Source organism: Aythya marila, assembly GCF_965140915.1.
Source record: "Aythya marila genome assembly, chromosome: 22".
In the NCBI taxonomy this organism is placed as follows: domain Eukaryota; kingdom Metazoa; phylum Chordata; class Aves; order Anseriformes; family Anatidae; genus Aythya; species Aythya marila.
The window spans coordinates 4,705,954-4,847,017 of NC_139063.1; the positions used below are offsets into that span (position 1 = coordinate 4,705,954).

The 141,064-nt window shown below is 52.1% G+C and overlaps 1 protein-coding gene across 1 annotated transcript; it reads left to right on the forward strand.

Annotated features, from left to right (window-relative positions):
• The first annotated feature begins 1,066 nt into the window (after positions 1–1,066).
• PTPRU (protein tyrosine phosphatase receptor type U) lies at positions 1,067–56,429 on the forward strand. Its single transcript, XM_082777645.1, has 30 exons — positions 1,067–1,181; positions 14,083–14,211; positions 19,927–20,198; positions 20,368–20,449; positions 21,469–21,584; positions 21,725–21,899; positions 22,489–22,782; positions 24,990–25,298; positions 28,252–28,361; positions 28,680–28,881; positions 29,722–29,824; positions 29,912–30,185; positions 31,765–31,801; positions 32,466–32,604; positions 35,376–35,533; positions 37,062–37,252; positions 38,430–38,502; positions 39,050–39,126; positions 40,324–40,360; positions 40,619–40,716; positions 40,805–40,921; positions 41,760–41,914; positions 43,124–43,259; positions 43,612–43,761; positions 43,875–44,048; positions 46,259–46,399; positions 48,390–48,515; positions 50,580–50,737; positions 51,322–51,457; positions 53,801–56,429. Exons 1-30 carry the CDS (start codon positions 1,109–1,111, stop codon positions 53,861–53,863), a joined length of 4,305 nt encoding a protein of 1,434 aa, XP_082633771.1. The 5' UTR covers positions 1,067–1,108; the 3' UTR covers positions 53,864–56,429.
• The last annotated feature ends 84,635 nt before the right edge of the window (positions 56,430–141,064 follow it).

The following is a 141,064-nucleotide window of genomic DNA, read 5'->3' on the forward strand; positions in this document are numbered from 1 at the left end:
GGAGGTAGGGGTGCCCCAGGATCGCTCCAGGCTAATGGTGGCCCCCTACAGCTGTCCCCCCCCCAAAAAAAAAACCACCCACACAGGGATCCTCTGTGCAGCTGGGTCCCCCCTGCAGCCATGCACCCCCCTGCAAACAACCAGGGACCCCCCCAAATTGCAACCGTGCCCCCCAGCTTTGCTACCCCTCCATGCAACTGGGACCCCCCCGAAAGTGTCTCTATCCTGCAACCATGCACCCCCCAGCTTTGAATCCCCCCCTTGCAACCTTGCAGCCCCCCAGCCCCGCACCGCCCTGCAAACAGGGACACCCCAAAACTGCAACCACACCCCTGAGCCTTTCGCCCCCCCTTTTCAACCTTGAAACCCTTGCAGCAGGGGACCCCCCCTTGCAACAGGAGACCCCCCCCACCCTGTGCCCCCCGCCACTGGGGACCCCCCAAACTGCAACGGTGCCACCCTGAACATTTCCCCCCCCTTACAACCTTGCACCCCCACCACTGAGGACCCCCCAACTGCAACCGTGCCCCCCCAGCCTTACACCCCCAGCAACTGGGCCCCCCCTTGCAACCAGCGACCCCCACAAAAGTGCACCCCCCTGCAACTGGGCCCCCCCCCCCAAACTGCACCCCTGCACCCCCCACCCCCATTGCAACCTTGCACCCCCTGCAACCCGGGACCCCCCCAAACCCAAACCGTGCCCCCCCCCTTCACCCCCCTTCCCCCCCCCTCCCTCCCCATCGGGGGCGGGGCCGCGCCCCCCCTCCCGCCGCCAGGGGGCGCCCCCCCCTTGCCCGCAGGTCCCGGAGGCGGAACGGCGGAGCTGGAGGGGGGGTGTAGGGAGGGGGGGGGGCAGGCTTTGTTGGGGGGGGGGGGGCGGTGGCGAAAGAAGGGGGGGGGGCCCGCTGGTGACGTCAGAGCGGCGCGGGGCCGCCGCTATTTGAGGCGCGGGGCGGGCGCCGGGGCCCCGCTGCGCCGCCCGCAGCATCCGCGGGGCCCGCAGGCGGCGGTGGCCGCCCCCCCCCGCCCCCCCCTCCCCGGGCCCCCCTCCCTCTCTAACCCTCCCCCCCCACCCCTTTACCCCCCCCCCTTCCCCAAAGCTCGCACCATGCGCAGCGCCCGGGCGCTGCTGCTCGCCCTCGCCCTGCGGGTCTGCGCCCTGGACACCGAGACGCCCTCCGGTGAGGGGGGTTTTTGGGGACGGGGAGGGGATGGGGGGGACGCGGGGGGGTCGCTTTCGGTCGTCCCCGATCGCTTTCGGTCGCCCCCGGTTGTTTTCGGTCGTCCCCGAGCGCTTTCGGTTGCTTTTGCTCGGTCCCGGTTGCTTTGGCTCGCTCCCGGCTGCTCCAGCCGCTGCCTTGTGCGCGCCCCTCCGGAGCCCCGCGTTCCTTTGGGGAGGTTTTTTGGGGGGGGCTCCGGTCCCGGTGCACGGCTCTGCCCCCCCCCCGAGCCCGTCCCCGGTCCCGTCCCGGTGTCCCCGCAGCCGCCGCTCCCGTCCCCGTCGGGGCTCCGCCGGGTTGCGCAGCCTGGCAGCGGGGCTCGGTGCCGCTTTGGGGAGGGGGTCCCCGGGGTCTGTGGGGGGTTTGGGGGGGGTGAAGGGGTCCGGGGTCCCCCCCGTTGTCCCCTCCGGTCCCCAGCACGGCTCCAGGAGCGCTGCGGAACAGGTGGCGGCTGGCAGCGCGCTCCGCTCGCAGCCCAGCGCTGTGCTGCGGGGTTATAATTAGAGCTTCCCCAAAGAATGTGTTATTATTTCTTATTCTTTTCCCCAATTTCGACGTTTTCCCTCCTCCGGGCTTCCCTGCCTGGCCCCCCGCCACTCTGCTGGGCTCGGAGAACAGCTCCTGGGGTGCAGCAGCCCCACTGCCACCCTCCCCTATTGGGGTACCCGTGGGGTCTGTGGGTTTGGGGCCGTGCTGGGTGCAGGTCTGGGGAGGTGCGGGCACGGGGGAAACTGAGGCACGGGGCAGAAAGGACCCGGTGCTGCAGCTGCCGGCTGCTGGGAGCCGCTCCCTGCTTCGGGGCTTGGCTTTGCCTCGCTCTTTCCTGTTTTCCTTTCACTTTGGGGCGCAGCGGCTCACCTGCGTGCAGCCCTGGGGTTTGGTGGTGGCCCCGCTCCAAAAATCATAAATAGTGCCGGGCAGCTGCAGGGAGCTCCGTCGGGCTGACCTGGGTGCGATGGGGAAACTGAGGCACGGGGCTTTGCTGGGTCCACTGCTGGAGAAAGGGGATTCTGCCCCCACCCCTGGTGCTGGGGGGTCCGGGGCTGTGCTGCTCCCCAGCCCCGTGTGGGGTTTTTTCCCCCTCATAGCATCCCGGTGTTGTCACGTCTGGTCTGCAGCAGCCTGCGTGGGGTGGTGGTAACGGGGTCTGTGTGTGAAACATCACGGCTTGTGGAGGGGATTTGTGCTGGGCAGTTTTGGGGAATCGTGGTGGTTTTCCCCAGAGGGGGGCTGCAGGGGACCACCCGCCCGCCTGGGGGGCAGTGGGATGGGGCTGGGTTTGGATGGGGAAGGGGCTCAGGATGGGGTTTGTGTGCTCCCAGGTGAACCTCTTCCATCCCGTGGGCCTTGGTGTCTTGCCCCCGAGCTGAAATTTGCTGAGGACCGGCTCCAGCCCCAGCCGTGGGCAGCTGCGAGCCGGAGCCGCGCAGCCCCGAGTGCCTCCGCTCAGCGCTTCCCCTGCTACAGGCAGCGCCCGACCTGCCTCCAGCCCGCTGGGTCTCTCGCCCTCGCTGCAGCCGGCGGTTTTCCCCAAATCCCAGTGTAAATCCCAGTGTCTGGGACTCAGTGACCCGGCTTCGTGAACCCAGACGGGTGCCCAGTGCCCTGGCCGCAGCCTGCCCCGTCCCCCCGGGATGCTCCCCGCTCCTCTCCGCAGCCCTTGAACTTTGGTGATTTGTTACAGATTTGTTAAAATTTCCCAGTGGCTGTATTGTGCATATCACAGTGGGTTTTTTTATAGGGGAGGGTCCCTTTGGTGGCACCCTTGGGTGCTCTGGTGGGGGCTGCTCTCGAGGGGTGCCCCGATTTGGGCTGCCCGTGCCCCCCAGCACCACCTCGGGGTGCTTTCCAGCAGCGCCTGGGGCGCACGGCAGCAATTAGCAGCAATTAAGCAAATAAAATATTTGGGTTTGTAGCTTTCCCTTAGGAGGAGGTTCGGGGGGAGCCCAGACCTGAGGTTTGGGGCCCCTCTGGTGGCACCAGGACGATGGTTTTGGGGTGGGCAGTGGAGGGGTCGGCACGGATGAACTTGACCTCTCCCCTGACCCCGTGGCCATGCTGTCGGGGCTGGGTGAGCGCGAGCGGCCGCGTTCCCCTGGGTCAGGGATTGGGGTCGGGGAGCGGAACAAATCTGGCGGCGTCCCCCCGGCCGTTAACGGCCGCGTCTTTGTCAGCAGAGGCTGTGGGGACAATGGGGGATGCTGGGGACAATGGGGGATGCTGCAGCTCAGCGTCCCCACGCAGGGGTCAGGACCCCAGGGGCCGGTGCGGATCCGGGGGGCTCTTGTTGCCGGCAGCCCCCTCGCTGGTGCTGGGCATGGGATGGTTCCTCCTCCCTGCCTGTTCTGCTGTGTTGGGAAGAATTTTGCTTGCTGTTTTTGCTGCATTTTGGGGCTTTTTAAGCTGTGCTCCGTGCTGCTGTCGGGCACTGGGGTGAGGGCTGGCTGTGGGGTGCTGGATCCTGTAGCACCTGGCCGGTGCGGGCACACCGCGTCCCTCCTGGGGTGCTCTGAAAAATCCTGCTCATGGCAATGTCCCTGAGTGTGCCCGGGGTTGAGCTTTTCTGCTCCCGTGCTCCTTTATTTTTGGCTCTCTCGTGTGGTCCCCTCTCCATAGGATCTGGACTGCACTGGGCTTCGCTGTCCGTGGGGGTGCAGCAGAATTTGGGGATGCTCGGTGGTGTCAGAGCCTGTGGATGGAGCCGGAGCTGTGGCTCCATACCCGTGGTGGAGGGCTGCAGTGCTGCTTCTCTCCCCCAAAGGCTCGTGGTTGCGTTTGCTTTGCTTTTGCCCTTTCTCTCCCCTCTCCGGAGCTGGTGCTGCTCTCCCTGGGTCGTGTTTTCCCCGGCCGCGGGCGGGTGCTTGGACCTGCCCCGGGATCCTGGTGAGTCACCTCTTGGCCCGAGCTGAGCATATTTTCCTTTCTTATACAAACTAAGACAAACCATCCAAATCCCAGCTTCCTGGGGAGTTTTCCCTGCATGAAGCCAGCGGGATCAGCAGGATCTGGCCCCTGGAAGACAAAGGTGGCCGCTTGCTGGTGGCTCCAACCCCTGCCTCCCCACTGCCAGCTGCTGAGGACGATGTACCCCTGAATGCACTGGAAGGAAGCTTTTTTTTTTGCTCACAACCACTTCTTGCCGTGGTGCATGAAGCCCTGAGCCCCCTGTCGCCCTGCTCACCCGCTGCTTGCTAGGGGACACCCCCCAAAAATCCCCTCCTGTCCATGACCCCCCAGGTGTTGGCTGCTTACTGCCAGCAGCCGTGCAGGGGTTAAGCGTGCGGGGCTGGAGGCAGGGGCAGGTAAATCCCTTCCGCATGCTCAGAGCTGGGAGGTGGCAGGGCTCGGGAGAGCCTTATCAACACAGCCCTGCCATCTGCCTGCTTAAACCTCCATAAATAAGCTTTTTAATAATCTATTATTAATATGCACTATAATTGTCTTATTAGACATGTCTGGGAACCTTTCGTTACTGCGTGATTAAATGTCAGATTCCCAAACCTCCTCCTCTCCCCGATGGCAGCCGGGGGGCTGCTTTGCAGCTGGCTTTGGGCACCGCTTCCGTGGCCATGGGGTCCCCACTGTGCCCTGTCCACTGGGAGCCTCATGCAGGCCACGCTTCCACCCTGTGTGGATTTGGAGGGGGTCTCGTGCCGTGGCCCTTGCCCATCCCAAAGTCTCACTGTGCCCTTCCAGGCTGCACAGCCTGGGGAAACCGAGGTTTTTCCCTCCAGGCTGGAGCTGCGGCCCGGGGAGACCTGGGCGAGGAGGATTCCCAGTGCGTTTCCCCCCCCCCACCCCGGGCTGATTGCCTCCTTGTTGGCAGCCTTAAAATAAATCCGTCCTGGAGACGGAGCGCTCTCTTTCCGCCGCAGATGGCCTCTTCAAACCCCGCTCCCTGGCAGAGGCTGCTGTTGATTTTTAGCGTGGGGACGCATCCGGGTGGGTGCCCGGACCTGGCACGGCCGTGGGACATCCTGAGGACACGGGGACCCGCTCGTCCTTGCTCTCACCCCCGCAGGGCAGCCCTGGGGAGGAAGAGGAGGAGGAGGAGGGACGGTGGGAGCTGGCAGGCGCCGCAGGGACTTCCCTCTTGCTGCCTGAGCTGCGCTGGGTGTTTGTCGAGCTCTTTCCTTTCCCGGCGCTGGGAGCGGCTTCTGCTACACCCTCTGTGTGGATCCAAAGTCCAGTGCTGCTCCAGAGCTTGGGGACAGCCCTGTCCCCTCCCCAGGCTGGTGCTGGGGACACGCAGGCTGGTTGGGGTCTTGCAGTCACCAGCACTGCCCTCACCTGCGTGCCGTGGGCTGCGAGGTGCTGGCAGAGCAGTTGTTGGCTCCCTCCTGTCCCCAGCAGCTCCCCGGCTTCACCCGAGGTCCTGGGCTGGGCACGATGTCCCGGGGACACACACACACACAGGTCTGGGGGGCTCCGGCTTTGCTGCGCTCCCAGTTCCTCCTCCCCAAAGCAGAGCCCATGGGGCTGCACCTTCCCGGGGCCATCCCCATGCCCCCGACCCCAAATCTGGGGGTGCCGAGGGCTCTGCTGTGGCTCGGTGGCCGGGGCTGCGCCGTGCGGTGCCACTGCCACCAGAGGGAGCGGGGACACGGAGCTGCTGCAGCAGCAGCCAGGTCCTCACGGCTGGGGACACCGCGTGCACCCCTCGGTGCTGGAGGAACCCCTTCTTTTGGGGTGGGGGGTACAGAGGTGCCGTGCTGCAGCTGGAATACAGATGTATTGTGGCTGGAGAAACACTGAGTTTATTTTTATTTGGTGATTTGGCTTTACAAATACTGGGGAATCGCCCATAGCTGGGTGGTTGCAGCGGTGCAAAATTCCACTGCGGGGAGCCCCTTGCACTGGGAGCCCCCCCAGTGTGAGCCAGCAACTGCTTTGATTGCTTGGACACCCCCCTACATGGATCAGCTCTTGCTTGGCTTCGTTAAGTTAATGAGGGTTGTGGCTCACTGGAGCTGCCATCCCAGCCCTCCCCGGACAGCACGAGGGGGCTGCGGTGACCTGATGTGCTGTAATGAGGCCGTGGTCGTGCTCGGTGCTGGTGGCCTCAACTGGGGCAGCAGAGAGGAGCCCTGGCAGCCCTGGGGGTGTCCGAGCCGTGCGTGCATCCCTGTGCATCAGCCGTCCAGCACAATTAGCCCAATTAGCCCAGCCGGGGAGCAAGCCTCGCTCCAGCCCAGTGCACTTCATCTATGATGGCACCTTGGGGATGATGGCACTGCGGGGACAAAAGGGCTGCTCCCACCCAGCTGCTCCCCACTGAGGGGCTTTGTCTTTGGGGTAGTGCCTGGGGTCTTCACGTCGTTGGCGGGAGCCGGTGTTCCTGGGACGAAGGCTGTGCAGCATCACAACTGCTTGCCCGTGGAGATGGAGGCAGGCTGGATGGATGGACGAAGCATGAACAAACGGCATTTCCTTGCTTGGATGGACCTGGAGGTGCCCACAGAGCTGCTGCAGCTATAGGGGATGCTCTGCGGGGTGCCACTGGCTGTGTGCTCAGTGCCACCTCCCTGCGTGGTGCTGGTGCCCCTGGTTGGATGTCTGAGGGTGTCCCACGTGTCTCGTGTGCCCTTCCGCCGAGCTGGTGGAGCCTGTGGGGTTTTGGGGTCGCTGGGAACCTCTGAAGACTTTGCTTTTTGTGGGAAGGAGAAGCCTGAGCTGTGACAGCAGGGCTTCAACAGCAAACTGAAATGTGTGCCCGGTCCCGGGCTGGTCCCGAGTCATGCAGAGAGCAAAGTCCCGCTCTGAGCTGGGCAGGATGGCAGCGGGTGGCACCGTGGGGCTGCGGCCATCGGCAGTGCTGCAGGGACCTGTTAGACTCATTAATGCTCCGTGTAATTAACCGAATAAATGCTTCTCACATAATCATCAGCTGCAATTTGCCTGATGGTGTTAGCGGAGCAGGGAGGGCCCCTGGTGACTTTGCACCGGTGGTGCTGCACGTGGGGGGCTGCAGGGCTCTCACCAGCCCTGCCTCTTCCCAAGGACTCTCCCAGTGCTGTTCATTTTTTTTTGCTGTATTTTCAGCCTCACGGTCGCTGTCTGCCTCCTTGCTGAGTGATAAAGTCCCATCGATTTTTTTTTTTTTTTTTTTGTTTCCATGACCAACAACCGGCCTGCTTTACTTTTGCATTAGCAGCCTCAAACTAAAGCAGCGCATCTCTGCATGGGGAGAAAGTGTTTCTCTTTATCACTTATTTGGTAACTCTCACCCGGGCTCTTGCTCATTTGCTGCTGCTTGCCTGGGGTGCGTGGGGCCCTATCCTGCCTGCTGGGTTCATCCCCCGGGCTCTCCAAAAACCCAGCCCTGATGAGCAGGTCCCTGCGTGGGAGAAGCTGGAGCGATGCAACAGACGGAGGAGAAAAGGGAGGCACGAGGCTGTGCAACGGCCAGGATGCAGAGCAAACCCAGCACCCAGCGCTGGGCTCGTGTTTTTATCCTGTTTGCAGCAGATCTCAGGGTTTTGAAAGCTCAGCGTTTTGCTTTCAAGGCGCTGGGTTCACTGAACCTCGTGGTTCGGTGCAGCGAGTTGGCCAGACCTCAGCCCAGCACCCGGGCACCTCACTGCTGCGTTTTCAGAGGCCTTGGAAACAAAGTGGGGGAGCTCTGAGCTCGGCAGAGCCCTCCGGAGAGCTTGTTTGTATTCCGGAGGAAAGGGAAATTCAATTTTTTGACAAATGACACAGGCCATTTGCAGAGCAAACCTGGCTTTGCAGACAGCGCTGCGAGCGACGGAGGGGAGGTATTAAAAGCAATAAATAAGCTGTTGAGGGAAGGCAGCGGAGGGCTCTCGCGGCTCTGGATTTACGATGTGCTGGCCCCCAGCGATGGCTGCTCTGGAGCCAGCACCTGCACGGGGACCTGGAGCTGTTACCTGATGCACAAAGGGGCACGGGGGTGTGGGGCTGGGGGCTCGCTGTCCACCCCTGGCAGCACAGACAGGGCATGGAGACCCCAAGAGCGCACTGCAGGTGGATGGGGTCCTGCTGAAACCCCCCCCCCCACTGATTTTTTTTTTGTTTTTATTTTTTATTTTTTGGCTCAGCTGTATTGTGCACCTTTTCCTTGTTTTCCCTGCCGTGGGGAATTCTGTGGGGCGAGCAAGCAGGCGGGGGGCTTGCTCACAACAGCACCGTTGCCACCTTTTAGGTCTACATATTGCTCTCCCCTCCTTGTTTTTCATGGCTCAGCCCAGCCAGGGGGGGTGATGCTGACCTGGATTTTGCAATGGGATGTGCTCCTGGTCTGCCCTGACCTTCCTGCCCTCTCCTTCCCCTCCTGCCCACTTCACTTATAGGGGCAGGATGCTTTTCTCCCCTTTGAGGCTGCAGCACGGGGTTGTTTTGGGGCTGCTGCAGGGAACTGAGCTCCTTGAAGCCAGTGGCACATGGTGGCCATCTCACAAGGGTTGTCCTCTTGCAGCCCCCATCATGCTGCAGGTTCATGGCTCTTCTGAACCAGGAGTAGCCCTGCTCTGGGTGTTGTGAGGCCATAAATAATGGGGCTGAGCCCCCCTGGCATCACCACGTGCTCCATCACTGGAGGCTTTGCCCCCTGGCGTGCTGCTCCCCGCTGCAGCAAGGAGGTACCCGGAGGTCGAGAGGCTGCATCCCTCCCTCTAGAGGGGGATTTATTCCAGAAACCCTTTTTTTCCTTTATTTTCCTGGCGTGTTTTCTGCAGCTCAGGCTGCTAATGGAGCCCCACAAGGCTGCGGTGCTGATGCTGCTCCTGTGCCTGTCCCAGGGCTGCTCATTTCACTGTCCCAACCCATACTGGGGAGCATCTCCATGTGCTCAGGGCTTCCCATGTGCTTGTTGCTTACCTAAAATCAGCATTTTGCCCATGTGGAGCCTTCACTACAGCCACGGGCCCCTGATGATAATAGCAGGTAGGAAAGAGGCTTGAGCACCATTTTTTTTTTTTTTTTTTTGCTATTTTTTTTTACCCCCTCAAGGCCAGGTGGATGAGAGCTGCCTGCACATCAGCCCAAGGGCTGTAATTGCGCCGTGAGCAATCGATAACTGCAGGATGGAGGTTTCCAAAAGCCTGCGTTTGTTTTTCTTCTGATGCCGTAGAAGAGGCAGCCCTGACTTTGTTAATTAAGCAATGGTTAATTATGAAAGCACTTGCGTTGCAGCTCGGTGGCCTGCAGCCAGCCCCTTTCCACATTGTATTCTCCCAGTGTTGCATTTTCATGCGTTGCATTTGCTCCCCAAAGGCTCCCAAGTGTCCACAGGGGGTCCGGGTCTCCCCGTCCCCACCCACGGCTCTGTGGGGCTCAAGAGCGGGGCCTTTGCAGGTGAAACCCAGAAAGGGAGTCTTCAACAGGCCCAAAAACGGATTTATGACTTCTGTAGTTGCTGGTAGACGGATATTGTTCTCTTAGTCCTGCGCTTTCCAAACACCGAGGTTATCAGGCATAAGTGACTTATTATGCAAATCCTCTGTCTTAATATCTGGCTGTTCTCTCCCTGGAATTGCATTGGCTAAACCCCATGCGTTATTGGAGCTGCTAATGTTTACACATTAGCTTCTTTGGCTAATATACAAGGCTTCAAGTTGCAAATTGATGTTTCTTACAGCTGAGCAAATTATTTTTCTATTAAATGCAATATTTAAAATGATTTGGAGAAGCAAAACAAACTACTGGCAAGAATTTTAATGGAGCTGCTTTCCATATTCTTCTAATCAGCTTTTATCGGGTCCAGGAAATCAGTAATTTTTTTTAAACGTTTCTATTTCGCCAGAGCGGGGAGAGGAGGAGAGGCAGGGAGTGGGTTTGTTGTAATCTCCGGTGTGTGTAATGCAGGAGGGAATTTGCACGTGGCTGTTGTGCTTGTGTCCCAGGTCCTTTGAGTGTGCAAAACGAAGCTGGTTGGGTACCTAGCTCCATTCTGCCTGGACTAAAGGAGCATTTAAGCTGTGGGGACTTAAATCAGCGAGATTTGGGGCTTTGAGGGGCTGTGGAGCCGTGGTGGTATGGGAAGGAGTGGGTGGTAGCCCCGAAGGCCGTGCTGCGTTCAGACAGATTGGGACAGGGTTGGGCTGAGAGGAACCTCATTAAATTCAACGAGGGCAAGTGCAGGGCCCTGCACCTCAGGAGGAATAACCCCAAGCACCAGCACAGGCTGGGGGGGTCCTGCTGGAGGGCGGCTCTGTGAAGAGGGACCTGGGGGTCCTGGTGGGCAGCAGGCTCACCGGGGGGCAGCAATGGGTCCTGATGGGCAAGAAGGCCAGCGGGGGATCTTGGGGGCACTTGGCAATGTGTTGCCAGCAGGCCGAGGGAGGTGATCCTGCTCCTCTGCTCGGCCCTGGGGAGGGCACACCTGGAGCACTGTGCCCAGTTCTGGGCTCCCCAGTACCAGAGGGACATGGAGCTGCTGGAGGGAGCCCAGAGCAGGGCTATGGAGATGATGAGAGGACTGGAGCACCTGTCATGGGGACAGGCTGAGAGCGGGGCATGGTTAGCCTGGAAAAAAGGAGACCGAGCGGGGGGAGCTCATCAGTGTGCATAAATATCTGAGGGGAGGGTGTTGAGAGGATGGAGCCCTCTCCTTTCAGTTGTGCCCAGTGACAGGAGGAGAGGCACTGGGCACAAACTGAAGCCCGGGAGGTCCCGGCTCAATGTGAGGGGACACATCTGTGCTGTGAGGTGACAGAGCACTGGGACAGGCTGCCCAATGGAGGCTGTGAAGTCTCTCTGAAGATATCCAAAACCCATCTGGATGCCATCCTGGGCAAGGTGCTCTAGGTGATCCTGCTCGGCAGGGAGGTTGGCCCAGACGATCTCCAGAGCTCCCTGCCAACCTCGGCCATCCCAGGATTGTGTGTTTGGAGCACGGCACCCCATCACAAGCACTCCATGGGGATGGAGGGGTTCCCAGACTTGCAGCACCCTCGCTGGGGCTGGGGCATCTTTGCATATGGGGAGGGGGTGGAAACGAGAGCATCTGGCACGTGAGAGAGCTCTCGACCGATGGCCTGGGATTGCTGCATTTGGCCACAGAGGTGCCGGATTCCCATGGCTCTAAGGGGCAGTTCAGCTGTGGCCTCCCTTTTGAAGCCTCTCTTTTAAAGCCTCCCTTTTGAAGCCTCCCTGCCTCCAGCGGCTGAGCCCCAGAGGGTGTTGGGCAGCCCCGTTGGCGCGGGCGCCTTTTCGAGGCCGCTCGATAAAAGCGAGGGGAAGCCCGCGGAGCGCGTCCCACAGCGCGGGAGGTTAAACAGCAAAGGTTTAAGTGTGTAATTAACTCCGAAACGAGAGCAGCACAGCCTCGGCGGATGAAAGAGCGCCGGGCAGGCTGGTGGGCAGGCGTCCACGCGGGGATTTAATGAGACGCCGCCAACTGTGCGCGCGCTTCTTCGTCCTTTCCCTCCCTCCTCTGCGCGGATCTGTTGTGTCCCTGCAGTCCTCTGCTCCTTCCCTTGTGGCTTGGGGGGGTTAGGCTAATTTGGGATGCTCGAGCATCGTCTGGGCTGCATCGAGCCGTTGGGACCAGGCAGTCACGCCCTCGGTGGTATTTTTATCCGCTCTTGCTGCTGGAGCCGCTCCTCCCGTGGCGCTCGCTGCATTTAGCCCCGCGCCGAGCTGCTTTTACCCTGGCGTCGAACCAAGGCAGGGGCTGCAGTGTGGAGCTCTGTGCTTCCACCTGGGGATTTTTCAGGAGCATCTGGACCCGGAATGACTCCTGCCAGCCACATCCCGCTGCCAGCAGCCTTTTGGATGGGTAAAACCATCCCTGTGTGTGCAGAAGGGGATTTTCGGTAGCGGGGATGGCCTGTATTGGTTGTAAGCATGTCGATAAACCCTTAATTTGAGGGGGGCAGCTCAGCGTGGGAGCAGCCAGCTCTGTCCATGCCCTGCTGGACTTGTCACAGCTGCTGGAGGGTGCTTGGGGTGCTGGGGTGTCGGGGCTGGGTGCTCCTTTTGGGGAGGAAGAAGGGAGTGGGCAGATCCTGGGGTCTGTGCGGTGCAAGTGCAGGAGGAGGCTGCCTCTGCCCCGATGGTGGGAATGGTCCTTGGGAGCGGAGCCTTGGGGAATCCTTTTGTCAGGGACATGGGGCTCTGCAGCCCCAAACGCCTTGTGGGGTCCTGCTGCTTTCCCTCTGCTTCCTCGGGCAGGATAAAACAACCCCATGAACGACTTTCTCCCTCCTACAATATCCCATCTCAACAGACTTTGGAAGGAAACGCATGTTTTTTTTTTTTTTTTCGACATCACTTGGCACTTAAAAATTTCCAGCACTTATTTTGCCTTTTTTTTTTTTTCTTTCCCCTTTCCTTCATGGAAAATTTTGACAGATTTCTGCTTTTTTTTTTTTTTTTTTTTTTTTTTCCCTCCCATTAGGAAGCCAAGCCAAGCTTCAGGCTTTTTAGGCTCTGGCGGGGCTGGTGATGGGAAGCAGCCGGGGCCGCATCCGCGCGTGGGCACGGCAGGCGAGGCAGCGGCGGGGTCGGCGCTGGGAGCTGAGCAGCACAAACGGCCCATTTAGAGAGGGATTTGAGAAAACTGTCAGGGCTCCGCTCCTTCGGTCCTATGAATAGGAGAGGATGTGCTTTTAGTCTTTGTGAAAGAAGTTTCCCGTTCGCGTGGTTCTGGGGAGAAAAAGAGCTCGGCGCTGTGGATGGTGCTTTAAAAAACTGAGTGTAAAAAGAGAAAAAGCCTCAAATCTGGTCTCATATATGAAAGTGTTGGGAGACTTTTTTTTTTTTTTTTTTTTTAAGTCTTACAGGATTTTTTTGCAGTGGTTTGACTTGGCAACGTGGCTGTTTTGGGGCTGTTTGCAGCAAAAAGGCATCCCTAGGTCCCCGCTGTAGCCTTGTAGGGGAAAATCCCCGTCTGGTTCCATCCCATTGCCCCCAGGGGGTGACGCTGACCCTGCCACAGTCCCAGTGGTGTCCCCACCATGGATGGCTTTGCACAGGAGACATCTGTCTGTGTGTCCCCTGGTTGCTTGGGCAGGGAGCATGACCTGCACCAGCTCTATGAGCGCAAATCCCCCAGCAGCGGGGAGGATTAATTGATGTAATTTGGGGATAAAATAGGAAAAAAAGAACAAAACCCCAAAAAACACACCCCGGCCCAGACTCTGCTTTTCTGCTGGCCTGTTCAGGGATGTTTGTCTTTGTTCTTTCTGCTTGCTCAGGGCTTTCCTAATGTGCCTGCCCTTGCCAGCCTAGGGGCTCATGTTAATTATCACCGGAGCCCCAGTGCTTGTAATCAGTGATTTTAGCAGAACAATGGGGCAGTGTTAATGAGCCGCCCTGGAGCAGCTCCCCAGAGCCCAGGGGCTGGCACACGGAGGGGAAGGATGGAGAGGGAGGGCTGGGGAAGGGAAGGATGTGGAGCCCCACAGCTTGGGGATGCGCAGCTTTTGGGTTTGCTCTTTGCAAGGGGAAAAAGCAACACCCCCCAGCTCACAAATAAAGGGGCATGGGGGTGCCAGCTGCAGCTGGGGGCTCGGCAATGGGCTCGTGGGGTGGGATTGCTGCTGGGGGTCTTGGCTGGGGCCCGATGCTGGCGTGTCAGGCAGTGCAGAGCTCACGGTCTAAGGGTCAGAGTGGGATTGCCCCCTGAGCTGAGACCTGGCAGCTCGTTTCACTGCTGGGGAAACTCAATGGGAAGGGAGGGAGAGGCAGCTGACGGGACCTGTCCTCACCCGACCCCTGGCAGTGTTTGTGGCTGCATGGGGCAGCTCTGCTCCGTGTTGGCAGGAGTGAGAGCAGAGGGAGAGATGCCCACACCACTCCCCCTCTTTTGTGGGATGCGGCAGCATCCATCCCGGCTGGGCTTTTGGGGAGGGAGCAGCCGGTTTGCGGGGGCACTGACACGTCTGTCTGTCCGCAGCGGGCTGCACCTTCGAGGAAGACGACGACCTGACCCAGTGTGAGTACAGCCAGGGCGAGGACGATGACTTCGGGTGGGAGCTGGTCCGCAGCTACATGATGCCGCACCTGACGGCCGACCTGCCCCACGGTGAGTCCCGGCCCCGCGGGCATCTGCCCCAAACCCATCCCCTGCCCTGGAGCCTGGGATGGGAAACACCCTGTGGGGCACTTGGGTTGTGATTTATCCTTAGTTTTGGGGTCGGGGTGCTGCTGTGCCTGATGGCGAGGTGTGATGAGCTGTGTTGGTCCTCAGCAGGGTGCTGCGTGGCCCTGGGGGTGTCACAGCTTGGGGACATGGAGCACGGGGCCCTGCTGCCAATGCAGGGAGGTGTCCCCGCAGCCCTGGGCTCTCCCCGCTGTGGCGCTGGGATGGCAGCAGCTTGCCTGGGTCCCTGCAGCATCTCCTGCGACGCGCGCCCAAGCTCGCCGTGCCAAATTCCCCATCTGTCGTGGAGTGCTGCATCTGCAGCCCCTGCCCTGCCTCGCCAGCATGGGAGCCCCAAAATCCTTCTCTGACGGTACCTTCAGCAGCTCTCCATGCTGGGGCATCCATCTGCTTGTTCCTTGGTGCTCGTGAGAAGGTCCCATCTCTGGGAGTCGTGGCAAAGGGAGAAGTGTGTTCCTGGCTCTTGCACTGCGGGGAGAGGCTTTTGGCTGTGAGCTGGAGGATAAAAATACTAATTGAATTTCTTATCTTCTTTTTTTAAAATCTCGTTGCTTTGGAGCCACTCTTTGTTGTTTTTTGGGTCCAGCTTCTTGCTCTGATGTCTGGGCTGTCGGAGTGGGTGTTTTGCTTGGGGGCTTTGCTCATCCCAGCCCCATGCTGCATCCTGGTGTGTCCCCACTGAGCTGTCCCCATGCCTGGCAGCCCAGAGAAGCACCCAGAGGCCAGATCCCACCCTGAGGCTGGGCAGAAAGAGGGAAAATCTGGTTTGTAGCTGGAGAGTAAAAATGACTTGTCATTTACTGCCTCATAGAAATCTCGTCTCTGCTCCATCAGCCTGCCTCCAGCCGCTCTTCTGCCTTGGGCTCGGCTTGCTTCTCCCCTCTGCTAATCCCTTCTTCATTTATCTTCTCCTCTTCCCAACACCTGTTTGATCCAGGATTTCTCTCAGCATCCATGGGGTGCATCCCTGAAGGCAGCAGCCTCTACCGGCTTGGAGGGCTGGGGATGTGCCATGGGGCCAGCATGTGCTGGGCACCGCAAACCAGCCTCAGCCACCCATGGGGGCTGTAGGACTGCCGGCAGCTCCTCCCCGACGGTTGTCCAAATAATTGCTTTAAACCGAATTAACCTAATTTGTGCTCTGATGGGGCTCACCTGGGGGCAGCGAGATGGGAAATGGAGCTGGGATGGGGATGCTGGGGATGGAGGATGGCGAGTCTCCCGCCTGTAATTGGGGTTTCTGTTCGGTTTCCTGCTGTAATTTAAGAGCTGCGCTGAGCTGCTGCAGTTCAAAGCCTGGGGGCTTGTTGGGGGGCTTAAGTGGTCAGGTGGAGACAGTGCTTGGCCACAAAGCTGGGGCTGCTTGCTTTGCTCAAGGATGTAATCACCAATTAGTGAGAAGTGGGGGCTTAAATGGAAGCAAAGAGTTGACCTGTTTATTCTGCTGAAACTCAGGGGTGCAACCATCTGCGGTGCTGAGCTAAGAGAGCGTGTGGCAGGGCAGGGTCCGGCCCTGGGAAGTGCCCCCATCCCTGATGCTGATCGGAGAGAGATGGGTGGCACCCATGGGGGTGCTCGGCCCCTTACCAGGGGTCCCCAAGAGCTCCCCCAGCTGTTTGCAGACAGGGGCACAAGGTGCAGGCAGCACCGTGCCTCTCGGCCCCCTGGCAGCTCGGTAGATGAACGCTATTTCACAGCGCCGTGGCCTCTCCAGGGAGCACTTTACAAAGGAGTCTCGTGGTCCTGGATTAAAATGAGTTTTTATTGGAGATCAGCCAATTTCAAGGAGTGCAGGATTTATTTGAGTGGATGCTGGCTGCCGGCCACCCGCCTCTACCTTTTCTTCCCTCTTTCTTTTTGTTTTCTTGTTGTGTTTGTTTTTTTCCTCTCTTTCCGTCTTGACTCGTCTCCCTCTTTCACATAAAGAAGACGGATGGGTCTCTCCCACGTTGCAATCTTGCTTTTTCAGCTCGTTATTGTTCTGTTAAGGGAGAGTGGCGGAGAGCCGGGGCAGGCTGCGCCACCGCTGCCGTGGTGCTGCTGTGCCGGGCACCAGGGCTGAGATGAGAGTTGGAATTTGCTTAATGAGCACCCAAATAAAGCGGGTGCTTGGGTCAATCCCTGCATGAATCTGTTGGATGGGACAAGGGAAGGATGAAGCACGGGTCTGGTTTTTCGAGTGGCTTTCTCTTTTGGGTTTGCATTGCAAAACCATCAGAAAGTTTTCTGTCCAAACCCAGTACTGGAAAAATCCCCCCATGGATCCCTGCTTGTCTCTGCTACATCTTCATGCATCAAACTCCTCTGTGCTCCCTCCGTCGTCCCCACTGCTGCCACCCCGGTGCCTCTCCTTCAGCTGCAGCTCTGCTTCCTGACTGGCTCCTGCTGCATATCTGTAAAAACCTTGGAAAAAAATGACCTTGGTTTTGGCTGCTGGGCAGAGGTATTGGGGCATTTCCAAGTTCCCCGTGGTGGTGGCTGGCCAGCCCTTGATGCCGGGGCTCCCTGGGGAGATGCTCGTCCTATGGCTCAGTGCAGAAATTGGGTGCTGGTGCACACTTCATATGCCTGCCTCGCTGCCTCTTAATGGCTCTCTCCTTTTATTTTTATTCCCCTTTCTGTGGTTTTGTACAATAAAATCTCAGCAAGATGTGGAAGTGCTGGAGGGGAGCACGGCAGCGCCTCCAACCTCCCTGCAAATCGGTGCTAGAGGTGCTGAGTTGTCCTTGAAGACCTGGTTTGAATCACAAGGAAGGGATGATGTCCCCAAAATGGGAAAACAAGGCTGGGGACCTTGCACAAGGACTTTGCAGGGACAGGTCCAGGGCTTCCTGCGTGCAGCCCATGCAGGCAGAGCTGCTTTTGCAGCTCAGACCTTCAGACGCGTCTCGCCAACAACTTTAGCCTAACAAATTGATGTTTTTTCCCGTTGGGAACATAGCTGGAAACTTATTTCTGTTTTCATTTGAAATATTATTTAGCGCTTTTGAGACTCCTCTGTTTCTCTGCCGAGCAGTTGGACTTTTCCCTAAAAGCCCACCTGAAAACTAAATTAAATTAAATTGCCGGTGTCCTCCCAGCCGAGCAGAGGGGCTGCCTGTCTCCGGGGGGGGCTGGCTCATTACTTGCAGTGACGAAGCGGGGTGACAGCCCGCTGGGCCAGCGTGTCAATTAAAACCAACCTTAGATTGGATTGAACGGTGGAGAAAGGATTTAACAAACGAGGCGCGGCATCGATCGAGCCGCCTGCGTTAATGGACTCGGCGCGGCCGGGGAAAGGAGGGACGCGGAGGGAAGGATGCTCGCAGGGCTGCCTCCATCCTCAGCCCAGCCACGGCTCCTTCCTGGGGCTGCTGAAGCTGCCTGTTTCGTGTGGGGTTTGCAAATAATTCCCTTCTCGTCATTTTTGGGGGGGATTTTTGCTGTAATGCCGGCATACGGACAGGGCTCACAGAACCCGGCTGCAATGTCGCCTTGTGCTCTGGCTGCTGGGATCGGTCCTGCCCATCCTTATGGCTTTGGGATGCTGCAGGGCAGGGATGTGGCCTCTTTGCCTCCCCAGGTCTGCTGGCAGCAGTAGGATAATTCTTAATTTCAAGCCCCCTGGGGCTGCCCATTGCGCTGGGACCGAGTTTTGTGGTCTTACCACCTCTCGGAGCTCCCTGTGTGCTCGTGCTGCCCCTGGGGGCACCCAACTGGGGCCACACTGCCTTTGTATCACAGAATCACAGAATTTCCTAGGTTGGAAGAGACCTCAAGGTCATCGAGTCCAACCTCCAACCTAACGCTAACAGCCCTCCACTAAACCATATCCCTAAGCTCTACATCTAAACGTCTTTTGAAGACTTCCAGGGATGGTGACTCCACCACTTCCCTGGGCAGCCTGTTCCAGTGAATGATTTGTAATCGGGCTGCTTTAAAAAACAACCAGAAACGGGCTAAAAATTGGAAAAATACCTGCAAACAAGCCCAGGGGAAACCTCTCCTTGTTCCCTAGCATTTAAAATACCCAACCTGCATGCAGGGGCTTCAGGTGGAGGCAATGCTGGGAGTCAGCACCAGTCACTTTTGGGGAAAAGACATTGCAAAGATGCATCGTTACTGCCAGAGCAGGCAGCGGGAGCCTGGTTTTTCCATTGCAGCAACACCAGGAAAGAAAGTCGCGGAGGAAAATGTAGAGGGTGGGAAGCCTTGCCAGAGGAGCTCTGCTGCCCTGCTGCAGTCAGAGCCAGGGGTGTCGAGTCCCAGCTGAGGTAATGGGCGTTCTCTTTTTAAAATAACTTTTCAGGGGGTTAATTTTAGCCTCGGTCTTTTTTATTATTAGTTTTTTTTATGTCCTCTGGCTTTGTTTTGTTTGTGGGCAGGAGGAAGGGCTTCAGTTATCGATGAGAGCCCGGAAGATGGGGCGGGCAGAAGTTGCATTTGGGAGATGTCTCTCAGTGCCAGCATCCCCTGGCCCGAGTGGAGCTGCTCTCATCTGTGCAGGAGTAATTTTTCAGGCGAGAAAGGAAAAAAAAACAACCAAATAAAACCCAGAAGGAATAGCTGCATATTGGCTTCCCCTCTGTCCATGAAATGCGTCTGTGTTATCCGAGAAACTAAATTTATTTCACCCTGGGCACCTGCCTGGAGAGGCTGGGATGCTGGGCAGCAGCGTGGATCGGTGAATATGGCCCAAATTTTGCTTTTTGGTGGTTTCTTTCCCCTTTCAGCTACCCCTGAGCTCCATCCCTCTGGTTCCTAGCTCTAAAGGATGTCGCGGTGCGATGCTGGTGCCACTTTTCCCCAGGTGAAGATGGGGCCCGTTGGGTGCTTCAGGGCCACCCATGGGTGCAGCTCCCAAGGGCCAGGGGAGTTGGACGGGTGTCCCCTGGCCTTCGTTAGGCTCCGTTGGTGCCCATGCCCTGGTCGAGCCGCTCGCCAGGGGTTGTTGGGAGAAAAGTGTGTGAATTCATGTAAATTAAACAGCGGTGAGAGCTATTAATAATTAAGGGGCTGCTGTCAGGAAAACAACGGTTGACTTGAATAAATGGCCTGGCTTTGTTACTTACAGTGCCTGCTGTTATTAAAGTGGAAGGAATATTAATAGTCTCGTCCTTGCTGTGGGGTGGGGGTGAGGACCAGCTGTGGGACCCTGGGCTGCTCTGGGACTCCAGTGGGATTTTAGGGTACAGCCTGGGGGCAGATGCTGCATTTTGGGTCCCCTTTGGGCTTTTGGTCCTCATGGGAAATCCTGGGTGGCCCTGGGTTGAGCATCAGCACCTATGGGCTCATTACTGGTGGCTTTGGGTGCGGGGTAGAGTCTTTGGTGGCATCGAAGCCACTGATGGTGGCACAAGCAGCAGGACCTGGTGTCCTGGGGGGACTGGGGCCACAAGCAGCTTGTCCTGGGGGCAGCAGGTCTGATCCTCCCCTCCTCCTCCAGCTGCTGGGTCCTATTTTGGCATTGTGCTGCTGCCTGGATCTCCGGCATCCCTCTCTCCTTTAGGGCCCATCCTTGGGGTCCCCTCCCTCTCAGCTCCTTCCCACGGGTGCCACCCTCCCCGTCCCCAAATTTAGGGGCGAGGCGGAGGAGAGAGGCACCGTTCCACGCTCTCCCTCCTCTCCCCCTTTGATTCCCCCCCTCCCCGGCCACAGGCTCCTACCTGATGGTGAACGCCTCGCAGCACGCCGCGGGCCAGCGGGCTCACCTGCTCTTCCAGGCGCTGAGCGAGAACGACACCCACTGCCTGCAGTTCAGCTACTTCATGTACAGCCGTGACGGCCACAGCCCCGGCACCCTCAGTGCCTACGTGCGGGTGACGGGGGGCCCGGTGGGCAGCGCCGTCTGGAACGCCTCCGGCTCCCACGGCCGCCAGTGGCACCAGGCGGAGCTGGCCGTCAGCTTGTTCTGGCCCAACGAGTACCAGGTGAGCCCCCCCGAGCCCCCCAAATGTGTTACAGATCTGTCTCTCCGTCACCTGCTGTCAATGTGTGTTTAAAATCCCTTTGCTCAGGGGATGGGGTCGCCTCCGAAGGCTGGGTGCTGGGTTAGGGGACCCCCCGGGCCAGGTGTGACCCCTCTGTTCGGTGCCGCAGGTCCTCTTCGAGGCGGTGATTTCCAGCGAGCGCCGCGGCTATCTCGGCTTGGATGACATCTTGCTCTTGAATTATCCATGCTGTGAGTAGGGGGTGGGATGGGAGTGGGGGCTGTGGGGAGGTGGATCGGTTGTGGGTGCTCCAGGGCTGGTGGCCCATGGGCCAGTCCTAGGGACAGTGAGCACCAGGATGTCCTGCTGTCACCGGGGTGGGGGGCTCCCATCTCCTTGGGTACCTGCAGGGCTCCTTCTTCATCTCCAGCCTTGCTGGAATAGAATCACAGAATCATTAAGGCTGGAAAAGTCCTCCAAGGTCATCTGGTCCAACTGTCCCCCATAGCGCCACCATCACCCACTGCCCCTGTCCCCCAGCACCACCACCACCACCCACTGACCCTGTCCCCCAGCACCACCTCCAACCTCTCCCTGAACACCCCCAGGGATGGGGACTCCCCCACCTCCCTGGGCAACCCGTCCCAACGCCTGAGCGCTCTTGCTGAGGAGAAATGTCTCCTCATTTCCAGCCTGAACCTCCCCTGGCACAACTCGAGGCCGTTCCCTCTGCTCCTGGCACAGTTCCCTGTGAGCAGAGGCCGACCCCAGCTCCCCACCCCTTCCTTCCAGGCAGCTGCAGAGAGCAATGAGGTCTCCCTGAGCCTCCTCTGCTCCAGACCAAACACCCTCAGTGCCCTCAACTGCCCCTCACAGGACTTGTGCTCCAGGCCCTTCACCAGCCTCGTAACCCTTCTCTGGACACGCTCCAGGGCCTCGATGTCCTTGTAGTGAGGGGCCCAAAGCTGAACCCAGCACTCGAGGTGCAGCCTCACCGGAGCAGATACAAGGGGATGATCTCCTCCCTGGCCCTACTGGCCAGAAAGCACAGGCTCCTAGGATGGGCACCAGTCCCCAACCCCAGGCTGGAGGTCCTGCCCCAGGAGATCACCATGGGCTTACTGGGCCATGAAGATGCCCTTGAGCCCATCCAGTGCTCTCAGGAAGCTGCATGCTCCAAGCTAGTCTCCCCCAGGGCGGGTTTGGGGGCTGCAGCAGGGATTTGGGGCAGACAAGAGCCTTCTGACTCTTCCCTTGTGTCCCTCGGCAGCCAAAGCCCCCCACTTCTCCCGCCTGGGTGACGTGGAGGTGAACGCGGGGCAGAATGCCACCTTCCAGTGCGTGGCCGCCGGCAAGGCCGCCGAGGCAGAGCGCTTCCTGATGCAGGTGAGAGGGGAGGATGCACCAGGCCAGGGGGGAGAAGGACGACTCCATCCTCTCATCAGAGACATCCTTTGGGACCGCGTTCGGTGCCTCTGGGTGTCACGCTGACCTCTCCTTATGCCTTTTCCCTCATCGCCGGGCAGAGGCAGAGCGGCGAGGTGGTCCCCGCTGCCTCCGTGAAGCACATCAGCCACCGGCGCTTCCTGGCCACCTTCCAGCTGGACGAGGTGTCCAAGGGCGAGCAGGACCTGTACCGCTGTGTCACCCAGTCCAGCCGCGGCGCCGGCGTCTCCAACTTCGCCGAGCTCATTGTGAAAGGTGGGTGCTGCCCACGGGTGTCCTTCTGCGTTGTGCCACGGCTCCTGATTGCCCCTGGCTGCTCAGGGGTTTCCATCAGGGCACCAGGACTGCGTTTGTTCGCTGTGACCGGCATGAGCTAAACTGTGCTTTAGCATAAAACCTGGAAACTACCTTTCCCGCTGGCCTTCATTTATTTTTCATTGCAGTCAGTGGGAATTAATGAATTCTGGTGAAACTTTGCAGTACCTTACTGAACGCTGGGCAGTGCATCTTCTAAAAATAATTGAAGTTTGGTCAGGTGAAACCCTATTGCTGCCAAGGCTGCTGAAGAGATGCAGGGCACGTGGCACAGGCTGAAATTTAAAGATCAGCCTGTGCTTTCTGACATTTCAGTGTCAATCTCTTGTCAGCGTTTTGCTCATCCTCTGGGTGTGAGATCAGAGTTTGTCCTGTGACCTGACGGCAATGGGTTGGTTTGGGAGGAGATGTGAATGTGCTGCCTGCAGTCAGCTGTGGTACCTGTGGCTTGGGGTGTTGGGATGGGGGATGCTCTGGCTTTGAGAGGGGATGCTCCAGCTTGGAGAACCACTTCTCCTCTCTCTTCCAGAGCCCCCCACACCCATCGCGCCCCCCCAGCTGCTGCGGGCCGGCTCCACCTACCTCATCATCCAGCTCAACACCAACTCCATCATCGGCGACGGCCCCATCGTGCGCAAGGAAATCGAGTACCGCATGACCTCGGGGCCCTGGTCGGAGGTGCACGCCGTCAACATGCAGACCTACAAGCTGTGGCATCTGGATCCCGACACGGAGTATGAGATCAGCGTCCTGCTCACGCGCCCCGGCGAGGGGGGCACCGGCAAGCCGGGACCCCCCCTTATCAGCCGCACCAAGTGCGCAGGTGGGTTGGTGTCCATGCAGTGTCTGTGGCTGGGAGCAGCAGATTTGGTCCAGGGGCTGTGGTGTGGGTTGGAGCATTTCTCCTCTGGATGCATGGAGCTGCATTTTGTTGACTTTTTAGGGGCAGTGCCTGGTTCCCATCTCTGATGATGGGTGAAGGGGGCTGGGGACAGCTGCTCACCTCAGTTGCGGGGTCCCCAGTGCCGTCTCTATCTCAGGGCATCCCTAAAATTTCAGGACAGGCTGGCTAGTGTGTGGTGGCCACCTTGCTGTGGTGACTGGGGCTTGGGGATGTCCCCGTCTCCAGTTGTTGGGACAATGAGGCTGGTGGAGGCACCTCTGCTGCTCCATGGCAGCCACCTCTGGTGTGGGCTTCGCAGTTCTGGCTGAGCACAGGTGATGAGGTGGCAGTGAGGGGACGTGATCGTCACATTGACACCATTCCTGCCATCAGCTGGGTGGCAATGGCAGTGGTGACAATGGGCCAGGACTGTGGCCTGTTTTAGTACATACACCAAAACAAGACAAAACTGGTGGTCCTCGTGCTTTGGAGCACTTATCCTTTCCATGAATTAGCTTATTTTGTTGTTTTTAATCAGCTCAGCCTTAATGCTGTGGGTGAAGGGTTCCTGTCCCAATGGACACTCCCTTTGGGGGTGATGGAGGGATCGAGCAACTCAGGTACCAGCAGCATCCTTCCCTCTGAGCTTGAATCAGCCACCAGGGTGTGGGGACGGGCTTGTCCCTATGTTGTCATCGTGCTGGTGACAACACTGTGAGCCGGTACCTTGTCACCTCTGGGTGCATCCTCTCCGTGCTGCCGCTGCAGGGTGCAGCCCGTGGGGCTGAGACATTGTGGAGCTGGAGCACCGTGGTTCTGCCCATGCCTCTGACCCTGCAGGGTCAGCTTCTGACATCACTGGAGGAGAAGATCAGGAGATGCAAACCTTGACCCAGGGCCTGGCAGGAGCTTTTCTCCCAGATTAATTTTCACAAGTGTTCTGAGAAAGCCGGGCTTTCATTATTACCTTCAAGCCGATGACAGGCGCTGGTTGAAAGTGTCGGCGCCCCGTGTTGTGTTTCTGATGGTCCCTGCCTCCAGCCCAGGCTCCCTGCGCTCCTCCTGTGTGACACAGCCGTGGATTTCACTCCTGACCCAGCACGTGGTGGCTTTGCAAGGGATAAAGCAGCCACTGCTCTTCCACCTGAAAGGCAGCAACGTGTCGGTCACTGGCCCTGCATCCTTGCTGATGTGCCAGCCTGCGCCCTGCAGCATCTCTGGACCAACCCCTGGTGACAATGGGCTTTGCAGGATCCAACCCACGAGGACTCTGGAAGAATCCACTTAAAGGATAAATGCATCCTGCCCTGGGGCGAGGGGAGATGCCCAGTGCTGTCACCCGTGATCGACGCTGCCTGCATCCGTGCAGCTGCATTAGTGACTGTGAGCGCCAGCGGCTCGGTGCTGGCACTAATTGCGTGGATATATTCGGTGGTATCGGTGCCTGTGGATGTCCTCGTTAGCTGAGCTCTTGCTGAATTGCTCTTTGGATCTGCACACGTTGGCCCGGGGGAGTCTGCTCCCCACTGACCACTTAAATACAGCGGAATGAAGAAGAAATGGTTTCTCCATGGGTGAAGGAGATGACGCGGTGTTTGGTGATGATTGAGGTGAAAATGATCATTTTCCTAATGATGGTGCCAGAGGTGGGTCCCTGCCACCAGGCGTGGAGCAGACCCACTGGGTGCAGGCATTGAGGATGTCCCATGAGGACATCTGGAGCTGCTGGAGCATCTGCTGAGGATGGAAATGCCTCCTGCAACCCTGCGCTGCTCCAGCTCCTTCGTGGTGCAAATCCCATGGGAATTTGCTTTACGCACACTGCTCAAGGATCTGCTCTGGGGTGCGATAGGCAAAAGTATCTGGTCCAAGCCGTGTTCCAGCAGGGCCATCCAGAGCAGGGTGCCCGTCTCTGGATGGCTTTTGAAGATCTCTGAGGAGAGGAGGCTCCGCAGCCTCTCTGGGCAACCTAAGGCAGGCCACAGGGCAGCAAACTGGGACCACTTCTGGGGTCAGGGTTGCTGTCTGTGCACTGCTGCCTTGCTCCAACACCACGGGCTTTCCCGCTGTGTGCCTGAAGCTAGGTGAACGTGCCCTTGGTGTAAACCTCTGGGCGATGTGTTCTGACTCCTCTCTCCCCCCGGCAGAGCCCATGAGGGCCCCCAAGGGCTTGGCCTTCTCCGAAATCCAGTCGAGGCAGCTGACGCTGCAGTGGGAGCCGCTGGGCTACAACCTGACCCGCTGCCACACCTACACCGTCTCGCTGTGCTACCGCTACCTGGTGGGCAGCGGCCACAACCAGACCTTCCGCGAGTGCGCCAAGATGGAGCGCAACGCCAACCGCTACACCATCAAAAACCTGCTGCCCTACAAGAACATCCACGTCAAGCTCATCCTCTCCAACCCCGAGGGCCGCAAGGAGGGCAAGGAGGTGACCTTCCAGACGGACGAGGACGGTAAGGGCACGCGGCGGGTTTGGGGAGCGTCCCCGAGGTGTTCCCTCTGGGGGCACAATGGGAATATCTCCTGTGGGGAGGGGAGGGTGATGCAGTGGTGGCAGAGGGGGGGGAGAAATGCTGCGGGTGTCCCAGGGGAGTTGGGTGGTGATGGGGCAGCACTGGTGTTCTGGCAGAGCAATGTCCTGCATCGCCCCAGGAGCGCTGATCTTGTGGTGTTTTAGCCCGACTCATCCCTATGTGGTGGGTCCTCCTTCACCCCTTGTTGTGGAGTTGAAGCCTCGCAGGAATAACAACTGATTAAAACAATTAATGCTTTGCACTTCGGGAACTCCTTTCATCCGCAGGGCTCAGGCTGATCAGTTTGGCTTTGCTACGCTCCTTGGTGAGTGCTGTGAGCCAGAGGTCAGCACGCTCCCGGCACAGCTCTGGTCGGCTTCCCCAGCACTTCTCCCCAATTAAGTTTGCTTTCGGGGGGATTTGGGTTGCATACGTGTGCTCTCCTTGCACAGCCAAACCGTTTCTGTTCTTCCTGCTCAACCCAGCTCCCTGTCCGGAGGCACCACCAAGGGACGATGTCCCTGTTGGGGTGTGAGGAGCCGTGGTGTCCCCGAGTGGGTGCAGGGTGCCAAGCGTGCCCGCAGCATCCCTCCCTCCATCCCTGCTGGCTCACTCCGACTCGCCCATCACGCACCATTAACTCTCTGCAGCACGAGTGGGGAACAGACCACATGACTGGGAAGAAATCACCTGCTTGCTCCGGGGCAAAGCCTGTTGCCTATGCTTAAGCAACCCCTCGCGTAGTTGTTAATCTCCGAGGCGCTTTTTAGGATCAAGAATCAGAATTAAGGCAGAAGAGCTGCAAACTCAACTGGAGTCTTTGGGGTCCCGCTTTAATCTTTGAATGCTAAAACCAGAGCGATTTCTTCGTGCGTCCCATCAGCGCTTGGTGTGCCCCCAGACCTGAGCCTGCCTGCCCGTGGGCGCCCAGCTCCACGCTTTATTTTCTGTCTCTAATTGCTTCAGCTGTTTGCACTGTGCTGTGACTGCTCCAGCTGCTTTCCTATTGTATATTAATACAGTAGCTCCAGATGTTTTTGTGCTATCCTGTAATCGCTCCAGCTGCTTCCCTCTATGCAGATTAGCCGGCGCTGGCTGCTTTCCCCTTGGATCAAGCATGGTGCAGTGAGTGCTTCCCGTCCCGGGAGGGATCCATACATCTCTGGGTGCATGGATATACTGCAAACATTACACGTGGGTTTGGCCCAGCTACAGGACTGCGCAGTTTAGCTAAATTAGCTAATGACCGGGTGTAAAGCTCGGCTCCTACTGCTCCCAGATTCCTGTGGCAGGCTTGCGGAGGAGCAGGGGCTGGTGCCTTGGCTGTGCTGGGGACCCTGCAGCCACCTCACAGTGTGGTGGGGACAACCCCACCATGGGCCCTGAGTCCCATGGGACAGGAACATCTTTTTAAGCGACTGAACGTGGTGGGAATGGGCTGAGTCTCTCCCCCTGTGTGCTCTGTGGCTGAGACTGGGTAATGATGATTTGAGTTGCCAGGACTGGGTAATGAGCTGCCACACATGCAATTACAAGAAGGTAGCGAAGGCTCAATAATAGGACCTTTGGTTGTGTTTTATTTGGCTTTGTTTGTGAAGCACTGGGGTTTTTCTTGGAGAGTCGTTGGAAAAAAAGACCTGGCTGGGGAGGGCTTTGGTTCCCTGGGCTTTCCTTCTGCCCGTCCTTCCCCTCACCTCTGTGCTGAGCAGAGCTGTGTGCAGGTGCTGCAGTGAGCCAGTTCTCTCCCTTGCAGGCAGGGTGCAGGCACTACAAGCCAGAATAAAAATATAAAAATCCATAAATATAGGTGTAGATGGATGGCAGGGGGGTACACACAACCGGCAGCCGTTGTGCACCAACGCTGGTCTGATTCCAGTGCATGCACAAACACATGGTCCATGGGAACATCCCCGAGCAGTGGGATTTTCCCCCAAAAAAGTAGAAAATACCACTGCAAGTGCAATTAGTGCTCATGGACACAGCAGAGCACATCGGCCAGTGCTGGAATCCAGAGGTGGGCACCTCCGTGTTGCTTTATTTGTTTGCAGGAGCGATGTATATTGATACGTACACACTACTCCTGCCCTAAAGGTTTCCGGAAATTTAATAAGCGTCTTGTGTACACGTGTAGGACATGGTGCCTGTGATTAAATTAACTTGTAAATCAAGTGGAAATTGTGTATTTGCACGGTGGGAAGCATGCGGAAGGCAATCCCTCTCCCTTGGCCGTGTAATTAGATCTGAACAAAAGCTGAAAAAAATAAATAAATAAAGGGAAGATGGGGAGAGCTGGCACCTAGTTGGAACGGGCTGCTTCCCTGCGTGTGAGGCTTGCATGGCTCAACCTGCCCAGACCCAAAGCGCAGAGCTCAACGAAGCTGTGCTGAATATAAAGCCGTCAGCGATGCCTTGCCTGGAGTGCATCCCACCAGGGGCTGTTCCCAAGCTGCTAACGCTGCCCTCAGTCTTTCCTGCGCCTCCAGCATCCCTGCGGAGCATGGTGTTTTTTTTCTGGGAAGTGGGTTTAGTTGCTCCTGAAACGAGGGGGTGCGTTTTTCAGGCAGTGAAGTGTTATTTCTGCCTGGGAGTAATGGGAATAGTGGTCTATGCTGAGCTCCTGTCCTCCTCAATAACCCCCTTGGGTCTGGGAGGGGGGGAATGAAGGAAATCCACGGTAAATAAGGGAATATTGATCCCGGCACCTTCACCTGCTGTAATTACTGGTGGGTGTTACTGGTGGTGGTGGTAATAGTGGGGAGTGCAGGGGGGGTTATATCACGGGGGCAGTGCCAGCTCCGGCCCCAAGGATGCATCCCTGGGGAGCACCAAAGCACCCGGAGCAGATCGCTGCAGGGCTCGTCCTCACGTGGGCACCTTCCCTTTCCTTCCCCAGTGCCTGGTGGCATCGCCTCCGAGTCTCTCACCTTCACCCCGCTGGAGGACATGATATTTCTGAAGTGGGAGGAACCGGTGGAGCCCAACGGCCTCATCACACAGTACGAGGTGCGTCCCGAGCCCCAGTACCCACGGATCTATCAGAGCTCGGCCGCTGCTGCTGGCTGCGGTGGGAGCACGGGTCCAGCCTGCTGAAATCCTCCTGGCCACAGGGTTTGCGTCTCCTGGGTCAGCTTTCAGTGCCACTGTTACTATCCAGCAGTGGCTTTTCCAGTTATCTTCTGATTTACCCCAAAACGCAAACACAGACACCTGCTTTTAGGGCTGCTCCTGCGGATGAATCCCTGTAATTAATCCCTGTAATTAATCCTTTTGCCATGCCGTCAGCTTTTGCCCTCTCGTGATGCCCTGCCCTTGTCCCTCCAGATCAGCTACCAGAGCATCGAGTCCTCCGACCCGGCGGTCAACGTGCCCGGCCCGCGGCGCACCGTCTCCAAGCTGCGCAACGAGACCTACCACGTCTTCTCCAACCTGCACCCCGGCACCACGTACCTCTTCTCGGTGCGTGCCCGCACGGGCAAGGGCTTTGGGCAGACGGCACTCACTGAGATCACCACCAACATATCCGGTACGTCCCCTGGGCTCTGGTGCTGAGTGCTGCTGGGGCTTTGAGGAGCTTTCTCCTCTGGCATGTCGGTGGTGGCAGTGCCAGAGCATCTGCAGAGGTCCTGTGGGCTTGGCTGTTGCTTTTTGAAGGATGCTCACGGTGCTGTGCCCACAGCCTGGGACTGCGTTTGTGTTTCTGACCTATTGTGAGGTCAAAAAATGTCTTTGTAGTTTTTTGGCCATCACCTCGTCTCCAGAGCGGTCCTGCTCTGCATCCCTGCTTCCTCCTCCTTCCTCCCTGCTGTAGGTTCAGGGGACAGTCTAAGGAAGATGCTCCGTGGGGCTGCGTGGCAGAGTTCCCTCAGGCCAGGGGGCACGTGGCGACCAGCAGGATGGAGAGGGCAGTCCCCTTCTGCTGGGGGTCAGGGTCACAAGCAGATCCCAAAGCAGATCCCATGGCTGAGATGTGTCCTGATGGGGGGCACTGAAACTGCAAAGCAGTGCTGACGATCACCTGGGGCCCACGGGGCTGTGCTGGGCATGGGGGGATCCTCTCCTTGCCTTCAGGGTGCTGCTGCCCCTTGGGGCGATGCTTGTGCCATGCCAGAGGTTGGACGTGGTGATGTCCCCACGCACACTGAGCGCATCCCAAGGCTGGAGCATCAGCCCAGGTCGCATCCTGCTCCGTTTTCTCCCATCAGCCAGACCGGTGGTGTTAATTAACCCCCTCACTGCAACCCCCTCCATGGTCCTCTCCAAAATGCAGCACTCGCTTAGGACCTGGGGGATTCTGCTCGTGCCTCAGTTTCCCCATGCAGGCGGCTACGGGGCTGTGGCTCACTCCTGCCCGCTCCCTTTGCAGCTCCCACCTTTGACTACGGGGACATGCCGTCACCGCTGGGCGAGTCGGAGAGCACGATCACGGTGCTGCTGCGGCCGGCGCAGGGCAGGGGGGCACCCATCAGGTAGGCAGGGGGCTGCGGGGGGCTGAGGGCACGGCGGGCAGGGCAGAGCCGTCCTCCCAAAACTAACCTGCACCCGCCACCCCCCAGCACCTACCAGGTCATCGTGGAAGAGGATCGGCCCAAGAAGATCAAGCGGGAGCTGGGCGGCCAGGAGTGCTTCCCGGTGCCGCTGACATTCGATGATGCCGTGTCCCGTGGCTCCGTGCACTATTTCGGGGCCGAGCTGCCCGCCAGCAGCCTCACCGAAGCCAAACCCTTCACCGTGGGGGACAACCAGACCTACAGCGGCTACTGGAACCCGCCGCTGGAGCCCAAGAAGGCGTATCTCATCTACTTCCAGGCCATGAGCAACCTCAAAGGGGTGAGTAGCCATGCAGCTCGCTGGGTCCCTGTGGGGACCACCAGTTTGCCACCAGCCCCATGGGGTCCAAGGGGTGTTGGAAAGCAGGGCTTGCTTCAGATCCTTTGCTTTAGGTCCTCCTGCTGGCTGCCCTGGGTCCCCATCACTCAGGGCCACCCTGGGGCGCGTTGGGAGTGAAGCTGGGTGCTCCCTGTCCTACCTGGAGCCTGGGCACCCACTGGGATGTGCGTGTCCCCTGCCTGGTCCTGGCCACGAGTGCTGGAACTGGGGGCATCCAGCCTAAGCTCTGCTGCTGTTGGGGCAGATCCACATTCCCAGTGGCTGATCCTGGGGTGAGAAAGGACGATTTGGGAACCAAGAGATGTCTGCACATTCCTGAGCCACCAGTTCACTGGATTCCCAGTGGCCGTACCTGGATCCATCTGTCCCAAGCTCTGCTCCCCATCTGGGCTGATTTCTTCCAAGCTGCCTTCAGGACCCCCGGGAGACCCTCATCATCCTCACGTGCTCCAGCAGCTCCTGGTCCACCCTGGGGACGAGCTGCTAAACGTGAAGCTGTGGCACCGTGGCAGCATCTCTGCTCCTGCGTGCGTGGCTCCACATGCTGACTGCAGCTCCCTTCTCGCCGGGAAGGAGCTGAATTTTGAATCCTCCTCCTCTGGGATCGTTCACACCTCGCTGGCTTGTAATTAGAGCTGAGACAGGCGGCAGCATCTCGGCTCCTGCTCGCTCAGGCACTGCTGGATAACTGGTGCTTCATAACCTTCCTGCTGGGAGGCAATGGGTTTGTGCTGGCTGCCGTCAGGCGTCGCGAAAAAAGCTGCCTCCCAGCTTGGGTTTGTCCTGGCTCTGGGGCCAGCTGGACCACGAAGCAGGAGAAGCCAGACCTGGCACCTCTGGGAGAGCGGTGCCGTGCCAGCCACCCCGGGCACCTCGTGCGGGCAGATTTTGGCATCGGGCTGTGAGGACAGAGTGGGTTTGGCAGTGCCGGTGTCCCGAGGCGCTGGAGGAAGCTCAGAGAGGAGAGCTGTGAAAATGGTGGAGTTTTTTTTTCCAACAGAGATCAGATACATGGAGAAACGGAATATCTGAGCTCAACCCCCAATGCAAATGTGAAAATTATTGGACAACTGAGCGTGAAGCCCTCACAGCAATGTTGGCAGCACGTGCAGAGCACCAGTGATGGGGTTTGAGAGCTTTGATCATAAATAAAAACCCCATGAAGCTCTGAGTGGTGACCTGGGGTGTTCTGGCCGTGGCCAGCAGCTTGCTGGTGACCTGCAGGTGGCTGGGACCGCTGGGGTCCCTCCAGGAGCTCTCTGGGGACCTTCACTTTGCACCTCCCTGAGCTTTGCTCCCCCTCTGTGCCAGGAGTGACAGCTTTGTTAAATCAAAGGATGTTGGTTTAGAAGATGCTGGGGACAGATAACTCAGCGGGATGGATAACTCCGTGTGCCCCAGAGCAGCGGGTGCTTCAACACAAACCACACGGGAACTCCCCCAGTCTGGGGGGGGCAAAAGCATCAACAAAGCAGGTTTGCACCCAGCCAGCCTGACTCCTCGTCTCTTTCCTCTGCAGGAAACCCGGCTGAACTGCATCCGCATCGCCCGCAAAGGTAAGCTCCCTGCTTTCAGCAAGATCCCTGCTCTGGCAGCTTGACCCAGGGTGCTGCTGCACGGTTGGATGCTCGATGCTTTGGCAGAGCTCAGCCCCACGCTGCTGGGAGGGTGTGTGGTTGTTGCTTGCTGTCTGGTGTGTTTTGTTTTTACCCTTGGCTGAGTTTTTTTTTCTAATGCTGTTGGTGGTGCTGGGGGTGGTTGTGCTGGATGCTGAGCGCAGGGAGATTGTGTCTGGGGTGACAAAGGTGGCGCAGAGGGACCACATTGCCCCCTGGGGATCGAGAGGTGAAGGGAGGTGCCCAAGGCACTTCAGCTCTCCAGGTTTTTCCTGTAGCATCTCGGCAGGGATAAAACATGCAGGGAGCTCAGAGCATCTCACGGGGAGGAACTGCGGAGAAGAGAGACTTCTGGGCTCTGTGTTGCCTCCTGCTTTGCACCCCCTGCATGTAGAGGAGACATTACACAGCACGTTGTATGAACATCACGTAGATGTTACGTAGGAGTTGGATGCAATGGTCCTCGTGGGTCACTTCCAGCTGGGGGGATTCTGTGAATTTCCTTCCCCCCCCAGCCATGTGGGAGGCAGGGGACGGTGCCCGGCCCTGGCAGGGGCCAGGAGGGAGCTGAGCACTGACCCCTGCCCCTGCTTTCCCCTGGCAGCTGCCTGCAAAGAGAGCAAGCGGCCGCTGGAGGTGTCGCAGCACTCGGAGGAGATGGGGCTGATCCTGGGGATCTGTGCCGGCGGGCTCGTCGTCCTCATTATCCTCCTGGGAGCCATCATCGTCGTCATCCGGAAAGGGTAAGGGGAACCCGCGCCTCCCGTCTGTCTGTCCGTCCTCCCAGCTCCAATTTACAGGGAGATGGCACTGACTGGGGGTGACTGGGGACTGGTGACCTCCTTCTAGCACAATAGGGGGGAATTTTGAGGTTTCCCATTTACTTCCCCTGCCCCATCCAACCCTCCCCTGCCTGCCGGGAGCCTGGGGAAGGGCTGGTGTTGATGGCTCGGTGGTGTTCAGCCCGCCTGGGACGGAGGGAGATGCTGAGCACCCGGGGCGTTGCATGGATCGAGGACATGGAATAAACCCAGGCACAGCAGCAAAAAAGGCTGTGTCCTGCCTGTGACACTGGGCGACCAAAGGACAAAGTCCTGGGATGCCCCTTCACCCTCTGCAGCTTTGTTCCACCGCTCTCCCCCGTGTTTTCCAGTCCTTTGCTGCTTCTTCTTGGCTTCGTGCTGCTCTGCCGGTTCTGTAGGGACTGAAATGCTGCAGCTTCAGGGGTCCTGGGGTGGTGCTGAGCCCCTCTGTCACCATCCCTGTGCTCGAGGGCACCGGGACGAACAGGGCTTCCTGCTCCCAGGCTTGGGCAGGAGGATGTGGGTGCTCATTTTAATGCAGAAATACTGATTTTTTAGTAGCCTCCAGTTTTTCTGGCTCTGAGACGTTCCAGTTCCTGTGCATGCTGGAGGGGAGCCTCCCAGGGCTCTGAGCTCTGCTCCATGGGGACCCCAAACTCCTCCTGGGGGGGGTTCCTGTGCTCCCCAGCTCGAGCATCTGCCTGGATGCAGCCGTGGCCATTTCAGTTGGCCGATATTCGGGAAGCTCGGTGGGGCAGGAGGGAGGAGGATGAGTGTTTTCCAGGACACTCATCCCCGGGAGCGTTGGGGCCGCGGCCGCTGCTTTTTGCTGGAGTGCAGCACCCCGGAAAGTGGCCTCTTAATGCGGGGGGCTCGAGGCAGCAGAGCCAGGGGGGGCATTAAGCAGGGCTGGCACAATGGGGAGAAAAGGGCAGCAATTAAACATCGTCCCTGTGCCGGGCTCGGGAGTGAAATAAGGAAAGTGTGCGAATGGCCGGGGGGAGCAAAACAGCCGCAGCCCATGCAAAGTGCAGAGCTCTTTGGTTGTCACCTGGAGGGATTCTTGCTGATTTGTGCCAGCTTGAAAGCAAGGCTGCGGTGTCCCATCTCCGCCGTGCTGCTGTGCAGGATCAGCCTGTAGCTCCCTGCCTGCCCGTGCATGCGGTGTTGGACCTGTCCTGCACGGAGCAAACGCCGCTGGTGCTGCTGCATTTGAAGCCCTTTGGTTCCTACAAGCGATGATGTTGGGTCAGTGGGTAGAAAACCGCCGCATTTCCACCGGTCTGGGGCAGGAGGAGGAGCTGCTTTGCTTCAGCATCCTGGTGTGAACCGATGGAAGGGGGCCACAAATCAGCTCCGGCACCGAGGGCCCCGAACTGGGGGCTGTCGGGAAGCCGGGACTGGCTCATAAATCTCCTCCGGAGCATTTTGCCGTTGGAAAAACGCTGACGTGGTGCAATGGAAATGTGCCCCCAGAATCCGCCTGTCCGTAATGAATGGTGACAGGCAGCGGAGGCTGGAAACGCGGTGCCCCGACCCCACTTCTCCCAACGGGGGAACGAGCGGGCTGCCTCCTCAGCTCCCCGGGGAGGGCCTAAATTCTTGGCGTGTTTGCTGCTCAGTCTCACAAAACGGGAAATATCCCCTCGGACACCTCTCCGCCCGCCCTGGGACCGTGGTGGCCACGAGAGCCGGTGCTTGGCCCCGCTGCCAGGATGCCCAGGCTCCTGCAGGTGCAAAAGGGGAGCCAGGTTTCTGTTGGGAGCATTTAATTTCCTGAGCACTGAGGAGGGCTGAAGTCCCCAGGGCTTTGTCTGACAGCTCCAGGCTCCCCGATGGTAACTCACAGGCACATGTAGCCCGTTACCTGCCCTCCAAGGCTCCCTGCCAGGTGCAGGGAAGAGCCGCCCTCGGCTTCCATCCCGTGGTTTGATGTTTTATGGAGCAAAAAGAGAATGGCCCCATGGGGAAGGAGGGCTGGAGAGGAGGGAGAGCGCCCCAAGCTGCTTGGTGCTGGCTGCAGTGTGCCCATCGCTTCCCTCCCTCACCATGCCCCCGAGCCTCCTGAGCCTCCCTTTGCTCTGCCGGAGAAAAGCTGCTTATGCAATTTCTGCCGTTCTCTTTGTTTGCACGCCTGCCAGGAGGAACTACTATTCTTATTCCTATTACCCGTAAGTAATTGTCATTCTCTCCCCTCCCTTCCTCCTGCCCCCCTTGCTCTGCTGCTCTCCACTCCAACAAGTCCTTTTCTCTGTCAAGTACGTTTTAAGGGCCTCTTTGGCTTGGGAAAATAATGCTTCTGAGCTCGTTAGAGACCAAAGGAAGCGTAAGCAGGAAGGGCCAGATACCCAGCACGGCTCGGCTCCTGCTGGGGCGGCTGATGCTTGATTAAATGCAGAGTTTTGGCAGCATCCTGCAGGGTCCTGTACCCGCCGGGAGCTGTGAGGTCCCTTGGGTGATGTGGGTTTGGGTCTTCTGCTTGTCCTCCCCAACCTGGCGACAGAGGGGGACACAGGATGGATGGTTTGGACCTGGTCCAGCCAGCAAGAGGTGCTCCGTGCTGGGCTGCAGCTGGCTCAGGGCAGCAGAAAACCAAAACAGCAGGGGAAAAAATCCATCCTGGTGCCCGAAGGGTCACTGGATTGGGGACCTGGCAGCATGGCCAGCACAGCTCTGCTCACCCCCACTTCTCCCCTCGCATCCCGCTGCAGCAAACCCGTCAACATGACCAAAGCGACCATCAACTACCGCCACGAGAAGACCCACATGATGAGCGCCATCGACCGGAGCTTCACGGACCAGAGCACGCTGCAGGAGGACGAGAGGCTGGGGCTGTCCTTCATGGACACCCACAACTACAGCAACCGGGGTAAGGACGGGGAACCACGGCGTGCCCAGCTCTGGAGCAGCAGCAGCACACCCAAATCGGCTCCTCGGCTCCAGCTGGACGTGTTTTGTGTCGCTGTGCACAGCTGCGGGGTGTGGAGGGTTAAAGAGCCACAGCGTTCATATCAGAGGGAGACTGATAACTTCACACCCACTGGAGGATGCGTCTCGGCGCTGATTTAGTTGTAAAATAACTCGTTCAGTGCCCCAGTTTCAACCATATGCTAATAACATCTGTTACAGTAACTCCAAGATGCTGCTTACACACAGCTCCTCTCCGCTGACTGCTGGATTAATATGATTCCTGGCATTGTCTTGCAGATAATAGAAGCCCAGAGGGCAAACTTTTCCTCCTTTTAATGCATCCGTATAGGTGTATTATTTTTCAGTTACGCTCCTACTGGGGTTTCTTGAAATGCTCGTAACCGGGCTGCTTTGTACGGAGCTTTTCCTCTGTCTCGGAGCCGGGAGAGCTGACTGCGCTGGGTTTCTTTTAAGAAGGGGGCTGAGGGGCCCCATCCTGCTCCCACCTGGGCTGGAGCTGCTTTCCTGCTCATCTCCGGGCTGTTCCCCATCCCTCTGCTCAGCTGAGGGGTGGAGAAGGAGACGTGGGAGGCTCAGCCTCTGCTGCAGCCGCACTGACCCCAAACCATCGCTATTTAATGGGGATAAATGCCCGGGCTGCTCCGTAACCCGCTGTGGGCTGTTCCTCAGCCTGCCTCAGTTTCCTTGCATTTAAACCAAGCCCCTAATGCATTTGTAAGAAAATCTAAGAGGCTCCTCAGCGTTTCGTTGTGCAGATCCCAGCCTGCCTGGAGCTGCCGGCACATCGCAGTTCATTTCCCAGTAATCCCAAAGGAAAACGTCTCTGTGCAGGCTGCGCAGGGAGCGGGGGGATGTCGGCACGAGCAAGGGGTGCTCCCTGCATCCAAGCAAACCCCATAAAAAGCCTGGCAGCTGTGTGAGCGAGCTGGCACGGGCGGTTTTTAGAAGTGTTGTTAGGGAAACCGCATCCAGGGCTCACCGTTGCAGCAGAGCTGCGTGCTGGTGCTGCGGGCTCCGCGCCGGCCGCCTCTCCTGGCAGCAGTGGGAAGCATCAGTTCTTGCCCAAACCCCAATTTTGGGATTCCGTCTGCTGGCCAGGCACACGGCTGTGTGGGATGCTGGTAATTACATGGCAAAGGCACGGACTGGGTAAAACACTGTATGAACTTGCCCGTTAAGCAGCAGCAAAGCCCGTTGTGTCGCTGCTAGCAATAAGGCGATGGGGTCCAGCAGCGAGGAGAATTAACCCTTAGGCTGGTTTGGAGACGTTGGCAATGCAATTCTTCGAGGTGGGGCTTCAAGTGGATGTCTGTGCACGTAGCTCTTGCTGCTCTAAGCCCTCCAATCGATGGGAAATAAGCACATGAGCCCCCTAAGATCTTGCCCACTGGTTTTAAAGAGCTCTGCTGTGGTCCTAGAGGTGTTGCCCCCCTGATGGTCTTGTTTCTCCCCCCCCCTGTCCGCAGGTGACCAGCGCAGCAGCGTGGTCAACGAGTCCAGTAGCCTCCTCGGGGGCTCCCCTCGTCGCCAGTGTGGCCGCAAAGGGTCCCCGTACCACACCGGGCAGCTGCATCCCGCCGTGCGCGTGGCCGACCTCCTCCAGCACATCAACCAGATGAAGACGGCTGAAGGCTATGGCTTCAAGCAGGAGTATGAGGTGAGAGCCTTGCGTGCCAGTGTCTTGGGGAGGGTGGGTTTTTGGATGGACACGTCCCCTGTGATGTGGCATGGCATGGGGAGAACCCACGTGCAAGAGGATGCTCCAGATCTGGAGCTGCAGTTCTCTGGAGGGGAGGAGGTGGGCGTCCGAGCTCTCTGAGCTCTTTGGGCATCCTGAATCATTGGGTGCTATCAGCACATGGGGTGTCCCTGCTTTCTGGCTGGTCTGGATTGGGTTTCTGGTGCTGGCAGCTCAGGATTTAATCAGATGAGATGAGCCCCAACAGCTCTGGCAGCCATGCAGTGAGTCACCCAGCATCTCCTGCTGGGCCTGGGGATGCTTCTCTGTGCTCAGGTCCTCCTGGGCAAACACCCGGCGGTGTCACCTCCCTGCCACCTCCTCCCTCTCCACCGTGCCCTCCCTTTGACTGGGCACAGCCCGAGGACGAGCAATTCCTCCGAGCAATTCCACAGCAATCCAGCAGCTCCCGAGGCCGTGGCGAGGCTGCAGGGGAAGGACGTTCCCCAAGGGTCACCACTCGCATCGTGCCCGTCCCACCTCGTGGGGCTGCAGCTCTTGTAATGGAGCGCGGTGTTCGGCGCGGCTCCGCTGCAGCGCGCACAGCAGTGTTGATTTCCTGACTCCTCGGTGTCCCACAGATCCGGCGATTGAAATTTCCCAGGGAAATTACTGTTTAATGTTTAGTTGTTTCAAGTGCAGGAGCTTTTTTCCCCCCCTTTTCATGTATTGGACAAACCAGGGCTGGCTATAATCATTAGTGCTCCTTGAAAAGCTGCTGTATGTTCTTGGAACTAGTCATTTGAAAGCACTCAGATATTATGGGAGGGGAGAAAACATGTAATTTCCTTCCACTTTCCTCCTCTTATGCCAATCTATGAATGTTACTGTTATTACACACAAACCTATTCTGTGCTGGGGAGAGAAAGGGGCTGGGGAGATTAAAAAAAAAAAAAAAAAAAAAAGCTGGGGAAAAAAAATGGGCAGCATATAATTTGCTGGAAAATGGGGCATTTTGTGGATGCAACAGAAGCATGGAGCTGGCAGAGCTGCTATGGAGTTGGCGCGTCTGCCCCTGCAACCTGGGGAGGGTTTTGGGGCTGGGGGTGTCCCCAGAGCCTTGTCCTCGGGTTGTGACAGCCACCTCTCCTTGCAGAGCTTCTTTGAAGGCTGGGATGCTTCGAAGAAGAAAGACAAAACCAAAGGGAGACAGGACCACGTGTCGACATGTGAGTGCCTGTAACAAAGGCTTGGGTAGCCCAAAGGGTGTGAGAAGCCTTCTAAAGGGCCGGTTGGTTGGTTGGTTCGGTTTTTGGTAACCGTCTGGTCTGTGGCAAAGAATAAACTGATGGCGTTTGGCTGGTCGGGGGCAGCAGAAGGCTTTGCTCAGCGGGGCTCCAGGCCCGTTGGATCAGCAGCAGTGCAAACGGGAGGGCTGGAGCTGGGAGCAATTGAAGATGGGACATTTTGGGGTGCTTAAACAGCGGCAACACCCACAATATGGCTCTGGTGCACCCCGGGGTGCTCCTGGTATGGGAGTGCAGGTGGTTGGGGCTGACACAGGGGCTACACGATGCTCCCTGCACGTTGCTGCAGGGATGGGGACCCACCAGGTCCTCCAGGAGCCCTGCTGCTGCTTCCCCCTGTGGCGTGCTGCTCTCCTGGAGCTTTGTCCTGGAGCTGGCACTGCCCAGGGCCCCGTTTGACACTGAAGGTGGGCAGGTGACACGCTGTCCCTGTCACCTCCTGATGCCACCCTCTCCCCTTGCCTCCCAGACGACCGGCACCGTGTGAAGCTCCATCCGCTGCTGGGCGATCCCAACTCGGATTACATCAACGCCAACTACATCGATGTAAGTGGGGACGGGGCCGTGGTCCTCTCTGGTAGGGGCTGAGTGTCCCGTGGGGCCGTTGGGGTCTGTGCCCTGCAGGGAGCTGAGCCAGGCTGGGCTCTGACAAGCCTGGTTTATGTCCGTCAGAAATTTCTGCTCATTTCTGTCCCTGTCCCACGCAGCTGCATCTCTCCCTTCTCCTCTGCTCCTCTCCTTCCTCATCCCCTTTTCTATGCTCACTGTTCTCCTTGCCATGGTCCCAGAATCATTGCCTACCCAGGGTATAGGATGCAGAGGTTGGGGGGGGCACGGGGATGGGCTGGTGGCCCAGGGGCCAGCAGTGCTTGAATTTGGGGTACCCCCGGTCACAGCGGTGCTTCAATTCGGGCAGAGCTCAGCCCCCAGAATGACATCCCAGTGCCTCCAGCAATGCCAAGCCCAGGGGATACTCATGTCTCTGGGCTCTGGTGGAGGCTTCGTTAGGCACTGAGTGAGGAACAGCTCAGGGGGGCTCTGTGGGCTCTTCACATCTAGAAGCAGCAGCAGATCCCATTCTTCCCTCCTGTCCAGAGGACATCATCCAGCAAAGGAGGCCTGATGGCACTGTGGTGGGCTCCCTGTGCCCGAGCAGTGTCCCTGTGCCTGTCCCCGTCTGTCCTTCCTGCCCCGTGGCTCTGTCCTGTCTCTCGAGCTCTGCCTCACTAATGTCTGTCTCTGATCTTTCTTTCTCAAACCTGTGTCCAAACGGGATCGTTCAGATTCGGATTAACCGAGAAGTAAGTAGATGGTTCCCTGCTCCCGGGCATGGGGCCGTCACCCTGCGTAAAGGTGTAGGATAGTGCCCGTGAGAGGCAGGCTTGGTAAAACGTGTGGACCGAGTGGGAATGGGGGGAGAAACAAAGTCAGGGGCAGTCGTGGGCTGGGCAGTTCTCATCAGGCTCTCGTGGTGGTGTGGACATACTCAGCAGTGATGCTGGAGGAGCCTGGGGCATTTTGGAGGTGCTGTTTCAGAAGGGGGCTGCGGGCTGGGGGGTTCACAAAAGCCTTTGCTGGGATGGGGGAGATGAGATCTGGGCCAGGACAGGGTGCTGAGGCAGCACCGGGCTGGTGGCACGGCCAGCCTGGGGACCTGCTGGTGGTGACAGAAGGGTTTGGTGGGGCAGTGCTCGAGTGCCCCATGGCCCCCCCCCGGGCCTGACGCCTCTGCTTCCCTTGCAGGGTTACCACAGGTCCAACCATTTCATAGCCACCCAAGGTGAGTCGACCCCTCTCTTCTCTCTCTGCTGGATTTAGCAGCCGGGTTTTGTCCCTGGGGTATTTAACCTTGTGTTTGTGAGAAAAGGGAGGAAATGGGCTGGTTTTGGGGCCAAATGGGGCAATAGCAAAGCCGGTCAGCTGTCCTAGCCAAAGGATCACCAGGACCAAATTTTCCACCACTGGCTGTGCCGTGCTGGCCAGCTGAGGGTCCCCCAGCACCCAGCCCACACAGCTGCCCCCTCTGTCCGTCCTGCAGGTCCCAAGCAGGAGATGGTGTACGACTTCTGGCGCATGGTGTGGCAGGAGCACTGCTCCAGCATCGTGATGATAACCAAGCTGGTGGAGGTGGGCCGGGTAAGCCTCTCCTTCGCTCCTTCCTACCCTGTGGCTCTGCAATCTGCTCCACAGGAGCCGGAAAGCCCATCCTGTCCCCTCCTTGCAGGTGAAATGCTCCAAATACTGGCCGGATGACTCCGAGATGTACGGGGACATCAAGATCACCCTGGTGCAGTCGGAGACGCTGGCGGAGTACGCCGTGCGCACCTTCGCTCTCGAGAGGGTACGCTCCCATCAGCCAGGATCCTGCCCGACCCAGCAGGCAGAGGACAGACCTCGGGCATCTTTAACCATTCTCTGTTAACATTTACCAAAACCCTCTTAATTTACCCCAGCGTGGGGCTTTCTGCATCTTTGGAGGTGCCACCTCCAAGCCTGGAGACGCTGGGACCTCCTCCCTTTGTGCTTTTTGCTGCAAGCCCTGTCCTGGCCCTGTGCCCTCTGCCCGAGCACACGGCTCAGCTCTGCTTTTGTTTCTGTGGTCAGCGGTGAGCATTGAATTTCAGGGTGAGCGCCGTGTAATTGCAAAGGAGGATGAATGATGCTTTTTCCCCTCCAGGCTGCGGCGTGCGTAATGTGGCAGTTATTTTCCAGCGTGGTACCTGGGGATGGAGCCGGTGTAATTCACCCCTTAATCTAAAGGAACATGAAATTACTGTCTAGTTAGGAGGCAGGTAGAAAAGATGCTCATGGAACGGATCCAGATTGCCCCAGGGCTGCTGCTGCCTTCTCTGGTTGTTTTTAACCCTCTTGCAGCTGAGGAGGAGAGAGCTGTAGGGCTCCTGAAGTGACCGACTGTGGTGTGGCTGGGAAAATCCTCGATTCCAAGGGAAATCGGTTATTTGGGTGGCTGGGGCAGGATTGTGCCCTTCTCTAGCATCCCTGCTGCAGGGGTTTTGTCCCAAGGGCTTGCACAAAGCAGCTGAAGCAAGCTCAGGGGCTGCTCCTGCTGCTCTGCCACATGCAGCGCCCCCGTTGCAGTTCCCAGCTTCACGCAGCATCTGTCTGTCCATCCATCTGTCCATCCTCCCGCCTCACACCGTGTTGCCCTTCCCTTGCAGCGAGGTTACTCGGCCCGGCACGAGGTGAAGCAGTTCCACTTCATGTCCTGGCCCGAGCACGGCGTCCCCTACCACGCCACGGGGCTGCTGGCCTTCATCCGCCGCGTGAAGGCGTCCACGCCGCCCGACGCTGGCCCCATCGTCATCCACTGCAGGTGGGCGTGGGGACCGTCCCCATCCCACGCGGGTTTTTGGGTTTTTGGGATGTGCACGGGGCGGCGTGATGTGTCACGGGTGGGTGCTCAGCCTTTGAAAAGCCTGGAAATTGTACGGTTCAGCAGAGAAATAGGAAATGTGTAACGAAAGGGAGGGCCGAGGCAGGGAAGGAGCTGGGGTTTGCAGCTGGGTGTCCCCGTGTGAAGGCAGCGAGCTGTAAGGAGTCGTCCTAGGGCTGTGGGTAGCTTGGGGTGGGTGGCAGAGAGTTATCTTGCTGTGGGTGCTGCTCTAGCACCCTTGGGTGCTGCCCCAGCTTTGTCCCCATGGGACATGGTGGCACAGAAGGATGGGTGGCTGGGCCACCGGCAGTGGCTGTGTCGGGACGCTGGGTTTGCCCGGAGGGAGATGCTGGGTTTGCCCCGTGGGGCAGCGCCGTTCCCTGTCCCCACAGCGTGTCCCCGGGTCTGGCCGTGGGAAAGCAGAGCTGGGAGCAGTGGTTTTCTGTCTTCACGCAGGTGTGTGACAGGTTAATGGCTCTTCCTTAGCCGGGCAAACAAGGAGGAGCCGGTGAACGGGAGGGATTTTTTATTTGATTTCTCCCTGTCAATTGCCTCATCAGTATTCATTCACTGGCAAGAACCAGTGTGATTAGTTCCCATAGTATGTAATCGCTGATAATCACGACGAATGATTCATCAGCCCCAGAAATTAGGATTTCACTGCGGAGCACTTTGTGGGAAAGGAGCAGGGGGGCGGCTCTGTTCTGGGGGGCTCGGCCTCGGTCGCTCTCTGGCTGCAGGGCCGAAGGTGCCAGGATTTGTGCTGCTGCCTGCTCTGGCTGCGGGCATCGGGGCACGGTGCTGAGCAATGGGGCATGGTGCTGAGCATCCTCCTGCAGCACCCTTTAGGGAGGGGTCCCGCAGGACTGTTGGCACTCAGGGCTGCCGGGTTTGTTGCAAAAATCGTGGATTGCAGCTGTGTGAAGGCGCTGATTCCCCTTTTCCATGAGTTCCCACGCACAGCCCCGGCCCTGCAGCAGTGTGTGGGTGTGTGGAGGGGGTGGATGAAGGGAAAGCCAGGCTGAGGGCTGCGTTACGGAGGTGTGTGACATCCGCCAGCCCTGCGCAGACCTTGTTGGCACCTGGGGCTTCGTGTGGGTGCCACGTGGACTGGGAACATCTCTGCTTTGTTTTCCCTTTTTCCTCCAGCGCTGGCACGGGGAGAACCGGCTGCTACATCGTCCTGGATGTCATGTTGGACATGGCCGAGTGTGAGGGCGTCGTGGACATCTACAACTGCGTGAAGACGCTGTGCTCGCGGAGGATCAACATGATACAGACGGAGGTGAGCAGGGACATGGGGTGGGTCATGCTGCCAATGCCAGCACCTCGCAGAGGGATCGTTCTCACTCTGCTGTCCCCTTCCAGGCTGTAAAGTCCTTCCAGCCTGGTGCATCACCAAAATCATGTCCCAGGGAAAGCCAGCACCCATCCTGTTGTTTTTAAGCCTTGTGGGGTGGTTTTTCTAGGGCTGGCAGAGCTGCAGCAGGAGCACAAGGCAGTTTTGCTGCCCGCAAGCAGAAGCTGCCCTGGCTTTGCACAAAGTCATTTGGCAGAGAAGGGGCTGGGCGATGGGGGAGGAGGAGGAGGAACCTCCCGTGTTCACTGCCCAGCTCAGCCTCTTCCCTCCCCAAAAGGAGCAGTACGTCTTCATCCACGATGCCATCCTGGAAGCCTGCCTGTGTGGGGAGACCAGCATCCCCGCCAGCGAGTTCAAGCCCACCTACAAGGAGATGGTGAGGATAGAGCCGCAGAGCAACTCCTCGCAGCTGCGGGAGGAGTTCCAGGTGAGCGGCCCCGAAACCCCCACCGCCCCTCCCAAACTCCCAGCTGAGCCAGGAGGGGATTTGGGGACCAGTCCCAGCAGGGATGGAGCTAAGGGGAGCGCGTCTGCCTGCAGACCCTGAACTCGGTCACTCCCCACCTGGACGTGGAGGAGTGCAGCATCGCCCTCCTGCCCCGCAACCGGGAGAGGAACCGCAGCATGGACGTCCTGCCGCCCGACCGATGCCTTCCCTTCCTCATCTCCGTGGACGGAGACAGCAACAACTACATCAACGCGGCCTTAACTGATGTACGTGTGCTCTGGCGGGGGGAAGGAAGGGGCTGCTTTGGGTTCAGGGTCCCCACACCACGCTGCAAACCTTCCTGGATGGTGTGTGGGCTAGGAGGTGGGAGGAGGCGAGCCTTGGTGCCCTTGTGGGTGGAAATGCTGGGTTTCTTGGGTGTAATTGGTATAATTTCAAGGGTGTTCCTCTTGGATATGGGGGCCCTGGGCTTGCAGAGGGGATGTGGGGAAGCCTGGTGTGGTTTTGCGGCTCGCTGCTGATCCTGCAGAGTGGTCAGTGCCTGTGCAGCCCACAGCATGCAGCCTGAGCTCCCTTTTCAATGCAGGAGTGGGCACGCTGCGGGTGGTGGGGTTGTTGTAGGCTGTGGGGTGGCTTGTCATGCCAAACCCTTGCTCAGTGTGCACTCACAGTGCCTCATTTCGTACAAACGCACAAAGGTGTGGGCACGTGTCAGCCCCAGCCTGCGCAGGAAGGGCAGGAACCAGCATAGTGGGGTCCCTCACCCCTTCTTTTGTGCAGTGGCATCTTGCTTGTCTCAGAAGAGCTTTTCATCGCTCACAAAAAAAGGTCAGGGCACTATCTTCATTTATTTTGTAGTGAAACTGGAGCACGGAAGGGAGACGGAGCTCTGGCAGGGGGTTGTTAGCACCAAGCCTCCCTGCGTGCTGCCAGCATCCCGCGGTGCGTGCTTCTTGCCCCTTCTGCTGCAGTTCAGGGGGCTCCAAAGTGGTCCCAAAGCCACCGTGCGTCCCCTCGTGCAATCAGAAAGGCCACCCGTCATGGAAAAGCTATTTCCTGCCTGCCAGTGATGGCGAAGCAGAGCGGAGAGGCTTGCTGCAAGCCTGGAGTGTGGAGTGATGGGTCATTTGTCACCGAAACCACTTTCTGGAAGCGAGCTGGGTGCTTTGGCTGAGCCTCGCAGCTCTGCGTGCCCTGGGCAGCCTCTCCTCCCCTGCCTCCCCCCAGCATCTCCGAGCACCTGAGCAGCAGCACCTCCTGGCTCAGCCCTGCGTTTTTCCCCCAGACGGTGATTTATCTCGCTGCGTCTCTGTACGGATCTTGTACCTGCATTTGCTTGCAGCAGGAGCAGTTCCTGCGCCGGAGGTGGCTGCTTGATGGCTCCGGAGCAGCAGCCGGCAAATGGAGGCTGTGGCGATCATGTGCTGGCAGCTTTGTTTTCGGCTTGCTTGGGGTCTGCACATCCATTTTGTGTTTATACATCACTGAGCCTCTCTTCCTTAATCTCTGCTACAGGGACTGCCCGGGTCAGAGAATACATTTCTATACAGACACAAAAAGCCCTTTGGATGAAATTCTTGCTGAAGGGCTAAAATCCATTTCCCTCTTTAGAAAACAAACAAAAAAAGTCTCATTTTCTTTTAGTGCCAAAGCCATTAGCTCAGTCAGTCTGTCTGCCTGTCAGATCCATGGTCCGTGCTGCCCACCGCTGGTGCTGAGCACGGTGGAGGCACCGGCAGAGCTGCAGCACCTTCGCTGACATGGGTGCAGAAGGAGTGCAGGTGCCAGAGGCATGTGTGGTTAATGAAGGAGGATGGAAACCTCGTTACTGCTCCTGTTGTGCTTGAGGAGGTTGTGCTTGGGCACAGCCAGTCCTGTTGGGAGGGTGTTGGAAGCCAGCTGAGCTTCTCTGGGTCCCCGTTGGGTTTGATGGGGAGGAAGGACCCCAGTTTCCTTTCTGGAAACCTCCGCTTTCTCCTTTTGCCTCTTTCCCTCCCTCCGTCTGTAATTTGAGGGGTGGTATTTTTAGGAGCTGAAGTGGTTTCTCCTTTCTCTAGAGGTCTTTCATTCCAGTTTCCTTTCCTGAAGATAAGCTGAGCCGGTTGTCTCTGCTGCTTGGGGTGCCCAAAGGTGCTGGGGCGCAGCGGTGGTGAGGCCGGGGGTGATGCAGAGGCACTTTTACTCAAGGCTGGGGCCACCCAGCTGTGCTTGTTCTAGGATCCAGAGTGATTTCTCTTTTCAAGTTATGTGTGCAAAACACCTTTCCCTGCTGGATATGAGAGCAGAAAGCTGATGCTTCCCTCCTCACCAACAGCCTGGACCTGGTTTGATAGCATCTCCTGGCACCAAGACCGAGGCCAATGCCAGGGAAGCCAATGGCTTTACTGGCACTCAGCACCCTTTTTTTGGGGTGTGACAGCAATGGCTTCAGTGCTGCCGCCATATCCTTAACGGTGCCCATCTTCCCTCGCTGCAGAGCTACACCAAGAGCGCTGCCTTCATCGTCACCCTGCACCCGCTGCAGAACACCACGACCGACTTCTGGCGGCTGGTGTACGACTACGGCTGCACCTCCATCGTCATGCTCAACCAGCTCAACCAGTCCAACTCCGCCTGGGTGAGTGCTGCTGCTGGCCCTGCAGGAGGCCCTGGCCTGCTTGGCGTTGGGTTGGCGTTGGGTTGACGTTGGGTTGACATTGCGTTACTGTCCTATAATCTTTGTGGATACCCAGAGGAGATAAAAAGTTAACAGGAAAGGGGAAGTTCGGGATTAAAGAACTGATTCTATCCTCCTTTTACAAAAGGGGAAACTGAGGCACGGGGATTTCCCTGCTTCTTTGAGATGTTTTGGTTCAGCTTGGCACAGAATGGGACTCCCCTGGTTCTTTTTTTGCTGGGATGCACCACCAGGACCATGTTTCTCCAGCAAGGTGTGTCCTTCCCTCTCTCCCCTCATGAGAGGGTTTGTGGTTTCCTTGCACACTGTCAGCCCCTCCAGTGCTCTGCCCTGGTAGGGGTGATTTTTCGGTGCCAAGCCATCAAGTGTTTGTCTTCCAAATGACTGGTGACTTGTGCATGCTGCTTTATAAATGAGCCTGCTGCAAAGTGGCTGTCCTGTGGCTTTACGGTATTGATGGGATGTGCAGGTCTGCTGAGCTGGAGGGAGATGTCCCCTGACACCTGTCCCCTATAGAGAGGGGACAGAATCCCTCACCCGAGGTGGCCAGGGAGCTGGAGCCACAGCCAGAGCAGGTGTAAAAGTCCACTCCAGGTCTGTAACGTTAATTCAGTGAGGAAACTTGCTGGATTTTACATAAAATTACCCTTATGGATGCTTAATGGATGTCTGGAGAAGACTTCATTAGCTGGCTTATTTGATGAGGTGAGATCAGATACACGATGTAAATGACCCAGACTGGCAGTTGTAGCATTCATCACAAGGACATGGATGCAGCACTGGTCCTGAGTGGTGTAAATACAAGTGGTGTAAATACAAATACAGCAGGGGTGCCACACAGGAGCAGCGGGCAGGTCCAGCAGGGTGGGTGCCCAGTGTGTTTTGCCCCTGGATTCACACTTACCCTCCTGCAGGGGGAACAAAGTGCCCCTTCCAAGCCAGCCCCGTGGCACTGCCACCATGTCACCGTCCTTCCACTGGGGCCACGCATCACCTCTGCAGCAAAAGCATCAGCTGTCAGCTGAACCCTGCTGCAGGGAACCACGGCAAGGGATAAAAAAAAAAAATAAAAAAATCACATTTATTTTTTCCCTGTCCACCTGTTCTTTCAACCCCTAGTTCAGAAGTGCCCAGCAGGAGCTGCCTGTCCCCGTCTCCATCCCTGTCCCCATCCCCTGCAGTGTGGCGGGGCAGCTGCTGTCCCACGGCGCCATCCTGGCAGGGTCTCTGCCGTTTTTCTTCATTATTCAGCCCTGTCTCTCTCTCCGGACATCTATTCTTCAGGGATGTCTGTGTTACAATATTTAGCTGGGTCTTAAATGTTTACCAGTTTAGGACCAACAGCTAATAAATCAGCCTTTACAGCAGGCAGCTTTGAAAGGTGACTTAGAGGGTATATCCCTCACTTGAACTATGTCTTGCCGAAGGAAGTTTTAATATCCAAATTATAGCTCTGAGTCTAGAAGGCTTAGAGATCTTGGAGATTTATAGCCCCTATTAATAACCAATTATTTCTCAAACACATTTGCCATGCAGTTAGGCCCAAGCCGTTAGATGGCCTGAAATGCTAAATGTTCTGTTAAAGTGCGGTGACAAACATCATATATTTTGTACTGCTGCTGCTTTCCCAGCTGTCAGGGTGTGAAAACAATCCCAGCCGTGACCCTTGGCCGGAGCCATCCATCAGTGCCCCGCAGGACACACGGGAGGGACACGGCGTGATTTTGGGGATGTCCTGGCCATGGGCTGAGGGTCCCCATTGTCCCGTTTGCTGCTGCTGGATTATAAAACCAGAGCAGCCAAGCCTTGCTCCATCCCAGTGCAGGATCAGGCCCAGGGACCATCCTGCCCCCTCCAGGACCAGTTGCCCATGGTGTGAGGTGCTGTGCCCGTGTCCCCGGTCACGGTGCTGTGCCTCTTCTCCCCGCAGCCCTGCCTGCAGTACTGGCCCGAGCCCGGGCTCCAGCACTACGGCCCCATGGAGGTGGAGTACGTTTCGGGAGCGGCGGATGAGGACATTGTGTCCCGGCTCTTCCGAGTGCAGAACATCACACGGGTGAGGCACGGCGTGGGTCGGGGGGCTCCACGTGTGGCTGTGTGCAACCAGGCTCCCCCTGTGCGGGTAACTGGAGGAGCTTGTGGGGGAGGGCTGGGTGGATCTGGGGAAGGGCTGGGGCACCTCAAAGGGCTTTTTTATGAGAGTGAAGACCCTTGGAGAGCAGAAGAATGCACCTGATGAGGCCTCGCAGCCCTGGAGCTTGGTTGGGCCGGGTAACTCACCCTACAAACTACCCAACCTGTGGGTGCTGCTGTGCTCTTCAGCCCAACCCAGCTCGTCCAGAGGGTGCAGCACCAGCTGCCTCCTGGCTGAGAGGAGCCTTCAGTGCTGTTGGCTCCATCCAACCGTCCTCCAGTTCCCACATCTCTACAAGATCACAGAATCGTCTAGGTTGGAAGAGACCTCCAAGATCACCCAGTCCAACCTCTGGCCTAACACTAACAAGCCGTCCACTAAACCATATCACCAAGCTCTACATCTAAGCGTCTTTTAAATACCTCCAGGGATGGTGACTCAACCACTTCCTGGGCAGCCCATCCTAGCAACCCTTTTGGTAAAATTTTTCCTAATATCCAACCTAAACCTCCCCTGGCGCAAATTTAGATCTTGGACAACTCAACAGAAGACCTTTTCTGTCCTCCTGGAGGTCTGTCTGTACCCCACTGCCTGTGCACCTTGGTACAGAAATGCCCCCCGGGGTGCTGTGGGCTCTATGGGACCTGCAGAGCAGTTTTTGTTTGGGGTGAGACCTGCCCAGGATTTTGTGTCCTTGCTGCAGCGTTCACTGCAAGCCCGGCTTTCATGCTTGGTCAGTTTGGCTTGCTTTTAAATGAGGAGAAATGGAGTGAAATTGGGAAAGGACACGGATTGTGATGAGCAGCACGTGTAGGTGCAGAGTTTCAGGCAGGGAAGAGCTGGTTTGACTGCAGAACCTGGCTGGGAAGAGGTGATGACCCTGAAGGCTGTACATCTCCCAGGGGGTGCTGAAGGGTTTAGGACAATGGTCTGCTGATGGAGGTCATCAGGCAGAGGGAATTTGGGGAATGTCTGGGCTCGGAGGAGATGGCTCCTGCCTGGTCTGGAATCAGGGGGTCTTGGTTTGTGCCCCCCATGGCAGCATCTGGCCCTTCCTGGGTGTCAGCCTGAAACCCTTTGCGGCTGGTGGCAGAAAACGCCCCTTGCTGAATTAAAATGCAGTGCGATCGCAGTCTCTGGATCCGAGCAGAGATCTCCCCAGGGAGCAGAGCGCCGGAGGAGCACTGCTAAATGCAAGGAGCTGCTTCTCAACGAGCCGTGCCGGCTGCTGGTGGCTGGAGGGGAGCCAGCTCTGTGAGCCAGAGCTGTCACCTAGAGCCACAGAAGCAGAGAGTGTCCCAGGTTGGAAGGGACCACGAGGGTCATCAAGTCCAACCCCTGGGGCCACACAGGACCACCCAAAAATCAGGAGCACCTAAGCTTCAAGATTTATCTTGCAGTTTTCCATAGTGGGCTGTCAGAGGAGTTTGCTCCTGGTGCCCAGAGTATTTCAGAGCAAGAGCCCCACATCTGCTGGGCTGCAACCTGGCCTCGTTCAGCTCCCTGAGTGTAATCCTCCTCCCGCAGCCTGCTAACCAGATTAGTTTCAAGGCTAACCAGCTTACCAGGGTATTAAGGCGTGCTGCCACCACGTCCCAGTTCTGTGGGTGGCAGCTTTCGGTGAGCTCCTGGCTTCCAGTGAACACAACAAAACGTGTCCCCTGGGGATCCTCTGCCTGCGAGGTGAGGATGTGATGGAGAAGCCCTGGGGGAGGCTGAGATGGCAAGTTCTGTGAGATACGTGGACAGCCTGAGATGCTGCTGGTTAGGGGAAACCACGTTGGTGGTGGGACTGATGGGTCGATGTGAGCTGGGAACCATCCGTCTTGCTGCACCAGGAGAGGCTTTTCCTCTTTTCCTCTGCTATTAATAAACGGCAAGAGCCCTCTGTGAATCCTCCAGTGGAGCTAAAAGAGGGCAGCAGAAGGAAAACAGAGGGCACATCCCATTACTGTGGGATCACGTTAATGAGGTTTGCTTTTCTAGTTGCAGGAGGGGCACCTGATGGTCCGGCATTTCCAGTACCTGCGGTGGTCGGCGTACCGAGACACCCCGGACTCCAAGAAGTCCTTCCTGCACCTCCTGGCCCAAGTGGAGAGGTGGCAGAAGGAGAGTGGTGATGGCAGGACCGTGGTGCACTGCTTGTGAGTGTCCTTTGGAGAGGAGCGGGCTCTTGCATGGGGGGGAGATGCCACCAGCTCTTTTGTCCACAGTCCTGCCAGAAATTCTTCTGAAAAGCCCTTTCCAGGGCAATTTTTGTGCCCAAATCTCCACACGCTCTGCTCAGATGGGACCCAGCACGTTCACAGATTGGTAGAGACAGCAGGCGAGCCTTTAATCAAAAATTAATTACGGCCTCGTCTGTCTTCATTAGCCAAAGGATAATTTGAGAACATGCTTTATAAAACACCGGCGTTGTGCTCGCTCTTCTCTCCCCAGTCCCCATTGCTGTCAGGGATCAGACGTGACCGTGTCGGATGGTTTCACCCCAGGGTGAATGATTTTTCCGCAGCACAGGTCTAGCCCTGATGGTCCAAAAAGGCGTTTTCTTGCTCTGTTTTGGCTCTTGTGAGGAAGTAGGGTCCAGTCCAGGTCCCCCACTTTGCAGGGGGCTCTGGGACCTCTCCTGGGAGGGGAGGGATGGGCAGAGAACGGGGGGAACTGGACGGTGCAGGAGGATGCTCAGGTGCCATCCTCCTGCCATCACCACACGTGCTTCTCCCACCAGGAACGGGGGCGGCCGGAGCGGCACCTACTGTGCCTCCACCATGATCCTGGAGATGCTCAAGTGTCACAACATGGCAGATGTCTTCTATGCTGCAAAGACCCTCCGCAACTACAAGCCAAACATGGTGGAGACCTTGGTAAGCGTCAGGCACTGCCAGTGTCCGTTCTGGCTGCTGCTCCCTGTGCGTCTGCCTTCCTGCAAGCCTCTGGCAGAGGGGCGAGGTGCTGGGGGATGCATGCACCCCAAAAAACCTCATTTCCCACCCCAAACCCAACTAGTGATTGGGGCATCCTGCAGGAGCATGTCTTGGTGAGTTCCCCAGCAGGTTGAGCTGGGTGGGTAGGTGAAAGCCTCTTGAAAGCCACCTTGGTGCTGCCTTCATCTCACTGTGCTGACGTGCCCTTGGCACTGGGCTTGCCAGAAACCCATCCCTGGTCTAATAGGGCAGGTTCTCAGGGGTGACAGAGCACTGGAGCAGAGACGTGGTGGGGTCTCCTCTGTGGATCTTCCTGGAGATCTTCAAAAGTCATCTGGAGACATGGCTGTGGGCAGCCTGCTCTGGGTGGCCCTGCTGGAGCAGGGCTAGGACCAGATGGACCCAGAGGTCCCTTCTCACCTCAGCCATCCTGTGGTTCTGTAATTGGGGCTCTTTGGAGGGTTGTGGGGCTGGGAACAGGACAGGTCACTTGCTGCTTGCCTGGCTTGGCCGAGCTGAGCCCCCGGCAGCACCCGTGTGCCCAGGGGTGTCCCTGGGGAGGTGGCACATGGTGCTGGCTCCTTGTCCCCATCCTCGGCTGGAGCAGGGGGTTTCCTTCCTGCTGATGTGATTTAGAGAAAAAAGCCTGGAGTTAAATTCACCCAGCCAGTTCCATGGGATGGTTTCGCGCTGGCAGGAGGGGAGCTGAGGACTGGGAGGTGAAGCCTGACAAATTCCTGTTGGAAATACAAAAGGGAAGGGCGTTTTGAGCAGGATGCCCTAGTGGGCAAGCTGCTGGGGGCGGCGATGGAGCCACGTTTCATTTGGGGAGGGTGAAAGTTTTGTGCCCTATTCCAGGCCCCCTATGGCAGGGTTGGGGAGGGACCAGGCACGTGGCCGTCCCCATGCGTCCCATGCTGGGCTGGTGCCTCGTGGTGGTTCCAAAGCAAGCCAGCCGGAAACGTTTGCCCTGCCCGGATTATAAAATCCCTAAGTTGAGAAATGAAATGGTTTTGAGGGGGATGTGATTTGCATTAGGAATTAAAGTGGAGAAGAAGGTGAGGGAGGGGACCGGGGAGCGGAGGGAGAGCCGCAGCTAATGGAAAGATGATGTGACAAGCATGAGGCCACCAGCCCCATTGGGCTAAATTGCCACGGTATTAAAAAAGCGACATTTCGCATCAGGACATGAGCGTCCTCCAGCCTCAAATGAACCTGAAACAGCTATTCTGGGAATCCCAATCTACCGGAGCTGCTGGAGGCTGGATCCTCCCCCGGTGTAAGGAGCCGCAGCCCCGCAGTGATCAGCCGGAGCAGAACATTTCCCTCTGGATCTAGCTTGTGCTTTTTTCCCCCTCTGCTCGCCCGTGGGGGGTTATTTTTATATTATAATAAATGGAAACAATCCCTTTTCTTAATCCAGAAGCTTTATGTGCTTTTAATCTAAGCTGCCGCAGCTTCCTCGCTTTGAAGCCCCTCTGCCCACTCCCACCTGGGGATAACGGGATTTGCACGCCGGGGCTCAAGCTGCCATCTCCATAATGCTGCCGAGGATTTGGGGAGATGAGGGGACCCAGGATGCTTCCACCCATGGGCATCAGAAACCTTAATGTTTTCCATTTTTTCCCCTTCTTGTTGGATGCGTGAAAGGAGCAACATGGAGCTGGACACTTCGGAGGTCTGCCCTCTCCCGTAGTTTTGTGTGCTATAAATTGTATGAGGACAGGAGAGCACAAGAACAGGTCATGTAAAGGAGGACGAGGATAGACAAAACAGCCTTCGTGAGCCCAATTTCAGTGAGCTTTGCTATAAAAATAGGAGCCAGCTATGTTGGGCTTGTCCTCGTGCAGTCAGGGAGCCAGGTAGAGGGAAGAAAAAAGTAAAAAGTGCCTTGGTTTCAGGGAAGGCTCAGCCCTGGCGCAATTAATAAACCAGATCCTCAAGCTAAGGGGATGTTCAGTCTTTCTCCTTCCTTCTGGGGGAGGTGAAGATGCCCTGTGCCCCCTAAATACAGGAAAATCAGTGCTGTTGGTGTGTTTGTGTCCAATGGGTGTTTCATCCATTTTCCCCAGCAATGGGCATTGTTTGCTAAAAGAGTTGTTTGTGGCAGTGTTGTTTTGGCAGGAGCTTTACAGGAGACAGGAGAGGGAGGAAGGCCCTGGTGAGGTCCTGTAGAGCTCGACAGCTTTTCCTTAGGGCTGCTGAAACTTGTTTTGCCTTCAAACGGGGCAGCTTTGAGAAACAATTCGGGATCTTAACTCTCCCCTCTCTCTCCCCGAACAGGAGCAGTATCATTTCTGCTACGACATAGCACTGGAATACCTGGAGTCGCTGGAGACCAGATAGCACCTCGCCAGGAGGGCGAAGGCAGGGGGCTGCGTAGGGTTTGTGCCAAGCGCGCAGGTTTGCGCTCAGACGTTGCGTTAGTGCTGAAGGCGAGGAGGGGAAAAAAAAACAGCAAAGGAGCAGATGCAAACACAGATTGAGAGCAATGAAAGGACGTGGGGATGCGTTGGCCGTTCTCCATCTTCATCCTCTGCTTTCCAAATCCCCTCCCCTTGCTCCAAGCTCGTCTGGGTGGCTGTGGGTCGCTGCCACAGCTCGTCCTGTCCCATCCCTGTGGTGGTGTGGGGTTGGTGAGCATGAGAAGTTGCCCCAGAGCGCTGCCTGGTCCTGCTCGGACACATCTGGAACAGCTGGAGAAGACCCCAACGAGGGGAGGAAGAGGACAGAAGGATGTGAGCCTGTTTCCCAGCAGGGCAGGATGGATATTTGGGGAACAGACGTTGTTTTTAAATCGTATGTGGAGTTGAAGCTGCTTTGAGGAGCCCTGATGGCCGCCGGTGGGTTTTGCCCTTTTTTTGGGGACCTTTTGTGTTCTGTGCTGAAGCAAAGCCCCTAAAGGCAGCTCGTGGATTTCTGCCCGCTCGCCACGAGTCTGGTTTCCACTGTCGTATTTCTGTGAGCTGCGCCCCTTCGTGCATCCAGCCGTGGATAGAGCGGGGACGTGGGATGGGAGGCAGGGGACACAGGGTGTCCCTCTGCGGGGACCGGCCTGGAGCCCTCCTGGTGTCCTTGCAAAGCTTCAGAAGTGATGTTTCCCCCGTGGCTTGTCTGTCTCCATGCAGTTGTCTCCATCCATATCAATTATCCCCTCCTGGAGGGCTCTGAGTGCTGGTGACAAATTCCTGGTGCCACCCAGGCAAATGCCTGGGGCTGGGGCTGAGGGCATCTGATGCTTTTTGGCTTCATCCAGCTACAGGCAGGCAGGAGATGTCACTTCTGCTGTCTGTTGTAATAATTGCAGGGTTTTGTGCTTATTGGGGGAAGCCAGGTTGTCCTCGGGCTTGGGGAGCCGGCTGTGGTCGGGGTTTTCTCTCTGCACGTGGCCCCACAAAGGTGCAGCGAAGAGATGCAGGTCTGGGGGCTGCCTCACAGACTCGAGGAGCTGGGGATCTTGATTGTCTTGATGGCAAGACCCTTGACAGTCCTTTTTGGTGGGTAGAGAAGAGCAAGTAAGAAGCTGGCCTCTGTGTGCTGGAGGTTGCTTATGGGCACCTGCATCCTTCATCCCCCCGCATCCTCCATTTCCAGCCCTGGTGCATTCACACCCCAACCATGATCCAAAACCCAGGCAGGTGCCTTTTGGCTGGACCAGGCCACAGCGTGAAGGTCTCAGAGCCAAAGGGGCTTCACCCCAGCTGTGCAAAGCCCAGAGAAACTTCCACCTGCTTTCCAAAGGCGGAGGGGGATGAGGTAAATCTCCTCTCCACCTTGGAGGATTTATGCTTGGGGAGCCAGTGTTTGCTACTCTGTTGGGAATAAGCTTCACTGCTCTGAGCTGGATCCTGCACCTCCTTCAAGGGGACTGCGGTGGCACCGGAGGATGTCTGTGGGTTTTGCCCAAATCCTTGGCGTTTCAGTGTTCCCGCTGCCTAATTCGCACGGCTTGACAATACCTGATCCAAGGGCTATACAACGTGTTCCCCTTCGTTTCCATCCGTGCTGTGTGCCAGTGCTGTTTTGTGACCAGATAGTCTCCTCACCCCGACACGGGCTGCTTGTGGCAGGACTTCGGGTAACGTCAGTGCATGGAGCAAGTCGGTGTCCTCGACCCAGCCCCTTCTCACTGCCTGGGGACCCGCAGGGTGCTCTGCTGGGCACTGCTCGCAGCCGACCTGTGGCCAGAAAAACAGGAGAAAAAAAAAAAAAAGAAAGAAAAAAAGGAAAATTTGAACCCCCCTTTAGTCCCGATAAGGTAGAGGCTGGTGGAGTTGTATATATGTTTTAAAAGTGAGATTTTTTTTTTCTCTTTTCTTTTTTGATATCTCCTTGCTGGATGTCTCTGGGTTTTTAGGGCATCTCTTCCAAAGGGCAGACTTTGACATCAAAGTGCTATAAAAACCGACCCATCTCCAGCTCCTGCCGGGATGCTCACGTGACACAAGGCAAGGACAGCCTGTACATAGAAATATATATAGAGAAATATATATATATAAATATAAATACTGTTCTTAAGATGGATAATGTTTATTGGTATTACAGGTTGGAGTGGTGCTTTCTTTTTCATTTCTAATAAAAAAAGAAAAAAAAAACAAAGAAAAAAAAATTAGAACCCAAGAAAAAACACCAAATTGGAATGGTTTTGACCCCCGAAAACTTTGGCAGCATCCAAGAGCTGCTGCCAAGGGGCCTGGTGCCATGAAGCGGCTCCACCGTGGAGGCGACGTCGGGGGCTGCGCGGTGGGGACTTAGGGGTGGCACGGGAGGGACACGTCTGATGTGGATTGTACCACACACATCCAGCTGTTATCTGTTTAATTTTTATTTTTTTAATTATTATTTTTGGCTTTCTTTCCTTTTAAGAAAATCAGTTGCATAAATAAATGTTCCAAATTCGTGATGGCCTCTGGGTTTCTTTTGCTGGCCCTAGTCTGGGACCTGTGCTTTGGGGAGCCCTGATGCACTGTGCAGTTTAAAAACAATAACAAAAAAGAGAAAACTATAAAGATACAGCTGTATCATGCTTTGTTCAAGGATATCTTGGGGGAAGCCATTTGTAGGGCTAGATTCTGGGATTGCAAAGCCTTCCTTGCACCAAGGACAGGGCTGCCTTGTGCTTGCAGAGCGTTAGGGTTTCCTTCTGAGAGCGGTATGGTGATGTCTCAAATGAGGTCCCATGGCTGAGAATTGCAACTCCCCCTCCTCAACCAGTGGAGTGTGAGTGCTCACAACTTCACGTGGCACTTGTGATGGAGCAGTGTCCTCGTGGATGGTGAGAGTGCCTGTCCTTGCCCGTTCCTCTGACTGGCTGGTGAGGAGCAAGATTTCCTTGCACGGGGTGGGAAGGGGCTTCCTCCTTGCTTGGTCTGTCCCGATTTCCTGCAGGGATCGTGGCTCTGGGAATGGCTGGTGGAGCCCCTGGACGTGCAGAGCTCTCGGTATGGAGCAGGCAGCTGGGAGGATGCTCCCATTCGGTGCCACCTCCACAGTTCCTTGGGAGCTGGGGCTGCAGCAGGGCCGGGGTGGGCAATGCGCCATCCATCAAGGCCACCGTTCTCTGGGCTTTGATGATGGGATGTCCCCAGGGCTCTCGCCCAACCTCAACCAGCTCAGCTGGCTCTGACCCAAACCTCAGCAGCATCCCCATCACTCTGGGCAGGCTCTGAGTCTCCAAGGGCAGCCCCTGGGATGATGCTTTGTCTCTCTTTTGCCTCTGGGCCGATTTTCCATCCCTCTCTTTTCCCAGAAAGCAATCAGGGGACTCCGTGGAGATGCTGGGAATAGAAAAGAGAGAGAGGGACCGGTCCTGGGATTCCCAGCGATGGGATGGGCCAGTGCTGGGACAGGTGAACAAAGCAAGAAGAAACTTACCATGCCCTTCCCAGCTGGGAAGTGAACAGCTATTGTAAGGAAAGCCTTCTGAAGAAGAAAGCTCCTGCATTGTCTTTGGTGATTTATTTATTGCAAAGCAGCCTTTAGTTTAATGTGTTGTGATATTAAACACTTCCAGTAACACTTGAGTCTTAATTTAATGGAGACCAAAGAAAAAAAAAAAAAGATCTAATTGACTTGTCAGGACTGTTTTTCATCTTTAATTAAGGTTCGTGAAGGATGTGGTAATTACATTTTATCAATAAATAATAAAAAAGGGGGATAATGCAAATTAAAACCAAGAATCACACCTGGGAAGGGCTGGGGGTGTGCATGGCACCCTCAGGCTGCGGGGTCTGTCCTTGGCCAGGTGTCCCCAAACCCTGCAGTGCTGTCCTGGAGCGGTGGCAGTGTCACCGTGCCCACCCCCTGGTCCCCTCCTTGCTGGTTTCGGGTTTTCCTCGAGCCGTATTTCAGCCACAGCTCGTTGGGTGCTCGCTGTCACCGGCCGCTAACGATGACAAAACCTTTCCCCTGGGTTTATGAAGGCCATCACTCGCTCGGTGGCTCCGTAATACAAACAGCAGCTGCTCCGCCAGGACTGACGCGTTGCCCTTCTCCGCCGTGCCCCGTGAAGGTAGAAGAGGAGCTTTTCCCCGGGGACAAGGGGTGGTGGCAGTGTCTGGGTCCCAGCCTGGCCATGGGGCACAGCAGGGTGGCACTTGGTGGCCAGCTGGGGAGGGGTGCGGTGTCCTCCGTGGGGTGATGGGGTGGTGGAGGAGGGCTTTTGGAGTCAGGACAAGAAAAGGGATGCATTGCCTGCAGCTGACGGCAGTGAGGACCTCACTTTCCTGCCTTGTTTTATCCCCACAACATCTCGAAGACGCGCGGAGAGCCTGGAGCACCAGGCAGCCCGCACCGCCCTGCGGAGCCAGGGCAGGACCTGGAATCCGGGTCCCAGTCCCATGGAGAGGTCCCTCGTGTCCCAGCACATCCCAGTGAGTGACAGGCTGGGGACAGGGTGGAGAGGAAAGCCTCAGGCCCTGGGCACAGCCACACATGCCCGGGTCTTGCTGCCCCTGGATGGATTAGAGCTACTTCAATGGAGTGGTTTGTCTTTCAATACTGACTGCAAACGTGCCGCCTGATGCCCAAATTTTGGTTCCTAGGATCTGTTCCTCATCTCCTTTGTGCCCTTACCTGCAGCACAGCCGGCAGTGGTGTTACTGGAGGTGACCTGGATATTCCTGTTCCTTTTCCAGCCTCATTCCCTAACCCGGGCTGGGTGTGCAGGAGGTGCTGGCTCCATCCTCTGCTGGTGTCCAGTGGTGGCAGGCGGGGTCCCCTGAGACCCCCATGCCCCCCATACCCTGCATGCCCCCTGTCCTCCCACTTGCAGGGACTGGTGCTCCCTGTGGATGCTTTGCTCCGTCCTCTCCATCCATGGCAAGCGTCCTGCAGAGGTGGCTGTGATGGAACCACGCAGATGGCAAGGCTTTGGGCTTGCTCCTTTGTACATGGCATTGTCAAAAATTGCCTTGAATGAGGGTGGGAGGAGGGCTGGGGGAAGGGCAAGCTAACCCTCTCTCCCCAAATTAACCTTGGCAGATTAATTCATGAAAGCGAAACCCAAATTCAATTAGCTAGAGCAGCTCATTTATCGCCTGTGATTTATCTGCTCGTGGCTCAGGTGGGGCTGTCACCTCCATCCCCTTGCCATTGCCAGCCTCTGAGTGCTGGTGCCTTTCTGATGGGCCTGATGGAGGGGACAAACGTGTCACAGCTGTCCCCAGGGCACAGCCACTTGCCCAGGACAGCCGTGCCACCCATCCTTGGAACAGGAACTCAGCTGGGAACGTGATCCTAACCTCCAGGAAAGCCCCAAATCAGCCAAGGTTTCACCCCTTAGGAGATGTAAGAGGAAAGCTCCCTTCTGCTAGCATCAAGAAAAAAAAAAAAAAGCCCCCACGAAATATTGTTTCTGATTGAAACCCTGGGCTGTCCCCGGCCATTGGCAGCCAGGAATGGTGCCCCGGCTCCCAGATTTCATCTTCACTGGGCAGTGGCTGCAGGAGCCAGAGCCTGCAGGAGGAGGAGGAGGAGGGAGGAGGAAGAGAGTGACACTTTGCTGTGATGTTTCCCCCTTTGGTTGCTAATCTGGGGCTGCCCTGACCCCATGCAGCCACGAGCTGGGGTTCCCCCCAGAGCAGCCCATTGCTGAAACCTCTTTGTTCACCTCTTGGCAGCTCAGAGCTGCGGAGCTTCAGACAAGCACAAAGCAGCAGCACGCTGTGGCCACAGCTGCTTTTACAGCATCAGCTGCTGATAAAGATCCTGCAAGTCCTCCCGCTGAAATGTTCCTCACTTTTGACTTGCAGGAAAGAAAAAAATAATTACACTTCTCAAATTGAGCCATTTCCATTAAAAAAAAAAAAAAATCCAATTCCCCAGGGGAGGAAATATGAATTAGCACTGATGTTGCTCGGTTCATTTTTTTGGCAAGAGGAGTGGAGGGATGCTCGCGGCACCTCCCTGATGGGCACGGCGAGTGGAGGCTGCAGTGTCCGGTGAGTTGGTGGCACGGGCACCGTGCACGGCTGGAGCCTTCCCATCTCCCCAGCGCTGCAAATACAGCCGGGTAATTTATTTAAGTAGCCTTAATGGTACTACAATCTATATGCTGATGGTGTCACCTCTAAATGTGCCATCGAAAGGCTCAATGGGAAGAATTTGTATTTCGAAATAAATATTTCCTCACGGTGTGCAAAATATCTAATCATGTATTTATCCTTAAGTACTTCCAAAAGTCAACATAATTATTCTAGTCCCATTAAGTTTAATTTGCAGTAAATTATGCATTTAGCTTTAAGTTGAGGTTGCTGGTTAGAGTCAAGATAAAGCTCTTGCTATTTATAAAGCAGTATTTCAGCGCGGATACCAAATACAAATGGCTGGGTGAGAAAATCCTGCCCAGAAAGTTTGGGGAGAATTTGAAATAGGGAGGCAAACACGGATCTGTGCTGCTGAAAAGCACACGAGCATCCTGCAGCCGGCTAGTTCGAGGTCCCAAACAGCAACGGGGGCTGCCAGGAGGATTTCACTCCAGCTAGAAAATGTGACAGTGTTCTCAGGACGTGGTTTTGTAAAAGAAATGAATCACTGAGCTTTCCCTTACTGTTGTGCCTTTGAGGTTCATGGGGCAGGGAAGGTGTTCCTGCTAGAACAGCTTTTATCTGGAATTTATCCTCAGTCTCTGGTGTCCCTGCAGGTTAACGGCAGCGATCATTGATCCTCCCCTCCCTGAGCAGCCTGAAGCCCTCTGAGTCCCTAGAAAATCTCCCGTCCATGGGCTCTTTCTTCCCTTCCTGATGCTGTTGGAGCTGGTGCTCCAACCCATGTGTCCCTCGGCGTTTTGGGGCCAACATCCAAGTGACATTTTTCTGTCCAGTCCCAGGAGGTGACGAAGCTCCTGTGTGGGTTTCAGTGCCATATAGACACGTTGCTGGTGCTGGTGGATTGAGAAATTGTCCCTTTCTGGTGGGCTGGGGGGTGGTCCCGTGGGTAAGGCAACTGAAGGGGAGTGGGGCCGGCTGCTTGGTTTGTTCAGCAGCACTTTTGGGACAGGATCTCTGAATGCTTCACCTCTTTGCACAATCTGAGGTGACCTTGTCCGAGGTAGAGCAGATGGGCAGCAACCCGGCATCGCTGGGGAAGGGCTCAGGGTGTCCCTGTGCTGGGCACAGCCTCTGAGCCCGTGCTGGCATCTTGCTGTTACCTTGGGGACAAAAACCCTGCTGTCCTGCCTTCCCCTGAGCCAGAGCTCTGGGCTGAGGGCTGCACAGCGCCGAGCAAAGCGGGGCTGGCTCAGGGCTCCTGGATGCTGCTGCTGCCTATTAAGAAGGGCTCAGCTGGCTGGCGAAGCTGCCAGGTCTGTAAAGGAGAGGCACTCAGCCGTGTCTGAACTCTGGGCCTCCTGAGGAGAGATGAATGCACCCAAAATTCACAGGGAGTTTGGGAAACGAGGGCTTGCAGCAGCCCCGCAGGGATGTGTAGGGCTGGAGGCAGGCCAGTGGCATGGTGAGGCCGTCCCCAGGATTTGGGACGTGTCAATCTGCTGCAGGACCAGCACAGCCCCAAAGGGTGGTGCCCAGGGCATCTGGACATTCAGGTGACTTTGGGATTTTCTCTTCCCCTGATACCTTTCCCCTGACCTGCTGCTCGTCCTCGCCGCTCGCAGCGGGGCAGCAAACCCGTAAGGAGCCAGCAGGCGAGCACCCCGGGCAGCCCGAGCTGGTCTCCTCTGATTGCTTTTCCCAGCCTTGCACGAAGGTGTTGGCAAGCTAATGTGCCACCTCTGGACCTGACATCAGGCTGTCAGTCCCAACACTGACGGGCTGCCCACCAGCCTCGTTTGTCCCCACATGTGGGGGTAAGGCTGCAGCGCACTGCGGGGGCAAATCCATGCAGTGAGGTTTTCTTAGCAGAAGGTGCACACCTGCAAATCTCTTTGGACCTGAATAACACTCATGTATATTTGTTTGTTTTCTTCTATTTCTTGCTTTTTATTTATTTATTTTGAAGGAGAACATATTTTGCCATGTCAAACGCTTCTGCTCAATAGACACTACAGACCAAACAACCTCTCAATATTCCTCCATCCCCTGTTTCAGAGCTCCGTGGGCAGCTCTGTGCTCTGCAGCTCTCATGGTTCTCTTCCACCCAAATCCCAGAGATGCTGCTTAGTGCAGCCCCACCAAATCCAATGGAGAATCACTACATTTTGGGGCGACAACGCGTGTCTGCATCAGACGGTGGCACCCACAGCCCCATTTGCATCCTCAGCAGGGCGCAGGGACGGAGGAGGGCTGGGGCAAAGCAGAGATGAGGTGCTGCACCCAAGGCCAGGAGGCTGCTGAATGCAAAAGCCAGGAGCTGCACACCCAGCCCCTGGGCTTCAGGCGACCTTCAGACCCGGTCATGCCGTCGTGCAATGCCAAGGCACGCACCTGCAATCAAATCGTTCCCCTCCCTTTTTGCTTTCTCTTTCCCTAGAGCTTTTGGAGACCATCAAGGAAAACAAGAGGTGTTTGCAAGGTTAAGAGACTCAGTGTCTAAACGTGCCATAAAGGTTTGCAGTAATTTACAGCTGTAGGCAGCAGGCACTCTTGGTGGGGGGAAGGGAAATGCAATTTAAGAGAACAGAAATAAATAAGAAGCCGCAGCAGCTAACACTCTCTGATTTAATCCCCAGCCCATGAGAAAGATTTATTCTGTTATCTGACAGTTTGATCACTCCAGGAATCCCATAGGTCAGCCCATATCTGCTGTTGTTATCTCTGGGCTGTTTCCAGTGAGATGCGCAGGGGAGATTTGTTAACGAAATGAGCCAAAGAGGGGTGCTGATAAGAGAGTTATAGATGGGACCCCCAGAGACCTTTGGCATGGGGGTTCCTCGACAAGATAGAGCAATTTGCTCTCTGCTATGGGGCTGAGGCATCACTGGGAGAGTGTTGATGGTTTGCACGGCTTCTGCTGGGGGGAGCAAGTGAGTAGGAGCACACGCGTTGCACACCCACATGCAAAGAGCATCATTTGGTTGTGAGTGGAAGATGCGCTGTAGTGTGGAGGAACCAGAGGAGGAACCATTGGGCATCTGAAGCAACCAGAAATCCTTTTGTAAGGCTGTTAGAACAAGGAAGAGCTGCCCAAAGACTTAGTGGGAGAGGAAGGTTGATGAAGGATGGATGAGGCACCAGTCACTGTCCTTAGTCTTCATCGGTGCCCAGGTGGTGCTCAGGTAGGGCACAGCGACAGCAGTGAAGGTGAGCAGGACCTTGGGGCTGGGAAGGGGTCAAGTACGGACCCTGGGGAGCTGCAAAGCTTTTGGTTTGGTGGAACCTGCTGGTGAAACCGCACCCCAGGGTGCTTGAATGGCTGCCTGGGCAGTGGTGGTGGTGGTGCTGGGCCTGCCACCAGGGCAGGAGGAAGGTGCTTCTGGGTTGTAGTGTGGGTGCCCCAAGGATACATCTCCTGAGGCCTCTGCTGCATGTGGTGTGATGTCTTTGTCTCGTTGCAGTGCCAGCACTGCAGGGCTGGATGTTTAGCATGGTTTTCTTGGAGGCTGCTGTGCCTGCTCGCTGCTGGGGGCTTGGAGTGCCCATCCATCGGGAAAAGCCCTGGGCTGCAGTGGGGGTTACTGGTGGGACACCAGTGGCACTGGCACAGCACACCTGAGGGCCCTGCAGACCCTGCCCAGACAGGTCTGCTGCCTGTAATGCAGTGCTAAGATGTGCTTGTGTGATAAATCCTCCCTCCTGAATGCAGGCACAGGCCCTAGCATGCCTTGGCATTACAAAAAGGTAGGGAGCGTTTGCAAGGTTGAGATCTAAAGGATTGTTGTCTCCTGCTCGTTAAACTGGCATTAATCTACCGGAGAGATCCCAATTTCTGCCCCTGGAGCACCCTCAAGATGTTTTATGGTCACCACCTGGCTCCTGTCCCTTTCTGGCTCAGCTCTTCCAAGGTGTTAGCAGAGGTCCAAAAAGGGTTTTCCATTTATTTTTTCCTTCAAATCCAGTAGGGAAAAAAAGTTGTACAGATGCTGGTTTGGGGGGACTGGCTAGAGGAGAAGGATAAAATGGAGACCCGAGCACCAGCAGCTTTCTTGCACACTGAGAAGGATCCAACCCCTGCTCCTGTGCGTGCCTGGGTACAGGAAAGCTTCGCTTCGGGCAGGTCTTTCACATGCCAGAAGAGGTGGGTGGGAAACATCCTTTAAAACCATGAAGGAATGAGATGCAGGTTGAAAATTAACTATTCCTCAGTGCTTCCTCCCCTCTTCCATCACTGTTTAATAATCTCCCGGCGCAATGCGTGCCTTTTGCTGTCAGAGCTGCCTGGGAATGGCACCAGAAAGCCACGGGAGCTCTCCTACGCAGTCAGGCACGTAGCCACAGAGACATATGTGGAGGGAAAGGCAGCCCGTACCAACAAACAGCCCGAGTGCAGACGCACAAACAGACACAAATAAACAGGCTCACGCCCCCCCAGTAAGCCTGAAGTGCGTGCACGCAGGCAGATGTGTCTGCAACCCTCTGCAGAGCTGCTCAGGTGTGCAAAAATGCACGTGCGTGCCTGGGTTTTCCCCTTCCCTGCAGCCAGAGCAGGAGCGTGCACAAAAGTGGAGCATAAATGTCTTAAAACACGCCCGGTTTTATAGATGCACCATTTGGCATAGCCCTTGGTTTGAGCCTCTCTAGCCAAAATTAAATGTATTGCCAAGATGTAGAAGCTGCAGTTTTTAGCAAGCTTGCCCTTGCCCAGTTTCATGCCTTTTCTGGGCTTTTTTGGTTTTGTGATATTCTGACTAATGACAGCACAAAAAAGCAAAACAAAACAAAACAAAACAAAACAAAAAAACAACAAACCCTGTTGGTCAAGGAAAGGGTGCGAGGCCTGTCCGGGGAGCCCTAATTAACAGTGCTGCCCTAATTGACTGGAGGAGGGTGAGGGCTGTATTTTCCTGGGGGTAGATTTGTTTTTTTTGGTTCATCCAAGGTTTCTCTGACATTAACCAAAGAGCTGTTGGCCTCCCAGCTGGCCTCTGTGTGCTGTGCCAGGAGGGGAAGGTGTTTGGCTTAGCTCCAGGGGTGACGGTTTCATGGGGGAAAACTTTTCCAGGGTCTTCTCCCCAGGATGCTGCCCTGGAGCGCAGCAGGTTTGGGCACTGTCCTGTCACCTGGAGCCGGGCTCTGCTCCACACTGAGACCCCAAACCATGACTTTGGTTCGTAAAGAAAAGAGCAAAAAAATGCTGAAAGTTGCCAGAAGGGAAAAAGGAAAAACTAGGAAAGGAGAAGGCAGTTTCTTTTTATTTATTTTTTTCATTATGTAGTTTCAAATGTTTCCCTTTGAGGCGCTCGCAGGATTTCATGTTGACATTGGCTCTTCAGGCAAGAGTGAGGTTTGTGTCAGACCACAAAATATTTTTCAATAAAAACTAAAAAGTAACATCAAAAGGGAAAACACACAATGCTGAGAGCACATTGAAACCTGATATTTTCCAGTGCTTTTCCATGGCCTTCCCCCACCCAAAAAATACCCTTTAAAAACCCAATTGGATTTGGCAAAGCTTGGAGTGTGTTTCTAGCAGCAATGCCAGGGTCTGCAGGCTGCTCTGATCCCATATGGACGCGTTTTGCCACTGTCTTGTCCCCCAGCTGCTTGTTTTCACCCTAAATCAGTATCTGTGCTATTTTGCAATGAATCCTGCTGTGGGTGCTGGGCAGGAGGCAGGTACGGGTACGCTGCGTGCTGTGCAGGGGCTCTGGCTGTTTCTGAGCACTGAGCTGTGGCAGGAGGCCAGGAACAGCCCAGTACCTCTGCCTGCTGGTTTTATTGCCCGCTAACCCCATGTCTAACTGAAACCAGGACACCCCAAAATATGGGTGACCAGCTACGGAGCCCAAGCCACTTCCAGGCACAGGGTGATGGTGCAGGGATACCCAATGGGCTGGTCTGATCCAGCCAAGGGTGCAAAAATGGGGACAGGATTATTTGTCTGTGTGCATTATGGAAATTTGGCTGGGCAGCTCGGGTGTAAATGTGGGTTAACACATGTAAGGCTTGAGGAGAAGCCCCTGAAGTTCTGAAAACCCACAGCTCCTGCGCCTGGTGGCATCACCCAGCCCCAGCACGGGGGCCAGGCAGCGCAGGCGACGACAGAAGGGCTTAATGAGGGTTTGAAAGAAACATCTTGTAAACTTTGGAGCGAGGAAGCTCCGGTTTGATTTGAACATGTTTGCTTGGCAGGGGCTGCCTGGGCCCCTGCTGCTGCTGCTTTTCCTGGCACTAATTAGGCAGGTTTCCATCCCGTCGTGCGTGGGCGCTTCTCCTAGCGGGGGCTGGAGGTGCTGAGCGCTGGGGGCAGCCCCCACCGAGCAGCCTGGGGAGGGGACGGGGCCCATGGGGAGCACACATACTGGCTGGATGCATGTCTTGGAGCAAAGCACCAGCGATGTGGGGGCTGGTGGGGTGCTTGGTGGCTCCCAGACCCCCAAGACCCCCTGCTTTGCATTGGGCACACGGGTTTGTACGGAGCACCCAGCTGTGCATGGAGCACCCTGGGCTTCCAGCAGTGCTGTGGTGGCCCGGAGTGCCAAGCACCTGAAATCCTTTACAATATCAGGGCTGATCCTGCTCCCGCTGGAGCTGCCCTGTCTGCACTTCCCTTCCATTGCAACCATCTGCTGTTTTTGAAGCTTGGTAAATATTTCCTTTCCCCCGCTGCCTCTCCCTTTGGCTCCTCCTGGACATCATCTTGCAACAACCCGAACATCTGCAATAGCTAAAACACCTACAATAACACCCCCCTTCACCCCAAAGACCCTTTTTGTTTCCTTTTTCTGGCACAGCTTCTGTCCTCTGGTGCCCTTTGGAGATGAGGAGGGACACGAGGGATGCCGGTGCCACCCTGCCCGTGCCAGGTCTGTGCCGAAATGGTGGCTGCTGCTTTCCTGTGCCCGTGCCGTGCGCCAGAGATCTGCTTGCTCCAACTGCTGGGGGAATCCATCTCCCTTGTTTGATGTTTGCCATGAGACAGGCCCCTCTTAATCTATTACCGTGTCATTAAAAGGGAAAATGTTTGCTCTGTAAGGCCTCAAATGGCCTTTTTAAACTACAGTAAAAATGTAATTACTGGCTCGCTTAGGAATTTAACCGTTTCTTGATGTCCAGCTCTGTCTCCATGTGGAACTGTGGAGATGGGCCTGATTCAGCAGCTGGGCAGGAGCAGCTCAGGTTTGGCTGCAGGGTACGTGCTGCAATGCCCTTATGCTAGGGATGTGTGGCTCAACAGGGCAGGTGAATGTTTTGCAAAATGCTCTGGGGTCTGCAAGTAAAAACAGTGGAGTTCAAGACAACAAATATCTTAGCCAGAGCTTAGAGACATTGTGGTTTTCAGGATCGGGATCCTATCCCCTTTGAGATGTTTGGGCTTCACCCAGGCTGGAAATAATCTCCCCATGCATGCATGGAGCAGCTCAGTCCCTGTGGGCAGCCCCTACATCCTGGGGGTGTCTGCAGCCCCACCGTATGGAGCCCCTTTGAGCTGTATGGCTTAGTGGAGGTGTGCCTGGGGATGCATCCACTCTGCACAGCCCTTGCAGCCCCGGGGCATGTTTGTCACTGCCGTTGTGCCTCCATTTGTCACTGCAATACGGCGTGGGACACAGCAGGGCCAGCTCACAGGGGCTGCCAGACGTTCCCCTGGGCATGTCAAACATGCTATGGAAATGGCAGCATAAGGACATCATCCCAATAATTCCCTATTTTCACGTGTAGCCAGTGCTCCTAAAGGCAGATTGCTCTGCTGGGGTTGTTTTCTTGCCTGTTTAGACCACAGGGCAAGGTCTGTGTCTGTGTGTGCATCCCATGGGTGCCACAAAGGGTGCAGCAACTCCCTGGGGACCTGCTGTGGAAAGGATGGCCCAAGCTTTGTCACTGAGCAGGCTTAGCTCACTACGGTGTTGCTGCTGAAAAGGGGAGAAGAAACACCCACAGCTGGCCAAAGCCAATTATTTTTATTAAGGCAAAGAAAAAAAAAAGCACCACCTTTACTCATTCTGTGTGTGTACACGCGTGCTTTAAATTGTGGCAGTCACACCATCGAGTGGAACTTAATTATCTTCCCTGGAAGCTGGGATTACTTAGCGTGTCTCACAAAGAGATGCACTGCACGCCGTGCCCTGAATGTGGCTGAGGTGAGGAGGTTTCATCGGAGCCAGCACCACCATCCCTGGGGAGCAGCCTAGACCACGGAGTGATGGGCACCCGGCTTCAGGTGGCCCCGAGGAAGGTTGCTGATGCTTTTTCAGAGATGTTTGCTCTCTGTCAGTGAGATATTTGCACATTGTTGGGGTAGCAGGGAAGATGCTCTTGTTTAAAGTGCTGCCTTAAAAGTCTTGGAGTGAGAGGAGGTCCTGGTGACCCTGCCCGTGGAGGACCCGAGAGGCTGCCTCGGCTGATGCTCTTGGTGAAGCACCGTGATGCTGAAGCCCCTTGAAGTGCTCGAACCTTGCTGTAATTTAAAATTTCATGAATTTCCCCTGAAGAACCTTCCCAAGGCAGAGTTTATCCAGAAGAAAAATCTGGTGCCTGCATGCAAAGCCTGAGAGATGAGACCAATTTTAGAGTCACCAGCTCCCACAAAGAGCCCTCGCCACGCAGCAGTAGCTTTGTGTCTTAGCAGCACAGCTCCAAAATCGGTCATTTTAACCCAAGCAGGCTGTTTTGTGACTCATTCTGTTCTTCTGTGTGGCCTGGAGCCCAAACAGGTTAAAAATGAGATCCGACCACCTGGAACCCAGGAGATCTCCATGAGGAACAGCCTCAGGGCAGCTTCCCCATCCTGGGCTGAGGGTTTAGGGGCGCAGGTTTCAGGGAACCCAGCCAAACCCAGGTGGCTGCCAGCTGCTATGGGCTGCTGGTAGCTGATCTGTGCTGGGATGGATCCTGCCCTGCGCTGCTGCTGGGAGCAGAGGATTCATTGCCCAGGCAAAGAGAGCACCAGCACAGGGCTGCTCTGTTTTCAACAGCTCCACGTTGTATTCTATGCTCCAAATTGCATGAAAAACTTAGAAACCTGTTATGCAAATGAGACTTTATTTAGTTGTGATTTTGCTGCTTTTTTTAATTTTGCTTTTCCTTTCTGGTGCAGTCAGGAGTCATCTTCATGGCAACAACTGAGGCCCGTCTGAGGGCGAGCTTCTGCTCTGCAGGCAAACTGATGGCAATCACCTGGGGAGTAAGGGGAAAGCAAAACCCTTCTGAGCCCTTCCCCAGCCCCATGAGATGGCCATGGGAGAAGAGAAAAGTAGGCTCTGACTCCTGCCATTTCTTGTTGATGGTGTTTGGCAAATGACTTTGTCTCTGTCCCTCCTTCTGCCTTAAAGGAGGTGGGAAGGGCTGTCGGGGCAGTGTGGGAAACCCAGAGACCACCTGCCCCAAACATGGTCAGGAGGGATGTTGCAGGAGCATCCAGGAGGTACAACAAGTGGGGAAATATCCCCCCCTCATGTAGCCCAGCTCAGAAAGGTTGGTGTACGAATGCTCAGTGCTGGAGCATCATTTTGGCGGTGGGTGACAGGAGATATGCTGTTTTGGAAGGGTGCAGAGGGAAGTTGCCGCCTTGTCCTTTTGAGCACAAAATGGTGGTATTTGTCCCCACTTCCAGCTGTAGCGTTTGTGCTAAGCAGTTCTCATGGTGAGGGGTGTCCCAGGGAAGCCCATCAGCCCTGCTTGCTTTGACCTGGGGCTGAAGCAGGAGAGAGCATCTTCAACCCCCTGTACCTGAGCATGATTGTGAGCCTCTATCCTCCTGGCTGCCCCCTTGCAGTAAAGGTTTTCTTCACTTTAGAGCAGCAAAACTCTTCTCTCTCCATCCCAAGGGAAGGCTGCAGACTGTTAGGGTTTATGCTAAACAGCTAATTAGCTGCCAGCTGTGCCTGAACAAGGCTGGTGCAGCAGCCCTGCCTGGGTGAGGCACCAAAACCAAGGTGGGTGGCTGGGGAATGCAGCCAGAGTGCCTTGGAGAGGCTGCCCTGGCTCCCATCCTGATGTAGGGTGGCTTGGCCAGCACCATCCTGCTGCATGGGCTCAGCATTGCTCCATCCAGGTCCTGCTTGGTGAGACTGGGGGGTCCTGAAGGCAGCATCCCCTGGTAGTGTCTGTAGCGGCAGCTTAAGCCACCCTAAATGCCCCCACGTGCTTTTGGGGCAGGTTTTGCACCTCTGGTGTCATTTAAAATGGGATTGCAGAGGGAGAAGTCTGGTGTTCCTGGCTCAGCTGTCTGATGTCCACGTCTGGAGCCCTGGCATGGCATCAGCTGCATGGCCACAGCCAGACCCCAAACTTGCAGTAAGAGCCACGGCTTCATCGTGCTGCATTAATGTGGAAACCCTCCCTAAGGTGTGTGTGCATCCCCCAGGAAGCATTTCAGCAGTTGCATGGACTGGCTCCATCCAATGCTGCTCTGGAAGGCCACTAGTGTTGGACACGTCCCTGCTGGCAGGGCTCAGGCCATGGAGCTGGTGTTAGCGTGTGGTTTGCTGCCATTCCTGCAAGCTGGCAGCAGTTCTAGCTCCACCTATTGTTGTGCAGTCAGATGTAGTAGAAATTCTCATAAAACTGAGCAGATATTGGTGAAACCTCTCACGTCTAGCCAGTGCACAAGTGTGCAGGTAGTCTTGTCCTGTAACCCAGAGAGGATGAGTGCACGGAGGGGTGCTGGCTTTTCAGGAAAGCTTTTGCTGTTGGAGCTGAACCCTAAGCCCTGCAGTCAGTCTTCTCCCAGTTCCGCTGCTCACTGGATCCTGGCAGCCAAGGGCACGCATCTCCCTTTGGGTCAGCACCTTGAGAACCTCCTCTGGAAAGATGTCCCTGACTTTTACAGTGGAGATGTCCCAAGTGGGCAAAAAACTGCTTGGGCTGGCTCCTGCAGGGCTTGTGGGTGCCCCATGGCAGAGCCCAGGGTGCATTTCCCCATCCCAGCTTGTGCCCTTCCCGCAGGCACAGCTCAGCCGCCGGCTGTGCAGCCTCCCCTGAGTGCCTTGCTCCCTGCTGAGAGATCTTAATTACATCTAATTACCCCTGACTTGCTCTTAATTGTTCCCCAATAACACAGCCTGATTAGGGAAGGAGGACTGTATTCTATTACAGCTGCAACATGTTGAACCTTCTCCCTTCTCCTCCCTGAGTTCACAACAGATTAAATTTTGGTGCAAAATGTTGTGGGTTTGTCTTCCCTATCCACCAGTGGCTGCTCAGAGCCTTTCTCTGGTGCAGCCTCAGCCTCCTTGGGTTGTTTTTTCCTATTCTGAGCAGTTTATGGGCAAAACAGAGGGGGACAAGGTAGTCCTGATGTGCTATGCCAGATGTGCCTGGGACTGTGCCAGGTCTGTGGCTGCTGAGCACCATCCTGCCCGATCGCCTGTACAATCTTTGTACGATCTTATGGGTTTTCTCATTTCCTTCCACACCTTGATGTAACGGCATGAAATTAAACTACATCAAATTTCAGCTGTCAGGAAGGGAAAAAAAAATAATTAATGGCCAAGTCTGTTAGACCATGGAATAATCTTCCAGGGGAAATGGTGTGAGCTTTACTTCAGCCACTTACATCTGGGCTAGACAGAAACACTAAGGAAAAGAAATACTGGGAAAAATGCTGTGAATACGAGGGTACCTGATGGAAGAAAGGGGCTTTTCTACTGGAGGATGGCTGACCTTGATTTGCTTCTTGTATATCCTGAGCAGTGAGGGCACATGCATGGCTCTGGTGTGGGGCTCTTGGCTCTGCTGCTATGAGAAATCCCCTTCTAACAAGGGGCTTCTCTGTAATGAGGAGCTGAGATTTGCTAGGTGCTCAGGTACCACAGTGCTTAAAGAAAAGCAAACTGATTAGGTCTGTCAGCTTTCCTGCAAGTTAACTAGGCTTGGTAGGATTCAGCCTTTATTTTTATTGAAAATCAACGGTTAGAAATTGAAGCCCATTTTCAGTGGCTGACATTTATTGCTGCAGTAATGTACAGAGGCTCTCAGCCTCTCTTGCTCTCGAGCCATGCAAGCATGGTTCATGCATTGCTCTGTGGAGCTGAGGTGGATGTAACAGGGCTGGAAGAGCTTTACCCTGTTACGAGGAACATCCAACCTCCCGTGTTTTCTGTGGGGTGTTTTCTCCTGAATGTTCCTGCCCATGATGTGTCCAGTGAGACCACCTCCTCTTCCATCTAGGCTGGGAATGATTCAATCCCAGCCAAATGCTGCTGCAGAGCAGACCAGCAGGTTTCGCTGCTGTTAAGCCCCCTACTACACTTCTAATCCTATTAATTTCCCAGAACTATTTCTCTGCATTTGGGTGTTTATCAGGATTTAGTGGCTATTGAGTCTTAAATATTTAAACACCAGCAAGTGTTCCCATTTCAGCAGCTTGCTCTTTGAAACGGCTATGCCCTGAGACTTGTTTTGACTCCAGGACCCCCAAATACCTGAGTGGTTCCCAAGGCATTTGAGCATCCAGATGCAGGGACCTGTGCAGAGCAATGACCCCAGGCCAGGGATGGATGCGGGGTTCTTGGGTCTCATTCTGCCCCATGAGCACCTCCATGGATGTCCTCAGTCCAGGCTGCGGCATTTGGGAGAAGCTCCTCTTCCATCTTCAGGTTTCCTATTGCTGTCCCTCTCTCCTCCAGTCACATCTCCCTGCTGCTGCTGTTTTGGGGAAAAGGACTTCAGGCTTCAGTGCCTGCCAGGCTGGGATGCTTTGGGGACAACAGAGCAGGAAGAAATCCCTTCTGGCAAGGTTATGTTGTTTCCCAACCAAAAAAGCTCGGAGCAAAGCAAATGGATGTTTATCCAAGGTGTTGGTCTCGTCCTCCTCTCCTGCACCTCCATCTCCTGCTCAGGTACATGCAGTTTTGCTCCCAGTTTACGCCAGTGCTCAGATACTGTGTGTCCGGCATTACCTGAGCAAAAAACAACTTCAACAAGCACACGTGTGCTGATAGGAGACCCTCATGTTGGGGCATCAGGGAGGGGATGGGTGATGCTGGCAGTCAGCAACAGCAGTGCGAAACCCACTTCCAGGAAGGGTGATGAGTGTTAATAGTACCTGAAATCAATAGAAGCACCAACAGATCCATTTTTAACAAGCTGTCTGGAGAAGGTGAATGCAATATCCAGAGATTAATAAAGCACGTAAATGTGTTCTTCAAAGAAGTGGTAGTGGAAGGAAGCTGTGTTAACAAGAAAGCTGGTACAAGGCCAGTTTGGGTAGGGGGGAGAGCTTCCTAGGCGGGGGAAAAAAAAAAGGTGGTGAAACAGAGGTCAGCAAACTCCCCAAATATATCAAGGCTCAGGATCAGAAAAAAACCTTCAATATTCTTAGGAGAAAGCTTGTGAGGACTTGGGAGCTATGAGGAATGGATGACATCTGTAGCAATGTAAAGGTGATGGGAATTAAGAGAGTACATCTTGCACCAGGGTGGGTGATGTGCTTTGTCCAGCCTGAGTGAGGCATGGAGCAGGTGGGTGCTGGGACATCTGCTCACTCCTGACCAGTAAGAACATCTCAGCCCTGATACATATATATATAAATAAATATATATGTTAGCTTTTGGAGCACTAGCAGCAACAGCCATCCTTGGTCTGACCTCACTGCATGTGTGACCCTGGTGCCCTGTGTTAGTCCTTGCTCTTCTGCCTCCGGGCTCCTCCAAATGCTTTGCAAATGTGCATTTATGCTATTGTAATGTTAATGCGAGGTCTGTTCAAAATTCTAATGTGAACCCCAGGCAGGCAGCTTTGTAGATTTTAAGGTGCAATCAGGCTCCTGCTCCTTGCAGTCAGCCCAAGAGCACAGGACCCCAGAGCACCTTGGTGACTACGGAGATGAAAGCAGAACATGGAGATGAAAGCCAGGAGGCACGAGGCTCTGAAGAAATGGTTGCTGCTTGGTGTGGTTTCAAGACAGAAGGAAATTCTGCTGCCAGCTCCTTGCCCTTGGGAACCCTCTGTTATCTCCACAGTTTTCATGTATTGGTGTCATCAGGCTTGTAGGGGAGAGGGAGTGGATTTGATTAAGAGGCAGCTCATCTCTTAGCCTCCCCTTGTCAGGCTCTGAGCAAATCAGGAGCTCAAATCAGGTTTATCTGGCAGTGAGAGCACAGAAAATGTTCTCCATCACAGAAGACTTCATTCGGTCTTTTAGCATTTCCTCCTCTTTTTCCAGTTCCTTTTCATTTCTTAATACTGAGAATCTTTTCTTGGTACTGATATTTCACATGCCATCCCCACCAAGGGAGAGTCAATTTTCCTTCCAGCTCCATTATAAAAGCTTGTAATAAAAAGTGAAAGGGCTGGATGATAGGGCTAGTTAGTAGGGTTTAATTAATTAGATATGGGAAGATGAGTCTAGGGGCTTTCTTAATGCAGTTTAGTTTTATGGATTGTTATTGCAGGGCTTTTCTCATTGATCAGGAGAAATGCTCTTCAACGTTTGCTCCAGGGGGCTGACACACCAGGCACTAGTGCTGGGATGCTCGTGACGGGTTTTCTGGCACTGTCTGATAAATACATGAAGGAGCAGGGCTAGCAGATCTATGAATGCTAAATGATTGCATTATGTCTTCTGTTGTGTCTGAAGATGATGGGTGATAATGAAATTTCTGGTACTGGAAACCAAAATAATCTGAGACGGTTGTGGGCGTGAGAAAACCAGGCTTGGGGGAAAGCAAGACAGCAGAAGAAAGGAGGTGACAAATCCTGGTGTCTTAGATGAACCCTGAGCCAGTGTCTGAGATGGTAATACGTCCTGGAAAGCTACCAGAAATCAGTTAAGGAAATGAACAGCAGGAAGAAGACATGGCTTCGTGGGAGCTTTGCCAGATCTTGCCCCAGCTGAGAGGGATCCAGTGGAGCCAGTAGTGCTATGGCTGTGGGCATGGGGTGTGGGTGGACCTGGCCCATGACATCTGCCATGTGGGCTGGTGGCTGTGTGGGTGACACAGCCCCGCTGGGAAAAAGCCCAGTGGCTGCTTTAAATGCAATCAGAAATCGGTGGCTGCGGATAATAAGGGTAAAACCGCTTCTGGGCAGGTTCTGCTGCTCTGACACTGAGCAGCTCCTCCAGCAACTCCTTGGCTGCTTCTGGTTCCTGCACTATGGGAGCCTGATCCCCCCAGGACCTCCTGGCACCTTCCTCCAACCTGATCCACTCACGGCTCCCAGAGACCTGCTGCAGGCAATAGCAACAAGGAGAGATGAGGCAGAGCAGCCGTGTCCCAGCATCTAGCTGCCGAGGTAGGAACTGGGACACCTTCCTTCCTGCACAGAGATAAAGCTTTTGTTCTGCGCCGTTATTGCGGGAGATCACAGCAAAGCCGGGCGACAAGCTCTTGTGCTGATTCCTGCTCTCAGAATAACTTCAGTGCTGGCTGCTTTCATCTTGCAGGAATACATCCAGCTCTAAGGGCTCCCTCTGTCCTCCTCTGCATGCACAGAGGTTGCAAAAGGCACTCCTCATCCTCACAAATACTCTGTAATTATTACAGTGCATGTGCATAGGGAGACATAATCTCCATAATATAAACCCTTTAGCAGCCCATATGCAAAACCTTTCCCTCTTACTGCCTTGAGTCAACAAAAACAGATTTTGGTCTAGGATTCAGCCTGCTTTCAAAGCCTCAGGCTTGGTGCTGGTGGGGATGGTGCTGTACTGCAAAAGCCTGCTTGGGAAACCTTTCTCAGCAGCCTTGATGTAATGGCCACAGGAGGACAAATATTTCCTTCAGCTTTTCAAATGGTCTCTCTAGGTCAGGGCAAAACTATGTTTGTGCTCAGAGCTCTTGTCATTCCCGTGCCTGGCTGGTTGCTCTATTATTGAAGTTTCAAGCTTTCTTGTTCAGCAGCTTTAACCAAATTTGCTCAGAAAATTAGAAAATTGCTATGTATATATCCAACCCACTTCTCTTGTCAATTCTCATTTAGTGCCAGAGATCAGAGGGATATTCAGGTAAGAGCATCTGGTAATTGCCCTCTGAGATATCTGGTTCCCAAAGGCACCCTTGAAAGGAACAGATTTTCACTGTGGGGAAGGGGGGGGGGGGGCAGCAGTAAATGCAGTTGCTTGGAGGTCAGAGAGGATGCTTGGGAAAGGCATGGCAGGGAGAGGCTCCAGTTCGCCTTGGTGTGAGCTGTTCAGGCTGGGGGAGATGCTGCATGGTGTGAACCGCCTACCCTTTTCCTCCAGGAAGGCTGCAAAAGTGGTGGGTGCTTGAATTGGGAGTGTGCAAGTGCCGAGGTATCACTTGTTTCTGGGGCAGCTGCTTCTGATAGCTGGCTCCTGTGGAGCACAGTGGGTTTTGCCTGATGCCTTCTTTTCGCAGTCTGCCACAGCCCTGGACCCCAAAACTGGGGACTGAAGTCTCCTGATTGCACCCTCTTGATAGATGTGCCCTAGGAGCTCCACCTGCTCCTGCACAAACCATTTTGGGAGGTCTGTGAGGACCAGGCTGTGACACAGGGATCTCATCGGCTCTATTACTGGACGTTCAGAGCAGCTGAGAATTGCAAACCTCTAATGCCAGCAGGAGTCCTGAGCTTGTCCTGTCTCTGCCCCCCATGGTTTTCTGGCAGATGGGGAGGTCGGGGGTTAGGACAGAGCTGTCTCCTAACCCGTGGCCATCCTCATCTGCCTGTGTGACTTCTGCAGGAGTTTTGGCAGGGTGAAGCTGCAGGGATGTACAACTTTTGCCCACAGGAATAAATGCATCCACGGGGGCATTTGACTCGGGGTGACAAAAGCTTGGCTAAACTCAGTTTTTGCTTTTTTGGGGGATGCTGCTTGGGGTGACCCCAAAAGGTCCATGGGGCCCCAGCAGAGAGATTCACCAGGGCCCTGTACAGGGGGTTGGGGCTGGCTCCTGGGAGCGGCCCCAAAAGCAATTGCTGCTCCTGGGGGGGGGGGAGACCCACGAAAATCATTAGAAATATCCTTGTGCCACATATGGTTTATTTTGAGGAGCAGACAATAACCCTGCATCCCCAAATGAAATATTGAATTTTAAGGGAGATGCAAACAAGTGCAAATGAAAAATGTCTCTGATCATAAAGAAAGCATTTGCTAACATTAAAATGGAATGCATTACTGTCCAGGCTGGAGACAGAAATGTCAGCAGAGCTATGAAAGGGGAGGCTGACTACTTAGGTGACCAGATACATTTATTGTTTTCTTTCCATTAATGCCAGTGGCAGTATTAGAGGAAAAAAATCCAGTTGCCTGACAACAATTCAGAAGTGAATTAAGTCCAGGTCTTGCAGAGATCTCCTTAGCTGATGTTTCAGCAGGAATGGAGGCTTGAATGGACTCGCATCCAGAGCGACAGGGATGGGGAGAGAGGAATTAATTTTTCTGAGCAGAAATAATATAGATAATGTCATAATAATCATTAAAAGGACAAGTGGAATTGGTCTGGCCCTTGAAGCAATCAATATGGCCCATTATCCAGTTGATTTGGCATTTGATGGGAACGGCTCGTTATTGTATTGGATATGCCTGTGTTTCACATCATCGCCGAATTTGGAGCCAGAGGTGTATTAATATATGTGCATTTGCAAGGGAGTTGTGGCAGGTTTGTGTTTAGGAAAGCATTTACATGGCTAATCTGAAGGCGTGCTTGAGCATCCTGCAGGATGCATTTCAATGCCTCTGAAGAGAACTGACCACACCGACCTCATCCACAGCCTGTTGAAGTTAATGAAAAAGCATCCAGTGACTTCAGTGGGCTTTTGGCCAGGGTCTGTGTGTAGACAAACACACTGCTCGGTGAGATGAGCACCATCTGTAGGTGTGTAAGGACTTGATGTGCGCTTGTTGACTGGGGCAGGTGCTCTTGTGAAAGTTCAGGCCCAGCCAGACTGCAGAAAACTTGTTTGGGGGAATTGCCTGCCTTGTTTTACACCTCCATGAGGCTTGGCTAGTTGGGAAGAGAGTACAGAGAAGGGTCTGAGAATGTGGTGTTTGTTGCATGGACCATTAAGGCATAGGTCTCCAGGATGGTTCCCTTGGGAGGTTAGAAACATGACAACAAAATGAGCTTGGTTTTGTAAGAGCTCTGTGGCAGGTTTCTATGCACAGCATCTAAAGCTGGGTCTGTTTATCTGCACAAAGACTTGCATCCTTTTTGTAGAACCCCCAGTGTCCTCTCTTCCAACAGGACACCACAGCCAGAGCTGAAACACCTGGCCTGGTTTGTAAATGCTGCTTCCTGGTGAAAAGCTGGTGCCCCATGTCTTGGTGCATCCATCTCTGGGACACAGTAGCTCTGCTGTCCGTGGTAGCATGCGAAGCACTGAGGGAGCTCAGCCTCAGCAGTGATTGCAACAGAGATTTACACTCTTTAGAGACACCAAACTTCCCCCGAATTGCAGACCTGGATGTCAGGTATTATCTTTGGGCTGTGGATTGGACTTTGCTGTGTTCTGTCCCTTCTGCTTCTCGGGTGGATTGTGTGGGGTATGTGGGGGGGTTGTGATGGACAAAAGGAGCTGGAGGACCTGATCCTGGAGCAAATGAGGATTTGCTCATACAATGAGTTGTAGCAGCAAAGCTGGCAGCAGAGCAGTGCTTGGAAGGGCAGGATTGAACAGCTCAGGACTTCCAGCCACTTGAGCTGGAGTTGCAGTAGAGCCCTGACCGCTGTCGCAGCATGGCACTCATCTGTCGGTCACGAGACAGTTAATTGCCATTTCTCTCCAAGCAGGAGAAAGCACAGAGGCAAAAAAAATAAATAAATAAACCAGTGATTTCAGTCAATTAAACCGAAGCCTACTGGGTCTGTTACTTTGGGATTTTTTATTTATTTTATTTTATATTTTTGTAAATGAGTCTTCCAGGGTCTTCGAGCATTTACCGTGGGGAGTGACAATCACAATCCGCTGCCTCGCCTCTCCCCATGCTGCCTCTCCACAGGAGCTCAAGAAATCTTAACATCCCATCAAAAGCTAATTACATTCTGACACACCAATTGGAGACATCGAGAGATGGGGGGGAGAGAGCAACTTACATAATGGCTTTAAAATTACATGGAGCATGCTGAATATTTGGTGTTATGAAGCTTGGATAGTTTGGAGCAGCAGAGGGAAAAGGGTAATGGGAAGGAGTTATAACGCGATTTGTACTTGAAACCCAGTCCTGGTTGTTGATGCTAGGGCTGGTCCTGTGTCTTGTCCTGGTTTTTGATCACTGAAGTTGCCCTTCCCTGTCTTGGGTCTCTTTCTACCTGTGGGATCAAGGCCTTAAGAGAGTAAACGGGGTGGCTTTCATCTCCTCCAGGTCCTGAGAGACAGAGACAACCCCAAAAGGAGTGAAGAGAGTGCAGTGGCAAGGTGAGATGGCCAAGAGCAACCAGGCAGAAGTTCAGGGCTGGTCACTGCAAAGCTGCAGGCAGGTAAGGACTGGAAGAGACTTCCTGGGATATGTCCCTACTTAGTCATCCCCTTCTTCTGTTCCTTCTGAGGTGCTTGCTGTTGGACACTACTGAAGCCTGGTTAAGGTGAAGTGGGTGGTCTTGAGCCTGGGGCTGGAGGCTGTGGTTGTGAGATGGAAGCAGGTTGATTTGCCATGGGTTATGGGGCCATTTTCTGCTCTATGGCACTGTGACATGCCAAGAGGTGACAGACACCCACCAGCTGGAGACTTCGCATGTCAGCAGCTCCATGGAGCCCCTGGGATAATGAGTTCCCCAAGGAAACTTGTGAACTGAAAATATGGCTTGTTTTCCTCAGCCTAGTGGAGAATCCTCACTTCTGGCTCTCAAAGACCTACAAGTCACAGCCACGGACGTGCATCGTGCCATGGGAGAGCAGCAGTGAGTGACCCAGTGCAGAGGGCTGTGGGACTGCATCTCTCACCCCCCTTCATCCTGGAGAAGGTGCCGTTCCCTGAATCAAGTCATCAAGATGTGGTTTTCAACCAGCTGCCCTCATACTGATGTAATTCTTTCTTAATGTTATTGGCCGGGCTCAGGAGCATGGCAGGAGGACTGTGGCTGACCAGGCAGCAAATTAACTGGAATTTCATTATCTGATAATTTATATGATGCCTGTGTTTTTTGGCAAGACACTTTCATTAATAGAAGATGCCCTCTGTCCGCTGACTATTTACACTACTGGTTTCTCAGGGACCCCATGTGAGGCTTCCTTTTTCAGTGACCTTCATAAAAGAGAAGAAATGATGCTCATTTCCCTTGATTTTGATAATGAATTTTGTTCCTTTCTGCTTTGCAAGGACTTGTTCTTCTGGGTTTAAACACTACAGGCTTAATTTCCTTCTATACTGCTGTGAATCAGGATTCACTTCCCTGATGTCACTTGTGTTACAAAAGCTGCTGGGAGCCTAAGAGAGATGCCAGGGGGACCAGTTTTTTGGAGGATTTGGTGGCCCCAGACTGCAGGATGAGTGCAGGGACAGGGGTTAAACACCAGCCAGCAGTGGGAGAACATGAGGAGCGATGACCAGCAGCTCAGCTTCTTCTGTGGCAGCCCTCAGAGATGCTGCTGGGTCCTCTGAGTGTGGGCACTGTGCCACCACTGCTGTCACCTCTCCCTGGTTCCAGCACATGCCCTCATCCAGGGCAATAGAAGGCAGAGCAGGATGTCACCCGCTGTGTCCATCCCATGAGGAGGGTGGTACCTGGCAGGGTCTAGTGAGGACAAAGCCATCCTCATGGGTGTGTTGTCCCCAAGATCTCTAGTGCCTGCTTTTGATGTCAGTTAGCCTGCTTTAGGCCATTTGGGCTATCTCTGTCCTCCGGTGGGGACTGTGACACTTGCAGAGAGCCCTGTTGGCTCCCCGGGATGCTTGGGACTAAGCTTCTTAGAGGTTTTTCTTAGCTGAGGAAAACGCAGGCTCATTAAATCCACCTCTAAGCCCCAGTGACGTGGAGAGGTGACACCAGCGACGTGACCCTCAGAAGGCCAGCAGGAGAGCAGCCTGCAGGGGGACAGGCTGGTGCCTTGCTCTGTGAGAGGGGACAGCTCGCAGCCTGCTGGTGCTTGGAGGCAGGGGCTGTGCCCGGGGGACAGACACCTCTCACCGTGTCAGCCTGGGGAAAAGCTTCCCTGCAGGGATGGGAGCTGGTGGGAACCCACCTGGAGCCTTCTGCCATGGGGCTGGAAGCCTCTGATGCAACAGCAACGTGGTGGCAGTGTGACCCCAGCAGGCTTGGGTCCATCTCCAGGTGCCCAAAATTCCCAGACCTGCTGCAGTCCCCTGCTACACCGCAGGCACAGCACCGCTGATTCTGGATGTCAGCAGCTCCTTTGTTTACCCAGGGCAGATGGCTGCCCGAGCCTGGAGAGGGCTTCCTGGCAAAGAAAGTTTGCAGTTTGCAACCCTTAAGGCACAGACCATACCCCAGGTACCCCTGGAGAATATTGTCCCAGCCCTCTGCATCCTGTTTCCCCCACCTTGGGGTATTCGTAGGCAGGGGCTCCGCCACTCAGCAGCTTCCCTGCTTCACATCAGACGGATGCTCTGGTTTGGCTGGGAATTAATCTGCTGTCACCAGTGAAGGGCAAAGCCTCCATGGAGTGACAGGCAGGGACAAGCTGTTCCCCTTCCCGTCCTCCCCCTCTGATTGATTTGCAGAGCAGCATCAGCGAGTTGAGTATCTCCATTTCCTAGTGCTCGAGGGCTGCAATGAAAGCCTCTCCTGGAGAGATAAGGGTGCTCCAGAGCACCACGGAATCAGCGGTGCCAACTGGCATATGACACGGGAATGAGGGCTGGAGAGCCAGCCGAGCCACTCTGCCATGTTGCTAGTGCTCCTCTGGAACCTCTCATGGTCCCAGAAGGACCACATTCCCTGGGGACAGTGCTGCATGGTGTCTCAGCCCCATTGTGCCGCAGGATGCAGCTCCCTGCTGCCAGCACGGGTTTTCTGCCCTTTTAATTTGAGCTGAGAGGAGGGAGGGTGTGAGTGGAGGGGGAGGAAGAGGCAAAGCTCAATTTGTGGTCCTGCAATTTGTGGTCCTGGTTTCAGAGGATGGTGGGGAGGAGTTGGGGCTGTTACAGGTCCTGGTGCTGCCTGATCTGCCTTGTTGTTTTGGCCTCTTTGAAGGACAGTGTCCTGAAACCAAGGATGCTGCACTGTGTTAGCTGGGTACCAATTGTACCACGTCCCTGCATCAGCTCAGGGAAAAGCCCAGGCTGGCAGACCGAGCTCGTCTGCCCTGAACCAAGGAGTGCCCAGCACTGGGGCTGGGCTGGTATTTACTGGGAAAATCTAACCTGGGGCTCAGCTTGGCCTTTTGGAGCAGTATGAACTGGACCCAGCAAATGGATAGGGACTTTGTGTTAATTTGGGGCCAGTAACAATTAGGATCTGCATTTATTTATCTCACATGCTCCGTGGGTCACTGACTCCATCCTGGTGCACTCTGCTCCTCTGCAGCACTCGTTACTTTGAATTCAGTAACACCAACAAAAAGGGGAGGATTAAGCCCAAGCTGAAACCCAGCAATTCATAATAATTCATAATTTTTGCCCTGAGCAGCTGGAGAACCTGGTATGCACCTAAGCAAGGGATCTTTGGTATCTCTGGAAGGATTTGTCTCCAGAGCAAGGATCAGGAATGTAGGGAGAGAGGAAGGGATGGATGGATGGATGGATGGATGGATGGACGGATGGACGGCGAGATGCTGGTGGTGCCGGGACACAGGTTTTACTCCTAAGGGAAGAATTTTCCATGATCTCTACAGGCAACAGTGGGGTTTTCTGTTATCTGGGTGAGCAGAGACCAGGATTTTTAATGCCCCAGAGCTGGTGGGAGGGCTGGCTGGGCTCAGCAGGTACTCACTGCTCATTCCAGCCTGTGATCCTGCCTGTGAAGCCAGCTGCCAGTAGCCCAGGTACCAAATTGGCTTTTCATCTATGGCCAGTGGTCCTGGAGGTGTGCAGCACTTTATTGCGGGCTCTGCAGGAGGGGCTGGGGTATGTGGTGTGCTCATCTATGTTCTCCAGCTAATTAAAAGAACTGGAGCTGCTTTGTAGTGTGCAAAGCCTTGGAGTGGCTCCAGGGCCCCCAGTCTCAGGCTTGGGCTGGGACACAGAGCTGGCACGGGGCGGCTGGGGACAGAGACGGAAGGCTCTGCAAGAGCAGAGCTTGTGGCAGAGCAGAGATCCTGCAAACAGCCGCCCTCCTCCTCCGAGGAAGGTTTGTTGCTACCTGCATCCTCTCTGCCTGCCTGCTGCATGCCTCGAATGCTGATGGAGACCATCCCTCCCCGCTGCAGGGAGTCCAGGGCCAGCTGACACCGGGATTTGCAACCACATCAAGCAATGCCAGGATACTTATGAGTATCTCCTGCCCCAAACCAGGAAGATTTGTATTCTCGGACCCAGCAGTGAGGGTGAGAGCTGGTTTTCCTGCTTTCCCATAGAAGGGCTGTATCATAGCATCGGATGTGTGGCTGTGGTGGGGATGTTGCCTGTGGCTGGTGTTGTCGTGGGAAGGTGCAGAGATCCAGGAATGAGCAGGACTTCAATTTAGGGCCCATCCACACTGTGTGCTGCAGCCTCGTGCTGAGATATTGCCTTGGTTTCAGCAGCAAGGTCTGTGGCCAGGCTGAGCCCAGCACCTCCAAAAGCTGGCCCTCAGCACCCCTTCACCGCGGGTGGTGGCTTCTAACTAGGTGCCTGTGCAGTGACACAACACGAGTCCTGCTGGTTCAAAAGGGCTTTATCCATCTTTGTTGTCAGCAGGGGGTTAGATGTCGAGAGATCTGGACTTTATCTCTTCATCCCGAAGTGTTCCTGTCTGTAAAATGGGTATCTGTGCTATTGCATCTTGAACATTTGGAAGCGGCTGTATGAAGGCACTGGGAAAATGGAGACATCAGGGCATATCCATTGATTTGATTGCAAAAAACCCTAATGAAAAGGGAATAACAACCTTTACATCAGCTACCTGCATTTTTGCAGGCAGCAGTTTGATCCCGGATGATATCCCAGCTCTGTACAAGGGCAGCCTGTGTCAGTGCAAGCAGTGAGGCTTGTTGTCTAGGACAAAACACAGTTGCCTGGGTTTCATTTCCTTCTTTCTTTCTTTTACATCTGTTTGGCCAGACCATAAAGACCTAGATAGTGTTTGATGGTAAACGGCATGGCTGAAGGACTTGGATGGGATTTGGGATTTTGCAGGACACCTGGAAAGGCAAGGAAACTGCCCCATCCGTGAGATGTGTCATTCTGCAGCTCAGGGATGCACCTCTTAAGGAGAACAAGATTGTAATGACAAACCCATGGATGCATCCTGATCCTTTGCTAAAATACAGGCTGAGCAGGCTTGTGTCAGTTGCAGGGGCTGGAGGCACAGCGTCCCTTGTAGGATGCTTGCTTTTGGCAAGGTGTACGAGGAACCCTTACACCTAAGGGGAAGAGGCTGTGGGCTGTCAGCACTGTCTTAGCCCCACTGCAAGGCAGGCAGGAGGGAGCAGTGCCCCGAAGATGAGATTTAAAGAGGAAAGTGCCTGAAGATTTCACTGCACAAAAGAGATTTTTTCCAGCTTGCTTGGGCAATTATTTCAAGCACCACAGAAGTAAAGCTTGCCCGTCTGCAGTTGTGTTTCCTTGGTGTGAAATTCGAGTCTGTGCACATTTGACTAGAGGGCTTCAGCAGCAAGGAAAGATCCTGATTTTTGCAGAAATCAGATTGCATTTATGAAGCATTGGCACTTGTGGTAAATTAGTTTGTCAACTCTGTAAACATGTATGTCTAGGATGGTGACATGAATTAATCTAAATCCAAATGCAGGGATGTGAGGCGGGGAAAGCAGATGCCGAAATGGAGAAACGACCAAAGAAGTTAACATCCTGACCATGACAGAGATGGAAATTCTGCTATGACATTAATATTTTGCCATTGGCCTGAAACATTTCAATAACTGGAGAGTCAGCCCTCCAGATTTGTGGGGTTTTACAGTCTGCCTGGCCTGCACAGCACAGGTTGATTTTTCTGAGAAGATGAAGGGGAGAACTGCCAGCAATTCTCTCCCTCTGAGTTACGAGTGGCAAATTACCGACAATCAGCAGAGAAAGTTTTCCAGCACAACTGATTATGTTGTGGGGCTCGGGACTGGAACCATACGGGTGATTTGGAGAGAGCTGGAAATTGCTCATGATCTCATAGTGTCAGGTGTCTCATCTACAATAAAATACACAGAAAATACACCCCAGACAATTCCTGTCGGATAGCGGGAGTCATCAGTTGGCGAGCTTCCTCAGAATTCAGTATTTTAGGTCAGCCGGGTTTAACTTATTGGAAACCGCAGGCAGATAAATATCAAGGACTTTGAGTCAGAGCTGTGGTGTGCTGAAGACATTCAGTTGTTCATATGGGGTTTGGGTCAGTCCATAAATGAATAAATGAAGTGCAGAACCGAGAGAAAACCACTTCCAAAATTTCCCATGAAATTAAAAAGCAAACTGTCAGTTGTTTTCTTTCACCTCCCATGAATATCAAAGGCAGTGAGTGGTGCTGGGGAGCCCAGCAGTGGATTCGGTGCCTGTGCGCACTGTAAGGAGTGTTTCTGCGAAGGGCAGGGCTCGTTTGCAGCAGTTGAAATGGAAATGGAGAGGCTGCACTTTGTTCTGCTCGTCCTGCAGGGCTGGAGATGAGGCACACTGGCAGAAGGGCTGCTGGAAGTGCGGATGCGATCTAGCACTGCATCTCGGCAATTGCAGCTCCTGGTAATTTGTAAACATGAGGATTCACAGAGCAAACCTGATTTGTGGAACTCTGCTCATCTAATGGGAGAGAAAATGACAATTGTCCAGCCTCAGTACTTTGCCCCAGCTGAGCCTGTGGCTCTGGAGCTGGAGACCAAATCCTGGTGATGAAAGGCTCACAGCCGGCCAGTCGCCTCCGAACCACGGCTCCCGCTGGTGCTGGTTCCACTGACGTCAGCACGGATGTCCCCAGCAGGGACTTTGTTCCCCAGAATTATTCCAAGCAATTGTTTAGTGAATAATTCCGGATAATGAAAATGCAGAGGGAAGGAATTGGAAAGTTGTTCGGACCAATTCACAAAAGAAAAGAAACGGAGGGATTTATCATGTCAATGGTTTGTCTATGAATTATTCACTTGCTTCACAAAAAAAAATAAAAAAATAATCTCCTCCCAAACCCCTACCCAGTCCAAGATGAGTTCGCTGGCTTTGCTGTAATGTGTTTTTGATGTGCTGGTTGCTGGCAGTGCACCCCACCAGCTCCCGCGCGTTGCATTGCACATCGCACGCGTGACATGTGAGCCCTGCTGCCGGAGGGGAGGTCGCCCCCGAAGCAGCGAAGGGAAGGCAAGCAGCAGTGCTAAATCCAGGAACGATGCCAGCGAGGCTATAAACAAGTGGAAAGGCTATTAACGGCGTATAACCTGGTGCTGCTATACCAATAATGGGAGGAGACTATGCATCAGCAAGGGACATTAGAGCAATGTTTTACTGTCTCCGTGCTCTTAAGCATCCATTTGGCAGCAGGAAGGGAAATGCCATTGAAAGGGGTTGATGGAGGGAGGTAGAAGAAATATGCTGCTGTGAAGGAAGGGAGGTAAAGGAAGGTGGGTGGGAAAGGATGAAGGCTTGTTTGCTGCTGCTCTCTCTGGTTCGTGTGCTCAGGTCGGGTTGAGTTGAGTTCAGTTGAGTTGAGCCTAGGGACTGGACCCTTTGGGAAGAGGAAAGGGCAGCTCCAACCAGTGATGCATGTCAGGGATGTGCCTGTGGTTGTCTTCGTGCTTCTGACCCTGCTAGGAGCTAGGAGATGGGTGAGAAGAGAGCCTGGAGAGCTTTGCTTCAACTTTGAGGCCTGGAATTTCATCAAGGCAGAGGATAAATGGTGGGGAGCATGTGCTTGTTTCATTCCTGTGTGATTTAAATCCCCATGGATTTGGCTGAACATGCTGTTTAATAACCCATTTAGGTTATCTCAGTAAGAATTGTCCACAACAAGGGCTTCTAGTGTGTTTGCTAAATTGGTTTAAAACCTCGACTAGAAAGTGGCATAATTTACAGGAAGAGACAAAATCTGACATTTTCATAAAATAACAGTGCTAAAACCAAGCCAAATTCTTAAGAACCTAAGCTTATAAAGCTGAGCATTCACTAAAGCTACATTTTAGACTAAGAAATGAGATTAAAATGAAAATGAGACTAAAAATTGAAAACAAAAGCAGATCATCACCTATCACCTTCATTACAGTTATAACTGCATGCCTTTCTTAAGACCTTCTCTGAGCTGGTCTCTGCACTAGCATGGAGCGAGGTGTTCCTCCTGCCTCCTGCCCCACATAAAGGAATATAGGAAAGGCATAAGGGACAATAAGGTTTTGTTCCTAGGTCCTTAAGTATTCTGGGATGGGGATTAGAGGAAGCAAAGCCATGGGATGCCCGTGAACCTGGTGCCTTCCAGCTAGGATCTAGTGCTCTGTGCTTTTCCTTGGACCAGGCTGTGGAGGAGACACTTCCCTACACGAAGAGCAGAGGTGGCTCTGGTGCCGGGATTCCTCCTGCTGACTGAGTGGAGAGAAACACAATCGCACCCATCATTAATTCAGCGAGCAGGGGAGAGCCACGTGTTGTTTTTGTGAATACAGCAGGCTCTGTTACGTGGTAACAAACGGTGGGAGCGGTGCTGTATTACTCCTCTGTGGCTGTTGCTGGGTGGATCAGACAGTTCACGGAAGGCGAAAATGTTCCCAGGGAAGTGTTGCTTATAAGCAGCTATTGATCTGATGAGGTGTTGCAGAAAATATGTCTGAGGTATCACAGTCATTTCTGATTTCTCTTTTGATGTTTTCCTGAATGCCCTGTGTTTAGCAGAAGGATCCTGTGTGCACGGGGGAAATGGAGACTGGGAAATAAGGATACATTAAGATTCTCATCCTTTGGTAGGCAATTGAGGCAGCTCAATTTGTCAGTCCCTGGGCTGGCAAAGTTCATCCTTTCTAGTTAAGAACTAAGGGGAAAGGTAATGTGTGGGAGCAGTGCCAGGATGAGAGGCAGGTCCGTGGAGGAGTCCTGCAGTCACAACCTGGGGTTAAGTGGGCTTGAATCTGCTCTGCCCAGGGAAGAGAAAAAGCTATTGGTTGTTGCCCCCCTCTGCTCTGTCCTATTTAGCAGTACCCAGGTGTGAATATTTAGAATCTGGGAACAAAACCACACGATGCCTGCTTTCCAGAACACTTTTGTAGTGTCACTGAAGGTTTGGCCTCAGGCTTGGGTAGAAGAGCTGCTGGGGTAAACCTGCAAGGTTTGTCCCTTCACCTGGGGCTGTGGCTTGGGGCAGGAACATGAGAAATGTGTGTTCCCATCCACAAAGCGAGCAAATGGACCCTGAAGGTGACGGTTGCCCTTGACGAGGCTGGAATGGGGACAAAACACTGCAAATGAGCCAAGAGCTGCACCTGCAGAGAGCTGCGTGTGATGGGGCAACTGGGTTTCGTGAGGGAGGGAGGTTACAGCTCAGCTGGCAAAAGGTGCGTGGGGAGATCGTGTGCTTCGATTTCCCATGCCGGGGGAACCTGAGCAGGGTGGGATCGGTGTTAGAAGGGAAGTGAATTCAGTGGTGTAAAGACTGAAGTAATCATGTGGAGGGTTTGTGTGCATGCATGCACAGGCATGCCTGGAGAGACCTTACAAGGTGAGAAGTAACACCACGTGTCTTTTATTTGGGATTATGTCAGGGATTGGTGTTTGGTTCACGCAGGGGAGGGTGTTGTGCACAGGGTTACACGCACAGCAAGGGATAAGTGCCTGATGGGTGAGCTGGTTTTCCTGGGAGCCCTGTTTTCTCCCACTGTTTTGCCATGGCAGCCTACACAGCCTTTTATCGGTCCTGTTAAAGCCAGCTGTTTGTGCAGGGATTGATTTTAGAGGGGCACAGAGTTAATTCTTTCCCAAAATGGAAGACTGAGTGTGCATAAAGCAGACTCCATCTCTCTTCCCTCCACCCCTCCAGATAGGTGAGCCAGAGTATTTCATACCTTATCCTTGCAGATCTGGAAACCCTTATGGAGATTACAGTGGAGGATGGAGACGATATTCTGCCTGCATGTAGATTCAAGGATAAAACGACAGATGTCTTTCATTAAACATCTCCGGAACGAGCTATTCAGGAGGCAATATGTATTCAGACGCTATCAATATTTCATAAAGCTGTAATAGATGTTATCATAGATCCTCCATCCAATATTTATTGCACCATAATCACTGATACATTGCACTGGGGCTCTCCATCCCTCCCTTCCTTCCTTGTCCCCCCCCAGGACGTGTACCCAGGTACATGGCATTTAAATGAAGTGCAAACCTAGTGCCACAGTAAATTTGAAGGAGTTTGAAGTTGTTTGTTACTTCAGGCACTTTCAGGCCCAATGATAATGAAACAAATCTGTTTGCAGAAGGCGTTTTTATGGAAGGGTTTCAAAGTGAGTTGGCTCAGTGTAAATCTCTGGGTTGAGGCCATTAGAAAGCATTTAAGCTGCAGCAAGGCGGCAGGCTGTGTCTCCAAGTCTGTGGGTGTTGGAAAGCAAAGGCCTAAAATTAGCAGTGTGGAAACTATGAATGCTCTAGGAAGTTTGCTGCTAGGTAAACACTAGTAGGAGAGGCCTGAATACAGCTAGAGCTGGACCCTGCCTTCTCGGCCCCTCCACCATCCATCGTATTGAGCTTTCTGAGCAACCTTGGTGCTTCCAGGGGAGCTGTGTAGGGAAAGGATTGGATCAGAAAGATTTATAGTTGGGATTTTCAAAGGAGCCTAATGGATGAAATTTTATAGCCTGTGTCACTGAGGAGGTCGGACCCTGGTCATAATAATCCTTTCTGCCCTCAAAGCCCATCCGTCTAAGGGAGGCCAGCTGTCACCTACTACACTTATTCCTAAGTTGGTCAAACTTCTAAAAAGCTTTTGGCTTTGTAACACAGGACATGCTAATGGATAAAGAGGAGCCATCCAAAATCAACATGGTGCACATTAAATGGCTGGGGCTTTTAATTGGTTTCTAAATGGAGACCTAAAAGGAGAATCCACATCAAACATCTTTGTTTCTCATGGAGACCCTAAATGGCTGGTCTTGACCCTACCCCATTCAGCATCTCTAGCAACGATCCAGGGGAGAAAAAGAAGAAGCCATTAAATCCTCTTTGATAAATGTTGAAAGAGGCACAAAGACCCTTGCAGAGCTCCAGTTAATGATGTAGAGCCTCAGGCTTGCTTGGCAGCCCTGGGTCAAGTAAACACAGTATTTCGGTGTGGTCAAATGTCAGACCATTCATCACACTTAACCCAGGCCATCTAGAAGTTAGGTATGTGGGGTCCCCTTCTAGTCCTAAGAAAGGTGGAGAATGGGGTAACAGATAACTCAGGAAAGCCCCATGGAGACAAGAGGCCATCAAACAACTCCTGTGGCCAGTTTTGCGTGGGAAGGTTGTGATACCTCCATACTTGGCACAGCATCCACAGTTCAAAAAGGGTGTGGGGATATTGGAGGGGATTCAAAGAAGAGCCAGAAAAAGACTAATGAAAGGAGAATCACACCTCTCAGAGAGCAAATCAAGGAGTGTGATCTGCTTAATTTAGCACGGAGTTGGTAATAGCTGGCTGATGGCATCATTACACCTGCAGGGAGGCGAAGCGGTTGTGTTGGTCGTGTCAGAGAGCTTCCCAGCAGGGCAGGCAGAAGCTGCTCGAGCATCAGTGGCTGCATGCCTTGGCCAGGACAGCGCAACCAGAAGCAGGGTGGTGGTTTTCGACAGCAAAGGAAATGAGCTGCTGGTGGTGCTGGATTTCTCATCACTCGGATGTTTTGGAAGCAATAAACTCCAAAACATCCAAAACATCTTTTTTTTTTCTTTTTTCTTTCTTTTTTTTTTTTTTTTTCCCCTCCTGAGTTATGCAATGCATCTTACTGTGTTCCTCACTGGGGTTTAAGCAGGGTCATGAACTGTTAGAAAATGCCTCAGAAACACCTATTTTACAGAAATTTTATCATCTCTTCAGGCTTGTGAGGCCCAGAGGGGAAGCAGACCATAAGGAATGTGTGCATGCATGTGTGGGGGGGCAGGGATGACGTTTTAGGATGTGTGAAAAATACTAGCCTAAGGCTCATGGCCATCTTGAAATTTGAAACATAAGTGAGATAAAGAGCCTTCCCTTCAAAGTAAGGTGCCCATGGAGACACTGGGTGCCAGATGGGTTAGGGGACCTGGGAGAGGCTGGAGGCGCTGGAGAAGAGGAGGTCTGGGCTGCTGCCTGGGACTTGGGGCACTGGACCTCATCTCCATGTCTTTCTTCATTGCTTTCCTTTAAAACAACACCCTGAAGCCAAGCATCATGCCTGTAAACAAATAGGGGTTTAGTTTTGATTCTCCATAAATCATGGGAGCAGTTTTCACTTTGGAGCTCAGTGCGAGGGTTGGGGTTTAACGAGCTGGTTCATGGGGCAGGCGGGAACCGTTTTCATTTCTTTCTTTTGGGCCCTGGGAGCCCCCAGGATTGACTTTGAGTTTCTGTGAAACAGAAAACATTTGCTGATGATGTAAGGGAGCCTGAAATAACTAAGAAAGCTTGGGGGCTGCTGACACTTGAATAAATCCAAATGTCCTGGTATTTGGTTAAACTTGAATCTGAATATTTGTGTACGTTTTTTACAACATTTACTTGCCTCGGGGAGCAATTTGTGGAGCTGAAATAATCCAAGAGCTTCTTTTTCTTTTCTTTTTTTTTTTTCTTTCTTTCCCTGCCTGGTATTTCCACCCTCCAGGAAGTGAAAAGCCTTGAGAAGATTGGATCATGCATTATTTTTACCCTTGCAAATGGTTCTCAGACGCACGGAGCTCAAGCTGTGAAAAATACAGAGTGCAAGACCTCAGCGTGCACCGGCTCTTGAAATGCTGACCGGGAGGCTCAGACTGGACCATCCATCTTACGGATAAAGCCTCTGTGGGGTTCCAGCTCAGGCTGCATTGCCTCACGGGGCATTGGCACAAGCACGGCCCCGTTTTTCCTGAACCTCATCCCCTCTGTGCCACTCCAGTGGGAAGAGGCACACACCTTGGTTCCTCTGAGATGAATTTCAGCTTTCTGCGGAAACCTGGCTTCCTGTCAACTTGGCTTCATCTGCTTATTATATGTAACACATAACCTCTTTAATATTACACATGGCATGTTTAACTGCTTAATTTACTTTGGGAAATATTGCCAAATGCAGCTATTCTGTTGACATATCATTTGCATGATAAACTAGTGTATTTTAAGCCACGAATAGGATGCATCTGTGAGCTATCTGTCTGCACTTCTACAAGCTACAAGCGCTATCTTCACACCTATAGTTGGAGAACATAGCCCCACATTGTGCCTGGGGAGGGATTCATCCTTTCTGCTAGGAAAGCAGAGACTCGTGGCTTGTCTACAGCAGGGAATCAGACGGCATAGTTATTCTGAAATAACTTCCTGTGTAGATATTCTCTTTGGACTGAAAATGACTTTTTTTTTTTTTTTTTTTCCTTTAATTCACTCAGAGCTATTTTTTTTTTCATCCACTAAACTATTCTTGTTTGGATACAATCGGAAATGACGCTTTTTCCCTAGACAAAAGAGCTATTCTGGTGTGTCCCCTGCTGTGCGACCAAGACCCCAAAGAGGCTCGTTGTGAGGATCCTGGTTCTCCCTGGGCAAAGCTTCATGCGTGCGAGGACATTGGTGGGTGGAAGCAGACCAAACCAGCCTGTCCTTGATTTCACATCCACCCCTTGACCCCTCTCCAGATGCCTTTAGCTGGCATCCCGTACTTGCCTGCATGTGCAAAATATGTTTTTGTACCTTTCATATGCAGCAGAGGTTGGGCTGGTGCCCGCCAGCCACTAACAAGCACGTTCTGCTCCCTCAGTGCCCTGCTCTATGGGGCAGCGTCACCTCCTCGCTCTCCATCATATTAGGCTTGCAGTCACGCAGCGCCCCGTAAAGCTTCAAGGCCTTTGAAAACCGAAGGCTGACATCTTGAAGTCTAATTTGACACGTTTCCAACAGGGGAAGCATTTATTACATTAGACAAGTTGATGCAGCTCTCAGGTTGGGAATTGCACTTATTTGCCATAATAATGGTGTAAAGTCCTCTTCCTTTTATTGTGTTATCTCTCTTTAATCATGCAGAGACGCTCCCCAGTAATTTTAATCAAAGGCTCAAGCATCACTTATCTGAAGACTAATGACTCAACTCAATGAGAGGAGAAACTTTGAAGAGCTCGCAATTGAGCTGGGAGGAGCAAAAAAGAAGAGTTTATTTGAAACTTTTTTTCTTTCTTTACGTGTGTCATAATTTCACCTGATTTTAGCTGGAGAGCCTTTGTGTGTGCAGTGAGTGGGGAAGAGCCATGGCTTGCTGCTTTTTCTGATCATGCTGCATTTAGCAACATGGATGAGAGAATGAGGGGTACTTTCACAAGAAGTCCGTTTCCATCAGAAAAAGATGATTTGGTCAAAAGTGTTCTTTTCTGTAGAGAAAAATGCCAGATTTTCTGAATCTTTTCCCTTGTTTGATGAGAACATTTGAAAGATATTTGTCTTGGAATGAATGCTTTAATCTTGAAATGCCACTTCTAACAAGAAAAGGAAGGCACTTTTTTTTTTTTTATATATATATTTGACTCAAAACAGAAATTCCAGAAGCCCCAGAAATTTATCATAAAAAAACCAAAGAAGGTATAAAAGGATTTGTTCATGTGAGGTTTATAAACAAAACCTTTCAATTTAGTACTTATTTCTGCTGTTTTAACTGAGGAAGCTCATTGTCTATTTTGGAATTTAACTGCTCTGCTTTAGATTTCTTTGTGGGCAAATCCCATGGAGCTTCTGACGCAGAGACCATCTCCTTCGGCACGACACAAAAGCTCTGCTTGGGATTTGCTGTGGTGTTGGTCTTTGTAGGTCGAGATTATCAAAAATGGGTGCCCAGCTTGCTCGGAAGCGTGCCTCCAGCTGCCAGGGGCTGGGACCTTTCCAGCAATCAGGCCTTTTTAGGTTGCCTTGGCTACAGCAAGCAGAAGTGAATCTTCCCAAATTGCAGTGCTGTTTGAGTGACTTGCCCATGTATAATAGAGGGCTCTGTAATGGCCAGCAAACAGCATCGTCCCAGCTTTCTAGCTAGGAAAAGACATGCATAGAGTCAGTGCATTGCTTGAGGATCTCAATGTTGGAAGGAAATCAAAGATTTTCAGGGCTCTTTGCAAGCCAGTACAGAGATCCCAAGACTTGGGGGCTGATTTGGCCACCTGTCCCGGCAGGACCTCCTGCCTGAGGAGCCTGGATCTGTCCAGGAAGCTTCTCTGCAAGTCCCTCTTCACTTTCCTGCAGCTCTGCACAACCACAGCATGTGCAGAAGCACTGAAAGAGAGCTTCCTTCAGTGGTGTTGCAGGGTGGATGAGAGGCAGGAGTGAATGTTCAGTTTTTGGTGCAGAGTTCCCTAAGAGCTGTGTTTTTCAGAGTCTCTCTGTTGAGAGACCTCCTGGGAAAGGCCTGGACTGAAATCCTGTTCATGGTGGTCAAGACCAAAAGTCCCCAGCCAGGATGCTGCTGCTGCAATTTCAGCTTCTTCCAACAGTTTCTTCCTGTGGGACCAGTTTCCCTTGGTGGGAGACCATGGACTAACAGCTCTTCCTTTTGTCTTCAGGATCTCGCTTTGGTCTCAGGAGCGAAGAAAAAAGGGCGACACTGAACAAGACCCAATCTCTGAGTAGTTTGACCTATTTCCACCATGCGGTTGGTATACTCATGTGCAGGAACCCATAAGCAGTCATGCTTGCTACCAGTTTATCACTTCTCCATTTTGGGCATGTGGATTCTGGCAGAGATGCAGGATCTGGAATCTAACCTGGTACTGGCTGAGGAAGGAATGAACGCCCTTCACCCTCCTTCTCCTGCCCTCTGTGCTTTTTTTTTTTTTTTTTTTTCAGAGAGACTGATAGAAAGATGTCTATGGGTAGGGGACCTGCTCAGAAGCAGGCGACTTACAGGGTGTTTTCCAGGCATTAAATACAGCCTTGATAGCAGCTTCTAGTGGGGTGCTGCTCGCCATGTGAGGACCTCCTTAGTTTGGGAACCATGGGCCCAGGAAAAGAGGAATTCCTTTCCAAAGACCACTCAAGTCCTACTGTTAAAATCAATTGAAACTAAAATGTTAGGTGCCCTGCAAGGGGCTGTGTGCTTGCAGTAACTCCTCTTTCTCTGTGGTTTTGCAGACTCCCCTTGCTGGGCCTCTTTGCATGCCGCAGTAAGAAGCTCTCTTGCTTTCCATTTTGGTGCTCCCAACTTTTGCCTGTGGGTTCCCATCTTCCTCTCCAGGAGCCGTTTAGAAGTGATTTATGGCTGCTGGCATGTCAGAACCAGTGGGAGCTCCTGGGATGGAAACGGCTGCCTGATTTGCCATGCTGATAAATACAAGCCAAACACACCCAGCAATGCCAGATGGCGGCGGCGTTATCTATCACAGAGCATCTCAGAGCAGACGGATGTTATACAAACATTTCACAACTGTGGTATTATTATTGGTGCAATTACTATTAATACTATTTATAAGTGTTAAATTAACATAAATATAGCACTGTAATAATGAACACAAACCGTATTTAGCATGATTGCTGATGTAATAATTAATGACCTCTATCAGTAATGCTATCTGCTCTTATAAGGAATGATTCAACAGTAGCTTGTCTTGATTTCTCAAAGGAAGGAGGGTTTGGGAAAAGGTTAGTGTGAGTCAGAGCCCGGGGAAAGCTGTGGGAGTTGGAGATGGTGCCCAGCTTCAGAGAAAATTGTCATGGGAGTCTGAAAACTGAGGACGCTAATGAATTGTGGATTTTGGGAGAAGCAGACAGCAGTGTGGGCTTGTGGCAGTTTTCAGGCATGATGGCTCTGTACCAGCTATTTCTGAAACGGGGTTTGCAGCTTTCTGGGCTTGGGTTTCAAGGTGGCCAGAGTATCTGAACTAGAACAATTTGAAGTGTATGGTTGGTGCCATAGTGCCAAAGCCAAAACATTCATTTGGGAATCTAAGACCTGTTACTTGCCCATGCTCTCATTTCAATGCTGCCTCTGACCTGCTGTATAACTTTCCATAAATCTGTGCCTCCATCTGTCTTTTTTTTTTTTTTTTTTTTTTTTTTTTTTATGGCAGTCTTTTTTGGGTCCTTGTCTGTATGCAGCTCCTAGCACAATAGGGCACTGAGCCTGATAGGACCTCTGGATCCCGTAACGATGCTGGTAATGAGATGACTGGGAGATTCTGGCTGGAGCTCAGGGCCTGACGGTGGTCCAGGGGCAGGATTTGTCTGCCCTGCCTTGAAACACTGATATGTGTTCAAGTCTGAACTTGTTACCACAGCCCAGTTCTTACCTTAGGGCTGATTGTAGCATGAGATAATATATATATATATATATATATATACACTTCTCCATAAGGATTATCGAGGTGTCTAACTTTAAGTGCTTAGCTCTCTTGTGCCTGAGTCAGGGTGGCTGAAACTCTAGCTTTGAGAGAAGGGCTTATATTCCCCTTGAGGTGTAAAGCTCATACATTGAATTTAGAAGCAACTAATTCTGCTGACAGACAGAAAAACACAAACAGGTCTCTCAAGTACCTTCTTGCCCAGGCTGTCATGCGATGGCATGTCTTCTGGTGTGTCAAGCCCCGGGAGATGGAGAGGGCTAAACACCAGCCCTCGCTAGGGAAACAGGCGTCCTCTGAGTGCCCTTGCAGTGATGAGGCCCCTAAAGCTGAGTGGCTCCAAAGCATCTTCCCTGCAAGGTTGTGCAGCCCCAGGAGAAGCAGTGGAGCCATGGTCCCAGAAATATTCAGAAGTTGGCTGGATGAGGCCCTGAGCTAATCTGAAGCTGCCTCAAGTTCCTCTGAGAAGGAGGTCAGACTGGAGAGCTCCGGAGGTCCCCTCTACCCCAACCTATCCTGTGATTCTCTGACATTTGTAAAAATCCCTCTTGGTATGCACATAATCTTGAGGCATTGCCTTGGAAAAATCAGTCCGAGACCTTTCTGCTCCAATAGGCTTCTTTGGGAAACCCGGGCTAGGCTATAAATGGCTTTAGAAAATATTTCCCATCTATATATGTCAAATGTAATAAAGGGAGCAGGAGGTTCCTGCCCAATAAAACAACACGAGAAAGATTCATGGTATGGGTTTTAACCTCCCCACCCCCCAAGAACTTCTTGGCTTCCCCGTGCTTTGTTAATGTGCATTGATTATGTTCTGAGGAGTTTACTGCTCCGTTAGAAAGTCATTTAGGGATTTATTGGACTGGCCTTAAATACTGAAAGTGAGTCATTGCCCTGCCCCGCTGGTGATGTGCCTGAGCCTAATGGAGTTCAGGAGGGGGAGACGGTGGTCCGGCGGTGGGAGCTGGTGGTGAAAGCCCTCCCAGGGAGCTTTATTTGGAAGGTAACAAATGGGTTAAGCAGAGCTCATTAAGACACATCACTGCTAGTCCACGAGTACATAGGAATCGCCTAATTTCCTCTTCCACCCTGCTTAATCAGAGATAATAATAGGATAGCGATAAGAATTCAGACCCGATGATGATGAGTGCCTTAGAACAAAACCAGCTGCGTAGGCAAAGCCCAGCTCTTCGTGCTGGTGACAGGGCATGAGGGATTTTTCACTGAAGGCTTTTCACTGAAGATCAATGGGACTTGGCTGCCCGCCTCCCATCATAAAATTGAATGTCTCCCCCTCAATTCAGATGACTATTGGTGAGACGTGTTGGCAGTTCCCCTTCAAACAGAAGGGGAATGCCGGAGAGTTTCTTACAATTTAGGATTTGGCTCAACCTGAATCCTGGAATGGGCCATCAGCCAGGAAAACAGGAAACTCTCTCTGGAAGGACCATTTGTAGCTTTGTTATTTTGTAGTGCTTTGCTGCAGGAGGTACGCTTGGGATTTCTGGTTCATGAATTCACAGTAATAATAATAATAACAACAACAACAACAATAATAATAATAATAATAATGGCAAGACACTGAGCTCCACACCTGCAGTGTGTTTCCTCCTAGCACACAGTCCCAGTTGTGAAGTTGGGTTTCCCATCCAGTGGCTCCCAGAGATCCATGGAGCTGAGCTCTGTGGCTGTGCTTGGAACACAAACCAACTTCATCACCTCCGTTTGCTTTTGCACTCAAGCTTTTTCTGCACTTGGAGCACTCAGAGCCCCCATTTTCCACTGATGCACCACTGCACCCAGGTGTGCAAGGAAATCATGCAGACCTGGGAAGGCTGAAGTGGGCTCAAGTGAGTCCAACACTGTCAGAGGGGTTTGGATGGCTCCTCATGCCAACGCCAGCACTGTTCTGGTGGCAGATCTGCTGTAATCAGCCCAGCTTAGGGTCTGCTCTAATTTACATCACTTGGCCACCACCCCCTTTATCCACGCAGTGAGCTTGGAAGCACTCCCACTTTGCCAGTCCAAAATGCACATTTGTGCCAAGTCAGAACATCTCCAGGAAGGACTCGGTGATGCCCTGCGAGCACCAGCTCTCTCTGCTGCAGGGATTTCCTTCAATACCTTGCTGGGATTCTGTGGATGGGGAGGTGAGTCTGCCCTCCCTCCACCCCAGAGACCTGTGCTACGTCCAGGATTTAGAGGAACCAAAGCAGACTTGTGGAGAAAGGACAAGGCAAGTCTAATAGAGCTTTTTCAGCTGCAAAGGACAAAAATCTTAGCAGCAGGAAAAGGAAGAAAAAAATCTCAGCTTCAATAAGGAGGTAAAATAAGTCAAGTGAAATGTGCAGTGTGAGAGGAAGCCCTGAGCCCCCTGCCTGGGCAGCTCTGGGTCCCATCACTCAGAGCAAATTGGGATCCTCGTGCTCCTGTAGGATGGGAGCATGTCTCACCACGGCATGGGGTGGTTTGGGGGTTTGCTGGAGCAGATCCAACCTGCTGAGGTTGGAGGGCAATGGTTGTTCTTACAGAAGGAGAAAAAGGCATTTTCTGCTCTGGAGGGGTGAATTCAGAAGGAGGAAAGGGGTTAAATGGTGATAAATCAGCCTTTCCATGGGGGAAATGTGATGCAGCACAGAGGGGAGAACACAAGATGTGCTCTGGGCTGGTGCTCGGTGTGGAGCATGAGGAAGGGCTGGGGGCCAGGCTCTCAGCTGTTAGGAATTAACATCACTGCATCCACGTCAGGAAACACGCACTGCATTGTACCAGCTCTTGGGTTTCAGCTCCTGAGGCCCCGCTCGGGTGCCGGAGGCTGAAGGCAGCTGCCTCTGGGTTTCTGGGGCTGGGGAGTCTGCAAAAAGTTCCCCTCATTGCATTGGAAAAGCTGGTCAAAAACAGATGCTGCAGTCTGGGCATTGAAGAGCAAGCTATAGGGTACATTGCATTTCATGTTTTCCCATGAAAATGTCCTTGTTCTATTGGGTCTGTGTAGAAATTGAGATTTCTGGAAAGTATCCCCCCCAACCCTGTAAGCACCAATTTGATTGGGAAGCATTCCTTTCTTTTCTTCAGGAAAATATGAATGAAATGCTTCCCTCCAGGCTGAAGTTAAACTGTTTTGTCTGAGTTGCCACAAGTGGAGCTTTCTGGGTAAAAATTGTCACCTGGAACAGTTCTGACAGGAAAATCAGAATGGATATAGTCAAAGTATTTTGCAAATTCAAGTTGAATTGTGACAGTGAACAAAGAAACCTCTGCACAACACCTGGCGTTCTGCCTCTCAACGTTTTTAAAATGAAATGAGCCTTAATTCAGGACTATTTTTTTTGCCACTTAATTCCTTTTCACTAAAATGCACATGCGCATGCACACGGAGGTAATATATAAACACAAATGAATCTTTCCAGTCCAGAGAATAGATTTTGTTCTTATCAAAATGGATTTCTCCTCAATATTTGCTCTGCAGCCAAGCGGGAACCCCAGTATTTGCACGCCTCAAGGGAGATGCCTGTGATCCCCCTCTTTGGTTAAGGGATTCCCGGGACTGTTTCTCCTTCATGGCTCAGGGATGTCAGCACCAGCTTGGTGCCTGTCCACAGCATGCCCAGGCTGAATGGCAGCGTGGGCAGTGGCAGGTTGATGTCTTTCTGCACCAAAATGAGTTGTTTTGACATTTCTGAACAGGAACTGTATGGGATTCCAGTTCTGCCATTCTTTCCCTCTGTGTTTTGAATTTTCTGTCCTTAGCTGGGACAAGCAAATGTCAAAACATCACATTTGACTTTCTATTGCCTCTTGTCTCCCAGTCACTGGCTCAATGGGAGCACTGGGCTGAGGGTTTGTTGCTGCCAGCATCACCCAGGCTCAGCCCTCACCCTGCAGCAAGGCTAGGCTCACTGCTCCAGGCTCCCGACAGCTCCCAGGAGAGCTTTTTTTTTTTTTTTTTTTTTTTTTTTTTTTTTTTTTTTCCCACAGCAGCCTGCAAATCAATTGCTCCTTACTCCTTTTCTGACAGCAGGTGCTCTGCAGGCTTATTGAATTATGTTGCTTCCATCCGTGGCAGGGTGGAGGTGAAAGCCCCCAGCTCACCACCAAAGGCAGCCAACCCCTTCCATCCAAAGAAATTTTATCTCTGTCCCACTTGAAAAGGCTTGAAAAGCCCTTCAAATTCCCCATATTCATTTATTTCCAGGCTGGCTGGAGGTTACTGTGGGCAGGGAATGACCTGACCTGGATTTCCTCTCTCTCTGGCCGGGGAGCTGTGCTCTGCTGACGCCTAATTACATCCAGGCGAGTGTAATGCACGGAGCTGGGCTCCGGTCTCAGCTTCTAAATAAAGCTGTTCGCAGGGTGTGGAGGCAGAGGAACGAGCAGCCACAGAACCATTAACACTGCCATGGGAGTTAATGGGTCCTAAACAATTCCTGTCTTCTGCTGGGCCTGCGTGCAGCAGCCGCCTGTTGAACTGTGGCCTCTCCCTCCTCTATTTAAAGCCACTTAATATTTTATGAACATGTGTAAGGCAAGGCACTAGCCTCCATCTCCTCACCAGACCTTGATAACTTACTTGCCATTTTTATTGTGCATTAAATACTTTATGGGAGTGATTGTGAAACCTTTAGATGTGCTTCCAGTGCAGCCAGCCTCAGTGTCTACTTTAAAATGTGACAGCCAGGAACGGGTGCTCATTGCTTCCTCTCTTTGCAGGTGGCAGGTAAAATGTCCCTGATGGTGGCCCCATTGAAGCACTGGGATGGGCTGAATAGGGAAGTGGTGTATGCTCCACGCCTGGAGGTATTTAAGGGATGTGTGGATGTGGCACTAAGGGACATGGTTTAGTGATGGGACATGGTAGGTCTGTATGATGGTTGGACTTGGTGATCCTGAAGGTCTTTTCCAACCCAGATGATTCTCTGATTCAGCTGCACCTGTGCAAATGAAAGGCCAGTTCCTGCTCTGAAGCCTTGCCTGGGTTTGATCTAGCCCTGCCTGTGAGAGATAAGGATGCTGGGGAGGATGCGGTGTTGCTTGATGCAAACTGGAATTTGCTCAGCAAAGGTTTGGGACAGCGTAAACGGGGATGACAGATGCACAGAGCCGTGCATCCTGACGTGTCTGAAGCTGCAATAGCCAGGGGAGCACCGTGCTGGGGTACCCATGGTGTCTGTTTCCTCCTAAATGAATCCTAAACTGGCAGTGATGTAAGAGGGAGGGAGGCAGGGATTTCTGGTTATGATTCCTGCCTCAGTGAGGTTATTTCAGCTCTCAGTGGAGAGTTTTGTGACTGCTTCATCTTGGAGGTGTTTATGATCCACGGGGTTGAGCTCTGAAATTACAGATGGAGAATTTTGGGTGCTCCAGCGACCACAGGAGCTCCATCACAGTGTGGGCTGGGGCAGGGAAATTCGAGGAAGGAGAGCAGGAGCAGTTAGGCAGAAGTGGGCTGCTATTGAAGTCCCTCCCACTGGTACCTGGTCACACTGCTTTGCTTTGTCTGTGTTTGCAGGGCAATAGGAACCCTACAGAAGGAGTAATAACTCTGTGTATTTGTCTCCTGGGATTTTCTGCCAGCATCTGCTTTTGATTCCGGAAGATAGCCTGGTAGTCTGATTGTTCGTGTCTCTTTGACTTCACTTTCCAGCTGCAGAGATGCATGGCAGGCAAGAACAGCTGGGGAAAAATAAACTCTTGGAGAATACTAAGAGAATATACATGGGCAGAGTTTTAAGATATTCACTCTCAAAATGTCATCCCAAGAGTTACTGTTTTTGTGTTTAATTACAGAGCTGGTATACTGGGAATGACAGGTCCCCAAACTCTTGTCCCATTCCCTCCACGTGTCACCTGCAAGCCCTTGCTCGCACAAGGGAGCCACAGAAGGACCAGAGTCTGCAAGGATGGGTCCCAGTGCCTGACTTCTGGCCTTCCCTTCTTGTACATGCCGTACCCCAAATTTGCCAGAGAGAATTAGATGCTAAAGGGTGTGTGAGCAGAGCTAGGATCCTATGAAAAGCCAATTTGCTGAGAGGGACCCCAGCTGCTTATTGTATCTGGCAAAACCTCCCACAGCACCTCAGGGGAGACACAAGCTTGAAATCTTAATTAAAAAGCAGAAACCAGGGTTTCATGCTAGGCTGATATTGTGACTCTCTTCTCTTTATGGACAATTCTTATGCAAGCTCCTACTGTGTCTGTGGAATTGCTAATTTAAAGGAAGCTACAGATTTGTGCAGAGCAGGGCCTGTGTCAGCAGTGTTTAACGTCAGGAGAACGGAGGTGTGTGCTGATCACTTTGGCTGTTAGGAACTTTCTGCTCGTTTTCCTCCCAGTCTTTCTCTTCCCAGTATCTACTCCAGAAAGTGCCCAAAGGAACCTTGTCGTGAATTGGGTTATGCGGAGAGAGCACTGATAAACCAGAACATCACTATTCAGCACTGAAATTCTGTTTATGGCCAAATAATGATAAAGTCTCTATCAGCAAAAGTATCAAATACAGGCTTGCCAGTGCAGAAGTCTCCTTTGGAAATCCATGGGTGAAGTTGTTTTTGCAGGACAGAGTTGTTTGGACAAGTACACAAGCATCTCTGATTGAGGAGGCTGAGCACAGGGTTTGAGAGACCTGTGATTTATTTTTTGATTTGATACAAGCCTGATGGAGATTTTGGGAAGCCAGGCTGACATTGTCAAATCTGGACCAGTCATATAGCTGGATTGATATGACACAGCTGTCCCATCTTCAGATGGAAATGGACTGAGCATACCAGCCTCAACAAAGGGCTGGCTGTCTTTCTGTGTCTAATTAGGGATGTGCAAGCTTTTCTTTTGGTGCATGACTTTGAAAAATGTAACTTCATTGCTTTAGTCTCTCTTCCGTCTCTGGAAGAAAATAAGATCTTCTGTCCCATTAGATCAGTGGGTGGAAAGAGACTGAGAAGGAACCTGATAGTGATGGGAAAGCTTAACAGACCTGAAAGCGCCATTCATTGGGAAGGTCCTGAAAGACTCCACACTTGCCCAGAACTAGGTAATTTCCCCTAGAACTAGGGAATTTTCAGGGATAAGTGGCACCTTACGCACACAGATGGCACTGGGGACCCCAGTAGCTCCTTCATGAATCCCTGGGGCACCCCGGGCCTTTGGCCAGGCATGACTTGCACTTCCTTGCAGAGATTCAAAGATTTGATTTCAGAGTGAAGCCAACAAGAGATGAAATTCAAGATAACTTTCTCCCTCCCCTTATGGCGGAAGGACTTGCAGACAATCCCTAATTCAATTGTGAAACTCGCTCCAGGACACACTATGGAGACCAAAACCAGAAATGGGTTCAAAAAGTCATTAGAGAAATATGTGCAGAAAGGGCCCATCAAGGGCTCTTAAATACAGGTTACAGATGCATCAGGCTCAGGAAGGCCCCGAGCTGCAGATGGCCAGGATCAGGAAGGGTTTATGGCTACACGCCTGTCCTTTTCCTGTGCTGGCCATACAGCAGGCTGGCCTAGATGGACTTCTGATCTGATCCAGGAAGCTCTGCTTGTGCCCTTATCGCAAAAGGCCTCTGCTGCATGATTAGAGATTGATCTAACGGAGCTGGAAGGAAACACAGACTTGATCTGACTTTGTTGCTGGATCCTTCCAGGAAGGCAACCCATGGCTCTGGGTTTAGGCAATTTGAGGCTTTCCACTTGTCCCAGTGATGCTCAAACTTCATCCCCATGATCCGGTAAGTTTGCAGAACCTACAGATCACTGCAAGGAAAAGAAACCCTCTCTTCCCACAGCAGTGGGGTACGTGGCCATGGCGCGGTGTGGCTTTTTTTCTGGGACTGTGTGTCTCAGAGGAGTACTTGAGCATCCTTCAGGCTGCAAAGAGCGAGAAGACAGCGCAGGCAGGCGCGAGGTGCTCGTGCTCAGTAATGCCGTTTCCAGACAGAACAGGCCAGCGGTGAAGTAGGTTGATGGATTAGTCTATCATCTCAGTGAAGCGAGGTTTGCATCTGCCTAAGGGCATGGCTGTAAATGAGCCCCTAATGGATTCTTCTCCTAAAACTTCTCTGTAATACAGAAATAGCTGCATCCCTTAGAAGTGGAGAAGGGGGGTAGAGAGAGGCTTGGTGTCAGACTGGCAAAGAAGGGTGGCAGAGCCCCGAAGTGCTTAGGAAGGCGAGGAAACCTGGGCTGCTGCTGCAGCCTGGCTGATGCTGAGACAGGTTGGAGACTATTAACTGGGAGCATTAACAGTTCCCTTTGCTCCCAAACTGTTCCTCTAATGCTTGCTAGTGTTTCTGCTGCTGCATTTTAAACCATCACAATTATTAGTCCTTCCCAGATCCTACCACAAAGGAATGTTAAGCATGGGATGAGGAAGAGAGATCCCCCTGCCCTGTTCTCTGACCCCACAGTTCTCCCTACCATCTACATCCCTGCACCCAGGACCCCTGGTTTGGCTCAGATCTGGGATGGGAACAGCCGGGGGCCTCGGAGTGCGGGATGCTCTTGTTGGGCTCCTTGTCTGCAGCCATTACCTCCCTGCAACAGCCCTTGCTGTCCCACTGGGTTAGCATAAGGAGATGCTGCTATTTCCGTGCACGCTCAGCAGTGCTGAGGACTCGGAGATGCTAATAGTACCACGTTGCTCCGTGGTGTCTGCAAACAAACAAACAAACAGCACCTGCTCCATGATGGCTTCAGCTCCTCACAGGTTTTGTTGGCTTTTGCAGCTCCAGGATGGATGGAGGTGATCCTGAGAGTGCGGGGGGACCTGGAACTGGGGAACCCACCAGGCACAGAGGAGGCTGTGGGTCTGTAGCTGCAGGAACATGTACGGGTGCTGGATGTGGCCGTGGGGGCAGGTCTCTGTGCTGGGATCAGGCTCACGGTGTCTTGTGCCTTGGCACATGGGTGACTCTCACCCACCAGGTCTCCTGCCTTGCTGCACAAGCAGAGATCAATTGTGAGCCCTCCAAAGTCTGTCCCGGCTGAAATGAGAGCAGGGAAACTGAAACATGGATGGAGGCAGCTCCAGTGTGTGGCCCTGAAAAGCCCCAGGACACGGGTGGTGTGGGCAGAAAGGCTTTGCAGCTGCCACCTCCACCTAGCAGGGGGCTGCAAGCAGCGGACATGCAGGGAGCACAGAGCCATCGCAGCAATGCCCTCTCGTGGGGACTCCTTCGGCTGCTGAGATCCATCCCCTCCTTCAAGAAGCTGGTGCTATAGGATGCTTCAGCCAGGGGATTTTTTTTTTTTTTTTTTTTTTTTCTTTTTCCCTTTTTCCAACATGCCTGTCAGTCAGGGTTGCGATTTCGCTTTTTTTTTTTTTTTTTCTTTTTTCTTTTTTTCCCCCACAGTCCTCTTAGGCCTATCAATGCCAGCAGTCTTTTTCCAATCCCCAAACACACTGGAGTCTCCAGCCCTGGTGCCCTCCTGCCCCCAAAATACAGCTTTGTGCTTTCCCCATGGAGCTGAGCAGCAAAGGGCTGCAGGAATTGCCCTTTGGTTGCTCAGCCAGTGCCAGGATCAGTCCCAACACTCACTACAGCCGTGCTGCTCTCTCTTGAGCCAAATATGTGATTCAAGGAAAAAATACTTCTAATTGTTTATAAGTCGCAGTGATGATCTTGGGTCTTGTACAAAGTCTGGCAGACTCTTACCTTGCAAGGAATCTTTTTCATCTGCCAAATGATTTCCTTCCCATTTTCTTCCATCATTTTTATGGACTTGCAGCCGTGTGCAGGTCTCGTTGTGTCTCAATGGGAGGTGGGAAATCCAGCTCGCTCTTCGCAGTAAGCGCCTGATTCATCACCGTTAATTCCTTTTGCCATTTGCCATAATAACAATAATCAAAATGAATTAATTTGGTGTTAGTGGAGAAAGAACATTGAAACTGCATAGGGATGGTGCTGCAATCAAATAAGGTACGTGTCTGTTTAAAGTAGGATTGCTCTCTTTCTCTCTTTACTACCTACATACCTACCGATGACAACATTTTATTCTCAAGGACAGGCTATCATATTAATACAACTTATAGTTATTCTAAAATGTTTTCCATCTTTCACTGCTTGTTCTAAATATTTTAGTAAACATAAAGTGGATTTTTCCTTTTGTCCTCCCTTAGCATGAGGCAGATGATAAAAATTGTAGTTTCCCCACAACAAACGTACCTTTTTATGGCTTATTGGGAATCAAGCAAAATATATCAATTAGATGATTGTGTGGAGCTGCTCCGTCTTTATGGGGTAATAACTCTAGGCAGATAGAAACAAACACCCTGGGTATATGGCTATAGCGTTTATTAGCCAAAGATGTATTTATATGAGGCTAATAGGAAACACCATCAATTTAATATTAACACTAGATAAAGGTCAGGTCCAATACATTTACAAAGGATGCCAGATTTAGGGACCTGTCTGAAATAAATTCTGAGATGCTCAGTCAGCAGCTTTACACTGCAGTTAGAACTTGATGGCCTGGGCATGCGGCTGCTTTGGGCCATTCAAGCTCAGGTATATTTATTTTTGTGATGCTCTGGGGCATTTTTGGATAAGTCAGCTGCTGGCACTGTCCATCTCCTCTCTGCCCTTCAGGATGCCTTTTTTCCTGACTCAGGAGGATGGTGATTTCCTGGTGATGCCAACTGCCCAGCAGAGGTGGCTGAAGTAGTCCCGTGAGGTGAGGAATTTTTTCATCCTTGTGTTTGCATGGAGGACACACTGGATGGAAAAAAGTGCTCCAGCTATTAGAAGACCTCAGAGAAATGCAGCACACATGAGGAAGAGTTGAGTCAGCACCTCCTGCCTACCTTCAGGGCTGAGAAACCTCCTCCACGGTAGGCAATAGACCTGCCTGTGCTCCTGATTTGCACCAATGCTGTGCAGGAACCCCATAATGATGTTTGGGTTGGATCCCCATGATATGCCCTAGAATATCTCCCCTTGTGGGAAGGCTCCACAGCCCCAGACAGAGAGGCAGGAGGCAGAAAATAGGCCCACGGCGCTGTGCTTAGCCCTGAGCCATTTGAGGCTCTTGTCTCTATTTTCTTCCCGTCATTCGGAGGCTAACTTCATGGGGGAAATATGAAAGAAACAAATTAGAATTGCCTCGCTGGTGTGACAGCGAGGAGAGTTCTGAGTTTGAGAAGCTGAATGGAATGATAAATCCTATCACTTAAACCGCGTAATGAATTTTCCTGGAGATTTGTCTCAGTGTAAAGAGAGAGAGGGGGGGAAAAAGGTATGAAATTCTCCTCCGATTTTGCAGCAGAGTTGCAGGCTGCTCTGACTGAAATGTGTGAATCTGAAGAGTTGGTGCTTGCAGTGTATCCAAATAAGTTCCCCATCCTTAATAGTCCTGGGTGCAATTTTCAATGAAATGTCAAATCATCTTTGCCTCCAGTGGCATTTGGTCTAATAACGTTATTTTGCCCAAGCAGCCTAGGAGAACTAACGTGTTCCAGGAGTAATTCTGCAGCTAAATATAGAAAAGAGGATTTTTTGCATTACAAGAAAACATTTTTATGCTGCGAGGACTTCAGTGGGGAGTTAGAAAATCCTTTGCCGTTGATTTGTTGGGTGACCTTGAAGAAATCACTGTCCTTATGTCTCCTTCCCTCTCTGATTTTCTCCTGTACTCAGGTTTCAAAGTCTTTAGGGCAGGGACCAGCTTTTGCTGTGTCCTTCACAACTTGACCACCTAGTGTGCCAGGCTTATCCAGAAACCTTGCAGACCAACTGGTAGATTAGGAAATATTTCATTTTTTATGAAGTGTAACATAGCTGTAGATGACCAGTTGCAATGTAGGGGCCATGAATTAGATCCCAGCTGTTGCTGCAAGGTTGGATTTTCCAAAAGAGTCCAAAGAAGCAAGATGCATATGTTAGAACAGCTTCCCACCTCACGGAAGAAGGACATGATGACACAGAGGCTCTTCAGATCCTTCGAGGAAAATGCAATAAAACAGGCAAGAAAGAGCAGAGTCTGACCTTTCCTCAAAAACAGACCTCAAAAGCCCATAGATGAAGCCTTCTGCAGCCTCTGCTCCCAGTGCACTCTGAAGAAACGTGTTCAATACACTGTAATCCAAAATATTCCTACTGTTTCTCTGAAATATATATTCTAAAACATGAACAAATTTGTATAAGTATCTTATGGTGATTGCAAACAAGAAAGTGTGGTTCCTTTCCATGAAGCCTGTATCTGGGGTAGGAGGCTGGGAAGTGAACCCAAGATCTCAAACTTTGGCAGGACAAAAACCTCAGTCTACAGCTCTCAAACTCAGAAAAGCAGTCTGTCTACTCTGGGCTGTCTTTACTTCCAGCAGCTCCCACTTTCCTATCCACATCTAAATAGTGAGCTACACCATATTTTCTTTAAAAAAAAATAATAAAAAAAATTAGTTTAGTTTAGTTTAGTTTAGTTTTGAGAAACCCAAAGTAAAAGCCCTGCAAGTTGCCTCTTGTGGAAAGGAAACTTAGGGCATGAGCAAGTCTACAAATATGTGCTAAGAAAAATCCGTAAAATAAATGATATTCCCTCAGGTAAAAGACGAATGCTCCTCTGTGTTCAGCCTATGTTTTTCTTGCTTTACTGCTGCTTTTATCCAGAACAGTGGGTTGGCTGTCCTGGCCATGCAAAACCATCAGTTTTTAAAAGAATCCTGAGGATTCTCTACAGAAAGCACATTTTAATCCTAAAAAAGAAAAAAAAAAAAAGAAAAAAAGACTGATTCATTCAAATTTTTGCCCAACTACTGATAGGACAGCACACGGCCATGTCTCAAAGGGATTTTGAATGATTTTCTGAGCTTTAGGACAAGCATTGCTTCCATCTCCTGGATGCAAGGACCACCCCAGTGGGACACCCCCAGAGTCAAAGGCACACACTCCCATCCCCTCTCCTGGTTGTGGGGACACTGCTTGTCCCTCCAGACCCACCTGAGCAGCTCCCACCAGCGGTCATCTCCCTCCCTGACCCAGTTTGCAGAAAAAATTCCAAGCCCATTCATCTACCCAGCGACGGACAATTAGGGATTTGCGGCACGAGGGACATTAGTCACATTGATTTGGCTTCGCAGCTCCAGCCGAGCTACCTTTAGCTTCACGCAGTACATTAATGGGAGCAATAGGCATGACAACTCTTACACACAAAGGCACCGGGCCACTTACAGCTGGTAAATGAACCTTGGAACTTACATAAAGCAGAAGGTAATGAAGAGTAATAGAAGTTTTAAGCAATTCATTTTTCTCTCTCGTTCTCCTTCCCATCTTCTCTTTTTTCCCTTTTCCTTCACCCCTTTCCTTCAAGGGCTAAGACAAGCTGTCAGGTCTTGCGCAAAGGGTGTCATAAGGGGAGGGACAGTGCCCTCATTGTCACTGCTGCTACTGCAGATGAGGCTTGGGGGATCAGTGTCACGGGGAGGGGAAGGAACGGAGCAGCCATCCTCTGCTCCCAGCATTGCTGAATTAAAATTTGCAGCCTAAAAATGCTGTGAAATATTGCAAAAAGAAGAGTGGGAAGTGCTTATTTTAGTGTAGACAATGTTCAAAACACTCTGAAAATCATAAATTTGAAAATTGTAACAACAAAATAATTTGTCTTATTTTTCTTTCTTTGTTTTTTCCCTGTCAGAGCAATGTGGAAGAGAGATGGCTGGATATTTCTGTACTAACAGGGTCCTGAACCCATCTCCACTTCCTAGCTTCAGATCTTGTCTTCAGAACTGTAGGAACTTCTCATGGGATAGGCCAGGTGTGTATGTGTGTGCACACGTGTATCTGCCCGTCTAGGTACTCCAACACTTTTCTGTTGCTTGGTTTGGGCTGATGAACGTGGCCCTGGGGTTTCAAGGATGAAGCTCAGCATTTTAGTGGAGATCTTGGCTGAAAGGTTGACCCAAACTTAGCAGAGCTGCAATTCTGGGGACTAAATGTACCTAGGGAGACAGCCACCTCAGTTTTGGAAGGATGGTTTCCTATGCTGGATGTACCTAGTTAGAGGGATAGAGCAGAAGGACCTGGTGTAAGGTTTTGGGTGGGCAAGGTCTCTAAAGGGCAGATTGCTTTTGTAAACCAGGTGCCAGTAATGGCTTACAACTGTCTAATGTGAAAGGCAATGATTCTGCTCACCAGCTTCAATGAGATTTAATGCAGCCTAATGTAACAATTTTTGCCTTAGCTTTGCCTGATGCACTGATGAGCTGAGAGTGGTGGTATACATCCCCCCACACCCAAAAAATAAAAGCCTTTCCCAGAGGGAAGGAAAAGCTGTGTCTGCAGTGAAATGTCTCAGCTGAGTGGAAATGGGAAGGCTGAAAGCCAAAGAAATAATTTAGCAAATTACCAAAAAAAAAAAAAAAAAAAAAAAGCTGGTTTAATTCATTCCTATTTCCTGAACTACTCATGGCCCTGGAAACCTCCTGACGTGGTGAAAAACAAGCATTTTGAAAATGTTTAATCGCACAGATAAAGTGAAAGTCTTGAATTTTTACTCCTGATTTAGAGACAGAGATAATGTAGGGAGTAAGAAAATTCCAGTGGACCCTTCCTTGCTGCAGGGGCGCACATACTCTCGCTTGAATGTTGTGGCATTGCTCACGGTTGGCAAAAGCATCCTGGTGTTGGCAGCCCACCAGCTGGCAGCTCTGCGGGGTGCAGCCTGATGGGTTAAACCCGATGTTGGAGCACTAAAACCTGGGTCTGCTCTCAACCAGCCTCTGCGTGACCCTGAGCAGAGCGTGCCTTCCCATTTCCTCCTGGAAAATGGAAACTCTGCTTTTACGTGGCTTGAGCTGTGGAGCACAAGGGTGGTTTGTTGTGAACGCAGATGAAATTTGCTCTCCTACCCGTGGCACGAAGTAGTGCAGTGCAAATTACACTTTCCTTTATTTGGGCTTTAGATTATGGAACTAAAATTAAATTTAAACTCTTTGCAGAAAGGTAATTTTTCCTAATCACTCACACTGCTGCACAGATCTCTACAACTTGATTACATTGTAATTAGATTAATTGGATGGAGAATAATTTCTTTCTCCAAGAAGATCAACTACAAAAGACAAGCAATTCTATAGACTCTGCAGGGGAAAAAAAATACAACAAAAAACCCCAACCTTCATTCAAATCTTTAAAACCAAAGCACAAAATGCGCAGTAATTAAATTGTTAAAGAATTTATGAGCATATCAGGATGAGCTAGGGTGTTTTTTTTTTTTTTTTTTTTTTTTTTTTTTTTTCCCCTTTCTCCTCTTGCATCATTTTCCCTCATGCTCTCCCTCTTTTTCTACTGACCATAAAATGAGATGTGGAATTCCAATTCCTTCATTGATTTTTGAGATAAAAATTTAAGAAACTCAAGTAACAAAAGGTTGCACTCTCGCGTTCTGCATGCAAAATGGATTGCCTTTGTTACAGGGGCAGAAAATATTGAACTGTATAATGCTGTGAGGTCTTTGCCCTGAATACTAATAGTCATTACTTACCAGAAATGAACGCATGCCAGAGGTTCAGCATCTCCAAGTTGGCTTTGGCATCTCAACTGAGACAGTGAGTGAGGGACTTGGGGCTCCAAAACGGGGTCTAGGGCTCTGTTTCTCTGCATGGCCCAATATCACTGGATGTTGGTTGGGTAGCACATGTGGCTCTTTCTGAGCAGTGCTAGCAGGAGGCCACATTCCTGATGTCCTCACTGTTTTTTTTCTTTGCTCTTTTCTCAGGTAGCACTTGCCTTTGCTGGGCATGAGCTCAGGCTGAGGTGGGACAATTTCCACAGTGTGCAGAGATAGGACAAGTGGTAATGATTTTAAATTAGTATGTTTAGCTTAAATATTAGGAAGAAATGTTTTACTATGAGGGTGGTGAGACACTGGAGGAGGTTGCTTGGAGAATCTGTGGATGCTCCATCCCTGGAAGTGTCCAAGGCCAGGCTGGATGTGGTTTTGGACAACCTGGTCTGATTGTCCCCATGGCAGGAGGTAGGAACTAGTGGCTTTCAGAGGCCTCTTCCAACCCAAACCACTCTATTCTATGAAATCTGTAGCTATGAATTCATCCTCCCACGGGAGGCATGGTCACTGAACAATGCACATTTGGCATGGATAGGAGATGCTGGGCTGCAAACCCAGCTGCCAGCAGCTGGGGACCCGTGGGGACTGCAGGCAAACTCATCCCTGAAGCTCTTGGTGCCTCTCAGCACCAGGCTGAGCAGCGTCAGGGCCCGTTAACTTCTGGGAAGGACGCAGCGGCACCTCAATTGCTCTCCCTTGACTCTTAAAAATCCATCTGTGATTAGAATAAAAAGGAAACTTCACTGCTTGACCTTCAATATGCCTGAGCAGGTCAATTATAAGGGAGCCAATGGGACCAGATATGTTCCAGTGACTCTCAGGTCAACGCTGCTCTTTCCCAACTGGCCTACAAGACTGCTGAGAAAATGTGCCTTCCCGCTATTCAGGGAAGGAGCAAATTGCACCTATCTGCAGCTGCATTTAAGCTCATCGCTGCTAAATGATACAGCATGGAGCCCTCTTCCTTTTAGCTTGCAGCCATTTGTTTCGCCGTGAGACGGGCAGCAGATTTATGCCTCGCTAGTTCGGCGGCTCTGCAAGGTGTTGGGCTGCTTTGTGCTGAATGCTAAGTGAGCTCTGGAGTTTGAAATATGAAAAGTATTTGGATAAGGCAGATAGGCCACCTTGAAGACATAATCCACAGGAATAATGACAGGGCCCAGCAAAGCCAAAGCAAGTACTTAAATTAATAGCGAGAGATCTATTAAAGGGATTAGCCACATGTTGTAACACTTACAATGCTTTATCTCACGGTGGTTATGGCAGGAACTATATATTTCCCCAAAACAAATAGCTAGGGGATGATTTATAGATTAGAGACGGTGGAAAGAAACTTTACAGCCTTGACTTTCCAAATCCAGAGGTTTGGCGGGGGGACAGGTACAGCACCTTGCCCTCTGGGGACACCTCTGTTAGCACCTTGGGACTGAGATGTGCCTGCCAAGGGATCCTCCCTGCTGTCCCCATCACCTTTTGGGTGACATCCTGAAGTCATCCCAGAGCAGAACTAGCTCATGTCCCATGTGCCTGGCCAGGAGCATCCCAGTTTGTCCCATCATTTTCAGAACATGCTGCAGGGCTTGGGCTGCTCCAAAGCACCCCCACACCCATATAATATTACCATTAACATCGCCAGAGCTGAGGACACAAATATTGCCTTTATTTTCCAAGGGGAGCTGTATTTTGGGGACCCTCCCTTCCTCGAGAGAAACCTCTGGGGGAAGCTTGCTGCCCTCTGTGACTGCCACACGTCCGTGCTGGGCAGGGCTGTGGCTCCACGGCTCATCCGTTCGGGCAGTCGAACACCATGAGTCATTTCTGAAAAGGTAAGGCCCTGACATTTTGTCAGCACTAAACGGACAGCTGGAGTGTATATATGCGCATATATCTCTATATCTACAAATATTAAAGTGGCAGATTTGAGCTGTCAAAGGTCTGAGTACTGGACTTTAGAGCCTCACCTTTTTTGACAGAGCTCTGTGTGTGCCATTTGTAAGATGAAAAAAAAAATTATAAAGCAGAAGATGGAAAACCTATTGTCAGAGCCACACAGAAGGGATGGAGCTTTCTCCTGGATCCCCAGGTCTGCAATATTTAACGTGATTCCTCTCCAAACCTGTCTCAGGGTGATAACAGCAAAGCTCCCCAGGACTGCCGTGGGAGGAAAAGCCATCCTCTAATCCTTAACGTCTCATTGGCACGTAGCAAATTCTGGGATATTCACAGACTCTTGAACCACCCGGTTCATGGTGCAGCCTGAGCAGCTCTTTTATGTTTCCTGCCCCTTGTTAGCTAGTTTTAAGAGAATGTAAAGAAAGGGAAAATCAGATTTAGTCATTTCTTTTACAATATGCCCCTAAAAGGGGCCTCATAAAATATGAATTCCACTGAATGTGCTTGTTTCTAAATTCAGAACATGTGTCCGAGTGAATTTGTAGCTCAGGAGATGAAGGACAAACTGCCTGGGACAGAAGACCTGCAGCGAGGCAGCCACCCTCTTCTTTACTCCCCAGCCAGGGGGTAAAATGCCTGCTGGGGCATTTTTTGCCAACACCTCCCAAAATATATCACTTTTTGCCTCGTCCAGCCAGGCAGTCCCACCAAATCCCACTTAGGCTGCCATACCCATAGTACATGTAGATGGGCACAGGGGAATGTGCTGATGCTCTAGCCTTGGTTCTTCCCCAGGGTCCAGCTCCCAGCCTTGCTTTGCCACCCCAAAGCTGCATGAGGTGAGCCTGGTACTTCAGCTGGAGCGGGGGGGGGATAATTTTCCTCCCCTGCTGAAACATTTTGAGCTCATCAGAGCTCCTTCACCAGCCACGCTGGGGTAGGGAGAGAAGCTCTCAAACACTGCCTGCAACGTGAGAGCTTGAGACAGTAAATTGCTTTTGATCTGTGCAAATAATTCCCCTGGCGATTTTGGGGAGGTTTTGTTTCCCTTTCTGCCGTGTTAACTTTATGTTTGTAATAATTAATTTCACGATAATCAGCTCAACATTGTGCAACGCAGAATCGTTTTAAACCAGAAATGTCTTCTGTTTTGCAGATATCAAGGCTGAAGCATGAACAAAGACGAAAATGTCCCGGGGGCAGGCAGAAGAGAGGTGCTGGGATACAGCCTCCTCTGCTAGATTTCACTTTTAGTAGATGTTTTCTAAAGTCCCAGCTTCCTCCTTGTTTCTGAGGACTTTCTTGGCTTCCAAGTCATTTTTTTTTTTTCCTCCTTCCTCCTCTAATTTCTTATTTTTTTTAAGGTGTGATATAGTCTCTCTGGAATCCTTTCAGCAATTGCCACTTGTTTCTCTTCAGGAGGGGAATGGTGTGCAGGGAGGGGAAGGCTCTGCATAGCAGTAGGGAGCTCTTCCAGCAATGGGTTGTGTGCTGCCATAAATTACCCGGCACGGCACGAGAGGGAGAGGTGGGAGCGGGGTGTTTAATCAGAGCCACATCAAGAAGCAGCAGAACCAAATCTTCGCTCTTTAATGGCAAAATAGCCCGGTGGAGGGCTGCATTTAACAAGCGATGTATGAGCAGTGCCGCCCAAATGGAAGTCACCCAGTGATGTTGGTGGGGGGGACACACCCCACAAAAAATATTTTTTTTTTTTTTTTTTTTTTTTTTTTGCTTAGAGGAGGTCTGATCTTTTGGGCTGGGGTTCCTTGTGCACCCCAGCTGCAGGCACGCTTCTGCTGGCTCACCGGTGATGATTGACCAGGCGTTTAAGTAGGGAGAGTGCCTGATTATTTGCTAGCTTTCAGGCTCTGCTTCTCTCTGTTAAAACTACAGGAAAAAACAAGGAGCAATGCAAGTAATTTTATGGGTAATGAAAAGGGTCAAACACATTTGCACTCTGATGAGAGAAGCTGTAGTAAATCCTTAACTGCGAACTGGGTGGATGAGAGTTTCTGAGCACAGACAGGCAGAGAAAAAATTAGGAGGCGAGATGGGCTGCTAGGTCAGTCTAGGAGGATAGATAGATGGATAGATTAAATAAAGATCTACTTAGCCATCCATCTATCTATCCTCAGTCTTCATCTAGGAGGAGAGCTCGCTTCCTATGATGGGAAATGTATCAGGGTTTAAGAAGAGAGATAGATAGGTGGAGAAACAGATGGATGGCTGGATAGCTTCCTACCGATCCATCTCCATCCACCCTTACACCTAAATCTTTATCTAATCTAGTCGATACAAGCAGATAAATAGCTGGAATCCTAAGTACAGAGACAGAGAGAGATGGGATTTAGGATAGTGTGGAGAGGGAGGGAGATGTTCTATTCACCCCCCAAAAGAAGGAGGTGGAGGATGAAAAGGAGGGAGGACACTGTGGTTTTGGAGAAGCCAGCTCCAAGGTCAGCTTGTTCCTGCAAGGCCACAGTTCTGCACTGATAACCTTTTGTGCTCTGGCCCTGATGCAGAGGAGGAAAAACAAAAGTAAAACTAAAAAAAATATATATTTTTATTTGCCTTGTGAGTTGCTAAACTCCCCTGTCCTCAGGCCTGAGTGCAAGATCATTCAACAGAAAGTTATTGAGAAAGTCACCGTGTTGGCATTTTCTCTACAAATAACTCGGTGTTTCAGAGCGTCTGAAATTGCAACGTGAATCACAGGGGACAGCTGGAGCCTGTGCATCCCATCCTGCAGCCTGCATGCACACAGGGCCCTGTTCTGTCCCCAGGCCGTCTGTGACCACCCCAAGGAGACATCTCCAGGAGCGGTGCCTGGAGATCAGTAGTGTCCCCCAGGTGGGACAGGGAGCTGCTGCAGAAGCCTCAGAACCTCAAAGACAAGTGCTTATCCCATTGGCATTTATGAGAAGAGCAGCTTGCAGACCAATCTTGTAAGGAAAAAACCTTGGTTTCTCTGGGGAGCAGTGATCCTGGATCTTTTAAACAGTGGATTCCAAATTTTTAGGGAAAGGGATGCAGCCATAGAGATGCTCAGGAGCTGAGTGCAGTACACCTCCAACATGCTGTCACATCTGGACATCCCTACAGCTCTTGATCCTCTCCTCTCCCAGATCCCTTCCCAAAGCAATGCAATGGAGCCTGGATCACAATGATGGCCATTCCCCATTGCACTGGCACCTGGGGAATCCCAGAGCATCACCCCGAGCTTTTCATTCCAGTAAGCATTATTGCTCCCTGTCCATCAATACTGAGCACTGCAGCGGAGCTGTTATTTTAACACAGATTTGCATCCTTGCCTCATGTGCCAAAATCGATAAAAGAATCGTGAGTGATATTTCAATACTAACGATCATGATTATATATATGGCCATGCGCTGGATGCCGCGCTCAAATGCAAGGGGACCATCAGTCCCTTGTAGTTAAAGATCCCGACCCCAAATGGCCTGATACCAGGAAATCTGCTTACTGCTTTAATGACCTTCGGCTGAAGTTCGTGAGCAAAGAGAGGAGACAGAGGCATGAGTGCAGGGATGCAGCTTGCTTGTTGGCAATTATTTTATTCCACCTTTTTAGCCTCTTCCTCCCTGCGTCCCAGTGCCAAGCTTGCCCATCCCTCGGAATAAGGACCCCTTTGTGGACCCTTACTCGTCTCCCTTGGGGTGTGTACATTGGCACAGCCCACCAACAGCATGGGCCGGCTGCAGGGAGGGCAGGTGGGTGCTGCATCCCTTGCCAGGGCAGTGCCTTGCTGAAAGCATCCCTCCTGGTGAGGCACAACCCCGTGATAAGCCAGTAGCTTAGCATGGATGAAAATCGACGGGGAGCTGAGCGGGTGGAGGATTTTAATACCTATCCCTCTCTAACTGCTATGGAAAGGGAAAGTTCATTGGTTGTCGATATTATCCTGCTGTGATAAAAGCTTAAGAAGCTGCTTTGCAGATGCCCACTGTGAGGAGCATGCTATAAATGTTTCCAGCGTGAAGTGATACATCACAGCTCATGGTTGTTCCCACTGAGAAAGATCCCAGCTCCGGTTCCTTCCAGGGACGCACTTATGAAATGCAATCTACTGGCACCGGCACAATCAAACACATATTGTTCCCAGGTACAAAATTGGCCACCGGTGAATTAATACCGAGAATGCCTTGCTCTTAGACAGCTCTTCCATCTGTCAGCCTCAAAATGAGTTTTGTTTTGTTGTTTTGTTGTTTGTTTGGTTTTGTTTTGTTTTTAAATGGGGATTAATATCATCATTTCTGTCCTGCCAGGGGGAAACTGAGGCAGGGGCTGTGCTACTCGTGTCTGTGAGCAGATTGCAGATGTGGTCATCCCAGTGACATCCTACACCCAGATCCGACTTTGTATATGGTAAGACTTCTGCAGACTTTTAGTCCATTTTTTTTCCCAAGGAAATGGAGCTTGGAAGTAACTGCACATCGTGTGTGTTTTTCTGCCACCTCTGTAACTTTTGGATGTGTTGAGCAAATTTGTCAGAGAAACAGAGTTCATGTTTCTGCTGTTGCCTGCCAACAGGGGCTGAGTGGAAGAGCAAATCCCCCGAAATGCCCCTGGTGAAACTCGCAGCATCAAACACTTCATCAGCCGTCAGAGCCGCAGCATGGGCTGGCTGGGGGGAGATGGAGGAGACTCGACGGGATGAAAGCTCTCAGCACGAGCTCCCAGCCACCCACGAGACACCAACCTGCGGGGAACCGGCAGCTCTGAGTCTGATACTCATGTAATTATTTAATTTTATTTTTTTTCCACCTGATTTTTCTGCAGTGCTCCTGGTATTGCAGCAGGATGCAGAGGGGAGCCTGCGCCGCACTGTGCCAAAGCCACCCAGAGAGGCTGAGGGAGGGCAGGGGAGGGAGCCAGGCACCAAGCACATCAAGCAAAATGCCCGAACTTTCATGAGAGATGCTAAAAGGAACCTTTCCTCCCATTGCCATGCCCCTGTGACTGCCCTGACATGAGTTCACTTGGAATTACATCAGTTTTTATAGGCACGCGGATTTCCTTTGACCACTGGAGTGTACATCTGCTCAGATGTTCTGGAGCCGCATCATGAAAGCTCAGGAAAGTTATTTATTTCAGCCCATTTAAAGTGATTTTGCTAATGTATTCCACAGAGTGGGTTTAGTGTGTGAGCTCTTTACTAAAATCATTACTGTATTAATGAGACCTAACCTAAAGCCACTAAACATGGCTTTAAAGGAAAATCTCAAAGCTGCTATTGAGATGGATGGGAGCAGACAGAACGTGTTTGTAAAGTTATATTTAGTCAAATCAAACTGGAACTCATTAAATACAGCAAAATAATTCACTGAATAATTCACTCTGGTTGAATGTGAAAGATTTGGAGAACCTTGGGCTGTTTGATTGAAAAACAGCTTATTTATGCTCCCGTGTATTCGACAAAGCAGAAATACGAGTTGAAGGTGGAGAGCTCTGTCACCTTGGTGTCAAGGGCCTTCTGTGGAGAAAGGTTCATTAAAACTAGAGCTTGACAAATTCTGGCTGGAAATAAGGCCTGCACTTTTGTTAGGGAGGGTAATTAAGAGCAGCCGCACTGACTTGAGGACATGGAGAACATCTGAGCATTTGTCATCTTCAGTGCTGGGGTGGGATGCGCCTCCTGCAGGGGATGTGTGCGGATCCAAGGCTGATACCAAAATGCTGGCTGTGGGTCTGAGTGGGCTGGGGTGCACTGCTCCCACCCGTGGGACCACAATCCAAGGGCAGCTGAGGTTCCTGGTGGGATACAGGCTTGTGGAGACGAGAGCTAGCTCCAGCAAGCGGCGTGCCAGCAGCGCTGTGCTTATTCCCAAGCAGGGGGGACATCTGCTCTTAAAGCAAGGAGAAAAGCCATTACTCTTTTGTGTAGGATTTAGGCCATATCTCAAATGTGGTCCTAACTGTTCAGCCATCCCCACAACACAGGAGGTGATCACTCTTGTTTTACACAGGAGAAAACCCTGGCGGTGGTGAGGTGACAGCTCAGCCAGCGTCCCCCCCTGCACCCCCGCCTCCGTTAACCCCCTTTACACCAGCGTGCTCCGCTCAGGGATCTCGCAGCAAAAGCAAAAGCTTTAAACAAAATACAATTTTACAGTTCATTTCAGTTAATCACAGAGTCTATGTTCCGAAATGATCTTCTCAGCATTGCCTATGGAAGGAAGCAATGGCTGATTGGCATTCCATTACTAAACAGCTAAGCCATTCATAATGCAAAAAAACAGACTTGATGGAAAGATTTGATTCAGTTTTCAAGCTAGACTAATTCAAAACCCAGTGCTCTATAAATCAGAGCAAATGTTCTTTATAAAAAAAATATAGCCTGAGCCCGTGTGCTGTATCAGATCTATGATTTATGCCTGTATCCCATTAAACTGAAGGACAAGCGAGGGGAGCGTGGGGCAGCCAGCGGATGCCAGGTTCCCGTCTGCCCCGTAATAAACATGTTCTGTGGCTGCGGAAATAGCCGCAATGTCCAGGGGATATCTGGGGACATTCTGTTTTCCTCAAAGGCACAGCTAAGCCCTGCCCTCATGTCACCGCTTCTAGCCCACGGGGACTGCAGAGCCTGCGGGAGGGCAGAGGATGGAGCAGAGCAGATCGGATGCCTCAGAGCACCAGGGGCATGCAAAATTGCTCCTGACCGTGGCTATTTCCACGGGAGGCACTGCTCCATGTGGACACCTCCCCCCCAATCCCACCATGTGTGCACATGCTGCACGCTGCAGACCCCACCCACAGCCTGGTGCTTTGGGTGCTATTATGGGGATAATGTTCCTTGCCCCCATTTCAATGCATCCTCTCACCCCAACCTTGTTGAACCCCTTGATTTTTCCTTCTTGGCTGCAACTCCTCATGTCCTGAAGTGTCCTTCTTGCAGAACATTGTATTTCTCATTCTGGATTTCTCAATCACAGCCCAAACTGGGAACGCTGGCATCTGGTGCCAGCCTCCACCCCTGGCCACTTGGTGAAACTCTGAGCTGCCCTGGTCCTGCTCTCCTCTGTCTTCTTCCCCACCGAACACTGCTGTGAGTGGCACTGGGAGTTGTGCTGGGAGAGAAGGCACTGATTTTGGTGGAAGAAAACAAAAGAATTCCAAAACATGCAGGACAAAGTATCGCTTGCTGTGGGACATGCATGCTGTTGGCTCTCCAAAGCCATCATCCCTGAGTGCAGGAGCAGAACCTCAGAGATGCTTCATACTTCCTCTGGGTGAGGTCTGCTGGAGACAGGATTTGTGAAGGGGAAATTCCAGGGGGTGAAGATTCCCCTGCTGGTGAGATATGAAAAGCCCAGAGTTTTGTCCTGTAGTGATGGAGTGGTGCCAGCACCCTGGGGCCACCTTTGGGCAGCAGAGCTGGGCTTGGGATGGACCCAGCATGGGGTGAGGTGCTCTCGGGGTTGGTGCTGGGCCTCTTGTCTCTAAGGAATCTGCTCCTGACGCATCTTGGCAAACTCAGAACCACTGATGGTGGTAGGGCTCTGTCCAATGCATTGTACATAATTTCTTTTTTAATATTTAATTACAAATGCGTGTTTAATCTGCCTCAAGGGGTGCAATAACAATTCCCCAACACCACCCTTAGGCTGCAGCACAACAAAGCAGCCAGGGAACCATCCCAAATCCATTTCCTTCCTCTTAAATCTCCCCATCTGACGTCAGCTTCACCACTCTGCAAGCCAAATATCTTTTTCATCCTTGGTGTACAGCGTGGTGTTGCAGGCTGCTCCAAGCCCTTTTTTTAATTCCCCCCCCCCAGCAGACCTCACTGTCTGTATCCTGATATTGTTTACTTTCTCTACAGTTCATAAAGTATCGGGTGGAGCTGGGGGCTGTTAACATCTGTTGGCACTCCGGAGCTCGTGGGGAAAAGGATGCCATCTTTCAGGAACTGTCAGTGACATTTTAAAAGCCATGTCTGAAATCCCTGAACAATTAAGAGGCATCATTTTTACATTCCCTCCCTATCTGCGGCATTACGCAGTCAAGGCACCAGCTGAGAAGTACATGTTGATCTTGACAGGAAAAGCTACGATTAATGAATAATGGAGCACTGGCAATATATAACTTTCAGGCGGAGCCATCATAATTCAATCCAAACAGTAATATCAGGGTCCTTTCTTGGAGGAGTCTAAGCACAGTTAAATATTAAATAAAAAAGATGACATTTGATTTTATTTTCCTTTGGCAATTCTGCATCTCCTGATTCGAACTAGCATAAGTAAAAAGTACCACCTTGAGGGGGGGATGTGGAAATTTAAATGCAAATTCATCTGCCCCCAGCCTGGGCTATAAAAGAGCTTGATGAGGGAAGAGCAAAACAACTTTGCAACATTTGGTTGGAAAGATGAGGCATGCAGCACTTTCTGGAGTGATTTTTCCACCTGGATTTATGCCCTTTGTCTCACTATCATCATTCAAATCGCTGGGGTTGCTCTAGGGAAAAGCGTCAAACTTTTCTGGCTGGTTTTGTGTGTGTGTGAAGGTACATTAAAAAAAAAACAACAGACTACAATGCACTACAATAAGTCTGCACAGGAGCCTTGCTCAGTCGTCCCTTGCTGAGGCAGATTGAATAAAGGACTGCAACAGGTGCTCCTTGCTCCAGCCACGGCCTTTTTGCTTTTGCTCCTCTATTTCCCTGGAGCTCAGCTCCCTGTGATGCCCAGAGGCTGTCTCCTCACTGCCTCACCACCATGAGCTGCATCTCAGCTCTGTCTCAAATCACCCCTCGAGCCCCCAGCACCTGGCTGGGCCCCCTCCTGTCCCACAGCCCTGCCCCATCCTTGCCCTCAGAGCCCGAACCTCCCCGCAGCCTCTCTGCACGTCTCCACCTCATTGACTCCTCATTTCTCTCCAGATCTCCTATCTCTCCTTCCTGGGCACTGTCCCTCTCTTCCTGGCGTTAGGGCTGAATGCTTTCATTAATTCCCCCAAGCGCTCTCCACATCACTGCTTCCCCTAATGACTCCATCCAGCATCTACTGACATCTGGTATTTAGCTCTCCTGACTCTTTTTCACGTGCATTTTGCATGTGAGCATCCCTGGCCTGACCACACCAGTGCTGCCTGGGTCAGCTCTCAAGGTGAAATCTCACCTCAGCAGCCACCCTCCTTGCATTAATATTTATTAAATATATCGTGGTGATTCTGCTGTCACTGACCACTATTCACCTTTGCAGTAAGTGCTGCACAAAAATACCCCAAAATGACAAGTCTCTGCGAGGATGTATGAGGAAAGGGAGCAAATGGGGAGGATGAGAAGTTAGAGTGAAGCAGTGAGCACCTGATGGACTGTGGGTTCAGGATACCTATAGTCAGCCTCTCTTTATAAGCCCCATCTTGTAAATTTTTGGCAGATGCAAATGCATGGGATTAACTCTTGATTGCTTTTTTTTTTTTTTTTTCATCTGAAAGAGCAGAACATTGGCTTCTTGTCCAAACGGTGCCAGGCTGTGCTGCGAGCCAGCAGGGATTTCCTAAGAGAAGTGCACGCGCTGCTGAGAGCATTGGAAATTCCAATTCCCGGCATTGGAAACAAAGGCTCAATTCTGCTAAGTCTGTTTTGCTGCGAGCTGAGCCCAAGGCTGCACCTACAGGTGGCTGGGGATGTCCAGTGACCATGAACTGTCCCGGGCTGGGGGACACCCTGCAGAGCATCCCCGGGTGCATCCCCATCGCCGTGTCCTTGTTGCAGCTGTCAGCACTCCTCCAGCCACCAGAATGGGAAAGGATGGGCCAGAGCCAGGCCAGCCCCATTTTCCCATCAAAAGATGGTGTAAGGAATGGGGAAGTGATGTGTCCAAGGCCACACTGCACCAAAAGCTTTCAGGCATTATTTGCCAGCCCCGCGGTGAGAAGGGTGAGCAGTGCCGAAATCTGCGTCGCTCTCTCAGACAGCAGGGAGGGCTGCATTTCAGCGCTGACATCCCCTGTAATAACAGAGCCCATCCATCAGATAAGGGAGACGAAGAGGAACGGGAAGAGGTCCGTATCTTAAATTCAGCTCCAACGTTGTGTTTTATCCACGAGACAACACTGCCTCCGCTGCAGCACCGCGCTGAAGCCAGGCAGCCAAAGCCGCTCGGCGAAAAGTTGCAAACCGGAGGCATTTAAGTGGAAGGACTTAGAGAAACAACAGCACAGCTAAGCAAATAGCTCCGCGCATTTAGCAAAGGCCTCATCAACCCCCCCGGCAAGCAGGCGAGACAATGCTGAATGCAAAACAAACACAGTTAATCTGCAGCTCAGGCTATTTTTCAGAGACTTTCCAGCAGACCTGCCCCATGCGCTGCTTTTGTTTCCTTCCACTGTTCTTTGCCAGCACCAGTGGAAGGCTCGTTAACTTGCCAGTCCCCCTCCACAAATCGGCAATATTTTACCAGTCAGCTTTTCTTGGCAATTATTTTGCTTTCAGAATCATGCCTTTTTTTTTTTTTTTTTTTTTTTTTTTTTTTTTCTTCTTCATAATGATTTAAAGTCTGCAGCTTTTTGGAGGGGGTGGGGAGGAGGGAATAGAGGTGGAAAAACACATTGTAAGGCTTTTAATGCTGTCCAGATAGGAGAGCTGCACTAAATCATTTCCAAAAAGAGAGCAAAGGTTAAGATAAGGCTCTGTGCTGTTCAGAAACATCTCGGTAATTCCATTAGAGAGAGAACTGGTAAAAAGCAAGCAGCCGAAGATAAAGCAAAATACATTTTCCTGTGAGTTTAACATAATTTTTGTCTCAGTGGAATTAGAAGGAACTCTCTCAACAAACGGGCTTTTCTTTCCCAAGGGAAAAAAAATTACATGAGCAGTCAGCCTGAAGACTTTCGCCTTACAAGGTTTGCCCATAAACCTTTGCCCTCCTGCCACAGTGCATCCACTGGGGCCATTGTGCTTTTCCCCTGTGTGAGCTCGTGTCCCCCCAAAAACCTGGCTCCGAGCATCCTCCTCCAGAGAGCTGTGCCTCAGCTGCTTTTATGGGACCGGTGTTTGGAAAGGGGGCTGAAGTCTTGAGGTTTCCCTGCTGAGGCTGGAATTAGTTAAGTTTTTGACAGAGTGGTATTTTTTTCTTCCTTCCTTTTTTATTTTTATTTTTTATTTTATTATTATTTTTTTTTCCCCATGAGGTCTGCCCGTTTCCTGCTGCAAATTTCAATATTTCACTGGGATAACAAAATCCTTGGCTTTTGGTTGACATTTGATTTGTTTTCAAGCAGGATGGTGTGCCAAAATGTCGACATTTTTCCAACAGAAATGAAAGCTCTTCTTGCTTAAGTTGCCTGTGAATCATTTTTCCATCTTTTTTTTTTCTACCAGTTCAGGCAATCTCCATCCTGAACCTGATTTCCTGAGACCAGCAAAGGAAATAACCGCTGTGCCCAAGGCTATTTAAAACTCCCTCCATGATGCACAAGTCACGCACTCGCAAACTCTGCAGACAGCACGCGCGGTGTAATTGCCCGGCTCTGCCCGTGGTGCCGACAGGAGGCTGCAGGGGGTCGCCCCCATTCCCCCCCCTGCCCTGGGCCAGTTTCCCATCTCTGCGTCCCGCTGGGTCCTGCTCGGGCTGCTGCCTTCTTCCAGCCAAGGAGCCCGAGTCCTAGCAAGATGCAAGTGGCTTAAATTGATACCTCCTGTGAATAGTGTGTCAACAAGGGTTTGTAGCAGTACTTTTTTTTTTCTTTCTTTTTTTCCCTTTCTTTTTTTTTTTCTTTTTACTTTTAGATTCTCCAAAGTGTTGCTCCAGTGAAGGGAAGCATCTTTAACTTCTTTCCTTGAGGAAGGCCAAAATGAGAAGGAAGACAGGAGAGGGGTGTCCAGGTGCCCACTAGGACAACCTGCCTCCCCCCAAAGCAGCATCAGCTCCATCCCTCACAACAGGGGCAGCAGAATTTCATCCCCCAGCACTAGGAAATGTGGTGAGGATGTGTACAACCAGTTAATGTGGAGGTAGGAGGGGGCACAGCTGATCACAGAATTGTAGGGTTTGGAAGGGACCTCGAAAGATCATCAGGTCCAACCTCTAAATGTGAGTCTGTCCCATGCTTTTGGGTGACAGTATGGGGATGGGGCCCACAAATTGTCTCAGGATAGATTTACGAGTGATATCTCAGCACAGTGCAGCTGCAGCGAGGCTCCGTGCCATGACAGTGCTTTTGTCGTGCCGAGAGAAATCTCATTTCTACCCACCCTCTGTAAGGCTCTGGCTGTAGGAATCATAACACAAGTTAAATTGAGCTTTTAGAACATGTTTCAAGCAAGCATCTGAAAGCACTTTGCAAACAAACATGAAGGTGTTAAGCTTCGCAGCGACTAGGTGAAGCAGATGAATATTTGTCTTCTAATTAGAGATTCAGGGAAGTGGAAGCATAGGAAATAGGGCCAATTCAGCATGGCATTAAGCGAATGTTTAAACCTAAACCTGATCTTTGGAGTCAGCTGAGTATGGTAGGGGATAAGAACATGCTTAAATATGCTGCGTTACGGACTTTGGGATTTTCAGAGCTGGCTAAGGGAATTAGGGACTCACTAACATATAGGGATTTAGAAAAATAATCCTTAAAGATTGACGTGAAGTCCATCTCAGTTCAACATCCCCCTGCATAGGATGGCATTTACAATGTGGTTTGGGGATGGGAGTTATGCCAGGTTCCTGAAGGCCAGCAAGCTACAAGAACCTGTTACTAACACCCATCTCCAGGGCTGTAGGGTGCTGGTGGGAAGTCCCATGGCCCAGCCCCGAAGTGGGACCCCTGGGTGGGATCAGGTCTGCAAGCTCAGATGCTCCTGCTATGCTGTCTATCATTCTCCTGTTACATTTGCCTGCATCATCCATTGGTGTCCTCCTGCACCTCCAAGAGGGTGGGGAGGTGTCCGAGAGCAATTCCCAACAGGGGCAGCCACAGCATGGGTGTCTGTCCCAGACCAGAGCTCCATCCTTTCTTCTTGTGGGACAAGCTGGGCTGCACCATAAAGCAGAAAGCAGTCCAAACTCCATATTAAGATAGACTCGAGAGCTGGTTTTCATTAGTTGCCATTTCTAAACTGACTGAGAGAGGGGAAAAAAAAATCCGGGCGAGGTCTGTAGCTGCTGTAGGTCCCCTCCTGACAGCTCCCCACTTCCTTGCAAGGTCTGCATCAGCCGAACCGTCATCCCTCCATCCCAGCTCGTCCTGCTGTAACTCACGGAGATGCATTCCCTGTCATCTCCGAAAGGGATGGTGGCAGGAGGGGAAAGTTATTACTCGTGAGAGCAGCGCAGCACGTGGCACTGGTTCTGCATAATGAAATCTCACCCCGCCATCCGCATTCATGCATCACCCTCTCCACTGCACCCTCTCTGTTGAAACAGCAAAGGGAGGAGGAAAGTGGGGTTTTGGGCAGTGCTGATGTCCCCGGTGCTGAAGGCAATGTCACCCCCAGCTGATCCTGAACTTGGGATCCAACCCATTCCTGCTTTGTTACCCTCTGGTGCCAGCCTGGTGTTTGACCTGGACAGAGGGATTCTGCTGAGGCAGGAGCATGGGACACGATGCTTGTGCTGACTCCGGGCTTTGCTGTGCTGTCATGATGGCAGTGGAAAAACAGATCGGTCTGCCTGGTGCAAAGGTTCCAGGAACACGGGTATGCCATCAAAAAAAATGTCCTTGTGTTCCCATCTGCTCCTTGCCTTCATGATCTGTGCTCAGAGAGCTTAACAGCAGAAAGGTGCTTAACAGAACCTTTCCCTCTCCTCTGTGGGGAGGAATGCCTTAAAAACAGCTCAACACACAGCTCAAAATGTGGAGCAGGAGCCCGGGGAGGCACTGAGTGCTGTGGCAGCATCCGTCCTCTCCTGCTCCCTGACAGTCCTGGTCCTCAGAAGCCCTTTGGGCTGGAAAAACACCCAGACCTCAGTCACGAGGAGCCAGCTTTGGTGGGAAGCCCTGGCTGAAATTTAGCCATGCGCAGCTTTTGGGTTGGGCTCCAGCCAGTCTTGGGCAGGCTTTGTCCGTGCTTGGCCCCTAACTCAGAGCAGCCATGGCCCCAAAACAAGCAGAATATGCAGGGGGAGAGGGCAGGGGGCCTGGGGAATAGGGATAACCATGGCCTTGGGGCCAGAGCCAAAACCAATGGGTGCCCCACCAAAACCCACCTCATTCCTCTCTGCAGCATTCCCTGGAGCATTAGGTGCTCATGGGGTGTCACACTTGTCTCACTGACAGCTGGCATCACCACCAAAAGTTAATCAGATGGAAATAAATGAATAATGATGATAAAACCCTGCCAATATCTATAAACAAGGCTATTAATACTTTTTTTTTTTTTTTTTTTTTTTTTTTTTTTTTTTCTTATCTTACAAAGAGGAGGGGGAAAAACAGCAAGGAAGATAAAAGCATTGAGTAAATCCCGCATGGCTGGGTTACACTATTGGACCTGAGGATTTCGGTGCTGTGGAGCAGACATCTGCTTCGTGCTCCAGGCTGATAGCAAGCACTGGCAGCTTTATCGCTAGTTTAGTTTCCAGGTAAATATTTTCCAAGTGCAAGAAGGGTCTTTCAAAGCCATGCACATGCACACACGACACGCACAAATAATCTGCTTCTGCAAGGTTTGTGCTGGAGTCAGGCTGGACAGAAGTGGGGGGGACTCCTAAGAATGGTTAGCAAGCTGCAGGATGATCAATAGTGCTGATGGAGGCACGGTGGATTTCTGTTGTCTGGAGTTTATGGTTTTGTCATAAATAGAAATAATTGATCATCAATTAGTGAACATGATTGGAATGTGCTTTGCAGGTTCTCTATGGGCATTTGTTTTGGTTAATTTATCCTATAAAGCAAAGTTAGAGCCACACAGGGAATCTGTCATAATGCTGTGGTCAGACGAGAAGGTGATGCTGTCAGAGGTGGTGGCACTTCCCTGCAGCCACCCCAAGCTCTGCTAAAGAGCCGTGGGTGTCAGAACAGCTGAGCTTGGGGTGGGATGGACATGTTCCTGGTGGCTACAAGCACCTCCCCACAGACCAAGTCTGAGGGACATCTCAGTGGCCCAGGGTGGGTGGGTGGCCATGGTAGTCCTGCTCCAGACCTTCATCCCCCTCATCCCATGGTGGGAGGGGGTTGTTGTGCCACCACTGGTGGCACAGGGCTGGTAGTTGGCTTCCTTCCTCTTTCCTAATTCTCATCTGGCAGGGATTTTTTTTTTTGCACTTCTATCCTCTTTTTGGGGTGGCAAAACGGGGCAACGGCTCCCTCTGACCTATAAACCTCCCTGGACCACTCTCCAGCTGCTTTGGTGACCCTCCCTGCACATCCTGGGCCACTCTGTGAGATGGGGCTCAGCTTAGGCTCCTGTGGTTTTCTTCATCTTTAGCACTTTTCACAAGCAAAGCCCCATTTCTTAAATGTTGAGTGCAGCTTACTGTATTTTCACATAAATATCAACGGGATCTTGTCTGTTAAAATCCCATCTATTTGAGCATATAATTTTCCTGGAGTCAGAATCTATTAGTAAAATCTCACTCCGTGTGACAAGATAACAGAATCCTCAAATTAAACAGGGTTTCCACAATTACAGCTTCCCCCTTTCTTTCCCAGTATTAACACCATGAACGCTGCTGTCAGACAAGATAAGATCTGAATTCTCTCCTGACAAGGCAAATGTTATCAGAGATCAGTTAATTACACCCTGGGTTTCAACAGAGGCAAATAAACCCCCTGCGGGTTTGTGTGAGCACTGCTGCCTTCCCACCAGCCTCTCGCTGGGCCACCAGGCACGCGTTGCTCACCGTCCCTCCATCACCACCACGCTGAGGGAATGGGGTTTGCATTTTGAGCCTGGTGTCAGCCCTTCCCTGGGGCTGGAAGGGGGCCCCACAGAAGGTCAAGGACACCGAGGACAGCTGATTCAGGCACAATTTGCAGGAAAGGACTCGCAAGCAGAGGAAAGAAGAGGTTCGTTGTGTTGGGAGGGATGCCCTGTGGCTCTGCAAAGAGAACCGGGGAGGAACGGGGGCTCAGCAAGCATAAAGGCTTTTGTGAGAGCTGGACTCAGCAAAGGTCTCATCCCAAGTCCTTGTCTGACTTTGCTTGCTATCTTAGCCAGGCTCTGGGATGCCCTAAGACCTGAAGCAAACACTCAGGTGCATCATGCATTGCATCTAAGTTTTGCCATCTGAATTGCATGCGGCTGTCTAAAATTGTCACCTAGACTCGTGCCATGCTGATCGGAGAGCAAGGCTTCTCTAGAGGGTTATCTCACCCGTCCCAAAGCAGTGCACGACTTGCTCTGTGAAGGTGACTCTCCCTGATGGTGCTGGTGGGACGGATCCTGCTCTTTCTGCTGCAGGTGGTGGCTGGGAGGAGAGGTGCTGGGTCTGACCATGGCACCAGGTGAGGGAAGCGCAGGGCGAGGACGCTTTGAGGCCAGCTCTGCTGTGCAGAGTGGGTTTGCCGAGAGATTAAGCAGTGCTTATTCAGCCCCGTATACAAATGCAATGTCTTTTCAGCATGCTGAATTTCACTCTGAGTTTACCTTGCTGTAATCCAGTAGTTACTTTATAAATGTTATAAATACTTTATAAACTCTATAAGCGGTATAAACCTTGGGTAAAATAACTGCCTTCTCCTAAACTCTGCAAGCTCTCCAGCTTTTCTGACTCTAACTTCTTTCTCTTTAGAATGTCTCGCTCTGAATTTTCTTTCTCCAGCTCAGCATATGCCTCTTAGCCTGCTTTCAGGAAGGAAGACCAATTATTCCTATTTTAAAAAATTGTTTCCTTACAGAAATTGGCATAATGGACTCATGCCTTCTTAAATTCTGCAGCTGGCTCTCAGACTGTATGAGTGTTTTTTTTTTTTTCCTTCCCTTTCTTTGTATTTGTAAATGAAGTGTTTACACCTTATTTTGGAGAGCAGCCTGTGTTGCATGAGCAATGTTTTTTAGGTCGGTGGGAGTTAGCATGGTTCTGTATTCAGGCCATCTACTGCAGTGATGCAGGTGGATGGGACACTCACAGCTGCTGCAGACCAAGGGGCTGCCGGGGTCACAAGAAACCTACTGCCAAGGGCTGCCAGCCATGGCTTGTTATTCAAGCCAAAGCAAGAAAAAAGGAGCTAATTCAGAAAATTAGATAGAAATTGAGAGGTTGTAGATATCACTGTTGTGTTAAGAATCACGGTCTCTCCTGCATGATAACCACTGTGAATTACTTATTTTTTGCTTAAACTCCGGTACAACTGATGGTGGTGTGAATGCAGCACATCATGGGGATTTACACCAGTTGAGGATATGGCCCAAATCATCATGTTGCGCTGGGGAATGGCTTTGTTGCTTCTCTCCTTATCACCAAAGTCATGCCTGTCTCTATCAGCCCCGTCCTTTCTCCTGTTCTGTTTCCTTCTGTCCTGCAAACGTATGCAGGGTGTTCCTGCGAATGGCAGGGTTTACTCAACCGCTGATAACTCCAATCTAGTCTAACAAAGAAGTAAATGCACAATGACATCTCCTGCGCAGAGAGCTGTCATAAAGTGTGGCTGGCAATCCAAGTGGTATAAATGCTCTTTCGATTAAGTGCCTCATTGAGGTAAGTTGATGATGCTCCATTAGGCTGAAGTGATAGACTTCTAGTTCTCGACACAATCGGTGGGGAGAGGGATTCGGTGCTGGAGCAGGCAGTGCAACACTCGTGCTCTCTGTACGTTCCTGCAATTCTCTTTACTCCTGGCTGATCTGATCTATTGCAGCTTTGCCACTTCTGCATTGTGGGTCATAGTGAGGTGATATCTCAGCAACGTGATGGGGCTGGCAGGGACACAGCACTTGGACTTCTTGTCTCATTCCTTCCTCCCCTTTTCCCTTCACCTCCAGAGCTGCCATCCCCTTCCTGGCAGCATGGTACCCCCTGGACAAGGCTTGATGAAAGACGGTGGTCTTGGTGCAGCTTTTGGAGTGCCAGGGATTTGCTTCAAGTCTGTTGCTACTCTTTTTTTTTTAACCTATAATAAGTAATAAGTAATAACTTGTAATAAGTAATGCCAATATTTTGAGCTTCTTGCTACAACATTTATTTAATTCAGAAAAAAATAGGAAGGAAGGAAGGAAGGAAGGGAGGGAGGGAGGAAGGAAGGGAGGGAGGGAGGGAGGGAGGAAGGAAGGGAGAGAGGGAGGGAGGGAGGGAGGGAGGGAGGGAAGGAGAGAGGGAGGAAGGAAGGAAGGAAGGAAGGGAGGGAGGGAGGGAGGGAGGAAGGAAGGAAGGAAGGAAGGAAGGAAGGAAGGAAGGAAGGAAGGAAGGAAGGAAGGGAGGGAGGGAGGGAGGGAGGGAGGGAGGGAGGGAGGGAGGGAGGGAGGAAGGAAGGAAGGAAGGAAGGAAGGAAGGAAGGAAGGAAGGAAGGAAGGAAGGAAGGAAGGAAGGAAGGAAGGAAGGAAGGAAAAAAAGAAAGAAAGAAAGAAAGAAAGAAAGAAAGAAAGAAAGAAAGAAAGAAAGAAAGAAAGAAAGAAAGAAAAGAAAGAAAGAAAGAAAGAAAGAAAGAAAGGAAGGAAGGAAGGACACAGCTAATGTACAGATGCAGGATGCAGTGATAGCTTAGGAGAGGTCTCCAGCTTCCCTTCAAGGTTTCGGTGTCCCTGTGGTTAAGCTTTGGCCCAAGGAGGTCCTCCAGTTCTGCTCTAGGATTATTTTCTGTACAAAGCAGCCCCATCCAAGTCAAGCAAGAAATTAAAATTCCCATTGTTTACAGGGGAGCCAACAGCATGAGAGTGAGTGAAAGATGGTTATGCCCCCACTATTAATTACTTCAGTTTTACTTGCAGTTGGTGACAGTTATTGTCATGCCTGCTGGGACACAGGATCATCTCCATCCATCAAAGACCTGATAGTGGTACATGCTGGGAAAGGCACCACTGCTGATTTCTCTCTTCTGTCCCTTATTAAAGAGAGGAAAATGTGAGAACAAAATTGCAATATGTAAAATGCTTCTTACTTGCATTTTCCAGCTGGCTGGCATTTCCTGATGGGCTGTTTTTTGGGACGCCCGTTACTGTTATCCAATACAGTCCTTCAAATAGCTATTATTATTTTTGTTACTTCCCTGTTGGACATGAAGGTATCAACTTTCCCTCCCACCTTGATAAAATAGGATGCAATTGCTTTCATGGTTAACAAGTCCCAAGCAAGAACTATACCAGCACGGCTCATGTGACAATTTCTTGGCTAGTTGGTGGCTCCGAGTGCTACGTGCAGGCAAAGCCATCGCTTCTGCTTCAGAGTGATGTAATTTACACTGAGATATTAGAGGCAGCTGTAAAAAAGCAACACTTAATTGCAAGGAAAATCACAGGGATAGGGACGTAAAACAGATTTAGGTTTTATTTGCTTGCAGAAAGCAGAGGAGGCTGATCACGGTCATTACTTGGCTGTGGAGCACCTCGCAGATCCGTTCCCTGGGAATCCTGCCCAGAATTTGCACCAAACTCTAACTACGCACTCGACCAGGACTTCCATCATGTCAAACTTGTCAAAAGCGGGTAATGCAGATGAAACACTTAAAAAGAATCTCATTTTCAGGACAAGCTGATCACTCTTTCCTTGAAAATAAAGCCCTTGTAAAAGATCTTAATTTAAGCAGCCAACGATTAAGCTGCCGAGAAAGATTGCCTGCATTTGCCGGTGAATTTACTGGCATTTAGCACGTTGCACAAGGCTGGTAATGGTGTGTCACCATGCTCCCATCAGGCTGAAAAATACCATGGGAGTGACAAAAATGAGACCACAGGACAGGCTGAAATGTGTCGAGGACTGGGAATCCCAGCGATGGACCCTTGCAAAAAGGCGCCATGCCCCAGTGCCACCAAGGCCAAGAGTGTTTGGATAGTGTTATTTTTGGGTACTGGCTGATAGGTGAGCATCACCATTTATGGAAGAAGCCACTTTGGGAAAGATCACTATAGAACTAGAGGAAATAAGTCTCGAACATGGTTAGAGAGCTCATGTGCTGTCAGGGTGGCCTTAAGGATTGCTCTTCACCTGTAGATGAGGACCTTGGTCTGGTCTTAGAGGGATCAGACTCCCTGCATGTCCTTGGCAGAGGTTATGTCTCTGTCCTGCTCCCAGAAATTTAATGCTCCCAGTCAAGAAGGGAAACTGAATTTGAGCTGTTTCGGAGAACCGTGAGCAATAGCTGAGCTGGGGCTGATCCAGCTGGAAGGGTGTCATTTTTTTCAGAAGGGCATAATGTCACCGCAGACTGGGGGCTGGGGGACAAGCTTGTACAACAGTGGAAAGCAAAGAGATAAAAGGAGTAATCAGAGGAAGAAATCAAGCAAACAGAGCCCATTTCCTTGAGGTATTTAAGCTCCTGGTCAACCCTAGTATCAGCATTCAGCAGGAAACCTCATTTATATATTATTTATTTTTGGCTTAAAAAGAAACATTCTCTTGTTTGACAGCTTCTGCCCGAATTTTTATGCCATTTTCTTTTATTTTCCCTGCATTTCTTTATTTATATGGATATCTTAACTGAGGCTCTTTGCCTCCATTTGCTTTTGTAGGAGCTTCAGGGCATGACCTTGGCAGCAGCACTTCTATTGGAGGGAGCTGGGATGGCCCCGGGCTGGGCACGGGCTTTGCCTTGCCCCTGCCTCCCCTTGGCTCTGATCCGCCCGGTGCATCGCAGTGCTTTGTATCACAGCCTCGCCGTCGAGGGATACTTTGTGCTGCTGATGTGTTAGAGGTAGAATTGAGCATGTTGCTAGCTGTCCCTGGAGGATAACTTTTCATTATTGATGTGGAAAGTGGAAAATAAAATAGACTATTACACTTTTTATCTTCAGGGAACATTTTTTTTTCTCCCCATCCCCCCTTCAGATATGAAAGCATTTCAATTCAGAGAATCATTCTGAGTACAATGAAGAGAAGTCAATTCTGAGAGCAGCAGGCACATTTATTTACAGTGCAGGTGACTTGCAACATGTCTCTACCATATATGCTTTTATTATTCCCTGACAATCCTTGAGACAGGACGTCTTGTACCTGGAGTGCCACAGCTGTGCTGCTCTTTACAGTCATTAAACCTGACTTTGAAGTCGTAAGAAAAACCCAATTCCTCAAGTTCAAATAGGCCTGCAGAATTGGCACATAAAGGAAGTTAAACAACATTCCTTGGGTTGAACTGTGAGCCAGAGAAAGATCAAAGGACAGCAGGGAAGAAAATACAAAAAAAAAATCTTCCTGAAAGTGTGTCAGAAGGGCTCCCTGCCTGTCCTCCACCCGCTCCAGCTGCTGTGTCATGCGAGGAGGAGCATCCTTCGACGCCTTGCAGATGGCACAGCCCCTGGACAGCTGTGCACAGCTGGCAGGCAGTGGTGCTCGTGTTTGCCAGCTAGCTGGCCAAGTGGAAAATGGGTATTTGTAGGTACAAGCCCTTTGATTTTCCACTGGGAGAAGAACACAGGCAGTCAAAGATGGGAGCGTAAATCAGAGCTCACTGATACGGATCCAAGAAGGCTTCCAGATCAATATTTAAAAGAGTAAGCTAGCAAAGGAAAGCCACGCTCCCTCGCTATCCATCAGCTCTGCACACAAGTGCTTATCTCATCTATATGCTGCCTCTTCCCAGGCTTCTCTTTCCAAATCTGCAACACCATCTAGCCCTCTAATCATTTCAGGGTCTTCTACAAGGGAAGAATCAGGGCTTTTGGCATCCAGCATTGAGACCACTTCACACTACTTACTCATGTACAGGAGGCCTGGGAATGAAATGAGGATCAGGGATGCTGGCAGTGTGTTGCTTCTACACAGAAGGGTCACTACTAGCACAGCTGGTGGAAATTACTGCAATCTACTGGGAAGGACTGGGCAATGGATTATGACCAAGTTGGTTAAAAGGTTTACCTCAGCTTTGCCCGGAATTTCCTTCACCAGGCAGGCAGCTGAGATTTCCTCCTTGCACCCTGGTAGCTCCAGGTAAGGCACTGCCAGTCATTCTCCTCTTTGCTCTAGTAGTTGCTGAAGTCAGGAAAAGAAAACATTTGGATGTTATTAAAAGGGTCAATGCATTGTTAAATGTCAGCACTGGCTGGAACAGCTACAGCTGTTCTAGCCTTTTGGGAAAATCACCCTTGGTGTCAGAGCCGCTGTCCCTCTGATGAACTGGGGTGTTGCTACCTATAGTAATATTACAGCAGAAAAAAACGTCTTAAAACTACTCAAAAATGAAGGATATGTGAACCTAGCAGGCAGCTTTCATTTTACACAGTTTGCCTTTGCCCACTGGGCCAGGGATTTGTAGCTGAAATGCCATCAGTACTTGCTAGGCTCTTATCTCTCTGGTGAGCTGAGATAGCACCTGATTGCCATAGTATCTGAGCATCTAACTGCCTGTGATGTATTCATCCCCGTAGTGAGCCTGGGGATAGGTGAGTGCTATTATCTTCCTTGTACAGATTGGGAATGCTTCACTATGGCCTAGATCCTCACTTTGAGGTACAGCGATACCGAGAACAATATTTATTTATTAAAAATGTAATTGTGGTTGGATGGGCATGAAATTCATCTCACCTACCTTCATATAGTTGTCTCCATAGGTGCTGGCTGTCAGAGTCCTTGTGTACCTGGAGGGAACAGAACACTTCTAAGGTGTGGAGCAGCTCAGCCCATTGTGGTTATCCAAAATAGCCCACATGAATACTGGGCTGTGTCTACTATCAAGGTAGGACTGACGTCTCCCTTAAAAATACCTAAAGCTGGGTAAGAAGAATGCCTTTGAAATTATTTGGAGTAACAATTAGAGGTATCCCTTGGAGATTTTAGGTCTAAGTGATTTAGTTAGAGCAGGTTGCTGACCAGGGATGACTCCTTGCAGAAAGTAGATCCCTCAGTGCTAGGTTGCCATAGACTCCTGGAATCATTAAGGTTGGAAAAGCCTTCCAAGCTCATCTGGTCCAACGATCCCCCTACCACCATCACCCACTAAACCATGTTCTCAAGCACGACATCCAACCTTTCCTTGAACACCCCCAAGGATGGTGACTCCACCACCTCCCTGGGCAACCTGTGCCAATGCCCAATTGTCCTTCATGACCGTGGTGCCTGCTCAGATGGGATGAGTTGCTCTTTGGAAGTATGTTTTCATACCATTGTCTACCACATTAAAGAGTAGCTTAACTTAGAGGCCTAACTTTAAAGTGGGAAGTTTACTTTGATTAAATAGGAAGTTCAACTTACCCATGTTCTTCTATTCCTAGAGGTCACTCCTCATGCTGTCATGTTCATGGTGGCCTCTTCCTGCAAGTGTTTTTGGGCACTGTTCTGACACAAGAGTAATGAAGGACAGGTATGTGATGGTGGGTGGAGGGTTCATTTGTGCAGATGTGTGTGGTGCCCATTGGTACAAGAACTTTGATGTCATTCAGGCAAGCTTTCCCAGGCAGCAAACTTCATATTTATGTGCAAATGAGGAGACAGTCACACTGAACTGGAGGCAGAGGATGTTAATGAATGTTCTTCTAGGCTTTAAGGAAAAGATATTGCCCAATGCTGTGGAAAATTAAAATTTGTTTCTAATATGTATGGTAAATTTAATGCTAAAGACCAAAGATAAATGGGAAGGGAGTTTAATCCAAGCTGACCCCATTTTTGCTGGAATGTCATTTGCTATGGTTTTTGCTCCCTCTCTGAAAGCAAGAGACACACTAATTAGTTCTCGCATTCTGCACATAAATTATTGCTCCCAAACATTTAAAGTAGAAAGTAAGGGATGCTGGGAAAGGCACTGAGGGAACTGTCCCGAATCCACAGAGGGTTTGTGTGTAATGATAAATCGAAGGAGTGATGCTGTAAGGGCCACTAACAGCTGCCAGGAGGAAGCCTGTTGGCCTCTGAGTGTGTTTAATGGCTTGTTGAGGTTGCTGCTGACAGATGTGGTAGCAATAGGATAAATGGGATTAAATTCACTTCAGGATGGAAAGATCTCCTTAACTAAAGAGGGTCTGAACTGTACAGGGCTTGGCAGGTCTTAAGGTTCCTTGAGATGGACCCAACTTGCATCTTTTCAAAACTTTTCTCACATCCCATACATCCCTTTTTGCATTCACTTGTATGATCACCTAAACTGATCCTGCTATCTGAAAGGGTGACTTGCAATACCATCTTGCAGAGCAGAAGATGAAACCAGACCCATTCTAGGCTTTATACTTAGCAGAAAAGATTCAGAAATGACATGGATTAGGAAGTTCCCTAGAAAAAGATTGGAGTTTGAGCTTTATCTTCCTTAAATAGTTCATGATGGCGTTCAAGAAAGCTGTTCTGACACTCTGGGTTTTCAAAACTCTGCTGAGAGCCAGGTGACAGGTTCCTCCAAGGCACTGAACTTGCACAGCTCAGTAAAATGCAAAGGGCAGCTAAAACTGAACTCCAAACGGCATCTTGAACATCGATGCACTGCATCCAAAACAACGCGCCTGGCACCGACCCACTGCATCTGTCGCACCGACCTTCTCCCTCACGTCCCTTTGTCAGCAGTTCAGTTTTCCGAGCCGGTGAGATGGAAATGAGCCTGTCTTCGACTGATGGGAACTCAACAGAAACTCACCAGCAGATGATCAAAGTTTAGAGTTCAGTTGAAAGGCCTTAAAACTTGTCGCAGGGAGGTTCGGGGCCCTTTGTGCTCTGTCGATGGAATTTCATTAGCTTGTAACTGTGACAGGTTATAATCAACCTGTCCAATTTTAATCTCTTCAGCAGCTATGCTGCAGATTTTTTTTTTCAATAATTTGCTTTATTTGAATTGTGAATGTGCCCTGCTGAAAGAGAAGCCTCCCTAACACCTTTACTCCAAGCAGCCAGAGAAATTTTCCCCGCAGTTGGCCAGCAAGTGACGTGTTGAAATGTTGGTGCAGAAGAGATAGATGTTAAGGGAAGGTGGCTCACCAGAAAGGGTTAAGTATTCCTTGGTGGACTACCTACCAGAAAATCGCATTAAACAGTTAAGCTATTTAATATCTCGCAGGAGCTACAAAATGCAATTTTGCTTTAGCCCCAGTGCAAAATATGTCACTCTAGATGCTAGAAAAGTGTTGGCCGTGCTTGGCAAGAAGGACCCTGCCCCAGGAGAGCTTCCTGCTGGAGAACAAACCCCTGCAGAGAACGTAGGAACTCCACCCAGCCATGGGGGGTGTTTCAGGCACCTCACTGGGGCCACTGGGCAAAGGGACAGGAAACCTCGGGCACCCTGATTTCATGAATGAGGCAACACATTTTGGTTAAAAATAGCCTTAGAACTAATTAGAAATTCTTTCTCTCCTCCATATGACTATTTGGGGAAACTATGCTTTGGGAAGACTTTTTAGACCATGCTTGCGGCTCCTCCCTCTGTGGCCATCCTACAAACAGATATTTTTAAGCAGCCATGCGAGTCTAGGTCTAACTATTGCATGACTTTTCCTCCCTGGAAAGAAAAGATGACAAATGCAGTAGTGCTTTGGTGCAACTTGTCCCCACTTGAGCTCAGCCCCCTGCTCACTAAGGTGAGAGCAGAACTGCTGGGGGACGAGGACAGTGATGAAGCCCCAGATGCCCATGACCTCTGCATGTGTTCCCTTGGTGCCAGTTGCTCATAAATCCCCTCGGTGTCCCGGCGAGAAGTGTCAGCTCTTCAGGACACGGCTTTGCAAGCGATGATCTGGAACTGTCCATCATCATTAGAGCACTTTGCTTCCAAAACCCAGCCTGACGGAAGTGTTTTGTTCTGGAGGCGAGGAGATGATCTGAGAGGACATCTCCTCGGGGCTCACCGTGGTTGTTCCCGTCCCTGGCGCGGCGCGGCTGGATTGCGCTCTATGCAAATGGAAGTGAATAATTCAACATTTCCCCCTTTTTGGAAGACATTTGCTGGCTGCGGGAGGTGGAGGCACGCGGGATGTGTCAGGACACTGCTTCAAATGGCAGCAAGAGCAGAGGAAACCAGCACGACCCTACGGTTTTTATACCAGTATAATTACCTCTTCTGGGCACGCAGGATATTTTTAGCTTGCTTGCCTGAGGAAATTAAGCTCATATGATCATGTAATGAATGCGTGTGCATTTCTGCATGTTTATTTTGACCTTAATAATTTTTGAACCCATTGGCGCTTTCAAGCAGATTTGATGGGGGAGGAAAGCAGTCTTGGATACAATTAAGTTTTTATACATACTGTGAAAACTGGCCAGGTGGAGGAGAGTGAGCCTGTAAATGCTCCAACTCAGCATTTCTTGTCCGAACAACAGGCTGCAGTGTGGGTTTCTGCCTTACCAGCCATCAAAGACTCCACACCAGGGGAGAGGATTTAAAAAAATCCATTCGAACTGCAGGAAAAGATGTGATCGGAGCCTGCAATCAAGCATGAAATGCAGATCTTAGGGAAAGCAGGCTTTGTTATTTCTGGTGCTGATGGGACTGCACCTTAACTGCTTATTAGTTGTACCAGCACAAAGGCAAGCATGGATTTGGTTAGAAGGTAGAAAGTCGGTGCTCAGCAGCACAGCATGCTCCTCTTCCCCTAATAAGTGCATTTTTGTCAACGAGGCTGCTTTCTGCACTCAGGGAGTTAATGCTGCTCCACTTTGGGGCATAAATAGGGCTTAAAGGCCCTGAGTGCCTCACGTGGAGACTTCAGCTGGGGCAAACCAAAACAGCCGTCAGATTTGGTTCTCTGCAGTACTCGCAGTGACACAGATGAGGACTGGAGAAGGGACTTGTTGTAGCAAAACTCTGCAAATCCTCTGTGCTGCTCTTCCTCAGATACTGCAATGGAGCCAGGCTGCTGCCTCCATTGTGGGTTATGGACTGGGGGTGCTCAGCTTCTGGGAGCTTTCCAGCACAACACCTCCCCAAATTAGCGCAGGACCAAACCCCACGGCCACCAGGCTTCTCCCCCGGCTTTGTCTCAAGAGGCATATCCATGATAAGTAACGTGTTCTTCAAACATGCATGGGAGCACTCTTATAATTAATGCAGTCCTAATTCCATCCAGCATAATTCATATCAGAGTTTAATACAGTTTTGCAAATCCTTCGGAAATTCTGACTTTTGCTTAATTCATATTAATTTACCAGAGAGCCCCTGCATGGACAAGCCTTCAGAGAAGCCTGGCAGCAGCTGAGGTTTGGCAAGTTTTACTCACAGGGATAAAGTGGTTGGA

Bases quoted from the DNA above. Each gene is read 5' to 3' on its own strand.
- PTPRU (XM_082777645.1), top strand. From the start codon at position 1,109: ATGCGCAGCGCCCGGGCGCTGCTGCTCGCCCTCGCCCTGCGGGTCTGC. The intron at 40,361-40,618 runs GTGAGTCGACCC...TCCGTCCTGCAG, and splicing joins CCATTTCATAGCCACCCAAG to GTCCCAAGCAGGAGATGGTG. The intron at 40,717-40,804 runs GTAAGCCTCTCC...CCCTCCTTGCAG, and splicing joins AGCTGGTGGAGGTGGGCCGG to GTGAAATGCTCCAAATACTG.